This window comes from Ailuropoda melanoleuca, chromosome 9 (genome assembly GCF_002007445.2).
Source record: "Ailuropoda melanoleuca isolate Jingjing chromosome 9, ASM200744v2, whole genome shotgun sequence".
Classification (NCBI taxonomy): Eukaryota; Metazoa; Chordata; class Mammalia; order Carnivora; family Ursidae; genus Ailuropoda; species Ailuropoda melanoleuca.
This window is the reverse complement of record NC_048226.1, coordinates 5,084,319-5,228,497: the sequence shown is the minus strand read 5'-3', so window position 1 is coordinate 5,228,497 and position 144,179 is coordinate 5,084,319. Positions and strand designations below refer to the sequence as shown.

At 44.9% G+C, this 144,179-nt stretch overlaps 1 protein-coding gene and 1 long non-coding RNA gene across 8 annotated transcripts; one reads left to right on the top strand and one right to left on the bottom strand.

Annotated features, from left to right (window-relative positions):
* Nucleotides 1-11,239: 11,239 nt before the first annotated feature.
* On the top strand, nt 11,240-17,512 carry LOC117803709. The gene is made up of 3 exons (XR_004627672.1): nt 11,240-11,410; nt 12,629-12,791; nt 17,430-17,512. It is a non-coding gene; the product is annotated as an uncharacterized LOC117803709 (long non-coding RNA).
* A 15,986-nt stretch (nt 17,513-33,498) lies between these two features.
* On the bottom strand, nt 33,499-119,112 carry BLM (BLM RecQ like helicase). Of its 7 annotated transcripts, XR_004627671.1 has the most exons (23): nt 101,963-102,067; nt 94,313-94,414; nt 92,393-93,093; nt 91,134-91,293; nt 88,139-88,245; nt 84,682-84,814; nt 83,688-84,391; nt 81,760-81,951; nt 79,334-79,452; nt 78,317-78,430; nt 75,302-75,400; nt 74,952-75,100; nt 64,613-64,719; nt 62,576-62,736; nt 56,822-57,017; nt 54,102-54,292; nt 50,172-50,319; nt 43,258-43,457; nt 42,612-42,804; nt 39,103-39,225; nt 36,821-37,019; nt 35,541-35,671; nt 33,709-33,835 (listed from the first exon to the last, which is right to left on the bottom strand). XR_004627671.1 is itself a non-coding variant. In XM_034667853.1 (22 exons), exons 2-22 carry the CDS (start codon nt 94,408-94,410, stop codon nt 33,658-33,660), a joined length of 4,272 nt encoding a protein of 1,423 aa, XP_034523744.1. In that variant the 5' UTR covers nt 94,411-94,414; nt 118,970-119,112; the 3' UTR covers nt 33,499-33,657. The 7 variants fall into 7 exon arrangements, 6 of the variants coding, with proteins under 6 accessions (XP_034523744.1, XP_034523743.1, XP_011223994.2 ...); XM_034667853.1 differs by lacking the exons at nt 35,541-35,671; nt 101,963-102,067 and adding an exon at nt 118,970-119,112 and having other exon boundaries at nt 33,499-33,835; XM_034667852.1 differs by lacking the exon at nt 35,541-35,671 and having other exon boundaries at nt 33,499-33,835; nt 101,963-102,068.
* Between the last annotated feature and the right edge of the window lie 25,067 nt (nt 119,113-144,179).

The following is a 144,179-nucleotide window of genomic DNA, read 5'->3' as shown; positions in this document are numbered from 1 at the left end:
GTGAAGCCCAGGCTTCACCACTTACGGCCTTAAGAGCCCAAGGGTCTCTGGATCCGTTTATCAGTTTTGCACAGCAGTTGATAAGATGGTGGCACCACGTGACAGAAGACTGGAGCAGGAAGGCCTGGGGGTGGGGAGCAGGGCCTGATGGGGTAAGGCCTGAGGGATGAAGGGGCTGTGAAGGGGTTCCCACCTTCCCAGCAAGGCTCTGGGAGGAAGGATCCAGCCAGCCAGGCCTCTCTTTATCTTCGAATTGGGGTGAATCTGCAAGTTTCCTGAGGGCAACCACCATCCTGTGTCTACGTCCACCCAGGCCCTCCCATGTCCCCTGAGCGGTAGGGCGGGGGATCTTCTTCGCCCCAAATCTCTTCCCCGCTCTCAGGCACCTCAGAGCCCTCCACAGCAGCACCCACACCTGGTTTTAATCAAACCGATTCGTGCGTGCATGGAAGGGCCCATGACAAAATGTAACTGGTACTTTCTCTGAAAGGGTGGGATTTGAGAGCTTTTTTTGTTTTCTTCCTTTTGGCTTACCTGCGTTTTCAGGAATGTCTACAGTAACTTTACTAATAAAATAAACCTTGAAGCCATGCAAAATTGAATAAAGCATGCCCATACTTCACCAGCGAGCACCAGAACACCGGGGGTCCATCCTGAGCGCCTCCACCTGCCCGCCGGGGGCAACAGCCAGGCTCCTCCTATCTGCTCACAGGGCAGGGCCTATCCAGTTCTGGCTAAACCACTTTGGGAAAACCTCCTTTATACGACAGGCAAACAGGGTGTCTGTGGGTGTGGGGAGGAGTCAGGAATGATTGGGTGCTGACATCTGGTCACGCTGGGACAGAATCCCAGCACGGCCAGCCCTCCTCATTTTCCCAGTTATTGGGGTGGGTCTGCGCTTACCTTTGCCTTCTGGCTCTGCCCCGTCCCCAAGTCATTTACCGGTTTAATGGCTTCCCTTCGCCCGCTTTGTGTCTTCTTCCTCGCCTTCAGTGCCCAGCCAGTGCTACCTACAGTTGGGCAGCTGATAGGTGCTTTGGATGCAGTCTAGCCTGGCAGACATTCATTGAGCACCTGCTGCATGCTCGGGGGGCTGGGGGCCTGGTGCCTGAGTGCTGAGTCCCTTAGAGCTTGTCCTCAGGAAGCCAGTGACCACCTCTGTTAGGGTTGGAAGGAGGTGCCTGTGAGGACACCAGTGTCCCCGAAAATCTGCACCCTCTTGCGACCTTGCAGCTCCAACAAACCCCTGCCCTTCCTTCTTCCTTTTGATCCAGAAAAGTAAAACAGTCCATTTTCATGACTTCCTGTTGAGTTTTCCAATCAGTTTGTCATCATCCAGAATGGGGTTTCTCAACGTCAGCACTATTGGCCACTTGGGCCACCAGATCATTCTCTTTTGGTGGGGGGTATGGTCCTGTGTATGTAGGACGTTTAGCAATATCCCTGGTCTCTAAACACTAGGTGCCAGGAGCACCACCGCCCCATCGTGACAACCAAAAAAAAAATATCCCCAGACATTGCCTAATGTTCCGGGGGGATGGGGGCAGAGTCACCCCCAGCAGAGAGCTACTGGTCCAGAGTGAGGAAGGGAACGGTGCGGAAGGCAGTGGGAGCGCCCGGTGCAAGGCAGCAGGAGATGCTGCGGGAACTATGCACCCAGACAGCAAGCAGCAAGGGGGAAAACAGCCAAGCCCCAAGCCACCAGCACAGCAGCGCAACAGTGGGGCCAGTTAGTGTCCAGGGCAAACAGTCCCAGTGTCTCTGCAGCATCTCTTCCAGTGACATTCATGATAACACCGAACACAGGTAACGAACCACTGCGGTGAGCACACTGTTTCCTAGGGTCAGGGAGGCGGCTTTGCCTTAAATGCTATTTAGAAACAGATCTGTAGCTGCTTGGGGAGGAGGGGCCGGGAGGGGCGGGAGGAAACTTTTGGGAGCGACCGACAGACTTCTTCATTATCTTGATTGTATGGAGGGTTCATGGGTGTGTACAGAGGTCAAAATGGATCAAGTTGTGTCCTTTAAATACATGCAGTTTATAGTGTGTCAATCATATCTCGATTCATCTGTTTTTAAAATGTATCTGTTTAAAGTGTTAGTGCTTGAAAGGCATTATTTTGAAAATTTACTAACATGCAGTAGCCTGTTTCTTGACTGTGACAGATAAATTGGGGGTACTTAAGATCAATGTGGTACTTAAGAAGAAAACAGAAAAAGAGAAGACGATCAAGGGCCTCAAGGCTGGCCTAAGAAAGGAGGGAAAGCCAGCGTGAAGCCCACGAGAGCCACTCCCCCCGGCTCAGGGGAAGCACCGGAGTTTTCCCTTTGATGATGCGATCAAACCAACATGTCTGGAACCGAATTATCAGGGGCTAAGGGAAATGAAATGACAAATGTAGTGCTGGCTGCCAGGAAGGGAACAGATGATTCTGGACCTTACAGGCTCCTCCACTAACTTTAATCCCTAAAACAAACATTGCTGGGGAGAAAGTCAGTTAATACCAGAGGAAGGCAGGCCCTATCGCTCAATGGGGCACGGTACACACGGGGAGCAGAGAGCTCTTACGGGGGGCCACCTGCCCACTAAAGGCACCGGCGCTAGTGCCCAAGGGGGTGCACTTGGCAGGGCGGGCTGCTGGAGATGCCCAGGAGGGAGAGCCTTTGCAAACAATGAGGGGCTTCAGAGCTTTTTAGCAGATGGAGACATCCAACCAAGTTTTCGAGAACCTGTGAGTGAGGCTGGGGAGCGAGGAGAGGACTCAGGTGAGGCTAAGGTACTGGGACCATGAAACCCTGTTTGTGGAGGGTTTACTGTGCACCAGGTGTTTCATACATTTGTTCCTTAGACATTGATCGAGCACCTGCTGGTGCAGGACCCGCTCCAGTGCTCTAGTTGTGGTAAGGGAGGCAGACAGCAGGTAGGTACGCCAGGTTATAAGACAAGTTCAGATCACTGTAAGTACTCTGGAACACAAATAATAAAGACGGTAATGTGGTAGTGCCTGGAGGAAGGTGACGGCTGCTGTCCCTAGGGTGGTCAGGGAAGGCTTCTTGGAGGAGGTGATATTTGAGCCGAGGTTTAAGAATGAGGCAGTGATGTGGAGATCTGGAGGAAGGGTGTCCCAGGCCAAGGAAACCGGGAGGTCACAGGCCTGGGAGTGAGCTTGTGTGCTTGGAAAGCAGACACTTTGGGAGTAGCCAGAGCAGAAGAGATGAGATGGGAGGGGAGGTCAGGGCTAGGTCATGGAGAACGGTGGCAGGCCAGTCAGGGTGTTGAACTGAATTCTCAGAGCACTGGACAGGTTTCGGAAAATGTTACTAATTTACCTTTTTGCAAGGTTCTCTATGATGGGGAGAAGACATGTAGGGGGTAAGAGTGGGAGCCCCACAAAAGCCCTATGCGGGAGGCACCGTGAGTGACCCTCCCATGTTACCTGTGGGGTAGGGGACTGCCTTGGGGAAGTTGAGTGACTTCCATAACTTGGTAAGCAGGTCTGTGGGCTCCTGAGCAAGCCTGGGGAAGATGGGGTGTCACTCCTCACCTTGAGAAACCAGCACCCCTGTAGGCCAAGAATTGGCCAGGGTTGCCAGGCCTGGGGTCCTACTGCCGTGCTGCTTGGGTGGGCTCAGGTATGTCTTCCCAAACCACACCTATGTGGGCGTCCTGGCAAGTGACTGGGCAACAGGGCTGCTTTGAGTGAATGCCTGAAAGCCACAGGACGCTGGTTCGCTAATTCTGTGATGGGGCTAAGTGCTTTGTGGGCGTTGCTTGATTTAGGCTCGGAACACCCCTGAGGCAGGCTCTGTTATTATCCCCATTTTACAGATTAGGAAACTGAGGTCCAGACAGCTTGCTGGGAATCACAGTTAGGAAGAGGGAGACCCACGAATTGAACCTGGGGACCCGTAATGGAAAGCCCACATTCTTAAACCACTCAGCTCTCTGCCTCTAGGAGAGGGCGAATCACGGCTGAATCAGAAGCCAGTTCCCTCAGGCGTCATGCTGCAGGCTGCTGGGCCGTGATTCACCTTTGACTCTTCCTTGGACAAGGCCACTCACCCGCATCCTCCCAGAAGTCCATGATGCCGTCTCTGTAACGTGCGCCCTGCTGCACCGCTGACCCGCCCTGCCCCCCCCACACCTCCCGGGAGGCCTTCCAGGTGTGCTGGTTATCCGTCCAGATCCAGCTCTGAAGGCCCCCTGGGCAAATTACGTCACTTCCTGGGGCCCTAGGTCCCTCCTCTGTAAAATGGGATAAAAATCTACCCAGCGCATCAGGTGATGCCGGTAAAGTGCTCAGCACCGCTGGAGCCGATTGCCTTTGTGATTAAGTGGCCTCCTCCTTCCTTCCCAGGCAGGAATGCTTTCCGGATGCTTCCACACTGGCCTAAAACCAGGCCTTCGGGCACGAAATTTCTGCCCTCCCTTCACCTCTTCAGACTTTTTCTTCTTCCCTAGACAGGAGAGTTGCTAGCCTCCTCGCACTGCTGTCTGTGCTCAAAGCAGCCTTTGGTGTGGCCTGGGCCCTGGGTGGCCCACGAGGTGAATGGACCCATTCTGCAAGCTACCTGCTCCTTTGACCTCTTATCTCTGGGGTCAGAGACCGGCAGACAGTCTTCCTGACTTGTTCATATCATGACACGCAGAATATGTAGGCAGCCCGCTGGGGCAAATGGACCAGGCTGATTGGGGCTGGCGGGGCCTTGCTGGCAGCTGTCACCCCGCATCCTGATGCCTGCTTGGGGGCTGGGGGCTGTAGGAGCCATTAGGCACACTAGAGGACAGGACTTTCTAAGGGGCACCTGGCGGGCTGGCCACATGGGGGACAGACGGCTACACCATCTCCCGGCACCGGCCACGGCATCGTGCTTTCTGGGCTCGCTCATCAGAGAGCCCTGCCAGGGCTAATCTTCCTGACCTTCTCGTTGTTTAGACAGAAGGAATACTTCCAGATAGTGTTCTAGGAAGATAGTTCTCCTGGGAAGCAATAGGGCTCGTTATCAGCGACAGTGTGCCTGGAATCCGAGCCTTGTACCTGCCCTTTACGGGAGAGAGACTCTTGCAGCCTCCCCAGTGCTGACGGAGGTGCGTTATTTTTTCTATTAGGTGTACATTTCTCGTCACAGTTCTTATGCAGCCATCCACCCAAAATGATTCAAAGGTCAACACTATACAGAAAAATACACACAAAGCGATCCTACTCTGCCCCTTCTGTACGGCCCTCCTCCACATCTGAGCACCAACTTCTGTTAGATCTGATTCATCCTTCCAGTGTTTCTTTCTGAAAAAAAAAATATACACACGCATACACGTTTATCTTTCTTTCCATGTATATTCTTGTATTTCCCCCTTCTTATCAAAAGGTAGCATACAACAATTTGTTTTTTACTTAGCAATACATTCTGGAGAAACTCACATAATAAAAACAAACAAAACTACAAACCCAGTACAATTCCAAATGAACATTCGTCTTAAGGGAAGGATGATGTTGTCTGGCTGAAACCAATCACCACTTGCGGGGACGGGGGACTGACCAATGAGAGCAGCGCTCCTTTAGGGTTTGAGATGCCTACGGACGCTGCCATGTGCGGGGGATGACTCAGTGCTCCCACTACTTTTCTCTATTTGAATTACTGCAATACTTCTGTTTACACAGTGGGCTGTTACATCATTTGGACTTCACTTGGCTTCAACGCATCATTTACGCATTAAATCCGCCTCTGTTCTTTTCTTGTTAGCCAGCAGCAATTAAAAAGGACTGCTTGATGCCAACACCATCATGAACACAAATGCAAACTCAGGCAGTGAAATCCTGTGTCAACAGTAGATTGTAAGGTGGTCAGGCCGACAGTAACGATGATGAAAATAATCATAATGGCCAACACTTACCGAGTACTTGCAGTGTGTTCATGGTGCTAAATGCTTTACATGCGGGGTCACTTGTAATCCTCCAAACAGCTCTGTAAAGGAAGCACTACCCATTTTAAAGATGAGCACATTTGGTCCTACAGGGATTAAATAACTTTTTCAGGGTCACATACATGTACAGGAAGTGGTGAACCCATGTCACTGACCCCCAGTGACCACTCTAAGGGCTGGAGGCTGGGGCAGGGACCTTACTAAGCTCTTTGACATCAGATCCTGGCCATAACTGCTCACCTTGGCCAGACCCTGCTGGGCTGGGCTAGGCAGGATATACCAGAGCTGGAGCAGAGGGCAAAAAGGGAACATGGGGGTCACAGTCCGCGGTGGGACCTGGACTCCCAAGGGACCCTCTCCCGGAAGTCCTGGGTAAGAAAGTGTGCCGAGCCTGTGACCCTGCCTCCTCTCTCTCAGTATCAAAGCGAACCAACACAAGCCAAAAATACCATTTAGAAGAAAATGATCTATGTCTGTGACTGTAACGATGACACGTTGTCAGGTCCTGGCGGAGGACTGAGTTCTAAATGTTCCTGTGGAGTCCCTGGCCAGCTCTGCTGGGCTGGGGCAGGGCTGGGGCCAGGCAGTACTTAAGATAAAAGTGCAGACTCTATGGCCATCACCTCCCCATGGCCTTCTATTTACCCCGACTCCTGCCCTGCCTCACTTCACCTCCTACCCCTCTCCTGCCTCACTGCCTGTTTGTTCTTTCCCTGTCCCAGGCCTGACGTTGCTCACCGTAGCCCCAGGTCCAGGAGAGAAGGTGGTCAGGTCGGCCTGGAGCCAGAAGCCTCCGCCCAAGCCTAGGGACCAGGTCACAGGGCATGTCTGAGCTGCACAGGCTCCCTGGCAACAGGCAGCAATAGTCTGATGATGAAGAAGATGACCCAGTGGAGTCCCCTCCTCAGTGGCCACCCCAGGGTGGGTGGGGGTTTGGCCCTGAAGGATCAGGACCCTCAGGGCCAAGCAGGCTGCTGGGGCTGACTCACTGGAAGGTTCACATAATAAATGCCTGGGCCCTCTCCATGTCTAGGTATTCCCACTGTCTGCCCAAAACTCTCTCCTGGCGAGGGTCCTGGGAGGCAGCCAGGGAGGGTACCAGTCCACGCCCACCTTGGCACCCATCCTCGGATCCAGGCCTGAGAACACGGACATCCTCCCCCAGTGCCTGCTAGGCCCAAGGGAGCCCAGCCCCTTTTTCTGTGAAGCCTCTTACCAAATTACATAGTAATTTGGTTTCCATTTTCCTACATCAATACAATTGCTTATAAAGCTAAGTTACCCTGTCTCTTCGGCTCCACGTGATATGCCAGGCACTTTTGGAGTGCCAGAAATGTTGGTCCCCTCATCAGTTCCCAGTGTGGTCTTCACTTGGCTCGCCATCATTAGATCTGGGTGTTCTTTTCATCTGGGTTGGAGCTTCTGCTGGAATCCAACCTTTTCCTTTCTAAAAAAACTGGCTCCTTGCATTACCAAAGCCATATGTCTGCAAGCACCATCTACTCTACGCCTGGGCCTTCCTGAGCCCGTCTCATCTCCCATCGTTCTCCACCTGGCTCATTTGGCTCCAGCACACTGATCTCCCTATTTCTCGGTCCCTCCAATAGCACTCCTATCTCAGGGCCTTTGCACTGGCCACTTTACCTGGACTTCTCTTGCAAGACACCCACGTGCCCTGGCCTGGTCATCTCGTGCAGGACTTTGCTCGAACATCACCTTCACTGCCTGCAGTATGTTAAAATGCAAATGTAACACTCCCCTTTCCTTGCTTCATTTTTTTCTCTATAGCACTTTTCAACATTGGAGAGACTCTGTCTTCTCTTTACGTGTTTGTTTGTTGCCTTTTCTCCCCCACTGGATTGTCAGCTCTACGAGGGTGGGATTTTTGTCTGTTTTTGTTCACTGCGTGTCCCCAGTGGCTACAACAGTGCTGGCACGTAGTAGGCACACCGTTAATTCGTCGAATGAATGGTTTCACTGTAGGAAACTTGAATCTACATAAAGACACAAAGAAGAAATAAAAGACGCCTTGAATTTCCAATCCTTCCAACAGAGCTCCTCGTCTTCGGAGGCATTTAAGTGGAAACTGAGCATCTGTGTGGCGAGGAGTTGTGGAAGGGACGTGGGCGCTGGGTGGAGGTGGGACTCCTCCTCTCAGGAAGATTTTGGGGATCCTGCAAAATGCTTTCCACCACTCGAAGGCATTCTCTGCAATTTAGAGCCACGGAGCAGCACAGAACTTTTCCTTTGGTCCTCAGCACTGGGTGGGGAGCCCTATGACCCAGAAGGCTTGGGGAACAGGGTGGAGTGGAATCACCTATCACAGCCAAACAAGACTGTCCCAGGAGGAAATGCAACAGAGACCTGCAAAACAGTGACAAAGGTGGGGTGAAGCAGATCCAGACACTGACGGGCCTGACTGATTTGAGGAATGTCGGGCTGTCCCTACATTGCCAGACACGTCCCAACTACCAGCCACAATGTCTGGGGTTCCATCATTAGAGAGACTTAAGTTTCTGCTTTTAAAATGCACTCCTGGGAGGGTCATGTGTTCTGCCACGTCGGCCACGTAAACCAGGTCCAAGTTTGCATGTCAGCCCCGAATGGGTCATGAGGCAGTGTGAGATTTGGTCATGGGCACATTTAGAAGCAGGGGCACTGCCAGGAAAGAGAGCAGCCTGGAAGCCCTGTTCTCCAGGACAGGAGTCCCCAGAATCGAAGAGCTCAAAGACAGCAGTGTGACCTCACAGGTCACCCTGGGTGCAGGTACTGGAGCGAGTTATCTGGGACAGGAAGTGGCTATGAGAGGCAGGAACCAATGCAAAATCCCCTGTCAACAACTGCGTAATTTCTCCAAGGAGTTTGTCTTCACAGAAATGGGGTTATTGGGGCATGTCACTTGTGGGGAGCATTTGGGGAACTCCTTGAGGGCTCACTTGGGACAAGACACTTGGGGGATCACAGGTATGGCAAACACACAGCACACGTGCTACCACTGCTCTTTCCTTGCCCATGGCAGACATTGCTAATCCATTACCACACAGCTGCGGAATCCTCCTCTCTACCGTGGTCCAGACAGTCACTGCTAATCTATCGGCAGTCACACACGAGGTGAAACGTAACAGCTAACACTGGTGGAAGGGCCATCCCTTGGGTGGGGGAGGAAGGTGGGGAGCAAAAGAAATGTCTTCACCATGCCTGCCCTTCGAGATTCATAGGATTAGGATTCCTCAGATGAGGAAACCAAGGCTTAGGGAGGAGTGAGACCTGGCCAAGGTCATGCTGGACACTAGTGGGGACAGATGGGTCTGGAGCTCTGGTCTCCTGGCTCCTCACCTGGAAGCTGTCATCTGTGACTGGACAGTTGGTCCAGGAGACAGAGCACATGCATATGTCCCCATGCTCACATGGCCAGCGAAAAAAGCTGTTCTAGCCCGACATGTCACCAAGTGCAGAGAATGTGAAATCCCCGGGTGCTTAGGTTGACCTTATAAAATCTGGACTTTCTGGGCAGATGCTGGGGAGGGCCCATGCCTGGAACATGGCTGCTGTCTGGATAGGTCCATTTGAGCCTTAGTCCCTGGCCTGTATCTGGGGCAAACTCCCCAGTACCCTCAGGCAGAGGGAGCTAGGCCCCGTCCAGGGCACAAGCCTTGCTTTAGGATGGTTGCCGTCCTGAGCAGACCATCTCTGCTCCCTTGGCCTCAGATGCCTGATCCATCAGTGAGGAAGCTGACCTGTGACTTCACTTTGCTGAGGCTCAGTTTCTTCATCCATTAAATGGGGATAATGATACCTCCCTCCTGGGATGTCATAAGAAAGGGATGAACTAATCCTATAAAGTGCTTGGCACAATGCCCTGCACACAGCAGGTGCAGAGGGAGGGCAGCTGGAATGACCTGAGGACTTCTCCGGCTGCCAGAGCCCAGCCCGTGACCTACACCTTCCTGTGGGAAACAGGCCATCTCAAGCTGGCTCTGCAGTCACCAGAACTAACACAGCTTGGCCAAGCTTAGACGGTGAGAAAATCGATTTCTTCTGGACTTGGGGAAGGGCAAGAGGGAAGACAGTGCCTTCTGTCCAGGAGTCCCCAAACAGCTGGCCCAGGTGCCCACGTTCTGTGGTGGGAGCTGCAGACAGAGGGCCCCTTCCATTCACAGAGGGAACTCCCATGTGGCCGACTGGCTGGGGACTGGGCAGGCAGATCAGTGAATCTCCTGTTTGGAAGCCGGTTCTGGCAAGGAGAGGGTGTCACTCTGCCTACCTCTGACTTCCCAAGAACTCGTCCCCAGTGACCTCACTCCTGCGTGCCCACCCACATCATACAGGTGATGCTGGGGGATGGGGCCTTGGGTGCCACCGGGTGGAAGAAGGAAGAGCTGGGTTTGCCATGTCGCTAGTGTTTGAAAACACAAATATGGCCTGTACTGTAATTTTCAAAGAAAAAAAGGACCTGGTTATAAAACAGTACGTGTACATGAAGTTTACATTCTCACACTGAGCCACAACTAGAAGGAAATACGCCGACAGGCTGAGAGCGGTTGTCCCAGGTGATGGGCCAGAGGCTGGATTTTTAGTTTCTTCCTTGTGCCTTTCAAACTTTTTGACTGTGAATATCATTTGCTTTTATCATCAGAATAGCAACAACAAACCCCACCACCGTGAAATGATGTCCACGAAGCCTATGGTTTAGGCCCCGGCAGCGAGCAGAGGCCAGACTTGCTCAAGCAGCCCCCTACCCACAAGGAGCTAGGCCAGGTTGGCTCCTTGGCTCCTCGGGGATGGTGAAATCTGTTCTCTGGCCCTCAGGCTGGGGGGTGGGGGGCGCGGAGCGCACCTCCTCCCTCTTGCTTGGGGATCATATCCAGTCCTCTCTCATCCCCCAGTCCCGAAGGTGGCAGAGGTCCCGCCAGCCGCTGAGCTGGCCCCCTTCGGAGCTCTGGTTTTGGCCCACACCCACCAGGGGGCCGGACTCCCTGCCTGCCGGGAACTGGGCCAGGTGGAAGGACATGGTAACAGGCCCCAGTGACGTCTCCCCCACTTCCTTTTACCTGCCCCACTGCGTTTGCTGCTGAGTCAGGGTCCCTTTCGGGACTGACCAAAGGATGTGGCATGACACAGCAGGATGTGGCGATGCTCTGGGCGGTCCCCGAGGGCTCGGCAAGACGTCCCAAGGAAAATGAGAGCGAGAGCAGAGACATGGGGTGCCTGGGCAGCTCCGTCGCTGGGTGGCTGCCTTCGGCTCAGGTCATGATCACAGGGTTCCCGGATCGAGCCCTGCTTTGGGCTCCCTGCTCAGCGAGGAGTCTGCTTCCCCTCTCCTCCTGCCCTTCCCCTGGCTCATGCTCTTTCCCTTTCTCTCTGTCAAATAAGTAAAATCTTTAAAAAAGAACTCAAGGACCTTGGCCACAGGTCTGCTCCCCAGACCCTCACATCTGTACGTGCATTGGCCTGAGCGTTCCCCGTGCTCCTAGCGCAGCCCGTGAGGTAAGTGTTGGCAAATGCCAACCCCTGTTTCCAGCTCCTCCTGTTTCCTCTCTTCTACTCTAGAGACCTCAATGAGCTTCCAGAGGTTTTCAAAGGGAGTTAGGTGCTCTTGGCATTGTGAGGGGGTAATTCTTCACGTACAATTGTTCCCTGCATTGCAATGGCCCCCTTCCACTAGATGCCCAATCACTGTGACAACCTGAAATGTCTCCCCACCCTCCATTTCCAAACACCCCCCCAGATGCTTAACCGACTGAGCCATCCAGGCATCCCATGAAGAGATTTTCTAAGAGAAGGGACAAAGATCCTCTGTCTGAACTCCCAAACCAACACCAGCAACCACACACATCTGGGCTTTTCCAGATGAGAAAAACACAGCCACTGTCCTGCCAGAGCTACTGAGGGTTGGGTCCTCCCGTTACCTGAAGACTAACGCGTTCCTAACGTCTGCATGTGGGGAAACAGAGACACAGAGAGACTGAGTCACTCACCCGAGGTCTCTTGCCTGGTAAGGAGCGGAGGCAGGATTCATACTGGGACACAGGTAACCACTGAGCTAAGTGGACTCTGAGTGCCCCTGGGACTTTCGGCCTCGGTTTGCACACACGTGCCTGAGTGCACTTTCTTTTCCCTGAGCAGAGGGTTCATTGCTTCCATCAGATTCTCAAAGGGTCCACAATTGAATGAGAGCCCTACTCCCTTTATGTTTTTGTCCCACTCATGTTACGGGTAATAAAAGGGAAGCCCCAAGTAGGAGAGTGACTTGCCACATTGGTGACCAAGCCGAGATGATCAATGGGCCTCACCCGAAATTCTGCCCCCTCCCCCTGCCCCTCCTCACAAAGGCTTGGACTGGCGCAGCAGCCTCCCCGTCGGACTCCCTGCCTCTTGTTCCCCCTGCGCCGCACATGCCTGAGAGGCTCCTACCCAGCGCCTGCCGTGACTCTGCCCCAACTCATTCCAGCTCGAGATACTAGTATTTTCCTATGCCTACTGTTGACAAATGGCCACAGAAATCTTTTCAGTCACACGTGGTCTGAAACCTTGCTGTGCCCCACAGGTGGAGGCCATGTCCCTTCTCCTTGAACCTGAGCAGGCCTTCGTGGCTGCCTTGACGAAGAAGCCTGGGTGGCAAGGGTTGCTGCCCTGTGCCTCCACAGCCAGGTCATAAAGATGATAACATCTCGGCCTCTCTCTCCCCCCCCAACCCCTCCTCAGTCTCTTCTGACCTTTGAGCCCATTACCACGGTGCAAGGAAGTCCCTGGCAGGGCCTCGCGGAGACTCTGGCCAAAATCTCTGCTGCCAATCGATCAGCCCACAGAAGCGAAGAGCCTTCAGGATTCCAGCCTCTGCTCGCAAGTCTTCCAGCTGAGGCCCCAGGTGTGGTGGGGCAGGCAGAGCTGTCTCCTCTGGTGGGCCCTGTCCAAATTCTTGAGGCCAGTAACAGTTGTTACTCCCTTGAACGGGAGACCCCTGCAGGCTTGGGCTCAGGAGTCAGGAGCCACGGGGGCTGTCGGGGCTTTGGAGTAGGGGAGCGCAGTGACCACCGCGCTGGCCAGGAGAGGAGAGGGGCCTTCCCGATCTCCTCCCCCAGCCATGTCTGAGGCTGGGGTCCACATTTGGTAGAGGCAGCTTTTTTGTTTTTTGAAAGAAGGGGGGGTGGAGGGAAAGGGAGAAGCAGGCTCCCCTCTGAGCAGGGAGCCCAACATGGGGCTCGATCCCAGGACCCTGGGATCATGACCTGAGCTGAAGGCAGACACTTAACTGACTAAGCCACCCAGGCACCCTTTTTATTTCTTTTACTTTCTGCCAGTCTGATGGGGGAGACAGAGTATCTTGCTGTTATTTCAATTTGCATTTCTCTGAAACTAGCAAGGGAGAACATCTTTTCTTTTATGGTCATTGGCCTTACCGGTTTCTTTTCCTGTGAGGTGTTTGCTCACAGCTTATGCTGAATTTTCTGTTGGGTTGGTTGTCTTTTTGATTTGCAGAAGTCCTTTACATATCCCAGACACCAATCTCCTGCTGGTTTTATGTATGGCAAATACCTCCTCCCAGATTGTGGGCATATCTTATCATCTTGGTTATGGCATATTTTGTTGAAGATTTGAATGTAAATGTTATCAGGCTCATTTAATATTTTCCTTTACGGCTGATACTTTTTATACCTGGGATTTTCTTCCTCATCAAGAGGCACCATGGGACTTTCCAAGTTGCTAGCTGTGTCCTATTTCTTGGCTCCAGCGCTGGGGACAAAGCTGGGTTCGCTTTGTGAAATGCTATCGACCTGGGCATGTATGATGTGCACTTTTCTTTATGCACGTTATAATTAACAAAAAGTTCATTAAAAAAAAGAAATCATTCCTTACCCTGAGGTCATAAAAATATTCTCCTAGATTTTCTTCTAAATGTATTAAACTTTCGTTATTCACAGTTAAGCTTCGAATCCACCTGGAGCTGTGTGTGGTGTTAGGTGGGGATCTAATTTTACTTTCTCCATATGGATCACCACGTGTCCCAACACCATTTATAAAAGTCTCTTCCCCACGTGGGTGATGCCTCTCTGTCACGTAGCAAGTTCTCATTGACGCACAGTTGTGCCTCTGAGCTCTTCTTCTGTTGCCTTCATCTCTTCGTAGCCTGATGCCGAAGCTGGTTTAACAAGCTTTAGTATCTGGTAGGATCCAGTGGAGGACGTGAAGGCGGGAAATGGTATAGTCAGCGAGACACGGTGACAACGACCCCCGAGGAGTGGAGCGTGGATTTTGGAGGCCAAGGCTGCAGGCTTAGGAGTCCAGGTGCTGCTGCTTTGGTGTCCAAGCAGGAGGGGAGCAGCCTGGCCGTGGATGGGGGCTGGGAAGTGGGCTAAGGTCGGATGTATAGGGGAGGTAAGCTGGACAGGATTTGCTGTGGATCAGAAAAATTAGGATCGAAGACGACGCGTTGATTTTTGGCCAGAGGATGGTGGTGCTGTTTGCTGAGCTGGGAAGGGCTGGGGTGAAGCTGACAGGTAGGCCTTCGAGAGAGTGCCCTGATAAATGGCTGAATGAAGGTGGGAAGGGTGGGGGTGATGCCGTCCCACCTCCTGAGACCTTTGCACCCTTGGGGAGGGTGAAGGACCACCCTCTTTGCTTTACACAATTTGCTGTTTTAGGGAACCTGTGTCATAACCCCTCAAACACGACTGTCACTGCTGTCGGGGGGAGAGGGGCACGTTTCTTACCTGTGTGGTGGTACCTCCCCTGCAAATTCCGGCTCAGGGCCGGGCCTCCCAGACTTCTGGTCCCAGGACACTGGCTCTTGGAAGGCTTCCAGTCCCACGGAGGCCCGAGGTGGCGTCGGGGAAGGACAGAAGCAGGCCCCGGTAGGCTGTGGGTCTGGCTCCGTCACCCGCCTCCCTCTTCGGTTACAGAGGTGGCCTCGGTGCTTCTCCAGGTTATTTTGGGAGCCTGTGCTATTTGCCGGGAGGAAGCAAGGAGCCCTTGGCTTCACCTGGGTGTGAAGGAAGCGCCTTGGTGGAGAGGCTGACAGCCTCAGAGGCCCTGCTCGTGGGTGGGGGCTCAGACCTGGGCGTTTTCAACCAGATCATTGCTCTGTTTACAGTCTGCTGCTGGCTCATCGTCCCCAGCTGTGATGAAAACACCTTTAGTTCATAAAACGTGGAAATTGCATCTGAGCACTCAAGCTGAGTCACTTCTCTGAGCAAGCCTTCAGCTGGGGCAACATTTTTGGCTAGGCCCGGGGTGGGGCTCTGTGTGGGTATGGGTTTCGCCCGTGGACAGCCCCAGGTGGCCTGGCAGGTCCGCTCAATCCTCAGAGCACGGGCTTCCTTCACTGAATCAAGGCCCATTTTAAGCCCCTTCTTTGTTTTGTCGCCAGGGTGGCTGACTAGAAGGGAGGGACCCCTGAGGCCTCAAGTCCTCAGACAGCTCAGGGGATATACAGGGTGGTGAGGCCTGGCACGGAGGAGAGGGGTAGGGAGGACCTCAGCTGGTGGGGGAGAAGGCCAGGCTCGGTCTGGGGCTGGTCTTGTCCAAGCGCCGGGGAGCCCTTGGCTTGAGGTGCTGTCCTTCCCACCACAACCAGAGGTGATTTTCAGACTGGCGCCCTTCATGGTTTTTGGATGGGAAGGAGGAAGGAGGGCGGTACAGAAGAAACCGGTCTTTACTAAGCACCTACTTCATGCCAAGCCCTTGGCTAGCTCGTTCTTCCGCTTTGTGGCTGGTCCAAGAACCTTGGCCCCTTGCCAGCTGCCGGACCTTGGGCCAGTGACTTCACCTCCTGAGTGTTCTATCCTCCTCTGCCTTATCTTCCTCTTCCGGCCTCAGAGCCGCTGTGACGGTCAAGCGAGATGGTACAAAGACAAGTCAATAAATGGGTTTTTATAAATAATTAGTGATATGGCTCACATTTATTGAGTACGGACTGTCCCGGGCTCCATGCTGCACGTTTTTCTTGCAGAAACTCATGGAACCCTCCCAGCAACTTTGAGCCGAGCTCTTTTTTTAGTCCCACTTTACAGATGAAGAAACTGAGGTGCAGAGACATCGGGTCACCTGTGGAAGGCTACGGGTGCTCTAATGCCAGGCCTAGCACCCTGACGCAGGCAATAGTAATTTATGTGACATTACGTAAACACAGGCAGGTGCTTTAAGTTGGTCTTTCTCAATGTGAATTCTCTAGGACCCTCATCTCTTCTTCATTTGGAAAAGTTGCTTCACCGGGGCGCCTGGGTGGCTCCGTTGGCGAAGTGTCTGCCTTCAGCTCAGGTCGTGATCCTGGGGTCCTGGGATTGAGTCCCATGTAGGGCTCCCTGCTCAAAGGGGAGTCTGCTTCTCTCTGCCCCTCCCCCCTGCTCAGTCTCTCTCTCTCAAATAAATAAAATCTTTTAAAAAAATAAAAATTTGCTTCGTCATCAGATAAGCATGGAAAACACTGGAACATTGCATTCTCCTTCTAAGACATTCGCTGGGAACTTTGATACAGTAAAGGCTCCCGGAAGTGCTGCAGTTAAAAGGGAAAAAGCAGACAACCCGTTTGTGTTTAACCCAGCATTTCTGAGCTTGTTTGCTCTCAGAGCCTTATTTCTGAGGAGTCCTTATTAAGATCAAGCCTGAGACCTAAACATTTATTCCCTAAGCCTGCATGCAGGCCTTTGCCTGTCTTATGGGGGCACCCCACAGACCACCCTGCTTCCAGGGCCCTGTGTTTCTCCTTTGTTCTATCATTCGTTCACCTATTTCACATGCTTTGACTTCTATTTTTTTTTTTTAAAGATTTTATTTATTTGAGAGATAGCGGGGGTGGGGGGAGAGGGGCAGGCAGAGGGAGAAGCAGGCTCCCCGCTGAGCAAGGAGCCCATCATGGGGCTTGATTTCGGGACCCTGGGATTATGACCGGAGCCGAAGGCAGACGTTTCACTGACGGAGCCGTCCAGGCGTACCACGCCTTGACTTTTCACTGGCATGATGAGGGTAAAGACGTGACTTTGGCTTTAAGAATCTTATTAAGATGGACAGGGAAGACAGGACAATGTGATCAGAAGTTCAAGGGCCTGTGGGGGGGGCGGTGCCTGGGTGGCTCAGGTCAAGATCCCAGGGTCCTGGGATCAAGCCCCACATCGGGCTCCCTGCTTTGCTGGGAGCCTGCTTCTTCCTCACCCACTCCCCCTGCTTGTGTTTCTTCTCTCGCCTGGTGTCTCTCTGTCAAATAAATAAATAAATCTTAAAAAAAAAAAAGGTTCAAGGGCCTGGGGAAACCTGGTGGATGGCACCCACCTGCTCTGGGAACTGGGGGCGGGGAGGTGCCTCCTGGACAGGATGTGGGCTCAGTTGCCAGGTGAAGGACTTTGGGTGGTCAGGTCAGGGATGCAGGAAAACATCTGAACATCTGTGGAAAAGCAATGCGTTATCTAGACTCTAAGGGACACCTCCTGGATTATCTGATTCCATTCTATGAAGGCTATTTTACAACTCTGCAAATTGTAGATAAGTAATGCAAAACTATTCTTATCTATAGGCCTGCAGACTCTGAATCGTCCCAGAGAACACCAACCCACCTCCCCACCCCAGTTTTGCCTTCATTTGCACACTCCTGATCAGTAAATGCATCTGTACTTCAAATTCTCTTGTGTACTGGTAATAAATAATACGTGCCTGGTTCTCTCACTGATTTAGGAGTTTAATAAACTTTTTAAAGATTTTATTTATTAGACAGAGAGCAAGCACAAGCAGGGGGAGCTGCAGAGAGAAGAAGCAGGCTCCCCACTGAACAGGAAGCCCAAGGTGGGGCGGCTTGACTGGAGGACCCCGGGATTATGACCTGAGCCTAAGGCAGACGCTTAACCGACGGAGCCACCCAGGTGCCCCGGAATTTAATAAACTTTAACACATGTTCATTTATGTATGACAGCCATGATTCTACCTTTTTTTAAAAGGGTAGTAAGAGGCTCCCTGGGCAGAGAGATGCATGTGCAAAGACCTGGAGGCTTGCTCTCAGCACCAGGCATTGAGTAGCAGGTACCCTGACCCGGATCCTTATCAGAGCAGACCATCCGGAGCCCCTAATTTTTCAGCCCCTACTCATGAAGGGTGGCAGCAGCTGGGGTAAAATGAAAACAGCTGGTGATCAATTGTCAGGTGCTGATGTGACTATGCCCCTGGGGATGGCATGTCACCTTGATTGGTGTGTTTACAGGGGAGCCAAATGCACTTCCGCCATGGAATCTATCACATCACGGACACTGCAATTGAAGCAGGTGCTCCTCCCTAACAGGGAGCCCAGAGGGAACCCCTCTGCTCCCCATGCTCTGCTTCCTTGTTGGATTTGCATGACCACCCACCCAGACCTGCTATGTGCCTTCTGCAGTTAGAGCTGGAGTTAGAGCTGGAGCCCAGCACTGCCCTCCCACCCACCCACCAGTCAAACAAAGCTCCTGGTAAAAGGAAAGCCTGTTGGGTTTCCTGGGCAGTCTCTCCGGGGAATCCACACTTGGGAGCCTGCTGGCTCTGGAGGGACGGTTTGGGTCCATCGCTGGCAAGGTGCCCTCCTTGAAACCACACGCCCTCCTAGAGTGAGGCCCAGCATCCTACGTGTGGGGCCTCGCAGAGCCCTTGGAGGGTTTCTCCTACCCATGGCCATGTGCAAAGGGATGTAGGACAAGGGCAGCCTTTGCGGCCCTGCTTGGCTTAGCAAAGCTGGAAATAACCTGTGTGCCCAACAGTTGGGGAGCAGTGATCCTGGGCATCCGTTCAGGGGAGTCCCCAGAGCCCTTAGAAAGAACAAGGAGGTTCCCCAGAGGGTCCTCACACAGGAAGGGCAGTTCCTGCGCCCCCCCCCACCCTGGTGCAGGCACCTGGCCCATCCCCCACCCCAGCCAGGCTCCCCGTGTCCTTCAGTGTCCCCTCCAGCCACACTCAGCGCCCCTGGCCTGGCACTGAGGTGGGCCAGAGAAGTGAGGTGGAAGGTGGCAAACTGCGGAGCCGGGGGGCAGCTACGAATTCCAGCTGTGTGGCCTTGAGTGACCCAGCCACCACTCTTTGGCTCAGTGTCCCCCTCTGTAGAGTGGGGACGGTTTACCAACCTCAAAGGTGAGATGAGCACCTGGCCCGCAGAGCAGGTGTTCAGTAAAGGTGACTATGACTTGAGTTCTGCCCAGTGAGAACTATGGGGGTGCAGACTCGGGGAGGTGCCCTGAGTCATCTGCTGGGAGGAGACATGCCCTGCCTGTCACAGGCTCCGTGTGAGGGTTCCGGGCGTTGAGTTGTGGCTCCCCAGGCCGCCCCCACAGCAGACGACGTGCCCCTGAGAGGAAGAGTTCTGCCAGTTTCTGAGGGAGGAGGTGCATCAGGTGACATGGCGGTTGACAGCCACAGCCCTCACCCGCCCTGAGATTCACCCGGCCCTGCTCGCGGTGGGGGTGACCTCAGCTCCCCACGGGTGCTGAAGTCGCTGGCTCCGTGAACCGACTGTATGATCTGGGGGAGCTCTGCGGGAGCTGGTGGACACTGGGGCCGGGGCCTCCTGGGCTCTGGGGGATGGGGTGGGGGCGCTGAGAAGGGGGCTCCCGCTGGGCCTGGCAGCTAGGGACCCAGCTTGTCCAAAATCCTCAAAGTGCGTGACCCCGTGGCCCCCGCAGACTTTCAGCTGGCTCCACAAACCTAGACTTCTTTTCCAGTTAACTTATTACTTTCCTTCCCTTGCTGAAGTGGTGATTCCTCCTTTCACTTCCCCATGCCTCTGCACACTCAGTCATTCTTTGAACAAACCTTAAAAGTGCATACTATGTTCTTTATTCCTTTCAAGGACCCCATGAGGAAGACTTTACCATGTCCCTATTTTTTAGTTGAGGAAACACCCAGTGAGGACAAGAGCCCTGCTGGTAAGAGGTGAAGGCCCAGACTCACCCGCATACCTTCCTGCCTCTTGTCGCCGGGCCCTCACTGGGCCACAGGAATGAGCAGAGCCACACTGGCCCGTGGGAAGTTCACAGCCAGTGGCAGGGGCCTGACCTGTAGGGTTTGGAGTACGTCAGGAAAGGCTTCCAGAGGAGGAGACCTGGGATCTGGGGTGAAGGAAGAAGGGTGGGAAAGGGATTCCAGGGCCAGTGGGGCTAGAGTGAGGGTGGAAAACGGCAGGAGTCAGGGCTCTGCTTAGAAGAGGTGAGAGTAGATGAGGGTGGTGGAGTCAGCTGGGGTTCAGGGGCTTCCAAGACTGCAGGGAGGAGAGCCTTGATTGGCAGGCATGTCCCAGACACTTGTCAAGGCTGAGCTGGGCCCCCAGCTGCCTGGGTTCAGTGCCAGCTAGAATGCGTACCTGTCAGGATGCCTGGGTGGCTCAGTTGGTTAAGTGTCTGCCTTCGGCTCAGGTCATGATCCCAGGGTCCTGGGAAAGTCCCACATTGGGCTCTTTGCTCAGTGGAGAGCCTGCTTCTTCCTCTGCCCCTTCCCCTATTCGTGTGCGCGCTCGCGTGCTCTCTCTCTCTTACAAATAAATAAAATCTTAAAAAAAAAAAAAAAAGAATGGGCATCTGTCCCACGGGCTTAGGATCCCACAGCAGGGACAGGAACCCCTGGCAAGGGGTACTTGGGAGACAAGCTCAAGGGTTCTTCCAGGCAAGAGAGGCTGAATTCCTTGGGGAGTGGCTCTCCTCTTCAGCTCTTCGCAGGATTCAGCTGCCTGGGGTGGGACCTGCAGAGACTCTGGGTCCTCACACTGCTTCCTGAGAACCTTATTTATACTAAAGTGTCAATGGCTCATATGAAATGTAGCAGTACTCAACTCTGTCTAGAAGAATCATCTGAGAGGTGTGCGTGCTTTTATAAAAATAACACTTGCTCATTCTCAAACAAAACAAAACGAGTGATACAAGAAAGTACAAAGAAGGAAGCAGCAGCCCACCCACCCCCATTAGAAGGGCAGCTTCCTGAGGGCAGGGTATTTTCTGTTCTCTGCTGTCCTCCCAGCGCCTAGAACTTCCTGGCACGGAGTGGATGCTTAATACAGTCCACTGCCCAGCGCTCACATCTGGGGGATGCCTTCTATACACACAGAACTTTGGAGAGGTAAAGAGCTGTCAGTAGACAGAAAGGTAAGTAGGTCCAAATAATTTTAAAAGATGGGATTGTACCACACCTGCTAGATTTAAAACTAAAATTAATTTTACTTGAGTTGAACAGGAAAAAAAAAACCCTAAAAAATTGCTGAATCTTAGATAAGTTTTTACTTTCCACAGAGGTATTCGTTCATGATGAATTTGTCTCATGTTAAGGAAAAAAAAAAAGATGAAATTCATCAAGAGATTGGAGTCTTGGGGAAAAACAGGAAATGCTTCACTTGGGCAGGAACTCTCATTCCTTGAGATGAAAAAGGTGATCACCTGCCTCACCCGTCTTCCCTCCATTCCTAACTCTGACTCTAGTATTTTCCCTTTGTCAAGGTTTCTAACACTCAGATTCTGCTCTGCAGACACAATTCTCCTAGTAGCTCATCTTAGTCCTGTATTCCAATGGATTCCATTCCTTTTTAAAGCACATTTTGTCCTGGATTTTGCATTTGGAGTCATCTCCTGGTTGTACCAGGAAAAGTGGGGAAAGACTTTGAAATGGCACCCCCGCCCCTGAAAACAGCCTACGGGAGGGGGGAGGGTCCTGTATTTACGGACCTGTGACTTTCATCATCTTGGAGCAAATCTAAGTTGTAGAAAACTTGGGGCAACACAAATGGTTCTTGTTCAGAGACATGCAAACGAATTTTGTGCCGTGGATCGCCGCCCGTGGCTCTTGTCCATTATGTACGTGTATGTACGTTCATTTCGGGACTTCTTAGCTGCCTGTTTATGTGTACTTGTTCTAATTTTCATTTAAACCAGTTGGAACATATTACTTGTTCCCTAATTACTTAACGAGTTAAATAAAATTTTTGACATGTGTTCATTTTATATTGTAGGAGAGTCACGATTTTACCCTTAAAAAAAAATGGACCCTTTTAACTTTCGGCTAGATTTTCATTGCTGAATAGTTTTTTTTTTTTTTTTTTCCAAAGAAGGCTCAAGGGTGCTGTTTTCCCTGATCCTTTCCATGTTGTCTATAAATCCCAACAACCTCACTGGGTGTAATATTCTCGGTTTTCCCTTTTCCACACAACTATGAAGACTAAACTCCCTTGTCTTCTGGAATTGAATGTTGCTGGGGAAAAATGAGAGGCCAGATTGATTTTTTTCTCCCCTTGTTCATGACTTGGGTTTTCCTCCTGGGCGCCTGAACGCTTGTTTTCTCTGTCCTTAAAGTTCAGGAACTCAGCCGGAGGTGTCCTCCCCACGGTGACCATCCCGAAGCCCTCTCACGCCCTCTCCATCTCTAAATATTCTTTGGCTTCGGCTGTCGGATAGCCTACTTCAAGGAGCCAATCCGTCTTAGGTTGGAGGCTCTGGGCTCCCTAATGACCATCTTCTTTCTAATTGTTTGAGTTTGTCCTTCTGAGCCCCTTGTGAGTATTTCACCTTTTTCTTCAAAAAGTGAGTTTGCTTTTCAGATGTGCGTGCTCTGCTGTGATTCGGTTTCTTAGACGTGCAGTGGTCCCGTTTGGCTCCTCCTGTCCACGAGCTCCCTCAGCGTTTCCTGATGTGGTTTCTTGACTGTCTCTTCTTATATCGGATTTGTATTCTCATGCACTTTCCTCCATCCTGGGGCTGCGGGTGTTCTGGAAGCTGCCTTTGATCCCAGGCCCCTGCTCCCTTTCAGCTTTCATGACCTCATGTGATTTCCTTCCCTTTCTTGGCAGTTGGCAGGGTGGTCCTGCAAGTTCGCTTCATCTGCAGGGTTCGCTGAGCATGTCCTGCCGTCATCCTACTCATGGCTGTAACATGGGAACCAGCCTGTAACCCCCCAGGACGGCTGCAAGAGCTGCATGGTTTTCAGCTCCCTTTTCGGTAGCCCGAGTATGCGGGGACGGAGCCCTCTACAGAGGCCACCTGGCTGGGGGCTACAGGCCTTGTCTTCCCTGCCATCCCCTAACCACTCTGCACTCAGGCCCCTCCCCCCACTGTCCAGCCAGGCCCCTCCCCCCACTGTCCTCCCACCACAGTGCAGCCTGGGATCCGTGAAGATGGAAGGTCCTGGAGGCCATGGCTGCGGAGACTCTTCTTGGTTTGTTGGTCATTCTTTTCATAAACAATTTGTCATTGTTACTCATTTCATCTGTATGGGATAGAGGAGACTGAACACTTCCCCTCACTCCGTCCCCCGAAGTCTGAGCTCCTCTCCTGGCCAGCCTCCTAAAAATGCCAGTGTCCAGGTCCTGCCGCCCTGAGGCACTGAGAGACTGCTTCTGTGGGTCTGCATGGAACCTCTAGACCTGGGGGCCAGAACTGCTGAGTCATCTACCAGGGCTATTTGCATTTTGGTCACATTAAAGGAAGGCAGCTGTTTATGTGAAATCACGTGGTTCTGAACGGTTCAGTTTTGGAATGCCTAAGGTGGGCAAATTGGATCATTCATTCTATTGGTGAGGCCTCGGAGGCCCAGAGAGGGGAAGTGACTGGCCCAAGGTCATACAACAATCCAGCAACAGACAGGTTTGAAGAATTGGAAATGCCAACCCCAGACGTGGAGCCTGGGGATCAAGGGAGCCCACCTCTGAGGGCAGGAAGGTCTTTGTTGGTGGCATAAGCAGCCCCCCTTCCCATCTTCTGGCCTCGAAGAGGAAATGTTTGTGGCCCTGCTCCTGGGGAACTGTGGTCATGAGCTTCCTTGGGGGAGGGTGGCTGCCCCAGGAGGCATGCTATCAAATCCCAACCCTCCCGGAAGGAGTGGCCCCACTTCCTCTCACACCTGCCCCCACCCCCTCCACCTGCTGCCCTGGCCCCTGTGCTTTCAGCACGAGCCCAGGGCCTGGTGAAAACCCAGGGCCAGGCGGCAGGTAGTGCGGTCCTGGGAAGGAAGCAGCAACGGAAAAGGCAGGGAATCTGGGATTAGTGCCGGAGAGGGCTCAAGTCAGGCCTTTCTGAGAGGGTTCCCCATCCGCCAGGGGAAGGGGTGCCAGAGCCATTGGGGCCCTGACCAGGCAGTCGGACTGAGCCGCTCGGTGTCTCCTGGCTATTTGTCGGCCCCTGGCTCTGCTCTTGCCGCGCAGCCCATCAGCCTGGTGACACCGGGCGGCCCCAGGAGAAACCTGGGTCCACCCCCTTACTCCTTCTGCGGCCCTCCACGGCTCAGCGGGCTCAGGAAAATAACAGGACCCTCTCCACAGGGTTGTGGCGAGGATTAATTCCTGCAAAGGCGCACAGGAAGCAAGGCTCTCCGTAACGGAGCCACTGAGCCCAAAATAGATCCATTCCACAAGGTAACAAGAAATATTTCACTGGAGTTTTTGTGAGGTGATGGGGAAAAGGAATCTCACTGTTCACCACAGAGCTGCAATTTAATTTCTCTCTGGGGGCATTTCTGATCTTTCTCTGCTAAATTCCCCCTCCTCCTCCTCCTCCCCCACCCCCCCACCTAGTCCCAGCATCCCTTCTACTGCTCAGTCCCAGCTCTCTCACCAAGAGAGGGGGGCTGCCAGTGGCCCCCCACGTGTGTCCCGGGGAGTGTGTGAACCACGACAATGGCTGCAGCTGGCGCCAGGCTCTGGCAAGTACACGGCAGGGACTCTCTCGGCCCCACCAGACACAGGAGGACCCAGGGAGGGAGTGCCAACTCTGGCCTCAAACTCAGGCGCTCAGGCCCCAGCTGCTTCCACAGCGGACTCGGAACACGGCCCCCTATTCGCGGGCTCCCTGGCTCTTCACAGCAACCCCGGGAGGAAGATGGGCCAGGCAGCCGCGGCCAATTCTGGCCCCAAGGAATTCCATTTTTCAGATGAGGAAACGAGACTAAGAGAAGCTAAGGGCTCATGTGGCTGACGAACACAGACTCCGAGCGCCCCTCCATGTCTGATGGTGCGGCCGGCCAGCCATCCCGCTGAGCGCTCATCTGCTGGGTCTGTGGGGGGCAGGCCTGCTCGCCTTTCACGGGGCCCATCTCCCGGACGAGGCCGCAGACCACCTTGTTATTACGACCAACTGTCGCCACACGTTTTTGCCTGGGATTTTACCCTCCTCATTTGCTCTCACCATTTTTACTGTGTTGAGTCCTCTTCCCACTTTGGAGAAAGCCTGGCTCTCAGGGAAGGGCAGGCAGGGCTGAGGGGCTCCCATTTCTGCCCCAAGGGGTTGGCTTGGGGGAGGCCCTGTGTGTTCCCGGGAGTGGCTGTACTGTCTGGGGAGCCTGGCAAGGACGTCAGCCTCTCTGAAGCCGGGTCTCTTAACCTGTCAGGGGTGCTGGCCCCTTTGACAACCTGATGAGACTCGTGGCCTCTTTCCCAGAAATCTGCACAGACTCACAAACATGATATACCCTCTGACCTCTCTCCTCGGGTTTCCCAGGGGTTCCCGGTCTAGACTAAAGCCTCGTACGTTACGGGGTGCTATCTGCCAATCTCCAGAACCCCAGAATCTGGATGCTTATGTCTGGATAGCTGGGTGTGGCCATGCCTAAAGCAGGCATGTTTTTTTGAGAGAACAGTTTTATGAAAGGATTATGTTGAGAATGGCTGATCCCTCTGAGTGAGAATGATGTCCAGATTATTGGCCAGTCAACTTTCACACAGACAGAGGCCACATACAACAACACGTATATAGAGTGGGTCTTCGCTGGAGTGACAACCGCCCACGTTCAGAGAGTGCCAGGCACTGTGCTGCACGTGGCTCATGTGTTATCTTGTTAAATCTTCCTAACAACCAATCCCATGGGGTCATGCTATTCTGATCTCTGAGGCAAAGGAAAGTTAAGTAAGTTACTCAAGGTCACGCAATACATTGACCCGACCAGCCTTTGACCTCAAGTACTCTGACCCAGGAGCCTGTGACAGCCTTCTTTCCTGTGAGCGGGTGACACTCAGAGCCAGGGGAGGCCGGCCCCGTTCTGTTCTGAGACAACTCTGTCCCCAGCTCAGTTGGATCCTGTTGGGTCTGGGCAAAGAGAGCAGGCGCCAAGTAAACACCAAAATGGCGTTTTTCTGGAAAGCCTCTGTAACACATTGGCGCCCCAGTCCCCTTGTCTAAGAGTCCCCGATGGACCATATCATGAAGTGGCATTTGCCTGGCCTGGCAGGGAGACAGAACTCTGCTCTCAGGCAAATTTGGCCGGTAATGTGATCCCATTTGACCCCACAGGCTGGCAAGGCCTGGGAAATGTCAGCTTACACTTGTTTCCACCGTTTCCGAGGGGGTTTCCTTTGCCCGCCGGTAGGCTCTGCAACATGCCCACTGGGAACGGCAGGACGGCGGCTGCTTCCCTGCTGCCGAGCCGCGGGTGGAGCTGTCCTTCGGTGCTGGAAGGGGCTGCAGAGCCTGGCTCTCTCGGGACACCCGACCCCTGCCTGCAAAGGGCCCTCGCTGAGCAAGGCTGTCCCACTGCCACCTTCTCAACGCCTCCGGACGCTTCTGCCCCACCTGACAGGCTCGTCCAACATCGTGAACGTGGACAGAGGGAGCTTAGTCATCACCAGAGAGCGGGGGTGACCGAGAGGAGCGAGAACGCCTTGCCCAAGGCCCAAAGCTAAAAGTCACAGCCGCTGAGGTTTGTATTCACCCTGAAGGCTGCCCCGGTGCCCCTTCCCCTACCTGAGGTCAGGGGTTCTCAAAATGGGGGCTGGGGGTGACTGGCGGCACCAGCCTCACGGGGGCGCTCATCAGGACTGCAGACCCTCGGGCTCCAGCCTGGATCTTCTGAAACAGAAGCTGTTCGCACTAGCCCGGTAGTGATGTCCAAGCTGTTGAGAACCACTGCCCTAGGCCTCTGCCTTCTCGGCTGCGATGTGGAGCCCTGTACAGGCAGGAATGACTCAAGTTTGAATTCCCACCCCTCTATGCATCTTGGTCCCTCCCTGCGACCCCCCGCCCCCAAGTCATGACTGCAGATATGTCACATAGAACAGGGAGCTGGAAGCAGATGCCGGTGATCGTACGGATCTTAGCACATGGCAAATGACACACCTCCAAATCGATAAAGGGGGAAATCAGCTAGCTCTCTGATAACCAAAAACGTCAGCGAACACACACAAGAGGGGATCTAAGTGAACAAGGCCAACCAGAGGGCAACTTCCACTTGCCCTCATGAAGCCAGCAGAAGTGGTGAGGGAAGCAGCCTGGAGGGGCAGGTCTGCCACCGCACTCCACAGCTCCTCACCGTCTCCTGGGCTGTGGGATTCCAAGGTTCAGCAGGCCCGAGGCCCCTGTCCCCAACCTCCTATCTTGTCCTCCCATGAAGAGGGCAGTCTAGGCAGATGCCTTTACAGTGGCCCTCTCCATCCACCCATCCATCTACCCATCACCCACCCAACAAACGTTATTAGGCACCTGCTGTGTTCCAGGTTCTCCCACCACTATCCCGGTCTAAGGACTGTGGAGGGAGTGATGGGACTTGTCGGGTGGGGGTCCTGCAGGCTGGCTGGGGCCCCCCTCCGGCTTCCCCTGTGCAACACATGCTCCTTGAGAGGGAGTTGATGCTGTGCTCCTTGAGGTCACCTAAGCAGGTAAACCAGCCTAGGACGCTTATCCCCTTGAAGTAAGGAGGGTAGTCAGGTGAAGGGTCACTTTCTTCTCAGCAGTGGGTTCCTGGGCTGGCTCTGTGATCCTCTTACCCTTCCCAGAACGTGAGGAAGGGAGAGCCAGTGGGGCTGGATGACCCCTGGGACCCCTGGCCTGAGGGCTAGGCAGCTACTCCAGCCTCCCCTGGTCTAAGTCCAACCCCACTGGCACCAGCAGGCCCGGCGTGGCCCTGGGAGGGGGTGGCCGCTTGTGGCCCCACAGCCTGTTCCTAGTCCACAGGGTTTCCTACCCCACAGCCCTTCTGGAGCAAAGCTGAACTTGAGGTGGCCGACTGGCTGTCTCCTTGCTTTATTTGATTATAAGAATGATACAGACCTTGCTGTAAAAGTCAGTCAATCCAGCAAAGTAAGAACCACCTCAATCCTACCACTTCTACTGTTTTGGTCAGCAACCTTCCTACACACACACACACACACACACACACACACACACACACACACACACTCTTTAGTAGCCGTGCTGTTCTACAGCCTGCTTTTAAGAAAAAAAGAGCTGATGTTTACAAGCTGTATGACCAGCGAGCCCTCCCTGCAGGTTCCGGGCTGGGCCTTGTGGCATTAGGGACTCACAGGGAGGCAGCGGCACCCTTCTGCTCCCCAACCACCGCTGTGGGGGACTCCCCAGGCCAACAAGCAGTGCATTCACCACATGCTCTTCAATAAAACATAACTTAGCACAGAGTTGGATTTTTTTGTGGGGGGGTATGTGGCCTTTGAGGGATCACTTGCTGAGCTTGGGGGAGGCGGCGTAGGTGAGAGAGAGAACACGCGTGTGTGCGCACACACACACACCCACTCCGCACGTTGGGGGAGATCCCGAGCCCAGAGGGCTGCACCAGGGGCCCCAAATAGACCCTCCAGGCAACAGTGACCTCCTACCGGGGAGCGGTAGGGACTGTTGGCATCACTCAGGCAGACGCCATCTCTCCGGGGCGTCATCAGAGCATGTCAGCAGCCCCTGGCCCTGCCCATTTCCCCTCCTTGCCCAGTGGGATCAGTCTGCTCCTGTCGCCTGTGACCCTGAAAGGCGCCACAGTCTCTCCCTGGACAAGCAAAGGCCCACTGCCTGTCTGCTGGCGTCCAGCTCACCTGCTCTGGTCTTTCCTGACCATGCGGTCAGGGCAATTTTTCTAACACTCACATCAGATCATAGCTCTCTCCTTTTTTTTTTTTTTTTTTTTAAGTTTTTTTTTTTTNGACAGAGATAGGGACAGCCAGCGAGAGAGGGAACACAAGCAGAGGGAGTGGGAGAGGAAGAAGCAGGCTCTCAGCAGAGGAGCCTGATGTGGGGCTTGATCCCATAACGCCGGGATCATGCCCTGAGCCGAAGGCAGACGCTTAACCGCTGTGCCACCAGGCGCCCCCATAGCTCTCTCCTGCTTCAGCAGTGTCCCTGGGCACAAGTCCATGCCCCTCAGCCGGGACCATGTGGACCCGCTTCTCTACTTCCCCCAGCCTGTCCTGAGCCTGGGGAGGCCCCCTAACGGGCCGTGCACTGTCACACCTCCAGCCCTCACCTCTGTGGTTTCCTGTGGCTGGGGCCCCCTCTTCTTGTTCTGATTTCCTCCTCATTCTTCAGGGCTTGAACTTCCCTTCTTGTGCCCCCCAGACTGGACTAGGCCTCCCCGGGGGCTCCCATGGCACCCCAAATCCTGCTTCTGTTCTCCTTTTCCTGGGGTGTGAGAGCCTTTGCCTCCCTCACTGACTGAAGCTTGCCGAGGGTCAGGGCCACGCATGAGTCTCTGGGTTCCAGGCAGCACGGGTTTGCGCAGTACGCGACCACAAAGGGGTCCACGCCACTGCGGCACGCAGGGACCCGGTGTTTCCTTTATTGTGCGGATAAGAAACGGAGGCTCAGAGAAGCCATGGAACACACAATGGTCACTCACCTAGCGTGGCAGGCGCCGGCGGTGACAGAGGGACCGCAGTCCCTGCACTCTCAGTGCACGTGCAGTGAGTCGCAGTAGGGCTCGCGTGGGCGACTTCTCTCTGGCACTAGCTGTTAAACCACAGCTGCCGCAGACGTTCACGCTTCTGTCTTGAGGTTAGAAGGGTTACAGCCTCCCGAGGGTCACGAGAGGCGCGAGGCCCCTCACTGGGGAGGCCCAAGGGTGCTGGGTGTGGGCAGGACTCCAGCCAGAGGTCTTGGTTTCTGAGATGCACTTCCTTCCCAGCTGGGATTCAGTCTCATGGAGGTTCCTCAGACACTTCCTAAATTTGTGAAGGTCGGCTGGGTCAGGGTTCCCAGCTCTCCACCCTACCTTCCACTCCAGGGTTCACTGCTCTGGGTTCTGCCCCACGGAGAGAGTTCTCTCTGTGGGAGGCAGGGACCTTCATGCTCCGCTCTGACCCAGAGCTGGGCAAAGGGCCAGGGTCTGACCTTCGTGGGGCCTCAAGGCTCCTGGCAGGGACTGAGGACATGGGCTGGGACAGGCTGACGCCTGCGGCCTATGTGTGTGCCAGGCCCTGTGTGGGACCGAAAGGGACAGAGGCCCATGCGGGTGAACTCCAGCATCCTGAGTAGGCCTAGGGGCCATCTAAGTCACTGATGGTCGCCAGTGGTCACTGAACCCTCTGTGGGATGGTGGAACCATGTAGCCAAGCTGTGAGGACACCAAGACCCCAGCCTCAGGCCCTCATCCCTGCTTGAGGGATGCCTCCCCTCTCCAGGGTTCTGTGGACTCAAGTTTGGACTTCTGTCTAGCCTCTTATCCTGTCCTCTGTCCTCCCCCAACAATCAGGAGAACAAGGGCCCAGCAGCCACCCCAACCACAGGGGAGTCTCATTCCCTCTCCCTTCTCTCCCCCCAGCAGGGGACATGGGTCTGGCGAGGAAAGCCGATCTAGGGGTGGGAAGAACAGGAGAAGGAGTGCTTTTTGGAAAGCAGGAGCTTCTAAAGGCCAAGGGTGCTTGTCCTAGCAGCTCCAGTGGTGCCCTGCACAGCCACAGACACTGAGGCCGGGCCTCACAGCGAGAGGGCGTCTGGTCAGGGCTGGATTCCCCTGAGCACGTCCCACCAGCTGGCTTGTCCAAACCGTCTATGAGGCCACATGGGGGCTGTAGCAGCTGCACTGAGGGAGAAGTGGCCACTGGAGCCTCCTGGGGACTCCACCCTACTCTCACAAAGGGCCCACAAGGCCACTGTCTCTCTGCCCGGATGTCTCTGGCAGGGTGGGAGCCCAAGGCTGGAGATGCATGGCGGCTGCCGAGCCTGGCGACTGCTCAGAGTAGGAGAGACGGGGCTGGGGCTTTGGGAGAGCCTCCCGAGGGTAGGTGGGCCTTGGGGGCTGGGAGCAGCTCCAAGTCATAGAAGAAATAGTTTCTTAAGAAGAGCAAGGGGGCCTGGACCACAGCCTCCACTTCCTCTTCTCCTGTTCTGGAGAAAAACCGCAGCTCAGCTGTGCTGGTGATAATTCTGCGGCTGGATCCCTGGATCCTGCCCCCAGGGGTCTGATGTTTCAGTAGGTAGTGGCAGGTGGCTCCTGGGGCTTTGGATGGAAAAACGGGGTTGGGAGAGGAGGCTGGATTGTCCAGGGAAAGAGCACAGACCTGGATTCCTTATAGTCTATTGTCTAAACTGGAGCACTTTCGGGAATGAAAGGGAGCGGTCTTAATTACTACGCCAGGACAGCAAAGACAAACTGGGGCTCTTCAGGGCGAACCAGGACGTACGTTACCCTACTTATCACCACTTCCTAGCTGTGCAGATTTGGGCAATTATATAACCTCTCTGAATTGTGGTTTCTGCATAAAAAAGGCTAATATCATGTGCCTGCCTCCCAGGGCTGTTGGGAGGGATTCAAGGAGTGAATTAAATTATGTGAAAATTCCTGCAACAGCCCTTGGCAGAGTGGGTTTTGCAGGTTTGTTCTCCTCCTGTGAAGAAGTGGGGTCCCTGTCCTTAAAAGTAAGCAAGGACCTGTCGGCTTATTGGAGTCCTGGTGGTGGGAGAGCCTGGCGAGCGTGTGTCAGATTCCAATCCTTCTTGTGTCTCCTACAGGGTTGATGGAGGAAGGTGGTAGAACCCCAGCTCCCAACCCCCGCCCTCAGGCCTTCCTGTACCTCGGGAGCGTGGCCCAGCAGAAGGTCCTAGGCTGGAACTCAGGTAGACTTGTCCCCCACCTTCCTTTCATGCCATGGTGATTTCTGCGCACACAACGGCCCCAGCAGGGCCCCGTGGCTTTGCTGTCACTGGCTCTCTTTGGCTGCCAGGGGCACAAAAAGAGAAAAATGTCCATGTGCTTCTGTTGTCCTAAGACTGCCCCACGTGGATGCGATGCAGCCGGCATTCCACCCCCAACTCCCCTCCCCCGTCCTCCAGCAGGGGGATCTGAGAAGGCTGGAGGCTGAAATGGAGGAGGAGGCCACTTATGTTTTCTATGCCTGTTCCTGGGGGCTGATGAATTGACCAGAGCCTGTTCCAACCCAGAATTTCTAAAAAGAGGTGGGTGTGGGGCCCTGCTCTGCCACTGGACCCTGGGCTGGCTCCAGGTATCCAGGCCTCAGGTTCCTCATGTGAGGTGGGGTTAGGGTTAGGGTCAGAGTTGGCTCCCTCTGCACCGCCCCTCTCTGCACCCCCCCCCCCCCCCAGCCCCGGAGGCCCCTGGAGATAGCGAGCACTCCTGCAGAGATAGTGGTCTCCAGGATCTGGGCAGAAGAGGCCTCAGAAAAGGAACAAGTGAGGTTGGAGCCAGGAAGCGAACCAATGTCTCTGTGCAGAGGCCGCACCCCCATCCCCCGAAGCCGAAGCTTTCACAGGTGGAAGGATGTGACCTCCTGCCAGACACCCTCGTGCGGCGCCAACACTCCCAGGTGACCCTGTGCCGGGGACACCGTCCCAGCGGCCTCAGCTACAGGCTACTTTGTCCTGTGTCCTTTCCTCCCCCAGAGAAGGTTCTTCTGGCTACTCCAGTCAGCGCTTGCTGGAAAGATGGTTTCTTTGAAAATGTCAGCTCTGGAAGACATCTTGAGAGAGCAGGGCACAGGGCTCAACAGACTGCTGTCTGGCCAGTCTCCTTGGTTCAGTGCGGAGCCGCAAGCCCCAGGTGGCAGTCAGGGAAGCAGGACGTCAATGTGCAGCGGAGGGCTGCCCCTCAGGGTGGGTGCAGGCTCCATGTCGGTACTGGGCCTCCAGGCAGGGCCACAAGGCTTCCAGCCAAATCCCACCTCAGGACCTTTGGCCACGGCCGGGCCTCCTGTGCTCCATGCTCCTGAATGAGGTCCAGAAGAGAAGTGGGACGCTAAACAGGTCACCAAGGTTGCTGACAGCTAAGAAACAAGACGTCTCCAAAAATGAGGTAGGAAAGCTCCAAAAAGTGGTGCTAAAATCCCACGTTAAGACTTTCTGGCCCATCAGCCTATTTGCGGAAGGTCTTGAAAAGTGAGGCCTCCCTAATTTTAAACATAAACAGCTCCTATATTCCCACCAGTAGAATGTCTGACCATCCTTTTGTTGGCCCCAGATTTTGGGATATTATCCAGTGTTGACAACTTAAGAGGCAGAAAAATGGCATCTCACTGTTCTAATTTATATTTGTAACTGGGGAGTTTGGGCGTTTTTCACATATTTGTGGGCCATTTGTACTTCTTCTGGGAAGAGCCTGTCACAGCCTCTGTTCATTTTTCTACCGAGCTGGTTTTCTTTCTTTCTTTTTAAATGATTGGTCTGGGTACTCTGTATTATGGATGTTAATTCTTCATCAGATATTTTTCTCTGTTTTCTCTGTCATTTGTCTTTTAATTTTGTTTATGTCAGCTTCTGCAGAGTTTTACAGCTTCACAGTGTCCCATGCATGTCTCTTCCTGCGGCTTCTGTGTTTCATGTCGTGCTTAGAATTTCTCTCGCTGAGATGATTCAGCTGCTGCTTCAGACGTTCTGAGAAACGACGGCCACAAGGCTTGCAGTGGCAGCAAATCATGCTTATTCAAAAGAAAACGTTTATTTTAAAAATAAGAACTGTCACCCCAAGCATTTATTTAAATATTAATAGTTAACGGGTAAAAATTATAAATGGTATAACAAAACTAACAGCTTTATATTCACAGATGGCGAGATGCTGACAAACAAGAAACGAGATCTATGTACATTGAGATTTGGTTGTTATGAAAATGCATATGAAGGCTTAAGAAACGGTCTATTTATAGGCTTTGGCGGAGCCATAATGCCCAGTTTCCTAGTGGCTCCTGATGCTGCTTGAGAACCAAGCACAGATGAATGGGGTCCGAATATGTTGGAGGCTTTACTTTTAGAAGATGTCCTTCTGCACGTGGTGGACCCCCTAAATGGTGACAAAGAAAAGAAAGTTAAAATGTTAAATAAAATCAGAAGTGAACAGTGTTCTTGCTCTCAACCTGCGCAGGGCTCTATGATTAGTCTGCGATTTTCCTTGCTCTCCTGCATCTCTGTGCATTTCCTGCCTATAAAGCCCCTGTAAGTAAGTTTCCTTCACAATTTAAGGAATAAAGGACTGATGCCCTTTGCACAATTTTGTCCTCAATTTGCCTTCTTAAAATGGCAAGGGCTGTTTCTTAATTTTGGGACTTGAGACAGACCCCCTGTGCTTGCTCCCCAGCCACGCCGTTCACGGCTGATAATCAAACCCTTCCCTCGGGACAACAGAGCCCAGATCCACAGTCTTCAATCTATTCTGACCAAATAAAGGAAGGGACAATACCTTGATTTAAGGGCCCAGGTGCCTGGATAACAGACACTGTGGAGTTAAGGAACTTGCCCGGCTGGGGAAGGAGGCAGATGTGGCTCCCCGGGGGAGGCGCTTGGGTCTGGCGAGTGTTGTCAGGGCCATGGCACCAGCAGCTCGCTCTCTTGCACACTCTTCTCTCCTACTCGCTGCCTTTGAAACCAGGCAAGAAGGCCTCCCACAGCCTCTTACAAAGTCCTGCCAGCACCTCACTTCCCTTACTGACCTGAAGATACCAGCTTTCTCCTCCCCGCAAATGAAACGAAAGAAGAGCCACAGGGCCAGCATTTTACCAGGATAACAGGAGAAGACTTTCTAAACGGTGCGGGTTATTCCCCGTGGTTTGTAACCCAGCTGAGTTCATGCCCAGAGTTAATTCTGTAACGTCAGGGCCTGCAAGTGGCCTCCTGTCTCTGAATGTAGAAGCCAGGGTCTCAGGGCCACCCATCTGTGCTAAAGGTATTTTGCTGGGCCGGGGGAAGAGTGCTTTTCCAACATTTTAAAACTCTTGCTCGAGGGCAGTTTTACTGCAGAACTGGCAAAGATCTGCTACACCCGGCAGAGAAGCAGCCTTAAATTTCCCTACGCTGATTTCCTGCTGAGAAATTAAGCCCTGAGTGAAAACCTGCTGTTTATGTTGATTTACAGAATGAATCTGCCAACCACGGTCTCTGCCTCACCAGAGCCATCCATTTCACGCCCACTCCCAGAGCCCAGTGCACAACTGGTTCATTGTGTTATTGGGAAGATGTGAAGCTCGGAGGGTGGGGCGGGCAGTTAAGGTCTCTGGCACAGAGCCACTGGTATTCTGTGGCTGCGCAGACTCTCAGCCAGGTGAGCAGCCTGGAAGCTGTGGGGACCTGTCACAGAGGTTCAGCAGGAAGGAGAATGAAGCCCGGGTACAAAGAGGCTGCTACAAGGATCAAAAAAAAAAAAGTTACAAAACTCCCTGGTTTTGGCCAGAAGAGATTAGAAAAGAATCCCACCATAAACACGCAGGCTCATTAACACCAGCATTCAAACTGGCACTGGCTTTTGGAGAAGCGTGAGCTTACTACTTCTTCCCAGATGCGGTTCTAACCACAGCGCGAAGTGCTTCACTCTTACAAACAGAAGTTGGAAAAACTGCAAAGGGCGCCAAGGGCAATGAACACTGAAATATGGTGTGCTTTGTTAGAACATGTAAGAATGGGGAGATTGTCATCATGTGTAAGGGATCTCCATGGGCAACGTGCAGAAATGAGAGCCCCTGGGCAGGTGTGGGTGAGCCAGAGGCCAGTCCTACCTGGGAAATTGAGACCCGGCTGGGAGAAGCCTCGCACAAGCCTTCCCCAGGCCAGGGCTCAGCTTCCTCATCACAAACCCCAGGGGGCTGGACCAGATGCCTTTTAAATTCTCCTTTTACTTCGTGAGCTCCTGAGGAAATGAGTATTTCGCAAAACAGAGGAATAAATGAGGAAAATAAGAAATTGTCCCCAATGAAGAACATCTGCTGGTCACTTGTGCACTAAAAACCACAAAATTAAACTAACATTTACTAATGCCTTTAATTTCTGTACCCTGGCAGAAGGATTAGCACATACAAGATGTTTGTTTATGGAGTTAACAAGAAAATGACAATTTGGTAACATTTGCCTTCCTTTCTCTTCCCCCACTCAATTTTTGTTTTTTTATTACCCAGAAGGAAAAGAGGTAGAAAAACTGCAAAAGAAAAACACAACAGCTTGCAAAAGTTTACTGAGGACTTGCTTCCTTTTTCCTGTAAGCATCTCCGTTAGATGATGCGGTTACTGGGGGGCCACACTCTCCAGCTTGACGGGATGGTTCTGACCCTGCCAGACCTTGCTCGCCTCCCAGGCAAGGGCAGTGCAATTATGAAGACATAAGGACACCACACAGATCATCAGCCAGGACCTGACAGGGCCTCGTTCTCCCCAAAGGCGTGCAGGGAGTGCCTCAAAGCTGAGCATCCCAGCCCCGGGGCCAGGCAAATGTGGGAGAGGAGAGGTGGGAGCCATTTGCACAGCCCCTAGAGGCCTGGCTTAACTGACCTTTTGGGTTCCTCTTCTCTGCTACCCTGCACAGGGTGGGAGGTCGGTTCTCCCAGGTCTTAACGAGGGGCAGGGAGTTGGGGCAGGGACAGGCCCTGGGTGTGGAGGCCCGCAGACACCGCAGTAACGAAAGCAGGTACTGATGGACTCGAGAGCAATGGGGAAACAAAACCCCGTGTTTACTCACAGCTAGTATAGGATTTATAACATTTTATGTGGAAAAGTCCCTCGAGAAAAGAAAAAAAATTTTTTTTTCAAAGGTAATGTCAAAACCGGAGACATGTTGGCAAAGTAGAAAACTTGACTGATAATCAACTTAGAAGTAGAGATTTTAAAAATCTGAAACAAATGTTTCTGTTTTGGATTCAGTCTTAATCATAACTCCATCAACTAGAGAGGCAACATTTAACAATGGCCTATATTAATAAACGCTTCAAAGCGGGCCAGGCCGTTGCGCTGCTGTACTCTCCTCCCCATGCACCCACTGCCCCGCAGCCCGTGGGGCGGGACCTACCCTTTTGTCTTGGAGCCTCCAAAGCTGGTTCTCCTCCTCTTAGGCCTTTGGGAGGCTGACATCCTTTTCCTCTTTCTTTCGTTTTTGGTTTTATTTGCAAAGTAGTGAGAAGCTACGGGTGTTTCCTCATCGAACTCCTCGGGGGCGCTTCTGGTGGCTCTGCTGCTGCCCGGGCTTCTCCGCGGGGAACCGTCGGCAGCTACAAATGGACAGTGTGGATGTTTGTCCCTGATGCTGTGCCGGCCCAGGCGCTGGAAGCGTCCATGTGGAGGAACACCACCAGCCGTGCAGTTGGGCTGACACCTAGCTGCTTTCCCGGGGGCCTCCTGCCACACGGGTTCAACAATTCCATAAGAACAGAATATTTCTTTACATCAGAGCCCCAAAGTCCTCAATGGAAATTTACTTTTAAAGTAAGGGAGATCAGACTTTATTAAAGAAACCTGTGATACTCTTGCTCTCTCTTTTTTTTTAAAGCTCTATGCCCAACGCGGGGCTTGAACTCACAATCCTGAGACCAAGAGTCACGTGTTCCACCACCTGAGCCAGCTGGGCGCCCCAGAAATTTGTGAAACTCTTTAACTTAACTAGAGACATCAGGTTTAGCTCATACTCTGTTGCGCATGGCCTGCGTCCCTGTTATTGTTTGGGCAGTTAACGCTGCTAAGCTCTTTGAAAAGCATAAAGTGCTATATTTACCATTTAACACATGCTGAAAAAAAACCCCAATATAAGAGAAACATAACAAACTATGCTCTGCACCTCATCTCTGAGCAATGGTTACGTAGTAAATGCGTGCCAGAAAACCCTAGACCCTATTACACTCTTCAAAAACAAAAAACACTTCCTCACGTTATGGTTGTGAACATTAACATACTGTATATGCAGGAAATGGGTCGGTATGAAAGCACTAGTTTGCAAAGAAGGTGGTAATTTTCGTAAGCACTGGCATCCTAAGGCACCTGAAAAGCATGAAACCTCCCTATGGGTAATAGGGATCCCAGCTCCATTCTCCGAAGGAAGGCATTTCCGGGCTGGTTGGCTCCCCCTCGGGCTCCCCTACTGCCTGGCAGGAAGGGTCCTAATCCATGGGACTCCTTATCTGTCCCACACTGGTTCACATGGGGAGGCCGTGCAGCTCAGGCAAAGCTGTCATCCCGTCATCCTAGCTGTGGGACTTGGAAATAAAAAGGCTGTGAAATGGGGTGTTGTGAGGACTGAATGATACAAAACAGGCAAAGCTCTTGGCACGGCGACTGTCCCTCAGTAAATGGGAGCGATCGTCACCAAACTGTGTGCAGTTTCCACAGAGCAGCCTGTCTTATGTGGGTAAGAACCCTCTTCCAAACAAGTTACTGCACTAAACAAATGTGAAGTTCCTACCAATATTCAAAGCGAGGATCTTAATGGAATAATTACCACACAGAGGAATTTATAAAAACTTCACTTTTCAGCATTTTGTTAATGGGTAAAAAACGGAGAAGGAGGGGCAGAACTTGAAAGAAATGCTCACTCATTCCTCATCCTGCTTACCTTTCCCATTGGCCTTGGAAAGACACCCCTGCCCTTTGTTACAGAAACAGGAGACACATTGAACTTGGCTTGTCTGCTGCATCTTACCGCATGGCAATATGCGGGAGGAGGGCAGGGGACCTCGCATCTCCAACAAGATCTTTCTCTGTCTCACTCTTCTCGAAGTTACTGCTGACTATAGCTCAGTGATGAGGTTCACAAGGAGGGGCTATATGATGGGTCCACTGTAACCCTTGGGTCTGTCTGCTAACGTGCTCCCTTGGGCAGATTCTTTCTGATAACGATGATTATCTAGCATTCCAATTGCACATTCATTTTCCCAAAACATTTAAACTCCACTGTTAAATTTTATCTTTAGACATGCTTGTCAGATAACACGTTCCTCCCACAGATAAGGAGACCAAGCACACAGAGGTTATTTGTAGTCTGCCAAGGATACCAGAGTCTAGATGGGATTCCTTGGGCACTTGCCTTAACAGAACTATAACTCCTGGCCCCAAAGGTCCTTCTCTGGGTCCTACTAGCAGGTCCAGTAACTGGCATTCCCCGGGGGGGGGGGGTGGCTAAGCACCAGTGTCCTCTAAGAGGTGCCTGGCACAGCACTGGGGCTGCTCTGCACTTGAATGTCAGTGTGACAAGGTGGAGGAAGCATTAACACAACCCAGAAACCACAAAATTCTAATCCAGTGAGATGCATTGCTCAACATTAAAACGGGCTTTTAGAAAACAGAGTTAGCTGTATACCGAACCTGGCAATGTCCACTCGGAGTATTTCTGTAATATTGGAATCACTTCTGCACCGTATTTTTCCAGTTTGTCTTCAGTAACACCATCAATTTGAAGCAAAACCTCAGGATCAGAAGATAAAGATTCTGTGCAGGGGCATAAAATTAGGAATTTAAATTACCACCCATAGAAAACCCACTGAATTCATGCTCATTCACTCATTCAGACCATGCCTGTGAGGTGCCAGCTGACTGCAGGGCACCAGGCACCCGGGCCAATTTTCTGAAAGACAGTTAGTGCCAGCAGAGGCGGCCGACAGGCCCTGAGGAGCCCATCCGGCAATTCCAGCAGCAGAGGCGCGTAAGTCAGCGCAGAGAGGGGCGGACAGCGAAGGGCGTGGGGGGTGGGGGGGACTGGAGGTGGGTACCTGTGCAACTTGTCCCAGAGTTTAACTAGACTTTTCTCTAGCCTACTGTTCTCACAAGAAAGACTGGTCTAGCTGCCACACTGATGCTCCCTGTTTTCAGAGAACGCCCGCATTTGTATTTCCAGCTCCGACTGCTCCCCGGCACTCCAGACATGGCTACCCTTTCCATAGGCCATAACTGAATTCTTACTCCGCCCCCGACCCAGACCCGTGCTTCCTCCAGTCTCTCCGCATGTGGGGTGCGACAAGTATTGGGACTTGAACAAGTGGGCCATTAAGAGTCCTCTGCATACAGACGGCCCATCAGTCTTATAGCCAGACAAGCTAGTCATTGGAAAGATCGCTCTAGCTGCCGCCTGGAAAATGAACTGTCAGGGAGAGAGGAAACTGGGAGCCTGGTGGGAACCCCTGCGGGAGCAGGCAAGGATGCCATGAACTACAACGTGGCAGTGGACTTGGATGGAACAGAGAGATCCAGATACATTTCAGAGGCTGGGTCTGGAGGATTTTTGATGCTGTGGCTCCGGGGAGTGAGGAAGTGATAATTCCTACTATTTGAGCAAAGAAAGGGCAGATCTCAAATCTGGGATATTCACATCATTTCTATGTTTAGAGGAAAAGGAACAGACCTGTGGGACAGACCGGCAGGTTTATGGGGGGTTAATGGAAGATGAAGTTGGACACGCAAGCAGAAATCTCTCTCTCTTTGAGAAAGCTGCTGGAGTTTTAGCGGACTTTGTGGAAGATTAAAATGTGTCTCCTGTTCATATCTGGAGTTAGAGACCAGGCAAGGAACTCACTAATCACCTAGGAACAAAACGCTGTATTTCATTGATTCTAAGAAACACACTTTTTCACACTGTGCCATTCCTGAGGTCAAGATGCGCCTGACAGGTGCTGCTGGCCAAACGGCCACCGCCACTTGTGTGTGTGAGCCCTAGTCGCGGCCGTCCATGCTGCAGGCACGTCGGCAGTGTAACGGCCATGCTGGTGGGAGTTTAACTGCCACACGAAATGTTCGTCAGAAGATGAGACTGTCAGAGTGCTGGACAGTGACCGTGATGCAGAAAAGCGCAGGGTCATGGGGAATAGATCTGGCACGAATAAAGCAGACACCTGCCTTTGAGGAAGAGGCTGCAGTTCCGAAACTTCTTGTGAGCCACAACCAATGGGACCCGAAAAGGACGCCTGCAGCCGACGGGGCAGCATTACATCTGTGTCCCCGAGAGATGTGTGGCCTCCTGCTTTCTGGCATCATCAGGGAAACACCACCATCAAATCAGAACGGCTGACGTGGGTTTGATTACAATGCCAGGGAAAAGAGTGGACTGCACTAAAAAGGCTGTGTCACTAACATTTTCAACGACATGAGGGAAAGACACAGACAGCCAAGTCCAAAAATGGCTCCCAATGAATTTCTATAAGTACCCAAATCAACTTGCTTTGATTTTATGCAATTTTCACATATGCACAGAGTTATATACAAAAATCTGTATTTAAATAAGTCAGAAACAATTCTCTCCATAAAAGCACTGTGTCACTGTTTAATCAGCACATTTTTTCTTTAATAGTCCACAAAATAGCAGTGTCTGAAAATAGACAGCATCCCAGAGCTGATGAGACGCTGTGATGACCTAAGGTGGGAGGAATGGAAGTGGAACAGAGACGAGGTGTGGATCACGAGATTTTATGAAGAATGCATGCAGAAGGTAATGTGCACACTAATCAGTCAACTATGTGAGGGACTTATTTTATTTTCCAGGCGTTTCCTGTTAGGATTCTGGGTTGAGCTCTCAGAAGCTATGGAAATAGCTCAGGTCAGCACGTATTTTTTAACTCAAGATAAGCAGTGTGCTAGATTTGGGTTCAAAGAAGCAAGAAGCATAACGTCTTTTCATAAGGAAAGTAGCTCCTCGTTGCAAAGACATTTGTACTTAACATAGCCAAACATCATAAAGCAGGCAGATAATAAAGACAAAATCAGTGAATGACAGCTGGTATTAGAGATTACAATTACCCACATCCTAACATCCAGCATTAGAGGGAGGAGTATAAAATTAAAATTATACTGTGAGTCCGAATAACACAGTACTGTATATATCTTATTATTATTATTATTTTTTAATGTTTTTTTATTATATTATGTTAGTCACCATACAGTACATCCCTGGTTTCTGATGTAAAGTTCGATGATTCATTAGTTGTGTATAACACCCAGTGCACCATGCAATACGTGCCCTCCTTACTACCCATCACCAGTTTATCCCATTCCCCCACCCCCCTCCCCTCTGAAGCCCTCAGTTTGTTTCTCATAGTCCATAGTCTCTCATGCTTTATTCCCCCTTCTGATGACCCCCCCTTTCTTTATCCCTTTCTTCCCCTACCGATCTTCCTAGTTCTTATGTTCCATAGATGAGAGAAATCATATGATAATTGTCTTTCTCTGCTTGACTTATTTCACTTAGCATTATCTCCTCCAGTGCCGTCCATGTTGCAGCAAATGTTGAGAACTCGTTCTTTCTGATAGCTGAGTAATATTCCATTGTATATATGGACCACAACTTCTTAATCCAGTCATCTGTTGAAGGGCATCTCGGTTCCTTCCACGATTTAGCTATTGTGGACAATGCTGCTATGAACATTGGGGTGCATATGGCCCTTCTCTTCACTACGTCTGTATCTCTGGGGTAAATACCCAGTAGTGCAATGTATATATCTTATTATTATTATTTTTAAAGGATTTTATTTATTTACTTGTCAGAGCGAGAGCGAGAGAGAGCATAAGCAGGGGGAGTGGCAGGCAGAGGGAGCAGACTCCCCGCTGAGCAAGGAGCCCAATGCAGGACTCAATCCCAGGACCCTGGGATCATGACCTGAGCTGAAGGCAGACGTTTAACTAACTGAGCCCCGCAGGCGTCCCACTATATGTATTTTAAAGACCATATTTCATCTCAAGTTTAAGTTGTTTGAGCATTCAATTTAGAGATTAAATAAAAATAGCGAAAATAAACTCAGCTAGATCTATGCACTTAAAAAGTTCCTTAGCAAGACTAACTTTTGGCTTATTAATTCATGCCACAGAACCGAAGGCTCACCCATGCCTACCTGCAAGCTTCTTGAGAGTGACGGTATTAAAAATATTAAAGTAGTGGACACCAAAAACTTTTCCCAGAGATTTACAGACTTCTGTCAGTTCTCCAAGACACTTCTTCACCACCTCTTCCCTCTGAGATATCTTTGCCACTAAAGCTTTCTGTTTTTTCACACTGGTGGAATTTTCCGTCTCCATAAAGTCTACCTTTGTGAGAGAGAAAATGATCACAGGAGTGGGTACCCACGCACTTGTATCCAAATACAGTCTTCATTTAATTCTTAAGTGTGTGTGTGTGAGTGTTTTGTATTTCTGTTATGCCAAGCACCTACAGCAAGCCCCTCGGGAACAGGGGCTGTGCACTCCTCTCTTTATATCTCCAGTGCCTGGCACAGAATGGCTTGATAAATGTTTACCTAATGAATGTTGAGGGTTCAGAGATCAGACGACCCGACTGAATTCACTTTGACAGGTACTACATTACTTGGGTTCGATTTTAAGGTCTCTTTCCAAACTGAGAAACAGAACACGTTCATATAGGACAGTATATATAAATTCAGTATCCATAAGCTTTGGAGAAGACCCTCTAATTTGCAGTAATATATTTTTGCCCACTCACTGTAAGATAATTAAATAAAACAAACATTTAAGATATCATACCTTTAAATGCCCACTTAGTACAGTTTGGGCTTTATTTCCTGGCATCACATAGGCAATGGGTTGGTCATTGGCATTGATATATAAGTCTTCATCCAAAATCTTGTCAAGTATCAATTTTTTAAAAAGTCTTTCAGCATTGTGTCGTGAATAAGTAGATCCCTTTCCAAATATTCCTGACTGAATTTTTGCGCTCTTACTCCCTGGTAAGAAGGCCAAAAGAGTTAGATTAGTGAATGTAGGTACGTCAGAAGCCTCTAGTAGGAGAGGCTGCAAAAGTCATTTATGGACAGGTCTGGATAAATGGAATAGATAATCTGTTCCACAGGAAAGCCCATGGCAAAAAATAGACACCCATTTCCATAAAATGAGAAAACTTGAGTAGAACTCTAGAATTTCTGTGGTTATATGTACTTTTCCTCATCTTTTTATAACACGCATTGACCAAAAACAGCAGCAAAATAAAGCTTGTCACTTTAGGACGCTGCACTTAAAACTTATAAAATTACATCAGAGCAAAGAAATCAGAGAGAGAGTTTACATAAACTTTAAGGGCTTCGCATCACTGTGCTACATTAGGATAACTGTGCATTCCTGATCTAGTCACAAAAAATTGTGGACGACTATTTTCACAAACACTATCTCTGGTCTGGTACGGGAAGCACTACTTGTGTGCTGTCCAATTATTTAAGCCCATACTTTCTGTGACCCTCACGGAGGAAGCCTTTATAGCCTGTAAGACAAAAACACACCACTCCAGGAGACTGCATCCTTCCCTCCTCCTCCTACTGGCTGAGAGCACCACACTGGGCTGGACCTTTGGTCTCATATCCAATCTGCTGTAATTACTAATGTCTTCATTGTAAACACAACTTTATTATAGCAATCTACTTAAGAGGTCTTGTAATGCTGCTTACAATCAGAATTAACAGTTACTTTGTAAAGCTTTAGCTCTATTTTAAGAGTTCCAAAGAATTACATTATTATAAATGTCAGATGGCTTCTGGTCATACATGCCCCATGATTCAAGTTTTTCTTCCTTCAAGTGGTTTGTATCCCTGAAACATCACATTACAGGACTAGCCCTAGTGCTGGGGATAACTAAGAAAGCGGGAAAAATAAATAAACTTAAAAAAAGTCAGGGCGGGGGCTGGTTGTGAGTTTGAGCCCCACACTGGTTGTAGAGATTACTAAAATAAATAAATAAATTAAAAAAAAAAAGAAAGCTGAAATACAATTTTCTTAAAAACATGAAAGAGCTAATGAGAAACACTATGTCAGAAAGATGTTTGGGGGGCGCCTGGGTGGCACAGCGGTTGAGCATTTGCCTTCGGCTCAGGGCGTGATCCTGGCGTTATGGGATCGAGCCCCACATCGGGCTCCTCGGCTATGAGCCTGCTTCTTCCTCTCCCACTCCCCCTGTTTGTGTTCCTTCTCTCGCTGGCTGTCTCTATCTCTGTCAAATAAATAAATAAAATCTTTAAAAAAAAAAAAAAAAAAAAAAAGAAAGATGTTTGATTTAGCAATCTTTCTAGGAATCTACATGAAAGGTGCAATCAGAAATGCAGCTGAACGTGTATTTAAAAGGCCATTTATGGGGCGCCTGGGTGGCTCGGTCGTTAAGCGTCTGCCTTTGGCTCAGGGCATGATCCGGGAGTTCTGGGATCGAGCCCCACATCGGGCTCCCTGTTCTGCTGGAAGCCTGCTTCTTCCCCTCCCACTCCCTCTGCTTGTGGTTCCCTCTCTCGCTGGCTGTCTCTCTCTCTGTCAAATAAATAAATAAAATCTTAAAAAAAAAAAAAGAAAAAAGATGTACTTTCTATTTAAAACAAACAAACAAATAAAAAAAGGCCATTTATCACATCGTTACATATAATAGAAAAATATGTCCTTAAATAAGACTACTCAAATACATCTCATCAAAATGATAAAATACAAATTACTAAATACTTTAAAAAAATTCAGAAATGCTTATATTTTATTGTATAGAAATGATATAAATTATATGTACAATATGATAAATATGTTGATTGTGAACAAATACACATTAAAATATTAGCAGTTTTTTCTGGAGTTACTTGTATTTTCTACGTACTGCAATGTGGAGGGATCACGTATCACTCTTATAATACATGATTTTATCTGCAACCCCTTGTTCCTCCTGACCCCCAAAAGAGGTCCAAACTCAAAGGCAAGAGTCCAGAAAGGGGGGGGGTGCCTGGGTGGCTCAGTCAGTTAAGCGTCTGCCTTTGGCTCAGGTCATGATCCCGGGGTCCTGGGATTGAGCCCAGCATTGGGCTCCTTGTTTAGCGGGGAGTCTGCTTCTCTCTCTCCCTCTGCTGCTCCCTCCCTCTGCTGTGCTCTCTGAAAAATAAATAAAAACTTAAAACAACAACAAAAAAGAATCCAGAAAGGGAAGACCAGCACTAAAAGTTGCTTTTGTCCGGGAGGAAAGAGCAGATTCAGAAGGAACAGTTGAGGAACCTGAGTAAACCATATTCCTATGCTAATCTAGGCTATTAATGTTTTAAAAAACAAATGCACCTATTAATTGCTTTATCTATTTTATTTAATTAATTTATTTTTTATTTATTATGATATGTTAGTCACCATACAGTGCATCATTAGTTTTTGAAAACTAAAGTGAGGCATGTACATGGAAAAAATACCATATAGTATACAGAAAGGTTCAGGATGAAAAGCAACATTCCTCTGTCCCATCCTTCTCTCCCCCATCCTCCTCTCTTCTGGAAAGCAATCACGTTTGTTTCTTTGGTTTTTTTTAATTTTAATTTTTAGTAATCTCTACCCCCAACGTGGGCCTTAAACTCATGACCCTGAGAACAAGAGTTGTGTTCTTCCTACTGAGCCAATCAGGTGCCCCAAGGTAGTGATTTTAAGATTTTATTTATTTATTTGAGAGACAGTGTGCACGCACGCGAGCACATGCATGCAAGCATGTGCATGCAAGCATAGGCTAAGGGTAGGGGGAGGAAGAAGGAAAGAATCCCAAGCCGACTCACGAGCCCATCTCAGAACCCTGAGATCATGACCTGAATGGAAACCAAAGAGTCGGATGCCTAACTGACTGAGCCACTCAGGCACCCCAGGCAGTCCTGTTTTAAATAGCTTTTGTTTTCAGCTCTTCTGGTGGCCACCTCCACAAGGAACCCAAACCCTTGCTGTCACTGCACTAGCCAAGAGCCACTACCTGATGATTACCTACTGACCCCCCACTGTGAAAGATGAGGCTTCATCTCATTTAGACTGCTCTCTACACTTCTCCTTGCCCCAAATATGGCTAGTTACATAATATCGGTTCATCTATTGATTATTTTGTAACTTTAGTTTTATTTTTTTTAGATTTTATTTATTTATTTGACAGAGAGAGAGAGAGAGAGAGCACACAAGTAGGGGGAGCGGCAGGCAGAGGGAGAAGTAGGCTCCCTGCAGAGCAAGGAACCCGATGTGGGGCTCGATTCCAGGACCCTGAGGTCATGACCTGAGCCAAAGGCAGACGCTCCACCCAGGTGCCCCTGTTTTGTAACTTTAGACAGAACTTCTGGCTACTCTCTCTACCTTCTACATAGGAGGTTATTAGCACCCCAAGCCTTCCGAGTACTCCCCTTCTTTTGTTTACTGTACTTTTATTTTTACATCATCAAGGTTAACACATTTTGTCCAGTTCTCTAAACATATTTCAGTCTATACGTTGACTCTGTTGCAGCTCATCAGCAGCATTTATGACAAGTGTCCTTCCCTACTTAGAAGGTCCTGACGGCTGTGCAACCTTCAGGAGAATGTCTACTGCACCCAGACAACCGGATTGCTTTCTGTACATCTTATCAATTACTCAAAATCGTTAACAATTTTCTTTGTTTTACATTTGACCTTGGCTCTCTTTGTATAATCTTTCCCATGGAATCTCTAAATGTCTTTCTCCTTCTGTTGAGAATTAACATTTACATTCTTTACTATCATCAAAAAATGTCATCTCTTATTCCTTCTCACATTGCTTGGGACCTATTTTTCTTGACTTTGTTACAATTTGCACAGACTGCTTACTGGACCCGCTGCATAGCTGTGGACCTGGACTTTCTTCTCCCTGGACCCATGGGTCAGCTCCCCTGCTTATGTTATCAGAATGAGTGCACTCACTTTCTTTGCCTTCTAGCCTCTAGGGTAGCTGATATTGATCACCAGATTGGCTTTGGTTTCTTTCTTTCCAAAGTTTTCAGGATTATCTCTGAAGGGGTCCAGAATATGCCACTGTGGCATAAAAATTATTTTGAGCAGAAGGCATTTGAGTTCCTGAAACCTCTTATCTGCAAAAAAGCAGAGACCCCCCCCCCAAAAAAAACTCAGTCGTCATAAATTCTCTCCCTGGGAGCAACCAAAGACAACTGATTCTTATCACTGGAGATGAGAAGTCTGCATACGACTCCTAAACAATGTCACAAAACTATCCTATCTCTCTCTCATCTATTCTCTTAAGGGCCCACTTACCCTTCCAAAAAGCCATTTGTTTTCCCATAAGTGTTCTTTCCCCCCTCCCTCTCCACTATTAAGATGGTATATAAGCCCCAATTTTATTGGCCCTTTGAGTCACATTTTGATGAATCCTGTCTTTTATCAGTTTAATTCACAAGCCCCCAACCACTAAATCTAACAGGATGGTGAAGTTTTTCCTCCCCAACATCACTTTATTCTTGGTATTCTCAAATTTCATAAAGCATTTCCTTTGGCATTTAGTGGACATTTTAATCTGAAGGTTTTTTTCTCTTTCACTCAGGGAAATTCTCTTATATCATTGATTTGAAAACTCCCTCTATTTTCTATTTCAAAAATTTTGTCATATTTCACATCTCCTAAGAATTAATCTATACTTTTTCTCTCATATTTTCCATATACCTTTTTGCTCAGGTCTTAGAAAATTTTCTTGACTTTATCTTTCAACATTTCCACTAAATTTACTTTGTCAATCATTTAAAATTTTTAACAGCTCCTGGAGTGCCTGGCTGGCTCAGTCGGAGGAACCTGTGACTCTTGATCTCGGGGCTGTGAGTTTGGATATAGAGATTACTTAAAAATAAAAAATAAATAAATAAAAATTTTAATAGTGCTTCCTCATTCTTTGTTTCTTCTCCATAATATTCTAACTTAAGTCTTTGTGAAGATTCTAAATTAGGCATTTCTCCTCCAATCTCCCTAAAGCTAGTGCTTATTTTATAAATTCTCACTATCCCCAGGGTCAAATACTTACTTGGTTTCTCCTGATTGCCCAGTTATATCTAATCTTGAGGGAAAGGTTAAACTTTTGAGGTGGGTTTCCTCTGTTATTTAAAAAAAATTTTTTTAAAAAAGATTTTATTTACTTATATGAGAGATAAAGAGAGAAGCGTGAGTGCACAGGGGGAGGGGCAGAGGGAGAGAGAATCTCAAGCAGACTCCCCATTGAGTATGGAGCCCCACATGGGGCTTAATCTCACGACCCTGAGATCATGCATGACCTGAGCCAAAACTGCGAGTCAGATGCTTAACTGACTGAGCCACCCAGGTGCCCTTCCTCTGTTATTTTGTATCTATTTCCCCTTCAAATTCCTCCCCTGAATGGGAATATCCAGGTTTGCTTTAGGGTAAGTCGGTGGGCTGGGTGGTCCCCAAATGCCACTTAGGGGCTCTGGCTCCTAACCCAGCTGCCTTTCTATTTCTCACGCTGTTTATTTTTCTTCTAGAATCAATTCCAGGCTGGTATTTGATGCAGTTCTTTGTGGGCAGACTAATTGCCCCCCTCCTATTTCTGGCTCCCCTGCTTTTACTCCCACCCCCTGGACCTGCACACTCAGTCTGAGGCCTCCTGATAATGGAGTTCTGCCTGATCGATAGTCCCCCCTCTTCTACGGCTCTCACTTTACATTCATTTTGCAGGTGGCTCACTGTATTTCATTCCACTTGTCACTATGCTTCCATCCATTTCCTAAAAAATTTGAAAAATCTTGAATCTGATGAGGGTCTCTCTCTGGCTCTCTATGCCCTAATGAACTGAATCCCCATTTTATTTCCTATTATTTTAATAGGGCCTCAAACAAACAAACAAAAAGAAGACATACTTTTACCCAGGCTGCCATCCGGAACTGGAAGTCACTCAACAGTTAATTCTCAAAGCAAGTTATAGCCCACTCATTCAGATGAAATTGTATATGCTTTAATATTTTCTTTGTATTTATTATCATTACTATTATCTTTATTAACATATAGTTGACATACAATATTTTATCAGTTTCAGGTGTACAATACAGATATTCAACGATTTTATACATTATGCTACGCTAAGCATGATAGGTGCAGTCACATTATTACAATGTCATTGACGACATTCCCTATCCTGTACTTCTCATTCCTATGACATATTCATTTTATAAATGGAAGTTTGTATCTCTTAATTCCCTTCACCCATTTTGCCCTATTATTTGCTTTTCTGAATGTGAAAACCTCACCTTAGTAACATATAAATTCTATACAAATAATTGGTATTATTCATTAAAGCTGATTTTTGTTCATTACTCGAAAAAGTTTTATTCTGAAATCGTTAATTTCTACAAGACAGACAAGAGAGATTTTTACTATGTACTTGTGATGAATTCTTTAGTGTTCAATTTTATTTTATTTTTTAAAATATTTATTTATTTGAGAGAAAGAGAGCGTGCGCCTATACCAGGGAGCACACAGAGGGAGCGGCAGAGGCAGAGGGAGAAGCAGACCCCTGCTGAGACGGGAGCCTGATGCGGGGCTCGATCCCAGGACCCTGGGATCATGACCTGAGCTGAAGGCAGATGCTTAACTGACTGAGCCACCCAGGTGCCCTTAGATGTTCAATTTTAACTGCTATAACTCAAACAATAAAACAGATAACTTACCCAAGAAAATGTCGACCAGCATATTCATAGTAAATCTCCCAGAAGGACCCGGATGGTTTTTATTTCTTATTCCTTGTGATGAACTATGTTCTTGAACAAATCTCACAATATTTTTTACATCATTGGTCACATCTCTTGTCTTATAATCCTATGAGCAAAAAGAGATTACCTTCTGCTGTAATTAAGGTGACAGATTGCTAGGGTTTCATACTACTGTAGTCTCATAACAAACCATTTCCACACCAAAACCAAGATCCAAACCCAAATTTCAAATGTTCTTTTTTTTCTAAGCTCTTACATTAACCTCGTGTCTAGAACATTAGCACTCTACCACATCTATGTTATTACTGGGTTACGGACATACCTCTCAGTCTTTCAATTACTCGAAAGTATGCTGTGGGTAGGAATATCCTTTCCTCCTTTTCAAACCCTTCACACCCCCTAGAACTGTGCTCTGTCACTTGGATGGTGACTTCAAGATCAAAAACACTGTCCAGCCATGCAAATCTGTGAGTTCTGATCGCTTTTGGGGCTTTGGTGTCATAGTCAACCCTTTTAATGATCGCTTGTCAGTTCCCTTTCTCCTTCTCCTCATTGGTCTCCAAACCCAGCCTACTTTTTAAAGCCCCCTTTATTGTATGATCTGTCTGCTTTCATCTATCCTAGATCTCCAAACGAGCAATACTAACCAGCCACTGTTCTTGAAAGCAGCATCATGCTTCTGGCCTCTGTCAATGCAGCCTCCTCACCTTCTAACCCTTGTTCCTCTGCCACAGTCTCACAACCTCAAGACAAACAGGTTTCTTGTCTTATTCTAACAGTTGGTAGTGATTCTGAGGCTCTATCTAGAACCATCATGAAACGATGTTCTATCATTCTCACCAACATCATTCCTGCCTAATTAATGGTGACTCAGCAGACAGATGGTCCTCCCATCTTGGCCTCTGGCGTCTTGACCTCCTCCGCCCCAGTGACCCTGTCTTCCACGTATGCCAGCCGCTCACTCCCTTGGTCACACTTACCACCTCGGCCTCATTAAAATCAGCAACCCCTTCATTCTGACCGTCACCTCATGCCATCTAGTATATTCTGACTCCAATAACCCACTGAACCTGCCTACCCACTCATTCCCACCCTCCAATGATCCCCTAACTCAGCTTAAATTTCACAGACCCTCATTACACTGCTACCTCATGTACCTTCGGCTCCTTTGCCCTTAGGGCAATTCATCCCATGTATTGTTTGACGATACACACTAGATCCAACTCTTCGCCACTCTGCCTAAACCGCAGTAGCTGACCTTGGCTGGAGAAACACATGCAACCATGTTGAAAGTCTGCACTTTCAACAAATGGCCACAAACCTCAAGTGGACCCTTCACACGGCTAGGTAATCATCACACATCCTTGGTCTCGCACTCCTCCGTTCTAGAACAGGAGTTAGCACACCATGGCCTATGAGCTGGATACCTGCTTCCGTACATCAAATTTTACTGGAACACAGCCATGGAAAATCGATGTTATTTATTGTTTATGTCTGCTTTTGGGCTAAAAGAGCAGAGTTGAGTACTTGTGACAGAGCCTATGATTCATGCCCAAACCATGCCTTGCATACAGTCCTGCCCTAGGACTAATGTATGCACTCTGGCCCTTTAAGATAAAGTTTGCTGACCGCTGTCCTAGATGACTAGACCACTTCACTTTCTCCTTTCTCTTCAATCCCCTCCCCTCTCTTATCCTGACTGTCAGCTGAGGACCTGGCCTGCTACCTCACTGAAAAAGCTGAAGCAACCACAAGCGAGCTTTCGCAAACTTCCTTCACAACATGTATCCCCAGCAAACGCCCCACACAGTATTCTTCCTTGTGCTCTTACAGATGAACCTTCTCGGTTCCTGCCTGAGGCCAGTCTCTGGACTTGCGCACTAGATCCCCACCCCTGCCTATTCAAGAACATTGCTTCAGAGGTTCTCCCCTCTCCTTACACATCAGCTTTTCATCCTGTGCCTGTACGTTCCTATCAGCATAGACACATGTTACTTCTGTCTTTTCCTGACTCCACTTCCCCTGCCAGCTGCTGTTTGATTTCTCTGATCATCCTTGAAGCAAAACTTGAAAGAGTTCTCTATATTTGTCGCCTCCAGTTTTGCCCCACGCTACTGAAACTGTCCAACAAACCCAGCCACCATGATTCCTTCCACACTAAATCCAGTGGTGTAGTCTCCGTCCCTTCCCTACTTGGCTTCGTGGCAGCACTGGAGCCGTGAGTACTCCCTCCTCCCTGAAATGGTTTCTGTACAGATTTTTGCTTTTCCCTTTACCTTGCTAATTTTCTTTCTTGGTCTCCTTTTCTAGTCCCTCCTTTTCTCCTTAAACTCTTAATGTCTCAGGACTCAGTGGTTTGGTTTTCTTCTCTTTGGTATAACCTTATACCCCTGAAGATTTCATCTGCTCTTACGGCTCTGAATACCAACAGTATGCCAACCACTCCCAAACTGGCAGATACCACAAGCCTCTTTTCAGAATTTCTGAATCTAACAGATACATCTAACTCGAAACACCCCAAACCGAACAGATCCGCCCTGCCAAACAGCCGTCCCCAAGTCACACCACACTCCAGCTCCTGTTCTGGCCTGCCATTTCCTTTCCCTAATGGACTCTTGCCCTGCTCAGCTACACGGGCTCCCTTGCTATCCATCAAATCCACAGGCATGCCCCCCACACCTGGGGCCAAGAATGCCCACATCCAGGGAGCTGCTCAGCTCACTCCCTTTACAAGCGTCCGCTGCTTGGGCCTCTGCATCTCTGTGAGAAGCCTTCCCTGGGCCACCGTGCCTGATCTGGCAGCTTGCATCCCACCCACTACTCCTGGCTCCAACACTGCTGTGCTTCCCGTGCCCTGACATGGTTGGTACTCAGCCTCTCTTGGCCAGAATGTAAACCCCACAAGGGCAGGGATCTTCCTAGTTCATTCAGTGATGCATCCCAATCTCCTAGAACAGGCCTGTCACACAGCAGACACTCAACAAACATCTGTTAAACAAGAACTGACACTCATCAGCAACATCCGCAGGGCAGGGAGTGGGTGGTGGAATCTGCAGACCCCACCCTCTGTACTCGCTAGTGCCCCAGACCTGTGACTGAGCTTATCACGCGGCCGTTACAATCATAGGTAAAATTAAGTACCTAATGATTGAATTTAACAAATTCTCAAGGTTATTTTTAGGACGGATGATAGCAAACTCATCTAGAAGCTATTACCATTAATTCTTTATAGTTTTTATTTTTTATTTATTTTTTTAAATTTTTATTTATTTATTTGCCAGAGACAGAGACAGCCAGCGAGAGAGGGCACACAAGCAGGGGGAGTGGGAGAGGAAGAAGCAGGCTCCCAGCGGAAGAGCCTGATGTGGGGCTCAATCCCATAACGCTGGGATCACGCCCTGAGCCTAAGGCAGACGCCCAACTGCTGCACCACTCAGGCGCCCCTCTTTATAGTTTTTAAATAACCAATTTATAGTATAATGTAATTGACCTGATTCAAACACACAGTACACCAGTTATTATAACTCTTCAGAATGAGAACTTCAGATACATATTGGGATTGAATCTAAATATTCTACCTGCCCATGTTGGAATTTTTTGGATATCTACAGATCAATATTTCTGAAATACCTTATAGTACACATATATAACATCAATATTTTGGATAGGTCCAGGATATTTTTTTCTAGGCTTCTAATTCAAAAGCTATTCCACAAAATTACTATTTAATGTTTCTATTCCAAATTACTATGGGGAGGGAGCCATCTTTTTCCAGTTCAATCCCTGAGGGCCCACTTATGGTAACCTAACTTATGGTATCTAACTTTGCTAAATTAAAGTCTTGGCAATTTCCTGAATTAAAAGGAATTTAAAACTTCCTTACTTTACCTTTGTTCTACAGCAATTATCACAAGAAACATCTGGGTATTTCTTACAAAAATCAGGATTAAATCCCTTTTCACCAAAGTAAGCCAAAAGCTGTATTCTCCTGCATTCTGTTATATTTTCACAGTAATGCACCATACTATACAAATTGTTGATGTGAGTCTCTCTGGTATGATGGTTTCCTTCTTTTTCCACTAAAAGAGGAAAAAAACAAAGTAAAAATACTTATTAGCGTAGGAAAACAGAAGAAAATATCATAGAAATATTTAGAATAGATTCATTTAAGTAGCAAATGAAATAAAATTACTAATAGTGTTATATCAGTATGACATCATTCTATATTATGACCAACCGTATATTTATGTTTATCCCTCAAATTTTCAGTTTTATAGGAATAAATGAAGATTGTCATCAGGAGTAGCTGAAAAATTTTTTCAAATCTTCATGATTCCCAATGATGAAGATTTGAATCAAATTTACTGTATTTATCAGACAAGCATGTCCTTAGCTGGATCCGAAGTCAGCACAGCAGGCACCTCCCTGGGTATCTGGGGTGAAAGCAGTTAAGCCAGTGGTTCCAAAGCCGTGGGCCAAGGAGCCCTGGGGTGTTGCAGTGAACTCACAGGGGTGTTGTGTTGGCAGGGTATTTTATTTTTTTAAAGATTATTTATTTATTTGACAGAGAGAGAGACAGCCAGTAGAGAGGGAACACAAGCAGGGAGAGTGGGAGAGGAAGAAGCAGGCTCATAGCGGAGGAGCCTGATGTGGGGCTCGATCCCATAACGCCAGGATCACGCCCTGAGCCGAAGGCAGACGCTTCACGACTGTGCCACCCAGGCACCCCTGGCAGCGTATTTTAAATTTAAGGGAAACACAGCAATATTGAACACCACACTAACTGCTAGTTAGAAGTCATGGTGAGCTATACTCCTTCCAATGCCATCTCTGAGAAACTGAAGTTTTGGCAGCTGTTGTGATAAATACAAGTACCTCCAGAAAATCCATGTGAAACAGGAAATAAGGGTGGCAGTGTCTAATCTAATTTCAAGGTTTGAGAATCACATGCGCAAACTTTCCGTTTATAAGCAATTGAGGTTAGTTAAGAATGAGAATAAAATGTTTTTTTCTAGTTTATGAGCATTCTTTTTTTCAAAATGTTGTAAGTGTTTGAAACTTTAATGCTTATTGAATTATTTGGACCTAACTTAATATAGGTTCTGATTAAAAACACAAATGGTCAGGCTAAGTTTAAAAGTCTTATTTTTTTCATGGAGAATCTTTATTTTTTGAAAAGATTTTATTTATTTATTTGAGAGAGAGAGCACAAGGGGGGAAGGGTCTGAGGGAGAAGCAGACTCCCCGGTGAGCAGGAAGCCCAATGCAGGGCTCCATCTCAGGACGCTGGGATCATGACCAGAGCCGAAGGCAGACGCTTAAGCGACTGAGCCACCCAGGTGCCCTCACTGAGATTCATCTTGGTAGAGCAAGGGACATAGACTTCGGGGGTCAGACAGACCTGGGCCCCAGCAGGGCTCTGCCACCTACTAGCTCTACATCTGCCGTGCTCTTGGGTGAAATGAGGAGAGTTACAGTAGTGCCTCACAGGCTGTGAAGACTGGATGAAGGGATATAATCAAGCAGTTAGCACATACAGCAGGTACTAAGCAATGTCATCTATCAGCATCGCGACCACTGTACTCCCCCCACCCTTCTACCAGCTGCTGCCGCTCATTAGTGCTCTTGGGGGCAAGTTACAAAACCCTGAAGTTCCCTTTTACCATGGGATGATCTCTACCTCAAAAGCTAGGGATTATGGGCACAAAAGGTGACCCGATATTTGGCACAGTGCCTGGTAAGTGTCATATCCCATGTGTAGTATTTCTGGAAAGATCCATTCAAAAGTGGTCTCAAAATAGCAAATTTATTTAGGAAATGTATTTAACTATCACAACTTAGTAGAAAAATGGGCAAAGGCCAAAATGAGATTCTAAAATATGTATTCACTTTGACCTGGCAAGTCTAAGTCTGGAAATTTTATGCTATATAAACAATAGCACAAATGCCCAAAGATTCCCGTAAAAGATGCTCAATACTGCACTGCTGATAATGGTGAAAAACAATAAACAATCTAGGTTTCTATTCCAAAAGGACTGGTTAAATAGACACGGAATTCCATGTAGTCGAACTACATCTATCAATTGGAGTCATAATTACATCCTACTGTAGACTGAAAACATACAAAAAGGCGTATAATATAATCCCAAGCACAAATGCCAAAATCTATGCATTTGGCAGGGATAAACAGCACATATAAGATCCTGCTTCTCTCTGATGGGGGAGTGGAGGGCTGAGGTAGGAGAGGGATATATGGGGGGGTTTATTCCCTAACCCAGTGGTATGTGAGGATTTGTTATTTTTCCCATCCTACCTTTCTGCATGTTTGAAATATGTGTTACATGCAAGGACGCACTCAGAGGTTGGATCTGGAAGGATACACAGGAAGCCAACAGCTGGAGTTATTTCCTAGGGCAGGACTGTATGCAAGGCATGGTTTGGGCATTTTCTGCCATGTATATGTCTGTATACACACGTCTGTACCATTTGAGTTTTACATGACAAGCATGTAATACTTCTATAACGATTTAAAGAAACTGGAGCAAAAACACCACCATGGCAGGAGCAGGCTCCATCGGGAGACTAAAGAGGATAGGGGCTTAGCTCACTCAGTATGAGTCTCTTCAGCCGGGTCACATCGTGATAGGTATAGAACAGCAGGCAGTGCGATATCTCCCCATCTCTCCCAGCTCTGCCGGATTCCTGGTAGTAGCCCTCCACAGATTTAGGGAGAGACGCGTGGATCACGAACCGCACGTCGGGTTTGTCAATCCCCATTCCGAATGCTATTGTTGCACAGATAACCTGATGAAAGAGCACAAGCCTCTTAGACTCATAATAGATGGAAAGGAACATTTTAGTACCAGGCGCCTCTAAAAGCTCTACCCTCTATTTTAAAGTGTACTCTATACAGCAATCTAATACCTTCACTTGGTCCCGTTATTTAGCATGACGAAAGTGAGATCTTCCTATTGATAATTTGCAATTCTATGAAGACCTGAGAAGGTAGAGAGGAGCTCACGGTGGCAGGCACTTTCTCGTGTGATTTGGCGTTTTCATGGAAGGGGCCAGAATCAAGAGCCATCTGTCTTGGTGGGCTGCCACTGCTTCCTCTCTTCCATTTCTGATATGAAGGCATGAGGGTGCTGTCCACATGGCCATGACATCCAGCTCCACAGTCATGGACGAGCTCCCACATGTTACCTCTGCCAGCTTCTCTGATGCTTGGAGCAATGGCATTGTCACCTGCCACCATGCTTACCGTCCCTGTTCCCAGGGGGAGCAGCTGATGGATCACATGCCAGCTCCTTTTCCTCAACAGCTGATTTCAAAGTTAAAAACTTGAGAAATTCTTATTGGAACTCACGTGGGTAAAAGTCTGAGAGGTGTTTATACTAGAAAAAAAAGACTGGAGACTGTGGATCTTGGCCTATGCATATTACTTAGGACAAGCAAGGTGACGGTTAAATTTCAGGAGATGCATAAATCCTCTTTTAGTTAAAAAAAAATCATTTTCTAGAATATCCATTTCAGTTACAAATGTAGGACTTATTAACCCAGACAAAAACATTACATTTCCAGGGGCGCCTGGGTGGCACAGCGGTTAAGCATCTGCCTTCAGCTCAGGGCGTGATCCCGGCGTTATGAGATCGAGCCCCACATCAGGCTCTTCTGCTATGAGCCTGCTTCTTCCTCTCCCACCCCCTGCTTGTGTTCCCTCTCTCCCTGGCTGTCTCTATCTCTGTCGAATAAATAAAATCTTTAAAACAACAACAACAACAACAACAACAAAAAATTACATTTCCAGGCAAGATTATATTATACAAATAAAGCTGCAAGACTTTTTTTTTTTTTTTTAACTCCCAAGAAAATAAATAGCAGCTGCAAGAACAGTATTTCAAAAGCAACTGCACTACCTGGCAGCCAGACTGAGGCTGAGGATGTGGTGTCAGTGTCTGCGCACGAGTGAGCAAGTCAGGCCTCGGAGAACGTGGCCAGCGAATAGGAGCGCTCGGGGGCGCCTGAGCTACAGCCCGTCAGCCCTCTCAATTTATGGCACTTTGATGGAAGGGAAGTGTCCTTGAAAAGAGAAAGTCTGCTGGAGCCTCTAGTGGTGGAGAGCAGGTGGAGAGCCTGCGCAGGGAGGTGTAGCAGCCCGCGGGCCCCAGCGTTCTGAGAAGTGGGGGTGCGGGTGCGGCTCCCCAGGTCGAGTGGGCCTCGGCTGTGAGGCAGTGTGCGGGCTCCCAGTGAGGCAACCCCAACGCCAACTCCCCCCCCTGAAAGCCTTTACTTCGAGTCACTGGGAAGACTGGCTTAGTCGAGCTGTTACTTCCTTGTTTCTGTGTTGCTTTCGAAACTTCAGACTATAATAATTGTGAGGAAAAACAATGAAGTTTTATTCTATCTTACAAATGTAACAAGATCAAGGTTGTCCAGTGATTGTACAATTATACCTTGACTGTGAGGATTAGCTAGACTGAAAACAGAAAAAAAACTCATCCGTTTTTTTTAAACTACAGTTTTGATTGAGGTGTTTTATATACATGCATACAGATACACATGTGTGCACGGGTCCTGTAGAATACTTACACTGTACATAGAGATTTAAAGAACTTGAAAAGAATTGGCTTTTTTCTTTTTTTCTCATCTATTTTTCTATTCAATTTTTAAAACAGATTTATTGATTCATTTGAGAGAGCGAGAGAGAGCAGTGGGGAGGGGCAGAGGGTGAGAGAGTCTCAAGCTGACTCTGGACTGAGTGCAGAGCCCAATGTGGGGCTCGACCCCAAGACCTCGAGATCACGAGCCGAGCCAAAACCAAGAGTCAGATCCTGGACTGCGCCACCCAGGCACCCCTCAATTTTCTTTTTTTATGGTTGAGATTTTACACTTTTAGGTTCTATTTTTCTCTACACTTCTCCATCACTGACATCTGAACATTTTCATATCATTATGAAATTCTTCATAAACCATTTTCAAGGCCAGGAATGCAGTATGATGTACTCAGTCGCTCCCTTAGGACATTTAGGCTACTTACTATTAAAAATAACACTACCATACAGTCAATGATACTGTAATAAGTCTATGGTGTTAAGTGGTTAGTAGAATTACTGTGGTGAGCATTGTGTATCATACAGAATCGTCGAATCACTGTGTTGTATACCTGGAAATAATATAATATGGTATACATCAGCTATACTTCAATTAAAAAAAACCATAAACGAACACTGATGTAAATTCCACACATGCGTTTCAGATCTAAGGCTCCTCTAACAGTCTGCCATATTCTTTTCCAGAAAGGCTCTCAGGAACATTGCAGGAAATCACCTCTTATAGCACTGTCCCCAGCAGTTAATACAAGTTTGCTAATACAAGAGGTGAAAATGGTCTCTCACTCTTTTAAGTTTGGATTCCTTTAATAATTAGCAAAGTTGCACTTTAAAAAACAATTCTACTTAGCCTTTTGTGGCTCCTTTTCGATGTCTCTTGACAGCCTGGGGTAATTTACTATTTGAGACTCATGTTTTCCTTATCAAAGCTCTGGGATGTTTTAGTTGTAGAAGACGTTATTTCCCTAGTTGTTCATTATTTGCTATCGCCTTTAATTTTGTTCATTGATACAGAAGTGTTTAGTTATTTAGATTTTTAATCATTTTTAGCAATTACTTCTTTGAGATCTTTTTAAGCTTGGGTTCTCTTCCAGCCAGAGTTCATACATTTAAAATACCAATACCTTTATTTACCTATAATTAATTTTGATAGGAGGATCCAAAATTATTCCCCCCAGCAGGTAAGCGGTACCACTGGTTGGATTATCCTCCTTTTCTCATTAATTTTCAATATCATCCTTGCCACATATTGTTTTTATATGTTTTCTTTTTTTTTTTTAAAGATTTATTAATTTATTTTGGCAGGGGAGGGGCAGAGGGAGAGAAAATATCAAGCAGACTCTGCCCTGAGGACGGAGCCCTACATGGGGCTTGATCTCACGGCCCTGAGATCATGACCTGAGCCAAAACCAAGAGTTGGATGCTCAACCAACTGAGCCACCTGGCGCTCTGTTTTACATGTTTTTTAGTCTAATTCGGGATTTCTGTGTCACTGATCTGTCTGTAATGTATTGCAAAGCCAGTGTTCAGGTGTTTTCATTTTCTTGCCACATTCTTTCAGTTATTTTAACTTGAATATTCTTCCAGGCAAAGTTTAGAAAAAGTTTATCAAAGGAAAAAAAAAAAAACCACTGGAATTTTGCTTGGTTAAATATACAAATTAGGGAAGACTGGTAACTGTGATTACTTGAGTGAAGATAAGCTGGTGATGCGTTTCTGGACCTGACATATCCGAAAGTGCCTTTCTGTTGTGCTCAACATCTGTGACAGTGAGCTGGCTGTGAAATCCTTCAGTCCCAAGCTTCCCTCCTTTGATTCTGAAGACTGTGTTCCTGCTTTTGTTATTCAGTGAAACAGTCTCAGGCCTGCCTGCTTTTTGTAGAGCATCCTACCTCTGCATCTTTGTGAATATAATTTTTCAGCTCTTTGTAAATCAAACAAAGTGGTGAACTATGTCTACATGTAAGTTTTCCCCCAGCAACTTTGAGATAATGCTTTTAAATTTGTTAAATATTTGTTATGTATTCTTTTAGAGCACATCTGACTACTGTATCTCCTTCAGCCTTCCTCATTTCCTCCTTGGATACAATGATTATTCTTAGGCTGACATTTTCAAGTTATTCACCACCTCACTGATGCAGATGTCTGCACTGAATCAAACCATTTGTGTCTTGATACATGCTTCTACTTGTTTTGCCTTTCATGCATTTTCTTATCTAGATAAATTGCATTTTTATTTGTGCCTTCATCTCGGCCTGTGATCTTCTTACGGCAAAGTATTTCTAGTTCATATATGTCCAGTATACTGACATCTTTCCAAGGACACTCGGCTAATATCCTCTAAGATTTTCTTCTGTTTTCCATTACAAAATAATTTTGAAAGATATTTTTCCTTTGAACCTTTGGGGTAATTTCTCTTTTTGTGAACTGAGAACTTTATAGGCTAAAAAAAAAATTAGTCATTTTTCTCCAACTCATCCCTGTATTTAGAGAGATCTATCCAAGAAGGCTGGCACCTGCCACCGTACAGGATGCCTAGAGCGTTCTTAGCTTCCTCCCTCTTGGTCCACTTGGGTGACAAATCTGTCATCTCAGAAATCTCAACACAATTAGTTATTAGGGAAATGCAAGTTTAAATCACAGTGAGATGCCACTTCACATCCCCTAGGATAGATATAGTAAAAAAAAAAAAAAAAAAAAACACTGGAACCTCCTACATCACTGGTAGAAAGGAAAAATTCTGTAGCTGCTTTGGAAAACAGTTTGGTAGTTCTTCAAAAAGTTAAACACAGAGTTACCAAATGACTAAGCAATTCCACTCCTAGGTATCTACCCAAGAGAACTGAAAACATGTTCATACAAAAATATGTACACAGATGTTCACAGAAGCATTATCCACAATAGCCAGAAAGTGGGTGCAACTAAATGTCTACCAACTGATGAACGGGTAACAAACTAGGATACATCCATACAATGGAATGTTTCCTGGGGTACAAAAAGAAATAAAGTATTGATACATGCTACAACAAGATACACAGTGTCTTGAAAACATTACGCTAAATAAGAGAAATCAGTCACAAAAGAGTATATACCGTATAATTTCATTTATATGAAATGTCCAGAGTAGGAAAATCTATAGAGACAGATTAGCAGTGGTTCCATTCGTGGTTGCCAGGGACTGGGGAGTGGCTGCTGAAGAGTATGGAGTTTCTTTTTGGGATGATGAAATATTCTGGAATTAGACAGTGGTGATGCTTGCACAACCTTGTGAATATAGTAAAAACCACTGACTTGTAAACTTTGAAAGGGTGAATTTTATGGTACGTAAATTACAACTAAATAAAAAAATTTTTTTGTATTTAAGAAAGAAAAAGCAACTTAAGTCTCAAGAAGACCCATTTTTAAATTTCAGTTTTTTTTTTTTTTTTTTTTTTTTTTTTTTTTAAAAANAGAGATAGAGACAGCCAGCGAGAGAGGGAACACAAGCAGGGGGAGTGGGAGAGGAAGAAGCAGGCTCACAGCTGAGGAGCCTGACGTGGGGCTCGATCCCGTAACGCCGGGATCACGCCCTGAGCTGAAGGCAGACGCTTAACCGCTGTGCCACCCAGGCGCCCCTAAATTTCAGTTTTATTTTGATCTTATTTTGATGCCTGATATCTTTAGAGTAAAAACAATTTTCATCCGGCATGTGCAAGTTTGTTCATATACTATAAAAAATTATTTCCTTTATTTGTTTATTTAAAAAAATGTTACCTGGCAGCCATCCTGATTAATCCACTTGTGCTGTACTTCATCCCTGGCAGAATCACTGAGGCCGGCATGATAAGCAAGAGCAGCCAGACCATCTTTCTGTAGAGTGTCAGCCATGGTGTCACATTCTCGCCTGGAGAGGCAGTAGATTATCCCAGAGTCATCTGCCAGGAAACCAAAACGGTATTCAGACGTGAGAGCTTTTAACATAAATAACAACACAATTTTCATTATGTTCTTTTTTTTCTTTTAAGTAGGCCCCACAGCCAGCGTGGGGCCCATTGCAGGGCTTGAACCCACGACCTCAAGATCAAGCCACAAACTGAGATCCAAGAGTGGGATGCTCAACGAACTGAGCCACCCAAGTGCCCCTCATTATGTTCCTAGAAATACACAAACCGTAAGCAGACCTCCATAGTCTTCTTATAGTGGGGGGGGGGGGGGGCACATAGATAGAGTAAGTCAAGCAAGGAGTTCACGTATACTGGAAATCACAAGATGTGACCTTTTGTTCTGTCCCCCGAATGACTCCTGAGGTGGGCCTGGAGGACTCGGGGCTCTGCTTCACACGGGCTAAAAACTGGGAGGACACCCTCACTCAAATGCTGGGGAAAGCGGGTAGCAGGACATAGCAGCCTTAGAAATGCTTCCAGCTTCTGATTCAGTTTCTTTCTAGGAAACTAATCTAGGAAATAAAGTGGTACAAGGACTTCTGTGAAAACTTTTGTTCCTCCCTTTGAAAATTAGGAAAATTTTAATAGCCAACATTAGGAAATTAAGAAAGGACATTATGAAATAAGATATACTGAAACTTTTCAGTGATTTCTAAGTTTAAAAAAAAAAAACCACGAAAATGCTCAAGATATAAAACAGGTTAAGGGCAGAAAAACTGTAGATACAGTATGCTCATGGAAAGAACAATGCACACAGCAATCGCTGGAAGGAAATAAACCCCGAACGGTAACTGTGACTTGTCCTGAGGTAAGGGTTGTCTTTTGCTTCTTTCTTCTTGTTGCTTTCTCGGTTTTCTTCAGTAAGCAGATATTATATGTACTGTTTTGAGAATCACAAAATGAAAGGTATAAAAGAAAAAGTCCTCTCTCCGTGGCAGAGCGAAAGGTATAGACAGACACGCTAACTCTATGTTCTGCGCCTGGGAGAAGGAGGCCAGGGAGGGAGACCGTGGAAGACTTCTTGGTCTATCCTTGCATTGTCTGATTTGTTCAAACAAACACATATACTAATTTAAGATTTCATTTTATTTTTTAAAGTGATCTCTTGGGCTCTTGGGTGGCTCAGTCGGTTAAGCATCTGCCTTCGGCTTGGGTCATGATACCAGGGTCCTGAGATCGAGTCCCACATCCAGCTCCCTGCTCAGCAGGAAGTCTGCTTCTCCTCTGCCTCTCCCCCCTGCTTGTGCTCTCGTTCTCTCTCTCTCATGCTCTCTCTCTCCCAAATAAATAAATAAAATCTGAAAAAAAAAAAAAAAAAGATCTCTGCACCCAATGTGGGGCTCGAATTCACAACCCCGAGATCAAGAGTCATTTGCTCCCACAGAGCCAGCCAGGCGCCTTGCAAACATGTATACTAGTTTTTAAAAAATGAAACCGAGGTGGTTAACAGAAACAATTCTCTACGGGAAAGTAGAAAAGGGGTTACATGGAAAACTACCAGGCATTTCAGGATCTCGTTTTAGTTAACAGAACTCAGAGGCACTCTTGGGAGAAGGCCCTAACACAGAAAGTGGTGTAATTCATACCAACAGAAGCCAGAGGAGAGACACTGAAACCGCGAATTATAACACGGTGTGTAGGAGGGAATATTTCATATACTTTTTCTTAGGGTTAATTGTTATCAAACCAAATGCGATTTTATAATTTCCAGGATTGAGACAGTTGCAATATTCTGTTCTATAAATAGCTAGTTAGTGCTATTATAACGAGAAAAGATATGTTTAATATGCACAACGATATATTCCACTGTGGTACTAAAAAGACATTTATTATTTCTAGACATAATCTGTCACATGGCTATACTCACGTGGGTGATGCTTTCTGATCCACTCTAAGCAATCAAATGCCACCTTCTTGGGTTTTTTCGGTAACACGTAGTATTTCAGATTATGTCTGTTAAAGCTCATGCTGAACCTAGAAGTCCCAAACATAGAAGTTTGTTATTATAAGAAAATAGAGTTTTAGCCACCTTCACACATTAAACACTGATTTCCACTATGCCAACCTAATCATCAAGCTGTCTCAAGCGGAATGTGGTCACTGACAGCTTGCATAACAGAACCCTGGAACGAAGTCAGGTGAAGCGTTCGCGGACAGAGCGCGGATAAGGAGCAATGTCTATGGATGAGATGACAAGGAATCAGGAGGGCTATAGAAGAGAACACGTAGAGAAGACAGGTGAGTCAGGAGCCCAGCCGCCAGGACGAGGTTGAGGATAAGCAGAGGCACATAAAACATTATTTAAAAGATTAAGAAAATCAGAGAAAACCCACATTTTTAGGCCACCAGTGTTCCCAGGTTTAGAGGGTGCACAAGAGGAGCTGATGGCAGGGCAGCTGCGGGAGCTCACCCATTCTGAACCTCACAACCTACACATCATAGGTCACCGTCCTCTGCTCTGCGCCCCAAAGGGGATGTGGTTGCCTTGGAGACAGACACACTCTCCCTTTGCTGGCCCTTTGCTCTTGGTGGCCCACTTCCTCTCTCCCGCTTCCTTAGGGAGCTTTTCTCCATTCTCTCCTCTCTTGTATTTCAGTCTCTTCTGTGAATTCTTCCCTTTTGTTGGAGTATGTTGTGTAGGACCACCAATCCTAAAAGCAGCAGAAGCTTCCTCTGGACCCTATACTCCACTGCGGCTGGCACCTCCCCTCTTTCTTTCCCTCCCATGGCAAGTTTCTCAGAGGTCACTTAACGCCCCCAACCAACCATACATCCAATTTCAATTCTTGATACCTCCATTCTGGTTTTTTGCCATTACCATTCTACCAAAACTGTTCTATCTAGGCTTTTGAAACTAAATCAGGGGCACCTGGGTGGCTCAGTCGGTTAAGCGTCAGCCTTCGGCTCAGGTCATGATTCCAGGGTCCTGGGATCGAGACCCATGGGGGGCTCCTTGCTCAGCGGGGAGCCTGCTTCTCCCTCTCCCTCTGCCTGCCACTCTGCCTACTTGTGCTCTCTCTCTCTGTTTGTCAAATACATAAAATCTTTATTTTAAAAAAAGCTAAAGAAAGATGAGGAGATTGTTACGGGGTCCTTGGCTCTGCAGGGATCCCCACTACCCTAGGTTCTGACATCTGCAGGAAGGAGAGGTAACCCTGCAGGACAGTTAAGGTTAGAGCATAAAGACATGTCAGTGCCCATCCTGATGGAAGAAAAGAAAGACTGTAACTGTAATAACCCATGGTTAAGGAGGGTACCTACGTACAGGGAGTGGGGATCAGAGGGAAGGAAGATGGTGAATAAAACCATTGGCTTTCTGTCTTTGTACCTGAATCCAAGGTGGATGGGTCCAGGTTTTGTTGCCAGTGGTAGGATAAACTCATTTGACTTGAGGACAGAAGAATGCCTTGTATGTGGAGGGCAGCCATATGTGTGAAGGGACTGCTACGCAGGTAAGGCGGCGGCACAAGAGGCAGTGGTCCCCTTCTCTCTGTGTGCAGTGTGCACATGGGTCTTTGTCCACCTCACTCTCGCTGACCTCTCCGTCACCGTGTGTTGCTGCTGTACTCACAGAAACCCCCTACGAGCACTGACCAGTTCACAGTCCATGGACTTGCCCCCTTGCTCCTCTAATTTGTCTCCTTGTCTTCTTCCTTTGCTTACTCCTTAAGTGGGGACCACTCCCCAGCGTCCGGCTTGTCTTTTCTCCCCCACGTCACCTTCTTCGGGGACCTCACTCACCGCTTTGAGCAGCACCCCGTGTGGGTCCCCACATACCCCAACTTCTGCCCCCTGCTTAGCCTTAGCGTTCCAAACCACAGACCAACTTCTTTTTAAATCAGCGGTCTAAAACTGGGGTATGCATAACCCCAGGGGTTCACAAAGACTTCCTAATGGTACACGAGCAAAGACAACTACAAAGGAATCAATCTGCAGATCCTTCATTTTCACGTGTACTTTTTCCCAGAAGACTGATCTGAGAGTGCTCCTGCAGTCCAGACATCCTGTTTGTCAGCCCTGCCCCGCCTCTCCCTTTTACAACTGTCCCCTCACTTTCTAAACACAAACAAAGAAACCCTACTTTTTCACCCATTCTGAACCTCACAACTGAGCATTGGTCTGGCAGTAAAAGCCTCCAGGACACCACACAGAACAAACTGAATACAGGATGCATGCAGCTGTTTTCTTTCTTCCTTCCTTCTTTCTTTCCTTTCCTTTCCTTTTCTTTCTTCTTCTTTTTTTTTTGGGGGGGGGCGCCTGGGTGGCTTAGTTGGTTAAGCGTCAGACTCTTGATTTTGGCTGAGGTCACGATCTCAGGGTCGTGGGATCGAGCCCTGTGTCAGGCTCTACGCTCAGTGCTGAACCCGCTTGTCCTTCTCCCTCTGCTCCTCCCCCCACGTGCTCTTTATCTCTTAAATAAATAAACAAAATCTTTAAAAAGAGAGTGTGTGTGCACAAGCAGGGGTTGGGGGGGGGAGGAAGAGAGAGAATCTTAAGCAGGCTCCACGCTCAGTGTGGAGCCCAATGCTGGGCTCGATTTCATGACCCTGAGATCATGACCTGAGCCAAAATCAAGAGTCTCATGCTCAAATGACTGAGCCACCCAGGCGCCCCTGAAACTTTCTTTAATCAAAGTACCAGAAACCCTTGGTAGGGCTTCCTGTCTTGTAAGGGTTTTACATATTCCTGTTGGGAGTAACGTGTGACATGAGGAATGAAGTATGCTGGCCCTTGCCGGGATATTCTGATTTCAGATCCATCAAGAGCAAAGTGGCGGGAGTGGAGCTATTTTCACTTATGATGCTGCTACTTGCGTCGCTGGCTACTGTCACAGAATACCTTGCTCTAACAGTCTTGCGAGACGTCTGTCAACCAATACTTTGAAGCCATCTCTCTTATGCTATTTATATGCACAAAACACTGAGAGCTCTTTTCTGGGGCTGGAAATGGCAGAGGAAGATGTAGCGGATTGTAGCAAGGAAAGGCAGTAGGTAAAAGACTGCTCCGTCTGTGGACTATTTCGATCGATCATTCTCAATTATTTACGATCACTGCCGGAGCAAAGGAAACCATAGTCTTGACAGAATGATGGTAAAAAAAGAACCGCCCAAGTGTACAAATGATGTAGATGGGCTGAGGTTGGGAATGGTGCAGGAGTCTCTCTACCCACACGGATGCTGAAATGACTATAGACAAGAATGACCTTGTTACCTTTCCCTACATTTTACACTATGCTGTAATTTCAGAAAAATGTTTTACGTCTTAAAAAAAAAAGGTCTGGGTCAAAAAAGAGACTATAGCATGTGCAGGTGGCCTGAGAAGCCACGACTCTGCTGGTGGGAATGGGAAATGGCGCGGCTCCCTTGGAAAACAGCCTGGCAGTCCTGCAGAAGGTGTAAAGTAAGAGTTGCCCTCCACGTGCGCACTTCCACCCCTGTGTGCATGCCCATGAGAAAGGAAGACAGGTCCACACAAAAACCTGGGTGTGAACGTATATTTTAGCATCAGTCATAAGAGCCAAAAATGGAAAACAACTCCAATATTCACCAATAAATAAAATGGGCCACACCCATACAATGGAATATTATTCAGCAATAAACTTTGAAAACATCATGTTAAGTAAAAGAAGCCGGTTATAGAAGAACATGGATCGGATGATTTCATTTGTATGAGATATCTAAAATAGGCAAATCTAGAAACAGAAGGTGGATTAGTGGTTGCTGTGGGCAGGCAGGGGTGTGGGGGAGGGGAGTGACTACTATTGGACGCGGGTGTTTTTGCAGGGTGAGGAAGATGTTCTAAAATTGACGGTGGTGATGGCTGCACGATGCACTAAAACCAACTGAATTGTACAATTTATTTTTATTTTTTTAAAAGGTTTTATTCATTTATTTGACAGAGAGGGAGAGAGAGAGACAGTGAGAGAGGGAACATAAGCAGGGGGAGTGGGAGAGGGAGCCTGATGCGGGGCTCGAGCCCAGGACCCTGGGATCATGACCTGAGCCGAAGGTCGACGCCCAACAACGGAGCCACCCAGGCGCCCCTGAATTGTACACTTTAAACAGGTGAATTGTATGGTATGTGGATTACATCTCAATAAAGCAGTTATCAAAAACTGGCACAAAATCTGAAAAAATTTTTAAAAACCTTAGAAATGTTAACTGATTAACTCAGTCAAACAAATTACTAAAAATAATAAAATGACATGAGATTAGGAAATAAAGTTGCTGATCTCAAACTCAAAACCACAACAGACATCTCTACTGCAAAAGACCCGAACACACGGGTCACCGATTAAGAGCAGCTTGTACACAATTTGCTACGCTGAGAACGTTAACAGTTGCTTACAAGTTTGTCTTACCCGGTCTGTTGGAAAATGGGATGCTTGGAATTACCACATATTCTAGTCAGAGACAGGTCCCACCAACTGATGAATGTATAAACAAACACGGAATGCCCAAACAGTGGAAGCTTATTCGGCCAGTACTGATACATGTGGCAGCATGGATGAGCTTTGACAAGACTCCGCTCGGGGAAAGCCGACGGGCACACAAGAGAAGGGGAGCGTGTGGGGGGGCGGGGCGACTGCTAACGAATACCAGGTTTCTTTTTGGGGTGATGAAGATGTTCTATGCTTAGATTTGGGGGATGGTTATGTAACTCTGTGAAAAGACAAAACCCCCCCTAAAGGCTAACCTTTAAATGGGTGAATTTTATGATGTGTCAATCATCTCTCTCTCTCTCTCTTTTTTTTTTTTTTTAAAGTAGGCTCTATGCCCAATGTGGGGCTTGACTCACTACCTGGAGATCAAGGGTCTCAAGTTTTACGGATTAAGCCAGCCAGGCATCCCAATTATATCTCAATAAAGATCTTAATTTTTTTTAAAAACCTTGAGACTCCACTGTATCTTCTCTAAGGGAGTACTGCATCAGCGGACATTAACATGGGAACTATCATTAGGTCCAGGGTGTCAAACTCGTGTCATTTTACGTGACGTGTCAGGAAATGGAATCAATTTGTGCTCAGCTTGTGTTGCTTTTGAAACTGAGATAGTTGTCATGGGGATGTGTACTCAACAGTTTATGCGGATTGAGAAACAAAGTCAGAATTTTCCTTTTAAATAAATGAAAGTAAGTTGAATTTAGGTGATGGGTTTGGCAATGAACTCTGGCTTTGCCAACCAGCTCATATAGTAGTCATGTCCCAGTATTTGAAAGAGCTAACTGGTAGCCACAAAATTATGATAAAACTATTATTTAAAAACATATCCCACAATAAAAATACCTGTCAAAAATATATTAGAAAAGGTGTACTGTAACTAACAGTATTTTGATTCCCTAACTCTTCCAAATATAATGGATACAAGATTCATTACAATGAAAGAGGAACAAGAATATTGATTGATTGATTGACTGACTGGAGGGGGAGGGGCAAGCGGGAGAGGGAGAGAGAATCTCATGCAGGCTCCATGCCTGGTGCAGAGCCTGACGTGGGGCTCAATCTCATAACCCTGAGATCATGACCTGAGCCAAAACCAAGAGCTGGATGCTTAACTGACTGAGCCACCCAAGCGCCCCAGGAACAAGAGTACTTAATGGTCATTAGATAAGTTTGGGTAAAGTATTTTTTTATAGCATGTTTCCCAGAAAAAGTAAAGTGAGTAACTAATGATCTGACTTATTTTGCCACTCAAATAGTTTATAATTCTCTGCTTTCTGCAAAATTTAAAGGACTTAAGTTGAGCTGTCAACTGACACATCATTAAAAATAATTTTTGATGACAGATCATTATGTAATTTTGGCATATACGTCAGAAAAAATTCAAATAATTGAGTGTTACTGCTATAATAAAATGCTTTCCATTCCCATCTACATGTTTATGTGAGCAATGGTTCTCAATGCTTACATCTATAAAAATAAGAAATATGAACTGTGTCGATTTGGCCATGGAAGCATCAGCTAATTGAAAAGAAGTCCTAGCTCATTAAATTACACATTCCCAATCAAAATGTATGCTTAAAATTTGAAAAATATGGTTAAACTATTTCAGCCAGTTATATATAACTAATGATTATAATAATTCAATCTGGAAGAAAATTTTGGTATGGGAAATTTAAAAACAACTTTTAATTTATATACTAATTTTTCCTGCAGGTAAGTATGATAGAGTAAGCAACAAGACTTCACGCATAAAAATATATTACCTTAGGATAAAAATCTGTGGGGAAACTGAAAGAGAATAGGAGTTCAAAGAGAAAAAGGAAAGATGTAAAATATCTGTTAAAGAATTTTTGAAGGTATTTAAAGTTAAAAAATTTTAATGTGTTTTTTAAGTGAGTGAAAGTAGGTACAAAATTGGTATTATATTTATATTCTACTGGATACATTTAAAAGGGCTAGGTAACAATTTTATTCAAAAATGTTATTTACAACAGACCACATTCTCTTTATTTAAAACTCATGCTGAAAAATTTCTGGTGTCAGGTTAGAAATACACCAGTGGTATAGTTTTCCAAAATTCTCTCAGGAGGCCCATATGGCCAAAGAAAGTTTATGAAGACTGAGGCCATGACCATCCCTACTCACCTCTTAAACATCTCCCACACCACAGATCTAAAAATCAAACTCATTGCCTACCCCTCCACCCCTGCTCCTCTCCTGCACGTCCAGTTACGGTCAGTGGTGCTGGTCACCCGCACCAGAAACCAGTATAAACTTCCATGAGGTCCGCCTTTCTTATGCCATTGGCTGCCAGTCTTACTGATTCAACTCTGCTTTCCCTCCACACTGTCCTGTGTCCTCTTCTGCTGCTGCCACCATCATCACTTTTCTCCTAGAATGCTACAGTGGGCTTCCTGGGAGCCTCGTGTGGCCTTTGAGCTCTCATTCCTCCGCTCCACCTCCTGTTCCACTGACAGGGTGATCATTCTACCGCAGGGTTCAGGTCAAGCCACTTCCCAGGTCAAGCTGCCCACAGAAGTCCAAATACTTCATCATAGCGAAACGCAAGATCCCTGCGATCGGGCTTCAAGCCGCCTCCCCAGGGCCAGCCCTTCTCCAGGGTCTCCCCACTCATCCCATGGATTACTCTCTGTTCCTTGGAACCAACTTGTACTTTGAGGCCCGAAACTTCAGCTCTGAATCGTGAGTGAAGAGCTATTCTCACGTCACACCCACTGGGATGAGTATCATCAAAAAGACACACAGTGACACCGCTACCCTCACACGCTGCAGGCTGCAGCTGCTTGGAAAGCCACCTGCAGTTTGGATGACCCAACGACGCCACTGCTGGACAGATGTCCCCGAGAAACGAAAGCACCTGTCCACGCAACAACTTAGACACAAAGGCTCAGAGCAGTATTCCTACTAACAACAGCCACAAAATGGAAACAACTCAAATATCCACCACACGATAAATGAACGAATAAAATGTGGACAGTACGCATATGATCGCGTATTTTTTGTCAATGAAACAGAATGAAGTGCTGACACGCCTATGACACGGATGAACCGTGGACACGTGATGCTACGTGAGAGGCCAGTCACAAAAGGCCATGTTTTGTAAAATTCTATTTATATGAAATGTCCAGCTTAGGCAAAAATCTATAAAGACACAAAGTAGATTAGTGGTTATCTACAGCTGGAGAGATGGGGGGATAGAGGGAACTGATGGAGTATGCTAATGGGTATGGAGTTTCTTTTATAGGAGACAGAAATTTTCTAAAATTAGATAGTAGTGGGGTTGCACAACCCTGTGAATAAACTAAAAAAAAAAATCATAGAATTGCACACTTAAAACAGGTGAATTTTAAGGTATGTAAACTGTATCTCAATGCAGCTGCTTACAAAAAAGACTACTCATCCTACAAAGCCCGCTTTCTCTATAAAACCCTATCCGACCCCTCCTCATTAACCACTCGTTGTTATTTTGGGTTGCCGTCAATCTTGCCTTCCTGAGTTCCTGCAGTCATAATTTACATCCCTAATTACCAATGACTTCATTCTGCAATTTATTAAAAAGTATTTAAAGGGTTCTAAAACCAGACTGTTTGGGTTTAAGTCCTCCCTCCAGCACTCGGCAAAGCATATGACCTTGTTTAAGTTATTTCTCTGTGCCTCCGTTTCCTCATCCCAAAGTGAGGAAAATAAGACTACTTACCTCATAAGCCTTTTGTGTGGAGAAATGAGTTAATATACATAAAATGTCAAGAATAGTGCCTGGCACCTTGTATAGGCTAAATATGTAACTGTTAGCTCTTATTATTGTTGTATTACGATATTATTGTTGTATCAACTGTCTATATGTCTGTCTCCTCTTTCTCAGTTTATATTTTAAGGACCTAAGGAAAAGGAATAAAGTCTCTATTCTATCACCTATCCTTGTATTTCCCAAAGAAGAAGATCACCATAGACCAGCTGTAGGAGAGGAGCGTGGCGGCCACAGCTCCAACCCTAGGGAGGCCTGCCTTCACCGGGGCAGGAGCTGGGTAAATTTAATCCGAACAAGGGCCTATTGGCAAAAGAGATCAGGAAAAAAATGTACCAGAAAGTGTTTGTTAAAATCTTTTACTTCCACTAAGAGATTTAAACTCTCCCAAATATAGAACTACCAAATATATTAAGGAATCAACAGACTTGCCCAAATTTTCATATTTTACCCACATTTACCAAAATTCCTCCATATGTTCCATTTATTCATTCTTACTGAGTGCCAATTATGCACAGGGTGCCACATGCTAGACTCAGGAAATGTACAATCTATTGCTTTTCCAGGCTGGTCTCCCTCACGTGACTAGGAAAAGATATTAAAGTTGTCTGTCTCTAAATGCGTATGTGCAATGTTTACTCAAACAAAAATGACAAAGTCCATACTTACAAAAAGTTATTCAAAAGGTTTTAACTCTGTGCATTTGGCAATTAATATGACTGGCCTAAAAGAGTAGACTGCATCTCGCATAAATTTGATGGAAAAAAGCTAAAAACAGTGCCTAGTTAAAAAAAAAGAAAGGCTTTCACAGATCAATGAGGTAGTTAAAAAGTGAATTTCTAGCATGTAGGTGATTCACTAGAACCTAGAGCATAATATGACACTTTAAATGTAATGTTATAATGTATAACAATTATGGAAGCAAAATCTCCCCCGGTCCCCAAATTCTACACAAACACCCTTCTGCAAGTGAGATTAAAGTAAAATATTCCATTCCAATTTTTGTGATTTCACACACAAGATTCTGAGGACTCTAAAATTCGTGTGCCCAAGAATGCCAGTTTAATCTGCAGAGGTCCCTGTAGCTGTCTTAATCTCACGACCCCCCGTATCCTTCATATGGCACTTTTGGTTCTTCCCCTAACCTGCTGAGAGATGCTGCTGTTTTTACCAATGACAATATTCAGAAAGCCAGCTTACTGTCTTTATTTCCAAACAAACAAAAGGTGTGCCTTAACAATTCACCCCAATGTATCAGTCATTTCTTCAAGCATTTCTCAAACTCAAAACACCCACTAATAAATTAGAAGGGAAAAGTATTTTAGCTCAGCACACAGCAGCTGTGAAGTAAATATTTGCCGAGTGAATGAACCTACCAGAGAATTCACCTGTCTCTACAAACTCCAGCAGAAGTACAAGACCAGCCAGCAGAACCTAGATATGTGGGGCTATTTCTTTAGAGTAGTTTCTGTTACGAGTAATTACGGATTTGGTGGCAACAAGAAGCACTTCTGTTGAGATGAAAACAAAGTATAAAAGCTGTTCCATGTCATTTCTGTATGGTTTTCAACATCCTAGATGTGAGTGGGACTTCAGGGGAAAATGACAAAGCAGGGTCATCTGTTTATTGCATGATGTAGACTCTAGGATGTATGGGAGCCAGAACTAGATAAATAAAAGCTAATTTACTCCTGGAACCATCCTAGAGTTAACAGGTACAACACACACTTTATCCCTACTTCCAAAACAGGTATTGGGATAGAGTTGTAATTTTAGTAAGTGAAAAGCCGCTGGGCCTCAGTTCCCAACTTTTGCTGCACACTGGAGTCATCTGGGGATTTTTAGAACCGTAATGGCTCCCAGCTCCCAAATTCTGATCTGACTGACCGAGTGCTTTTTGTGTCTCGGGACTTTTAAAGCTCAGGAGGCGATTCTAAAGTGCAGCAAGCTGGGAACTGCTGCCCCAGGGTTTTTAAATTCATGACTTTCCAAACTTACACCTGAGGTTGGAGAATCTTCAGCTGAGTGAGGATGTCCTTCTGTACCCTGGGATTAGCTGTGGCAGTAAGGGCCATCACTGGAACAGAGGGGAACTTCTGGCGAAGCATATTCATTCTTTTATAATCTTGGCGAAAATCATGTCCCCACTAGTTGGAAAAAAAAAATACTGCTTTTCAGACTATTTGGATCTTCCTTTTATAAAAAGCAAACACCGCTCACTGTATGGAGAACTACCTTATTCTTCAGCAAGCTAGAATAAGTCACTGACTTCCCTCTATTCTGAAAATATAAATACTGTTCGTAGCACGTATTTATTGATATTTCAAGTCACGTGAACCAGTATTTACCTGACTGACACAATGTGCTTCATCAATGACAAAACGTGCCAAGAGCTTCCTCTCATACAGATTCTCCAGAGTGGAAATCAGTCTATTACTTGCACAGACCTAGACCAGAAATGTATTCATTAGAGATGTGAAAACATTTAAACACCATATCACCTTAAGGACTCTGCTGTCTTTAAGTTCCACCACAACTTAAGCTGTATTAAAACCTCCACATAAAAGGAGTTATTTCAATGGATGAAGAGAATTAGCAGAAGTAGTAGAAAATTCCAAATGAGACCTTCTAGAATATTCACCCACATTTAGCAAGCAGTTATGTATTAGGTCAGTGGTTCTAAAACTTTTTTCCTCCCTCAATATACCTGAGGTTCACCACGTTTACATTGGTAACAGGGTTACAGATGTACGTTGTGGCAGTACATATTATTCGGGGGGGGCACACTTATACTTGTATGTATGTATGTATGTATTTCATGGTTCTGTCTATACAGGGCCTAGAAGCACTGATGTCCCAGTAGCAAGGACAACATCTGGCATCCAGGTCTAGACAGGGACATGTCAAAAGGACACAGAGCAGTGAGATAGAGCTCTTCTACTAGCCACATCTAGGACAATTAGAAAATCCAAATAAATGATGACAACTGATTATAGGCCCCTGACAAATTAGGAACCCATGATTTTATGTTGATATAAATAAATATGCAGGTAAAAGGGAAAGCTCTTCCTTACAGGAGAATGCCAGCTAAATTAGAAAAATCATCATTTGGCATCCATTACAGTAAACACTGACAGGGAGTCATCAACGGATAATAAAGACTCTTGGGTAAAAGTCTGGTGAGTAACAGGATACTACAGTCTCAGAGTATTCCCCAGCAGGATACCTACTAATTACAAAAGCAAGCAATGTACGTTTATTTTTGTAACTATTATATTAATTGCAACAACAACAAAAAATAAGTAATTTTACAGTGGAGAAATCGGGCAGACACTACCTCAACCAAGTGATCAAAGTTAACTAATATCACCAGCAACAGAATGAAGAGACACCTAGTGCCTCCCAATCGAATGCACCGAGAACATATCACCACCTCTGTGATACTCCTGCCAAAATGAATAACATAAATCTAATCTTGAGGAAACAGAAGATACATTCGAATTGAGGGACAGTCTTCAAAACAACTGGCCTTCACCCTTCACAATTGTCAAAATCATGAAAGAAAGAAAAACTTTAAAGAGACATGACAACCGAATGCAATGCATAATCTAGGATTTTCTTTTGCTATAAAGGACATTATTGGGACAACTAGTGAGACTGGAATAAGGTTTATAGATTAAGTCATTATATTGTATCAATAAACATTTTCTCATTTTAACCATTGTATTGAGGTTATGCAAGAGAATTTGTTTTTATTTATTTTTAAAGATTTTATTTATTTATTTCACACAGAGAGATTACAAATAGGCAGAGAGGCAGGCAGAGGGAGAGGGAGAAGCAGGCTCGCTGCTGAGCAGGGAGCCCAACGCTGTGCTCGATCCCAGGACCCTGGGATCATGACCTGAGCCAAAGGTAGACGTTTAACCGACTAAGCCACCCAGGCGCCCCAGAATTTGTTTTTAGGAAATGCACAGTGAAGTGTTTAGGGTTGAAAGGGATATCATGTCTGCAACCTACTCTCAAATATTTTAGGAAAAAAGAGGGAGAAGGCACAATAACCGTTTACAGTAAAATGTTACCACTTAGGGTTTCTGGGTGAAAGTTATATAGGAATCCTTGTACTATACTGCATATCAGAAATTACGTCAATGGTGCAGGACTCCTGGGTGGCTCAGTTGGTTAAGAAATTACATCAGTGGTTCAGTTGGTTGGGTGGCTCAGTCAGTTAAGAGTCTGCCTTCGGCTCAGGTTATGATCCTTGGGTCCTGGTATCGAGTCCCGCATCAGGCTCCCTGCTCAGCAGGGGTCTGCTTCTCCCTTTCCCCCTCCCCTCAATCGTACTCTCTCTCACTCACTCACTCTCAAATGAATAAAAAATCTTAAAAAAAAAAAGATTACGTCAAAAATTTAAAAATATTATGTATTCTAGTGGGCTTTAATGAGACAATAGAAAAATATATTGGTCTCTGCTTCCAGTTCCTGGCACAGAGGTCTTGAAACCCTTGTAATTTGCTAAGTGATTAAGAACAGAAGCCTCCCTGGTTCTAATATATGTCTCTGACCCCATTCCTGACGCAGGGCTCCTAAATCCCTTCTAAATTCTTAAGTGATAAGAGCAGCCGTAGCGTCTTTTGTTCTGGTGCAGTGACTCTGGGTGGGCTCCTGGATGGCTTCTGGATGGGGGCTGCTCACCAGAGAGACTGGGACATGATCAGAAGCTTGGAATTTTCAGTAGCACCCCATCCTCCAGAGAGGGGAGAGGGGCTGGAAATGATCCTGCCTACGTAAGGAGGCAGCCATAAAATCCCGAGAGTTGGGGGTTTGGCAAGTTCCAACACAGACGGTGAACACGTGCACACCAGGAGGTCACTCATCCCAGTGTCACAGGGACAGAGGTGCCTGCGCTCCAGACCCTCCCAGTCCCCGCCCTGAGTTCTATGGGCTGCTCTAGCACATTAATTGAAACTGAGGAGGGGGTCATGGGAACCTCTGACTTGTTAGCCAAATCGGACAGAAGTTATGGGTAACCTGGGGACCTTCTACTTGCCGCTGGCATCTAGAAGGGTGGGAGCCATCTTGAGGGGCCAAGCCCTTAGCCCGTGGGATCCGATGCTATCTCCGTGTAGACAGTGTCAGGGTTGAGTCAGACTGTAGGACGTCCTACTGGGGTCACAGAGAGCTGCTCACAGTGAGGAAAAACGTCCACACATTTGGTCACCAGGAGTGAAACACTCTTAAGTGATGGTAAAGGAGAAAACACAGGAGGGAAAGACTGGGTTTTTCCCTCCTCAGGAGGCAGAACTGGGCTGTTTTTCTAACACAGCTTTAATACCATATTTTAAAATAATGGTATCAATACAAACCTTCTCTGGAGTAACATATAGAAGTTTTATAATTGGGTCTTTCTTGGATAATTGCAGGTAAATACTTGTCGCTTCTGAGTCAGTCTTATCGCCTGTCAGGTATGTAGCTGGAATCTAAGTACAAAAGTAGTAAACACAAGCATGTATTTATCCATAGGTTCTAGAAACATTTTATAAGTCACATATCAAACCCGGGTCAAAGGAAAGATAGTCTCAATGCAGTGAAAGTAAATAATTAGCACGTATTTAAAAAAAAAACTTTTTTAGCCATAACTCAAAATATTTCCATTGTTTATTTCCTTCTCTCTCTCTCTCTCTTTTTTTTGCTCTTTTCTTTACTGCCTTTGCTTTTCATATCCGTAAGTAAGATAAATATGAATTCAGTACCCAAGAGCATTGCATCCTAAGGTATGGCTCGTTTTAGTTTAGGCAAATGTATCTCCAGTGTTTTAAAGCACAGGGATGATGTGAGAGCCGTAGCCTCAGGCATGGTGGACCACTGGGGATGGGCACTGTACAAACACATTCACTGGAAGAAAAATCAAACCAGTGGCCTTGTTGAGGGGTAGGGGTTCACAGCCTCGAAAATATGCAGGATTTGGTAGAATACATTCATATACGTTCTTAACCTCAGCCAGGAGGAAAAAAGACGCCCGTGTGGGGGTGCTCCTGTGCATACATTTTAAGATGTGAAGGGAGCGGGAACTATGCTGATCTCGCAGTAGTAAGAAAAGAAATCCTTCCACATTAGTAAAAGAAATTCACATCAGCAAAATACAGGTTAAAACTTCTTGCTAAATCACATTTTTTTCTAGAATAATGTAGGACTGAACTAGAGAAAGTTATCTGTATCAGAATTCTTGAAGACTCGTACAATTTAATGAGACTGCTGTGCTTTATTCTTATAATTCATGAACTACTTAATAAAAAAGGTTACCCAGAGTACTGAAATATAATTCTTTTTATGTCTTTATTAGTATTTTTTATCGTAACTGGTAGTGTTTTGTTTTAACTTACATCTAAGGAAGTCAGCTTTTGGACTTGATCTACTATGAGTGATCTCAAGGGAGATATGACAATAGTGACGCCTGGAGAGACACAGGCAGGGAGCTGGTAACACAGACTTTTACCACCTCCTGAAAGGACAGAAAAAAAAAAAAAAACCTGTCAGGTTCTATCTGGAGAGTATGAAGGCAAAAGTTACAAAGTAAATCACACAGTAATATTTAAAAGCAATTAATAGGACACCAAGTGACATTCCCCACCGTGCCAACAATTTGCCATATTCAAACGAGCCAAAATATTTAGACAATTTAAATGTGTAAAAATTACCTTCTAGGACATCTTTTTTTTTTTTTTTTAAAGATTTTTTATTTGTTTATTAGACAGAGATAGAGACAGCCAGCGAGAGAGGGAACACAAGCAGGGGGAGTGGGAGAGGAAGAAGCAGGCTCATAGCTGAGGAGCCTGACATGGGGCTCGATCCCATAACGCCGGGATCACGCCCTGAGCTGAAGGCAGATGCTTAACCGCTGTGCCACCCAGGCGCCCCTACCTTCTAGGACATCTTATGTAGGCATACATGAATGCAAAAGCAGGGATCAGGGCAGGAAACTTAGAGGCAATAGAATTGCTTTAAAAATCTACTTGGGAAATCCAAATGCAGTACAAGGGGTATTCTATGAACCGTATTAGGATGAAAATAATTACTTTGTATAATATTTAATTTTTAAAGACTTAAAATGTGTGATACATTATACATCACTTAAGACCACAGTGAACATGGTTTAGTATTTCTTTGATGATCCAGAAAACACTTGCAGGATCTCACTTTTTTAAACCCCTAGTATGAACCTTTCAATGCTAAATAACTGTGCTTTGACTCCCTGTACTCTTACCAATAAGGAAATATTCCCAATCTTGCTTTGAGATAAAAGAAGGGTAGAACTACCTTGGTGTGTGCTAACAGAAGATGAAAAGAAAGACATTCTGAGATGCACCCCATCTCTCCATGTAACTCTAATGCAAAATGGTAAGACAATCAGTACATATTTAATGATAACTAAAATGATTATTCTCTAATTTTCAACTTCTCCCATCCACTAGTGATAGAAGCTCATGCCAGGCAGTTTCTAGGACTTTGACTGTTTTTTTTTAAAAACTATACATCACATTCTACCTTTTTTGCATGTGGGGTAAGTACATTTCACTTTGGTACATATGTATGTGTAAATGTAAAGGAAAGATTGGGAAGCTGTGTTTTAGTTTCTGTTCCACTACTTAATAGGCTGTCTGACTTAGACACGTCAGCTAACCTTTCCATGCCTCAATTTTATCACCTGCAAAATGTACTGATCAGTGTTTTGTTTTTTGGGGAGGGGGGTTCTGAAAGAAACCTTATTTGGTATCTTTATCTGTATAAATCAAGAGGCTGAAATTGGGGTGGGAAGAACCGCAAAAAGCCCCCCGAAGTCCTAAAGGACCGTAGAAAGTCCTGAAACCACTGAACTAGATCATTGTCAGGATCTCTTCCAGCTTCTGTTTTGAAATACCAAACCAAATCAGAGCAGAAGACAGAGTGAACGACGAGTTAATAAAATATGAAATGCTGATTATTCAACCAGTGTTGTATAAATTCTAAAATCAGTTTGAAAAAGCTCAGATGTTTGGTCACCATAATTTAATAACGATGGCAATAACTAATTGCTAAAGTCACAGCAAGGTGAGTAAAAGGCAGAGGGAAGGCTCCATGTAAGTATTCCAACGTGAACTCCTAGGCTCCCTACCCTCACGGCTGATTTACTATTCGTACTTGGATGACTGAGTGCCATCGGACAGCTGTTACGAACTTCCACGGCACGATGGAGCTCTTCAAGACTGAGGCCAAGAAAGCTGGGGCTAAATGCTATCTGTTTCATCCTCACGACACACTGTGAAGGAGGTACTTTAGTATCATCCTCGCTGTGCTCAGGAGGAAGCCGACGCTCGGGGTGCAGTGCCTCGCTCAAGGTCACACTGCGAGTAAGTGGCAGGGCCGCGAGTTGAGGCCAGGCCATCGCTCCAGAGCCGATGATCTTAACCACCCTTCAACACTTGACTGTACCAAATAAAGTGCCAGAGACAGGTAAGGTCTCTGATGGTAATTTTTTTGTTCAAGCTCCAGACTAGTTCAGACGTAAAAAAAAAAAAAGAGATAGAGAGAGAGAAAGAAATTTTAGATCGATTCAACACAACAAGCTTTGAGTTGAAAATCTTAAAGGGCTGTAAGTGTTATCGTGTCAACAGAGGACGTGAGGTAACACATTTTCTCACTCTGGCATGGGAGGTTCAGAGGTCCCTTAATGATGCAAATACTATGTGGGTGTTCGTTTCATTTCTATTAAAGGGCTTTCATTTAACATCTGTCAATGGACTCCTGCCAATTTACATCTAAAAATACATACCAGTGGGCATTAAGATAAAACAGTCTTCACCCAGCAGCGCAGCATTGATCGCCTCTAGCTGATTAGTTCTAAAATTATGCAGGCCAAATTTTTTATGAAAAATCTTCATCATTTCTTTTGTATGAGGAAAACTCAGACTTTGGAAACGCTCGTGTTTCAGATTTCTGGATGCTAAATTTTGCGCCGACTTGTCTGAGAAAATAATCGATGTTAAGAAAAATCAGTGCGCTATTGTTAATGAGTCAGGTTTGGCGTTTACCCTTTGCCCCACAAAATCAAAGGCATACATGTCCCTGCAGCCCATGTTTCTTTAACCACTTATCAGGGTTTCATCCCCGCCAAATGGCAAAGCTGCCAGAGACTTCCTGAGGCCAAATTCCAGTCTTGCCTTGGTCTTTCTGCAGCACCTACCACTATTTCATTTATTCCCTTTTTCCTCCTCTTTTGACCTTCAAGACAATCATGGGTTTTCTTCTTAAATTCTCTCTCCTGGCTCTACTTCTTCCACCTGCCCTTACACTTGGGAGTCTTCGCAGACACTTGAGACATTTAGCCATTCTTTGTTTGGAATTCTTACTCCTCGCATCTTAAACATCACCTCTGTGCACAGAATGCCCTTTCGTAAGGCCCCACTGACACCTGCCAAAGTTCCAGTCGTGCGTGCGTCTCCAGATGTCTGCAAGACATTTCTACCTGAATGACTTACCAACACTTTAAGCTCTACAAGTCTTAAAATAGCCCTCCTCAGCTTTTCTCCCAATCTGCTCTGCCTCCTGACTCCCCTGCTCTGCTAATGGTGTCACGGATTTCTCAGTCACCGGGTCTGAAACCTCAGAGGCATCTCGGCTTCCTTGGGCTCTTCTTCCACCGTGTCTCTCACGTCCGTCCCCTGCACCACATCCCTGCTCTCGCAGCCCTGGTTCGGCACACAGAACAAGGGGTGCTCACGCCAGTTCTGGCAGTCTCTCTAATCCCAACACTTGACTGTCTCAAAGATAATTGCGAAGATCAAGTATGACACATTCTAATGTGATACAAAAATAAATCCATTAATGGTTATTTTAAAGGTCAACAGCGTTAACTGTTAAGAACAACCTCCACGGTATTAAGTCATCAATGGCAAAAATAGGGAAGGCTGTACTTTATAAAACCTTACACACAGAAACTTGTTTCAGTTAAAAAACACTTGGCAATAACTTTACAGGGTTGATGTAAAGTTTTAAAATTAATTTTGGCTTCTCTCTGCAGCCTTTCCAGTAGCTAACTGCACTTCTCCACAAACTTCTCTTACTAAACTGTGAGCTTCAAGAGGACAGGGACTGCCCATTACTCATCTGTCTATGACCAGCACCCGGCACAGAACAAGGCCTGGAGTGTGCACTCCATAAATACCTGTTGAATGAATTAAAAGGATTTTAGGCCCAAAGAAATAATTTGTCTTAAGAAATTTCTGACTTACAGAAGTCAGACATAAATTTTTTAAGACAGAAAACATGTTTTTCTACTTTATAAATTGATCAGTTCTCATCAATTCAGAGTTCTAAAAATATGTACAATTGCAGTTTTAACATATAAATTCAGCCTTGCTTTTACTCATCCCCCAAATCATTAAAAACTTGATCCTCATGAACTTTTACTGTTTTAGGGACTAAAAAATGTTAATTTAAAGGCAAAGCACATTTGAAATGACTTTAGAGTTTTACTACAATACGTTATAATTACTCATTTTATAAAACTACAGCTGCTACAAAGACAAAGGAGCAACTTGCTTTTGAAATTGTGATTTGTACTTCATATTATCAGCAGGAATTTGCATAGAAACAATGTACTTTTCAGGCAAGGATGATTTGCTATCAGTTTTCTTACACAATTTTGATTTTGGACAGTTATGTTTTCATATAAAATATAAGCATTTATTTTAAACTTACCCGTGTAATTCTGAACTGACTCTGAGTTTTTATCTTGAGCAGTAGATGCCACTGGAAGACAGTTTGCCTTGGCTGAAGAAATTCTTTCTGATACTGGCTTAACTGGCCGACCTTCCTTAATAGGTTGAGAGGCAGCTGTGGAAGATTTGCTGGCTGCTAAATCATGGATAATATTTTCCCAGTCATCATCATCATCATCATCAAAGCCATCAATGTCAAAATTGTCAATGTCACAGGCAGCCTGGGTTTCTCTTTCTAAGTCGTCTATTGGAGCAGCACGTTTATTCTGATCTTTCACAGCCGTGCTTGTGAGAACATTTCCCGGGAAGTAAGAGCTTTCATTTCTTTTTTCTATCCTTGGTGTTTCAGCCCAGTTGCTACTTACAAAGGACTTCTGTAAATGGGGACTGAATAACGGTCTTTCAAAGGGATTCTGCGGGGTGGCTGAGAATCCTGTCTTTCCTGGGGTAGTAGCCAGTAAACACTCCCTAGTGGTACCGCAATGTGAGGGAAGGTGTGGAAAATTTAATTCCTGAACAGAACTCCCTGCAGGACAGGACTCGCCCTTTGGAAATGCGTCGGGAGCAGAAGCAGACACCGTATCGTCCACAGGGCTACCAAGTGAATCAGGCCAGCATCTCCACACGGAAGCAAGACGACTGGCATCACTTGTATTGAAGTTGGCGTCAGCCAGGAGGTTCCTTCTGAAGAGGAAACAGACCACCACACGAAATGTGAGGACACACAAGTATGTCTTTAGTTTTCATCCCAAACTGTGGCAAAATATATCCTCTTTTCCTCAGTCTCAAAATGTGAATACAAATGCTAAAGGGGCAAGTTTGAAAAAGTAAATAAATTTCAAACATAAAACACAGTGACAATTACCCTATTCAACTTCCTGGCCAGAATGCCTGGAAATTCTGCCCCATATGTTCTGACTTGGGTCGGTCGAAATGTAATCAGATATATTCCAGAAGAAGAAAAAGTAAGATACCTTATGTCCCGCTGCTGACGCAGTTCATCCCCACAATCCAGAGCCTTCAGCTCATCATCAGGAATAGTATCGACTAATTTACAGATCTGGTCCATCACATGAATAAGCTGCTGCTGCAAACTTGTCTGTCTAGCTATAAGGTATTAGTTCGTTAATATTTTTCCTTGAAAAAAGACTTAAAGTTTTGACAGTCATGCATGTAAAATGGGTGTTAGTTTAACAAGATTATAAACTACTGTATATTGCCCTATTATCTGCCTATGAAATAATCTGAAATCACGTTATCTCTACTCTATATCATGAGAGCCTATAGCTGCGTTATTAGCATTTCATTTCATGCTAATTTTCAATTATTTCTCTTAGGGTAACCAATGTCACTGTAATGCAAAGGTTTATCAGTTTACTATGGTAACTAATTTCCAGGGTAAATCTCACCTTGCCCACACAAGGTTTCATCCAGGGCTGGCCAAGCAAGAAGCCCACCCCACCTGCAGTCCCAGGCTGCCCTGCACCCACGCTTCCTTCAAGCTAACAACACAGCACTGAGACTTTCTCTTTGGAGACACCAGGCCCCCAACCTCAGTGGGCATCTGATGTCAGGAGTCTAAGTCTCAAGGAGACTTAGGTCTGGGAGTTTTTTGACTGGGAAAGACTTCTCTTTTCAATCAGCTGGACAGGCTGCTGGTGGCCGCCCCTGCCACCACCCTGAGAAACAGCTTAAAAATAAGACCCACACAAGGGAAAGCAGAAAAGAGAGAAAGAAAGGAGCAGGGAACTGAGATGGGGACAGGGGGTGGAGGAGAGAAGAGGAGACAGGTGTGAGAGAGAGAAATGCCTGACGACGATGTTTGCATATCAGAATCCAGCCAGCCTGCTCCACATTTTTCTAATTTATGTTATAGAACTAAGAAAAAGAATGTCAAAGGAGGTACATGAAGGAAGAAAAGAATGGGTTATGGTAGTAATGGAAAGCAAGGAAGATGCCTACTCCACCCCGAGGGCCTAAGGGACATGGAAGAAATAAACGGTTGAGGTGAGCTGCCGAGGGAACGATTCTCAGGAGACAATACGAGAGCTAACAGCAAGAGAATGAGGTTACCAGGAAATTACTGGAAGAGGGCAGCCCATCGTAGGGTCCAAAGGGCAGGAAGGAGAGGGAGAGAGGACAGACAGGGGGTCGGGGGGACAAGCGTCTGTGTCAGAATGAGTTGGGAAACGTGGACTTTTACTGTGACCAGCACGGAGCAGGACGTGAGGTCGAAGATGGTGAAATGGAATTGCTGAATCCCCGTTTTGCCTGTTTTTTCTACACGGAGAACGGGTATCAGATTGAAAAGAGGAGAATGAACAATGGTCTGAATGAAATGAAAGCCAAGATAGGCTCAGAGACAGATACAGCTATTGAAAAGGAGCTCAAGTCTCCTTGTCTAGACAGATTACACCTCAGAATACAAAGGAAATCCACAAAGAAGATCCCACTGATATGTGAGGCAACCAGTGAACAGGACAGTCGATGCAGGAGTGAAGACAAGCAAACACTGTTCTAATTTTCAAAAAATTCTAAACGGATTGCCAAAAGCTACAGGCTGGTGCTTTGGATGTTAATTCAAGGCAAAATTCTAGATCATGCTATCAAATGGTTGCTTTGTGAGCTCTAAGAAGGAGAGGAAACAATTATAGAGTTAGCAAGAGTTCATATAAATAAATCAGTAATCTTAATGTATTTCCTTCTTTGAAGGGATTACGAGACCCGCAGATAACAATAGCTACCATTTACCGCAGGCCGACAGTACACTGGGCACTTTACCATGAAGCCGACCAATACCCGGCAAGGTAGATGTTATTCTTCTCATTTCACAGAAGGAACTGAGGTTCAGAGAAGCATCACTGATTTGCCATAGTCTCCCAGACAGGAGCAGGAGAAGACAGGTTTGTACCTGGGGACTGCATGACTTTGGAGCCCGTATGTGCCCCCACCCCCCGCCCCACCCCGTTCCCTCTTGCCACCTCAGACCCTGAACCTGTGGAGTCCCGTGGCCAGGGAGAGAGGCAAGGTCTCAAGGCAGGTTTGTGACAACACGATGTCAACTGAGAGGGAGACCTGATGACATTCCGTCCTTGCCCCTGGCCTAGCCCACCACTTGATCGGTGAGGCCATGCTGCACACGCAGCAGAGCGTGCGGCTACAAGCGTAAACTTGGGAGCCCTCACACCGCTGGGCTTCAGTCCCTGCGCTGCTGTCATCAATTCTGTGAGCACGTGTAGTCCTAGTGAAGGGTCCTGCGCCTTGATTTCCTTATTTGTAAAATGGTGATAAGAGAAACTACCTTAAAGGGCCGCTGAGAGGATGAAGTTAATAGCATAAAACACCTAGAAGAGCGCCGAGGACATCAGGTGTTTCACGGATATCTCTAACAATAAATTCAGACACCAAAATAAAGAAATGGAAACAGAAACAACACACATACGCTGTGCACACACACCATCACACATGTGCACGTGCACACACCCAACTACACGTGTGTGACATGCCCACTGTGCACATACATGAGGACACACACATACAACTACACGCGTGCGTGTGCACAAACCACGAATACAAAACCCATAAAAAAGACCAGAACATGTTAGGAAATATTCAGAGAATGAAAAAAGAGCTCTTGGGAGATGGTTGATTAAAATGAAAAATCCCATAGACGAGTTAAAAATAAAATTTGGTAAATCTCCCAGAAAGAGAAGCAAGAGATGGAAAATAGAAAAGATAACTCATGGAAGCCTAATATCCAAGTAACAGAAGTTCCAGGAAGAGTGAAAGAGAAAAGAAAACAAACAAAAAAAGAAAAGAAAAAGAATTACTACCAGAAACCTTCCCAGAATAGAAGGACACAGGCCTTAGGACTGACAGAGCCCCTGCGAAGTAGAAATCAGGAGCGGGAAAGGAGGCTGCTGCTCTCCAAACTCTTGTACTGCGGCTACATTATTTATATTAGATATTTAACAGAAAGTTTAAAAATGAGTTAGAAACAAATCAAATAAAAAGTATTAAACTTTGCATGCACATCAAATCATAAACCCAGAGTACAAACAAGGGAGAGTCAGGAGGATGGAAGGTCTAGAAACTAGCAACTATAAAGAAGAGTTAAAAGACCTAACAATATGAAGTCCTTAAAAAAAAAAAGCGGCCGGNCCAGGAAGGCAAATTCTGGCTCAATGTGAGAAAAAATTTTCTAACAAGTCATGTTTCACATGGAGAATGGATTCTCTTGCGAGAACACGGGTCTCTGAGTTGTTTGAGTAAATGCTGGCTAACCAGCGCCCAGGGGTGGTTCTGTGTTAGAGCTGAGAACTACAAGCCTGCTATCTTACGCTAGACAGCCACAGGTTAAAAATACAACCGTACTTTGTTTTCAAATGTTAGGTGGTTAAAGTATGTGCTATGTTGAAATATTTTTTGTACCGTCACAGTCTGTGCTGGCCTCTTGATCCGGCTGCGGCGCCATCCCCTCAGGCGTTGGCAAGTCCTCGGATGTGCTAGGACCAGAGCTGTCAAGGTCCTTTAACATACTGCAAATTAAAAAATATAAAACCAACCATAGTACAGACTTAGACCAAATGTATAATTTTTCCTCTCATGTTTTTCCACAACTGGTCAGACAATACGTAACAGAAAAGAGAAACACGTTTTTTTAATCTCTATTCTAGAACCTTTGTGGTTGGCCTTCAAAGTCTCCCAACTTCTGGCCCCGAGAGAGCTTTTCAAGTCTACCTCCAATTATGTCCTCTCAGTAACCCCATGTGGTGTCACAGGGCACGACTTACATTCCTCACAGGAGTCCAGTGTGGTCTACTTTCTCTACTTGAGGGATTCTGCCTTGCTCTCCTCTCAATTTGGAAAACCCACCATCCAAACTCTTCTGGCAATTCATCATTTTATACAAAAATTATTAACATATATAAACATGGTCAGCCTGACTGGATATAACAAATACTTTAAAAGTAACAAAATAAATGAACACTAAAATGAGTGTCAGAAAGAGGGTACCAAACAAAGATAACACGTCTTCTGGAACTTAAGAAGGCTTCGCCAAGGAGGGAGATTTGAGGAAGCCTTGAATGACAGGTATGGGAAAAGTAATGGACCATGAAGAGAGACAAAAAACAAATTCTTTACTTGATATCAACTGTATTTGCCTAAGGCAGGATTTTGGAACGCAACCTTCTAACTTAACCGAACAGTGATGAATAACTATGCTTTACATAGTCTTAAAAACTGATAATATAATTAAAGAAAAGCCCTTACATTTTTAGCAATGTTTTCTATCTTTTTTTAAAGATTTTATTTATTTGACAGAGAAGGAGAGAGCACGCACAAGCAGGGGGAGCGGCAGGGGGAGTAGCAGAGGGAGAAGCAGACTCCCCCCTGAGCAGGGAGCCTGATGCAGGGCTCAATCCCAGGACTCTGAGATCACGACCCGAGCCAAAGGCAGACGCTTAACTGAGCCACCCAGGCGCCCCACCAATGTTTTCTAGATTGTCAGGTTGTCTTTTTTGGCTTATTGGAGCTTAGGGTTATCATAAGGGCACACCTGCAGAAAGAAATGAAGAGGGAATGCAGGACCTGAAGATGGAGGACTTTAAGGGCTTGCTCGAGAGGCTGGGGGACACAGGAGATACACAAACATCTTTCTCTTTTCTGTTCTATATTACCTGACTGTTACACCTCTGAAATTGGTCCAGATGTCACAACCAGTGTTGTTGTTGTTTTTTTTTTTAAAGATTTTATTTATTTATTTGACAGAGAGGGACAGCCAGCGAGAGAGGGAACACAAGCAGGGGGAGTGGGAGAGGAAGAAGCAGGGTCCCAACAGAGGAGCCTGATGCGGGGCTCGATCCCAGAACGCTGGGATCACACCCTGAGCTGAAGGCAGACGCCTAACAACTGAGCCACCCAGGCACCCTGAGAAGTCATAACCAGTGTTTTAAAACAAGATAAAATACAAAAAAAAATTTAAGTGTGTACTGCACATAGCGAGAAGTATCATTCATGAAAATTCTATTTCAGTTTTAAAATATATACCAATATGTATTTGAGATTGCAATGGAAAATATATAGAGAGAATCTACTTTGGGAACAACCTTGGAAATAAACATTTTCCAACTGCTAAAAATCTAGGTAAGGTTAACCATGGTATGACAGCTCAATAAATTAGGTAGCCATTAAAAAGAATAAAAATAAAGACTATGTACGAAGCAATATGGAAAATGTTTTCAAAATGTTAAGAGAAAAGCAGAATAAAAAATTATAGTTACATGTTGATTACAGCAATGCAAAAATCACACACATATAGAGAAGTAGCAACACCCAACACGGGTAAAGAAAATGTCTGGTTTGTTGGAACTGCAAAACTACAAGCATCCTGGTAAGCTGACTGCAAGGTTACAACTGCAACACACACTCTTTAATAAACAGCAAAACCCCAGATGCTCAGTAGGAATTGGTATGGTCCAGGAAACAGCCCTATGCTGGACCTCAGTCCATGTGCCGTTAACAGGACCACCCTGCTCCTCCCTGGGCTTTGGCCGCCTCTCTGTTAAATGAGAATCTTGTCTAGAATCCACACTCTCTATGCACTCTAGCTCAGTTCTTTCACTTTTTATAATCATGTCCTAATTTCTACGGGGAGGGAGGAGAGGGCAGCTCCCGTAGTGTACTGGTTTTGTCATCAAATAGTAATCACGCTCTGACCTCTCCCTCCTCTTTAAACATCCTAACCCACCTGTTAAAACACAACCCCAGAGAAATGAGGTTATGCAGGCAAACACCTCCTTCCTGCCTTCCTTAATTAAGGTGGTATACCAGAGAGACATGTTTCTCATCAAAATACGGGTTAACAGCACAGTAAATACTCCACCATTCAACTGGACCGTGATCTAGACTGGGTCAGAGATGGAGGTAAGACTGACTACTAGTATTTTAAGCTATTGATGGGTCATCCCATAATACTGCCTATTAACCACAATCATGTCACTGATTTACTAAAATTCAGTGAATGACAAATATAATGGCCAATTCTATCCTGCAAGGTAAAGAGAAAAGAAAAGGACATATTATTTACTAAGTCACTTCCCAAATGAGTTAGTTTTGTGTCATTTCAGGTCTAGGAGTTTGGAAATATAGTATTTTTAGGAATATATTCCACATGTCAAAATCAACTAAATAAAACTATTTGGAGGTCCCATGTAATTATCATAATGTAATTTTGCAGCTTTAGAACACAACAATTAAATAAAATGTATAAATAGGGATTTTTTCTGATGCTTTCGTGTGGATATAAAACTTTGCAGAAGCATGAGACAAATCTATACAGAAGTGATACTACCTAGCTAAACAGAATTATTTCAAATATCCCAGAAATAAACAAGAATGTTCATTGACTAACTTGCTGATTTACCTAAAACATTTTAAAGAGGAAGAAGAGGCAGAAATCACTTCTTCTTCTGGAGAAGGTGGAACAAAGTCTGTCTCGTAGTCATCTTCATCTAGTTCAACACATGGAGACTTCACAACTGAATGTAATTCCGTTTCTCCCAAGTTCTTCTTTTCGCTACCATCTGAAGTAAAACCGTGGATAAACACAGGTTATTTTCATTGCTACTGAGACAGAAAGCGCAGGGCAGGAGCACTGGGCTGGGTGCTCCGGGCGAGCCATCCCCAAAGCCAGCACTCCCTGTGTGCTCTCCTTCCACACGTCCGTGCTGGGTGTTTCTTCATAAATCATGACTGAGTCACCTGAAGTAAGTCTAACGGATGCGGGAATGAGGCTGAGGGTCTGCTTAAGGATTTTCAGGGCGGTCTCCAGTTCAATTATGAAACCCATACTTAGTATCAGCACTTCTGTTTTTCTAAATTTCAGTCATATTTCAGTAAGAACGAAGTACAACAAATGAGTCTGATAATTGTACAAACACTGTTAACTTTATCACAAAGGCACCCTAGCTACTGAAGTCCACCACATTCAGTGTCTCTCTCTTGACTATGTGGGATAACAATGCCCAATGTTTGCTTTCTAGTTTATCTTTGACCCAATTTTGGCTTCATAAACAGCCACACATTTGATTAGACTACAGTTTTGTTTGATTATCAATCACTTTTCTGTCCCTTTCTCAGCCTGTAGTAACCTTAATGGGATTCGGGTGTTTAGAAGTGTTAGTCTCACATTTACAACCACTTCATAAGGTGGGTACTTCCACACATGGCTAATCTCAGCTGTGAGGTTCTGGATACCTAATAACTAGGAGACCTAGACAGAGAATGATTTGAATGCCATCTGTCATACTTTAACAGCATAATCAGATCATATCATACATACACATTCGGTGGGAGCAAGCCATAAACAATTATAATGGAAAGGCTTAGTTTCACGTCCCCATTCTGCCACAAACTGGCTAGCAGGCCATCGAGAAACCATTTAACCTCTATGGACCTTATAGAGCTATCCTTGGTGTTTATATAAAAATTATATTAGCAGAATAAAATCTTTCATTTCATCCGTAGGTCCTGCCTCAAGAAAGTGGCCAACAGACTGTGCAACAGGTCCCTCCACAGAGCCCAAGGACAAAGGCTGTATTTATTTCCTATCGTTCCCGGTGCCTAGTTTTGAATAAGTTAATACAGTCAACACACTGAAAGGAGATAAAATACCATTTTTACCTCTTTCTTCTCCCAAATGAGTTTTTAAAGGCTGACTCTCCTGAGCATCTCCATGGATAAGCTCTTCAGGATTGGGGTCATCGTCAATGCAAATGACATCGTTACTGAACCATTCTGAGTCATTGTTCTGTTTCTTAGTCAAACATGCTTGCTTGCTTTCAGAGGAGGATGGAGTCAAATCAGCCGTTACTGTATTTGCTTCGGGAAGCTGTGCTTTCAAAAAGTTTCTCTTAGACTTTTTCGATTTCTGAGCAGTGCTTACTCTCACAAAGTGATTTCTGCATGGCGTAACAAATGCTTTTGAATTTCCAGAAGTATCAAAGTCATCCATATCATCCCAATCATTGATGGTAACAAAAGAATCTGATGAAGAACTAAATTCTAATTTCTTGAAAGTAGCATTACTGGATTTCTTTACAGTCGGTGTGTTTTGGGTATTACCTAAAACTCCCCGTTGAACCTGCAATACATCTGGCGATAATGGTTTTGAAACAGCTCTCCTGGTTTGCTGTCCTGCTGGAGCGTGTCTGAAGTCACTGGGCCTTGTCTGCTGACTTGTGGTGAGGGGCGGAGGTCCACTGAAGGAAACGGCCTCAGCAACATTAACATCTTTATCATTTAACACAGGTGTTTTCGCTACTGACACACTAGTGACAGATACATTGTTGGCTGACGTTATTTTCTTTTTAAAAGTGAAACCTCTGAAAGAGAATTGAAAAACGGAATTAGACTGATTAGTTTTAACAAACCCACCAACAGACAAAACTCTAAAATCTGTTACTGATTCATACAGCAACTCCTTCACTGTATCACAAGCGAGCAAAGAATCTATCTCCCTCTCTGGTTTTAAAATTTATATGGAACTTAAATTATACTTCGTATGCTCTGATCTTTCCAAGTTAGAAGCCAATTATTCAGTTTTGAGAATGTCCAGGCCATCCCCACTACTTTATTTCTCAGGCAGGTTGTCCTTAATTACTAGCACCTCTGGCGGGAGGGGACAGCATAAAAGAAAAAGAGAAGAGACTCAAATGTGGCGACTTGTTGTCTCTCTGATACAAGTTCTATGGGGAAGAGAGGTGACAACTAACAGGCTACACTGGAATCTGAAGGACAAGTAAAAGGGGCAAGTGTCCTGGATGTCTGCTGGCCTTGGTGACATGAAGTTCAATGGTAACTTTAAACTCCAGCACCCAGAACAGTTGGTAAAGTTCTAGAAATTATTATTAAATACATTATTACTCTATTACACATAATTAAATATAGTATTATCAAATAGAATAGAAATATTTGTTAAAGAATAGAAATTATTATTAAATATCATCATCAGGAGTTTATTTTATTTTATTTTTTTTTTTAAAGATTTTATTTATTTATTCGACAGAGATAGAGACAGCCAGCGAGAGAGGGGACACAAGCCAGGGGAGTGGGAGAGGAAGAAGCAGGCTCATAGCGGAGGAGCCTGATGTGGGGCTCGATCCCACAACGCCGGGATCACGCCCTGAGCCGAAGGCAGACGCTTAACCGCTGTGCCACCCAGGCGCCCCTCATCAGGAGTTTAGAGTCTAGCTTGGAGGAGAGAACACAACTGGAGAGCTACAGTGTCCTTATAAACTGTTTTTGGAATGGATATAAAATTATATTAAAATATTAAAAATATCTATTTGCCCAAATTTATAAGAAGATTCATTATTCATTCATCCCACAGCTATTTCCTGAGCAAGCATCACACGCCAGAACAGGGCGAAGGTACTGAACATTTATTACCTGGACCTGCTAATGCATACTCTACCGTTAATTTGCAAAGTGGGAACATCACTGACCCCTCAGCTTCACCTCCTCATCTGCACAGTGAAAGGGAAGATACTGCATTTGTAGGATACTGTGGGTCAGTGCCAGTATACCAGCCAAAATACTTACAAAGATTTTGGTTTTGAAGGACTTAATTTGTTATTAAGTTTTCTGGCCGAATGGCGTTCTAGTTGCTCCTGTAGATTATTCTGCGGAACAGCAGCCATGATCCTAAATGGTGAGGAAAAGAACTATCAGTGGAGTTATGCACTTTGCATTAATCATAGTATTTCGCAGGGGGTGGAGCACTGTTCCAACTGTGCCCAGATGAAGCAGGGTTTTTATTGGTCAATGAATTATTTGGACATTTTTTCACAACTTGATATTTGAAGTATGTACCCTTTAATTCACTGAAGGCTCACTTAAATAGCAAAATGACCTGGTTTCCCTCAATGCTAAAATAAGCACAAAAGATATCAGAGAAGAGATTATTTGTAAAGGGTTTGGAGAAAAACAGGACCTGGGTTGGGTTTGAAGAGAAAACGGAAGCTGGATAGGAGGGAGGTGGGGGCGATGAAAGCACATGGAAAAGCCCAAGAACAGATGAACGGAAAAGAAGGCAGGCATCACTGGTGAGAACCATGGTTTGCCAGCAAGATGCCGTTGCTTCATAATCATCAAGTCTCTGCCTGAAAGAGTACTTTCACCAAGCACATTTATACCCCTTGTGCGACAAGTGTAATAGGGCCGAGTGACCGCACAGCATAATGCATGCAGAGTCTCGGCCACCTTAAAATTCCTGAGGCTGAAGGAAGACAGGATAGCTGATATCTATGCATAGTCAAAAATTCTCATTCAGGCTGATAGTTACAACCCCCTTTCCATTTTTACCAGAGATCTACTTCTATTTTATTCCATGTACCTTACGAGGAAGGGTTAACCATACTAGATGATATTCATGGAAATACGAAGTTTTACATAAATCATATTCCACTCACTGATTATTAAAATAATCTATTTAACAACTGTTTTACTTGATTTTTTTTTGAAGTTTATTTATTTTAGTAATCTCTACAACCAATGTGGGGCTCAAACTCTCAACCCCAAGATCAAAAGTCACGCTCCTCCAACTGAGCCAGCCAGGAACCCCTATTTTACTTTAGATAGTAGTGAACAGAACTTGGAAGAAATGTTAATTATATTCAATTGAGAAATTTCCATTGTCCAGCTTGATGAAGATGATTACAATATAAATTTTGTTCCACATTCTCCAGAAGGAATGATTTCTGCCTCTTCTTCCTCTTTAATATGCTTTAGGTAAAATAGCTAATGAATTAATAAACACTGAATAATTCACACTGATAATGTGAATTATATCTTAATAAAGTTGTTACCAAGATAATAATAAAAAAGTAGGCAGAAGGGTTATAATGAACTCCTACATACCCATCACCCAGAGTCAACAATCATCAACTCATCCAATATCCTTTCATTTGTACACACATCCCAGTGTCCTCACTTTACCATTCTGGAAGTTAACCTCCTCAAATAATGTATTTTAATCCTGTTGTCCCTTCTTGATTCATTACCTGGAATATTTCTATCAAGAGAAGTCTCCTCTGATCTATTTTGTTACCTAGCATAGTACAGTTCGCACAGGAAAGACAGGATAAAAGTTAGATTCTTTCCTTTATTTATTAATTTTCAAAACAATGACTTAATTTTCTAACAACACCCAATGATGGTCAACTTTTTTTTCAGTATTATAAACTCCTAGGTTAAACATATTAGGTATATTTTAGTCCAATAGTTATCATCCTTACTGATTGTCCAATTATTTCATGTTTGGCCAGTGGAGTCTCCTTTGTCCTTTTGACATAACCTTAGTAGTCTTTGAGAGCTCCCTCACTATCAGGAATGAAAAGATATTCCAGGCTAATTTTGTGCATCTTTTGCCCCAGACTTAGAATCAGCCATTTCCCCAAAGAGCCCTGATATTTTTTTCATGGAAAATATGTGAAAACCACAGTCTCCGTGTGTCCAAAGGCACCTTCCCATTTTGTCCCAATGTGGGGCTTGAACTCACGATCCTGAAATAAAGAGTCGCATGCTCCTCTGATTGAGCCTACCAGGCGCCTCGGCACCCCCCCCCCCATTTTATATCCAGTATAAAAGGATTGGTCTTTTGTTGAAATATGCTCTCTCCAAGGTCTGTCTGGTGTGGAAGTCCTTCACAGCACAAACGAGAGAGAGTGCAGCCACGCTGCTGCCTCTCAGAACGTCAGCCTTAGCAGCTGGCACAGAGCTGGAGGCACCCAGACCTTCAACCTTAAGATGCTAGGCAGAACAAAATGGTCCATGGCATCATCACTTAACTTCTCCCCATATTCCTTCTAAGTTTTTGTAGTTTATATCTTATCCTTCTATGAATTTTCCATGTCTTATGTATTTTTGGATCAAAGCCAGCCATGGTACTCTAAGAGATTTCCAACATTACTCCATAGCACGATGGTATGTGTATTAAGCCACCTCCATAGTACAGATGTTTGATTACACATTTCACAACTGCAGTGACATATTATGCATTCATAGTCAGCATGCAGTCAGCCTTAACCCTGTGGCACTTTTCCCTACTTTTAAGATACATGACTCTTTGGTTATTCCCGGAGGGTAGCATCCTCTAGCCAGAGACATATTTCAAAGCATGGTAGCAAGCACACAATTCTCTACTCAATATCCTTCTGTGGGAACACTCTTAAGAAGTTGGTAAGTGGTGAGAAGCAAAAAGGTGTCTCCTTTGTACCTACTCCATTAAAACATTAAATGGTTTGACACACAAAAATTGTTTACTAACAACAGCAAAGATCAGTGATATAAAATTAAAGGAGGAAAATAAACTGAAAACAGAGACCAGTGAAAAGTTTCGTAATACCAGAGAAGAAGAACAAAGCAATAAGCCCAGAAAACTTAAAGTAAAATAAACCTCTGAATTAGACTCACCACAGGAATCACAAGAATAATTGGGAAAATGATCAACAATTTTCTCTTACTTACAGGAGGGAAATCATTCTTAAGCCATGGTAATAAGCAAAGCATTGATTCAACAGTGAGAAAAAATTTACTGAACGAAACAAAATAAACCACAAAACCAGATCTGTGCATAGAAAGAATAAATGAGAGAAAAGAAGGAATGAGAGGATGATAACAATCCAGAGCTGGAAAACAAAACACATATCCAGTAAATGAGATTTCTTCAAGTCTTTGTAAATTAAAAGAAACCAACAACAAAAAATACATGATTAAAGGGGTCCTAGCTGCACAGTATCTTGAATAAACAAAAATAGTTTAGGCCAGAAACAGATAACCTTTACTTAACAAGCAGGCTGTGATACTAAGAAGTAGTCTAATGACATTAAACTAAAAGGGAAAAAAAAAATTTAAGTAATCTCTACACCCAACATGGGGCTTGAACTCACAACCCTGTGATTAAGAGTCTCATGCTCCTTGGGGAGCATTTTATTTATTTATTTGACAGAGATAGAGACAGCCAGCGAGAGAGTGAACACAAGCAGGGGGAGTGGGAGAGGAAGAAGCAGGCTCCCAGCGGAGAAGCCCGATGTGGGGCTCGATCCCGCAACGCCGGGATCACGCCCTGAGCCCAAGGCAGACGCTTAACGACTGCGCCACCCAGGCGCCCCAATAAATAAATAAAATCTTAAAAAAAAAAAAAAAAAGAGTCGCATGCTCCACTGACTGAGCTGGTCAGGTGCCCCTAAAAGGAAAAATTAAAAAAAAAAAAAAATCCTACAAGTAGCTAAGCAAGAAAAGTATCACATTTGTAGTAATAAACAGAACTACTTCTGACTACTTAAGGGACACAGCATTAATAAGATCCTCAGCAAAAAAGATCCAAGCAACTTTCATTCACATGTGACAAGAAGAGAAATATCTTTTTGGAGTATTTTTTGTTAAGATTTATTTATTTATTTATTTGAAGGCGGGGGGGGGGGAGAGCTCGTAGGGGCGGGGAACAGAGGGAAAGAGAATTTCAAGCAGATTCCATGCTGAGCGTAGAGCCTGATGGCGGGGGTGGGAGAGGAGGGCTCAATCTCACATCCCTGAGATCATGACCTGAGCCCAAACCAAGAGTCAGAGTCAGATACTCAACTGACTGCATCACGCAGGTGCCCCTGGAGTTTTAACATTGTAAGATTCAAGCCTTATCTCCCAAACTGGTTGTTAAGAAATGTTCAAAGTAGATGCGGCTTGGAGCTCAGCAGGAAGTCTGCTCCTCTCCCTCTGCCCCTCCCCCAGCTCGCACACACGTGTATGCTCTTTCTCTCTAAAATAAATAAATCTTTTTTTTAAAGATTTTATTTATTTATTTGACAGAGACAGAGACAGCCAGCGAGAGAGGGAACACAAGCAGGGGGAGTGGGAGGGTTAGAAGCAGGCTCATAGCGGAGGAGCCTGATGTGGGGCTCGATCCCAGAACGCCGGGATCCCGTCCTGAGCCAAAGGCAGACGCTTAACAACTACGCCACCCAGGCGCCCCTAAAATAAATAAATCTTAAAAAAAGAGAAATGTTCAAATAGCAACACTGACTTCAAAGACACAAATTTAGGTAGACACGAGGGGTGGCTTGCACATTCTCTGTCGGTGCTTTGCCAAGAAACTACAAAGGTTCCTGTAGAAGTGAAGCAGAATTTCCTAAGAACGTAACGGGTGGAGAAGAGAACACCTATGATGGCTGTGAAGGCCCTGATGCCATGGATGTCAAATTGATGTCTTCAGATGGTCATGAACTTGTTGTGGAACGAGAACATGCACTAACATCCGGAACAATAAAAGCCACGTTGCGTGACCCGAGTCAGTCTGCTGAGGTCAATTTCAGAGAGCGCCCTTCATGTGTGCTATGTGGGGGGCCTGCGTGGCTCAGTCGATTAGGCATCTGATTTGATTTTGGCTCAGGTCATGATCTTGGTGTTGTGAGTTCTCCGCGCGGGGTTCTGCACTGGGCATGGCACCTGCTGGGTATTCTCTCTCCCCCTCTGCCCCTAACAATTGCCTCTCTTTAAAAAACAAAACAAAAAAGTACATGTGTATTTTACCTACAAGGCCTGCTACACTAACAGCTTCATGGAAATGCCTGAATTCCCAACTGCATCTGAAATTGTGCTGGAACTGCTGGTGGCTGCGAACTTATAGATTGTTAAATTTCATAAATTATAATAAACTGTTAACTTCTTTCAGTGTTTAAAAATAAACAAATAAAAATAATTTTAAAAGCTTGTGGAAGGAGTGGCTCATCTGAGTTAACCAGGTCTGAGACGTGTTCTGAGAACACTAGTGGGAAAGGGATCGTTTGCTGTGAAACGCACAGTTATTATAACAAAAGTAAGGTTAAAGACTGCAGAGAAACATAAAAACGTAGGACAAAGAAAGCAAAGTTTTCTTCCTTTTTTTTTAAAGGCAGAATTCGTTTTTTTTTTTTTAAATAAATGAGACTAAAGTTATTATTTTGGGATCTATCACAATCAGTACTACCTTCTCTCTGGGTCAAGCCTTTCTTTTTACTCTTTCTGTTGTCTTAGGATGGCTACTTCAGGACATGGGGATAGACTAGCCCAAAAGACTGCTCTTAAGAAATTCAGTGGCAACTACACTCAGGTATGTCTTGCACTGCTTCCAGTTTTCTGCTGGAGGTGGAGGTCTCAGGGGTGAGCTCCACTTGGTCACTGTTCAAAGGGAGGAGCTATCTTTCCTGGGGCAAAAGTGAGGGCCGATCATAAACTTACAAACCTCCACTTCTCCTCAACGGCACCCCAGGGACAAGCATCCTCTCTCTAATCAAACATCAAGCAAACACAACTTCTAGACGAAGAGAGACTTTTGACTAGGATTTCATAAATGTATGTTTTCTTCATTTATTGTCATACATAGTTTATCTTCTGTGAAGAGGCATATCTGTGTGAGTTACCTAAGAAAAGCAGAGCTGTCAAAATGTGGAATCCAACTATATCCCACAAGAAAGGGAAATTTATTAATTAGTGGGTATCAGGTGGTTGTCAGGTCCATTTTCCCAAAGATCTTCCGTATCGCTATTTTTATTACAAAGGTTTTAATTAGCTCTCTTTTTCATATCCATAGTAAAAATGTATTTAAAGTAATTCTCCATCTTTTAGAATTTTATTTAACTTCCAGTTATATTTAATAAGTAAAATTAAAACAACGGATTAGGGCTATAAAAAGAAAGAACCTACACATTATATCAAAGAAGAGTCCAAGGCAAAGGGAATAAATAAAAAAGTCATTGCAGAATGATAAAAAGCCCAAACTACACTTAATCTCTATGACCCAAACAACACAGCGAGAAAATGAATAAAGCTAAAACTTAAAAATGCAAGGAGAAATAACGGAAAGAAACAGAATTGTAAGGAGGTCAGCATCACTTTACTACAAAACACAAAGACCAGTGGAAATGAGAAATGTACTAAGAACCCAGCTTCTTTGGTCAATCCCACCACAAATTCACTGTGTGGCTCGGAGGAATTCATTTACTCTCTCTAGCATCCTCATTTGTAAAATAAGGAGGCTGGGTTGGAGAATTTCTGTGTTTCCTTCTATAATTAGCCTTCTATGATCCCAGAACTAAATAGGTATTTGGCAGGAATAAAATGAGAAGTAGAGAATATAATCTTTTTAAAAATGTTGATGAGCAATAAAAAAACTGTCAAAGAAACAACATATACAAAAAAGTAGAGATTACACAGTTTTAAGTTGGAGGCACAAGTTAATAAAAACAAATTAATACAGAAAATAAAAGCAAAATTCAGAAAGTTTAAATTATGGTCTAAGTAAAACAACTGGAGTTGATAAAAAATCTCAATATTATAGAATGATACTATTTTTAAACAGTGAAAATTAAAACACTACATATTGAACTCTTAGTTGGCAGTGGTTCTTAGCATTTTAGGTCATAGATGCTGGTAACAATCTGATGAAAGTAATGGACCCTCTGTCCAGAAAAATGAACACAATTTTTAAATAAGTTTCAGAGGGTTCTGAGTCCCACCAGAAGCCCATACCCTTGGTAAGAATCTGCTTTATTTGAATATGACTGAAGGAGAGAAAAACAAGGAACTAATTATACATGTGTATAATCTTAGACAAAACACAGAATAACAATTAGAAAAAAATTTTTTAATTTAATTTATTTATCTGACAGAGAGAAAGAGAGTGAGCACAAGCAGGGGAGCAGCAGATGGAGAAGGAGAAGCAGACTCCCCACTAAGCAGGGAGCCGGATGCAGGGCTTGATCCCAGCACTCCAGGATCACAACCTCAGCCAACCAACTGAGCCACCCATGCGCCCCTAAAAAAATTTTTTTTAATGGTATGAAAGCCAATAAAAAAAATTACAGGAACTGATAACACCCAGAGGTTGTTTCTAGAGCACAATAAAGGGACAAAGAGTAAAACAAAATATGAAAGGACAAAGTAACATATAAAAAAAGAAAATAAAACATAAAGAGAAATATATAAACACTAAGTACTAAAGTATGATAGTTGATTTGAAAAATCTAAATAGACTTTTCTGGAAAAAAATATGTCCTCAATATTGATACAAGAAATAGGAAACCAAAATGAACAGTCAAAAACAGAAAGAATACTATAGTTTCTCTAAAAAGCACCAAATTCATTCTGCAACACAAGCATGGTCTTGACCCTAAAACATCATAAGAATGAAGTAAGAAACTTAAGTTCATGCTCACCAACCTCAAATGGGCCTGCAGCTCTGCTAGGGAAAAGTACATTTCTCCCGTCAATCCCCTCAATCCCCTCTCACCTTACTTCCTCAAACTTCTCACTCCTCTCTCTCAGCAGATGACTTCCTTTCTACGCTACAGAGAACATATAAACCACCACAGGAAACTTCCTCACTTTTCTGCTGCCAAACTTGCAAGCCCCCCACCCCCGCCCCAGCTTTATGTGGACCCAACCTACTCTCTTTGACAAGGTCAAGTTCTCCACCTGAAATTTTAGATTCCCCTACACATCCTCCACCTTCCCAAAAAACCTTACTCTATTAATTACTAATTTTTCTCTGTCTTGCATAATTAGTCCATGCTTTTCAACTGCCATCCCTTTACCTTTTAAACATGTGAGAGACTCTCCCTTTCAGGAAAGAAAACCCCAAAACACGATGCTTATATGACTCTGTATCTTCTTCGCTGAAGAGCCAAACAACTTCTTTTTTTAAAAGATTTTGAGACAGTGAGAGTCCACACAAGGGAGAAGCAGACCTCTTAGTAAATGACATAGTTGACTATATGCTCCTTCTTGAAACAGGAGCCTTTGATCAGACCCTCCTGACACAGTTTACTCCTGCTCACCCTTCAGCTGAATCATTACTTCCTTAAGGAAAACTCCATATTTGGGGAGTAGCGTAAGAGGTTAAGAGCATGGGTTCTGGGCCAAAGTACATGGGTTTATGCCCTGGCACTGCCACTTACTAGCTAAGTGCCCTTGGACATTATCATTTAACCTCTTCTGTACCTCAGATTCCTCATCTATACAATGCCAGCCCACCTCATGTGGTTGTTATGTGAATTTGAGTGAATGAGTATTTGTAAAGTGTTCAGAATGGTCTCCAGTAAATAGTAAGCAATGTGTGTGTGTGTGTGTGTGTGTGTGTGTGTGTGTGTGTGCATGTGTGCTTGATAAGGAACAATCCCCCTATAATACACTCTTATAATAACAAATATCTCTCAATTGCAGTTCTTATCATAGTTGTAACTCTACACTCATTTTTGTAATTATTTGATTGGTTATTTCTTCTACTAGGTTGTAAGTACTATGCAGCTTGGGCCATTATTGGTTTTATTTTTTTCTTATTTTTTTAATATTTTATTTATTTATTTGACAGAGAGAGAGAGACAGCGAGAGAGGGAACGCAAGCAGGGGGAGTGCGAGAGGGAGAAGCAGGCTCCCTGCTGAGCAAGGAGCCCGATGTGGGGCTCGATCCCAGGACCTTGGGATCGTGACTGGAGCCGAAGGCAGACACCTAACGACCCACGCGCCCCCATTATTGGTTTTATAACCCATAGCATCTCTAAGTACCTAGCACTTAACTAATACTTATTAAATGAAAGAATAATTTATTATTTTGAAGATTTATTTATTTATTTGAGAGAGAGAGAGAGAGAATGAGAGACAGAGCAGAGAGTAAACATGTGCACAGGGTGGGGGGGGGAGGGGCAGAGAGCGGGAGAGAGAGAAACTCAAGCAGATTTGGCTCTGAGCGCGGAGCTGGATGTGGGGCTCAATCTCACAACCCTGAGATCACAACCGGAGCCAAAACCAAGAGTCAGGCGCTTAACCAACTGTGCCACCCAGGCACCCCTCAAAAGTACTTTAACTGTGATCAACTATGGCTTACCCCAAAAATTTAACATTAAGTAAAACCATTAATATGATATGTCATCTTAACAGTTTACTTAATAAAAATCAGTATGATCAGATCAATAGATTTTAAAAATACATTTCTATTGGGGTAAAACATACACGCAGTAAAGTGCACTGATACGTCTTTAAATGTATGTCTCAATATACTTTTACTTACATATTCAACTATATAAACATTCAAATCATAGTATAGAACATTTCTAACACCTCAATACGTTTTCTTTCCCTTTCCCAGTTAATATACCCCAGATATAACCACTATCTGACTCTATTACCAATGATTAGTTTTGCCTCTTCTTGAACCTCTTCATTTATATATATAGAATTATACAGTATGTACTACCAATGCATTTTTGAAAAGCCATCTGATAAAATTCAAACCATTTCTAATAGATTGAAACACAGAATTAGAAGTTAAAATTAAGGCCCACTGTAATATCTTGTATTTTACAATAGGGTGAATCCATTAAAATACTGACAAAAAGCAAGGCTGTTCTCTTATTTTCACTCTCATATTGGACATTTTTGCCAATGTGAAAATATTCAAAAAGGAAAATACTAGAAAAGAAGACATGAGAATATCATTACATGCAGACAATATGATTATATACCAACACAATCCAAAGGAAATCAGTCATAACAATAGATAATTAAAACTTCAACAAAGTGGTTAAATAAAAGATACATAGAAATCCACAGAAGTCAAGTGCCTTCTTGTGTAGTGGTAATAACTAACTAGAAAACACAATTTTTCAAAAGCATTCAGTCAACAATAGCAATGGAAACTATTAAACTACCAATTACCTAACAAAAGACATACATCTTCATGATATAAAGAAAATTACCAAATTTTACTGGGAATAATAAAGAAAAATCTGGAAAAATATTTCACAGACAAATGTTTCATATTCTTCAATGAAAGGTTTAAATATCATTAACAGTTTTTGATAAGTTAATTCATGAGTTTAACAAAATTCCAATGAAAACACCATAAGAACACTTCACAAAACTCAACAAAAATGCTTCTCAAGTTCATTTGACAAAAACACAAGACAAGAATACTAAATAACATTGGGAAATACAATTACGTGCAATATAACCTTAATTTAAATGGCATGGTATACATCATTAAAAAAGAAAACCTAGTCTCCAAAACATAATGTTTAATGTGTGGTGAGAGAAGCACAACAAAATAAGGAAAATAATCAATATTTAAGAAGCGTTACTGGGGTGTTCAGCTACCCTAGATCGGGAGCTGGCAAACTACGACTCACCGGCCAAATCTGGCCTGCAGATAGTTTTCGTAAGCAACGTTTTACTGAAACGCAACCATGCTTATTTGTTCACATACTACCTGTGGCTGCTTTAACACCACAGTTGGGTACTCACGACAGAGACTATCTGGTCTGCAAAGCCTAAAATATTTATTATCTGGCCCTTCATAGAAAAGATTTGCTGACAGTTGCTCCAGATTAGTGTTGGGTAAGAAAAGGAATTATTAAATATATCAAATCTCTGACAAGAAGTTAAAAAAAATTATCAGGCCAAAATCTAAATGAAAGTGGGCCATCAGAGAGTTATGGAAAGCACTGAAATTGCTTTTGTCCTAAGACAGATGACTCACTCCGAGAACCTGCACATCAATTTTGATAGCCTTGGAGGGAAAAGATGGACAGAATGAGAGTTAAGGCCTAACCAGGGTGGGAAATGTTCTCCTATAACACCAGCACCCCCAATGGCTATATCATTTGGGAAAAGGTAAACCAAAAATAAACCCCATTTCTATCCCTGGTGTCTGTAAGTGAAGGGAAGTTACCAGTTGCTGAAGGACTAAGTGGGACAGAACCTGAGACCACAAGCCCAAGAATATTTTCAAATCAATTTTACACCTGAATAATTTCTTAAAACTGCAAGTCATGAATTTGAATTAAAGTTATCCTAACTCCAAGGCACTTGGCAGAAGCAAATGCAAAAATGTCCCTGGAGAAATATACCTTTATCTTAGGGCTTAAATAACTCCCGTAAATAATTTTTCAAGACACTGTGTAGCAAACACAGACAAAAATAGCCAAGCGCACAAGGAAACAAAGCACCAGGAATGAGAACTAGTTGTAACAGAAAAACAGTCGAACAGTATTAGGCATAAAAGTATAAAGCAATTAAACTTATTATGTTTAGAAAAATCAAAGACAAGCTTGGAAGTATCCACAGTAAACAGAACACTATAAAATGATTTTGCCAAGAGAACTTCTAAAAATGAAAAATACAATAACCAAAATTAAGAATTCAATGAATGGATTCATCAGTACCTTACACACAACTAAAAAGATAATTAGTAAATGGGAGGGAAAATCAGAAGAAAGTGTCCAGGATCTGTCTCCAAGGATTTCTCATATTCCTACATGGTCCAAGCCTTTTGAGCAAAGGACATGTGAAGTCTTTTGCAGCTAGACATAGCATGTCCCTCCAGAGAGATCTAGTCATACCTCCCCAGACACATTCCACAGTAGTAAAGACAAAGCTGTCTCCCTTCCCTTCCTGGAGACATTTCCTTACATTTCAAGATAATAAACGTTAAGGCACCTTCCCCATCTCACCCAGGGTAGACCTGCCTACATCCTAGGGTAACGATCTCTCTGGAGAGAAGGATGTGCAGATGTGTCAGCAACCCTTAAGTGCTCATGTTTCTGAATTTTGGAATTCCTTTCCTGTGATGCACTGAACTGTGTGTATGCACAGGTATCACCTCGCCCTCATCACCTCACCCTGTGGGAATAAGGGCGTGGGGAACTCATGCAAGATATTGCTGGCTGTTTTTGCTGTAATAAATTGCATCTCTGATCCAGCGGTCTTGGGTCTTGTCAGTACATATTTAAACGTGCATTTATGCATGTATAAAAAACTGTTGACAGGCTAACTTACTAGTCTCAAAGTAGGGCAAAATCTAAGATCCTTCATGGTTTCTGACTTAACAAATGCATACGCAGAAAGATAAAGAAAACAGGTGGAAAATATAAGAAGTTAGAAGACATGGAAGATACAGTAAGAAATTCTAACAGAAATTAAACAGAAATCTAGTTCCAGAAAGAGGAGAAACTGGGGCAGAACTAATACTTAAAAAGATAACAGCTGGGATGTTTCCAGAATCAGACACTAATCTTCAGATTCAAGAAAGCAAACAAATTCTGAGCAGGATAGATAAAAAAGAAATCCACACCAAAATATATCATTGTGCAACCTTTGAATAGAAAATTGATCTCTTCAGCAAAAATGAAAACAGAAGATATTAGAATGATATTTTCCATGTGCTGATAGAAAATAACCTAGAACTCTTTTGCCAGCAAAAATATTCTTCAAAAATGGAGACTGAACCATATTCTTTAAAAGTATGAATTTTGTGATACATGAATTACATCTCAGGAAAGCTGTTACTTTTAAAACTGACTATAACAAAAGCAACAGAATAATAAGTGTTGAGGATGCAGAGAAATTAGAGCCCTCATACATTGCTGTTGAGAGTATAAAATGGTGCAGCTGTGTTGGAAAAGTCTGGCAGTACTTCAAAAGATTAAACAGAGAGCAATTTCACTCCTAGATATATACTCAAAAGAACAGAAAACATGGATTCAAACAAATAATTGTACCTGAATGTTCATAGAGGCATTATTCATAATAGCCAAAAAGTAGAAACAACCCAAATGGCCATCCACTGACAAATGGAAAAATAAAACATGTGTATCCCTGCAATGAAATATTATTTGGTCATATAAAGGAATACAGTACTGATTCATGCTACAATAATGATGAACCTTGAAATATGCTAAGGGAAAGAAGCCAGTTACAAAAAACCTTATATGGTATGATTCCCTTTATATGAAATGTGCAGAATAAGCAAAGGTGTATAAAGAAAGCAGGTCAGTGACTGCCTCGGGGTGGGGGTGGTGATCAGATTGGGGGGTGACGGCAAGGGGTGTGGAGGTTCTCTTTGGGTTGAGGAAAATATTCTGAAATCAAACATGACAACGGCTAAACAAGTCTATGAATATAGTAAGAGCCACTGAGTTGTACTCTTTAAATGGGTGAATTTCATGTTTTGTGAATTATATCTCAAAGTTGTTATTAAAAAATCAAGGTGATAAAAACATATCAAAATCAATAGTTTGCCACCAGCAACTCTCACTAAACGAGATTCTGAAGGAGGTACTTAAGGTAGTAGAAAAGTGAGCCTACCTGGAAGTTCTCAGATGATAACTGGACTGAAGGAAGTCAAAAAAGCGGTAAATATGTGGCCAAATCTATGAAAGCCTTGACAGCACAAAGCAACAATAATAATGTCTTGTAGGGCTAAAATAAATAGTTAAAATACCCAACAGTAATGACACATAAGTGAGGTAAAGAGAGTTAATGTGCTCCAAGGCCTCTGTGTCGTGAGGGGTGTATGGTGTTATTTAGCTTCAGACTTTGAGAGGACAAATATGCATGAGGCACCTTCTAGGCACCTACTGAAGAATAAAAATAGTGTAACTTAAAACTGTTGATTTTGGCTCAGGTCATGATCTCAGAGTGGTGGAATGGAGCCCTCCCTCGGACTCCACGCTCAGCAGGAAGTCTACTTGAGATTCTCTCCCTCTCCCTCTCCCCCTGCCCACATGCTCTCTCCCTCTCAAATAAATAAATCTTTAAGAAAAGCTATAAAAAAGGAGAAAAAAGGAAAAATATAATACAAAGTACAAAATAAGTTAGATTTAAACCTAAATATTTGTTACAATAAATACAAACTGACCAATTACTTTGACTGAAAAGATTATCAATCTGAACTTAAAAAATGAAATTTACTATATTTGGCTGTTGGTCAGAGACATGTCTAAAACACTAGGTATACAGAAAGGTTTAAAGTAAGAGGAAAAAAATATGTTAAAACTCACAAGAAAGCTGGATTACTATATTAATATCAGACAAAATAGATTTTTAAGACAGAAAGCCTTCCTAGAGATAAAGAGGGTCATTGTATAATGATAAAGAATTCAATTCACCAGAAAGATATAACAACTTTAAATCCATATGGCCCATAAAGTAACTGCAAAATACATGAAGCAAAACTGATAGAATTACGACAAACAGAAAATGACATTATAGATTTAAAATTAGCTCTCAGTAATTGATAGAACAAGTAACTAAACAATCAGTAACAACCCAGAAGATCTGAATAACACAATCTTTACAACTACAAAACGTGCATTCTTCTCAAAAACAGATGCTTACAGAAGCTGACCATGTACTAGGCCATAAGGCAAGTCTCAACAATTTCAACGGATCGAAGTCATAAGATGTTCTCCATCCAAATGTAATTATGCCAGAAATCAACAATAAAGAGATAATTGGAAAAAGTAACTGTTTTAGTATCCATTGATGATTCATGCCTGAAGAAATAATAGTATGACTGTAAACAGTAGGATTGTGTAATGATGGCTTTCAGAGCCCCATCCATCATTCTTTGCAGTTGGCACCATCATTCAGTAGTTGGCATACAACTGTAAAGAACTTTCCCTTCTCCCCTATTTGCTTTTTATCAGTAAGGATTCTTAATGTATTTGGTGGGTTGTAATCCATTACTGTCATTATTTTCATGCTCGAATGCTTTCATATTTGATAAGTGCGAATGGAGCTCCTTAAAGCTGCTCCTGTATTCTTATTTTTAATTGTGCTAAAATACATGTAATATAAAATCTACCATCTTAATCATTTTTAAGCATATAGTTCAGTGGAATAAAGTATATTCCCATTGTTGTGCAACCAACTGCCAGAACTTTTTCACCTTGCAAAACTGAAACTCTATACCTGTTCAACAATAACTCTCCACTTCCCCTTTCCCCAGCCCCTGACAATCACCATTCTTTCTGTTTCTATGAATTTGACTACTTTAGTGGACCCATACAGTATTTGCCTTTTTGTGACTGGCTTGTTTCACTTAGTATATTGTCTTCAAGGTTTATTCATGCTGTAGCATGTGTCAGAATTTCCTTCCTTTTTAAAGCTTAGTGATATTCCATTGTATGGATCTAACACATTTTGTTTATCCATTCTTCTGTCCGTGGACATTTGGGTTGCTTCCACTTTTTGGTTATTGTGAATAATGTTGCTGTGAACTTGTGTGTACGAATATCTCTGAAACCCTACTTTCAATTCTTTTGGATGTATATCCTGAAGTGGAATTCTTGGATCCTATGGTAATTTTATTATTTTTAGTTTTTGAGGAATAGCTATACTATGTTCCACAGTGGCTGCACCGTTCTGTGTTCCCACCCACAGTGCACAATTTCTCCACATCCTCACCAACACTTGTTATTTTCTGTTTTGTTTTGTTTTTTATAGTAACCATCCTAACGAGTGTGAAATGATATCTTGTGTTCTTAATTTGCATTTCTCTAATAAATCAGAGATGTTGAGCCATCTTTTCATGTGCTTTTTGGTCATCTGTGTATCTTCTTTGACAAAATGTCCATTCAAATCCTTTGCCCACTTTTAATTGGGTTGTTATTTGTTTGTTTTAAGGAACTATAGGAGTTCTTCATTCTGGACTAGGGGAGGGGAGCATGAGGGAGGCAATACAAAGTGGTATGAGGAAACTTTTAGGAGAGATGAATTTGTTTATGAACCTGACTGTAGTGATGATATCTCCTATCAAAACCGACCAAATTATACACTTAACAGGGGCACCTGGATGGCTCAGTTGGTTGAGCAACTGACTCTTGACTTTGGCTCAGGTCATGATCTCTGGGTCATAGGATCCAGCCCCATGTTGGGCTCCATGGTTAGCAAGGAGTCCGCTTGGGATTCTCTCCCCCTCCCTCTGCCCCCATCCCAGCCCACCCCTGCAAAAGACTGTACACTCTACATATATGCAATTTATTGTAGATCAATAAAGCTGCTTTAAAAAACACATAACCTGAAGGCATCTAAAAGACTGAAAAGTTTTGGGGAAATTTTATTTCACTTTAGCCCTCAACAACTAAAGACAGATGACTAAACCAACAATTGTAAGAATACAAAGTAACTAAGAAAGAATTTGGAAGTTGTCCTTCATTTCCTATGCTCTGAAACAATGTACTTAGCACTGGGATTATGTGGACTCAAAAAATTTTCAATAGATTTTCTCTGTGAAACCGTTTAGAGCTAGTGTTTTTTTGTGTCCAATGGGACAGTTCTTTCATAACCTTATTCTATGAAAATTGAGTTATTTAACTTCCAATCTTTGCTGGCGTCAATTTTGGTAAACTGTATTTTCCTAAATAATTTTCCATTTCATTTGAATTTTCAAATTCATTTAACACAGAAGAATGCAGATTAATATCATTAAAAATTTTTCCCACTTGTCATTTGTTATTTTATATTTGTGATTTCTCCCAATGTTTTTAACTTAGCTATTAAGTTTACCTGGTTTGTTAAATGGTTTAAGATCTAAGATTGTGATTTCTCAATCAGATGTTTCTCTGTTCTCCAGCTCACTAACCTTTGCTTGAATCTTTATTGTTTATTCTCTTGTGCTTTTTTTTGTTTTGTTTTACTTTGTTCTTTTTCTAACTTTCTAAGTTTGGAATTTATTTATTTTCCTTCCTAAATTGACAATGTGTGTAAGGAGATAAATTTCCCCCCAACCACTACTTTATATGTATCTTATAGAAGCTGATGTTGTGTTTTCATTTAATTTTCAGGAATCCTTTATTTCAATTTGTAGTTCCCTTGCATCCAATAGTTCTTTAATTGAGGGTTTAATTTTCCATATGGACTGGTCTTTTGCTTTTTAAAAATTTCATTTTAAACTTCTAGTTTTGTTGTATAGTGATAAGGACTGTAACATTTCTACTTTATGGAAACTACTAATCTTTTCCTTGCAACCTAACATATGAACTATTTTTTATGAACGTAAACGTGTACTTAAGAAGAAGATAACGGGACGGGGCGCCTGGGTGGCACAGCGGTTAAGCATCTGCCTTCGGCTCAGGGCGTGATCCCCGCATTGTGGGATCGAGCCCCACATCAGGCTCCTCTGCTATGAGCCTGCTTCTTCCTCTCCCACTCCCCCTGCTTGTGTTCCCTCTCTCACTGGCTGTCTGTCTCTGTCGAATAAATTAATAAAATCTTTAAAAAAAAAAAAAAAAAAAAGAAGAAGATAACGGGGCGCCTGGGTGGTTCAGTCAGTTAAGCGTCCAATTCTTGGTTTCGGCTCAGGTCATGATCTCAGGGTCCTGAGATCAAGCCCCGACTCAGTCTCTGTGTTCAGTTCGGAGACTGCCTGTCCCTCTCCCCCTGCTCTTCCCCGTGCCCCCGATCCCTCCTCCCTCTACTCGAGTTAAAAAAAAAAATAATAAGATTATTGTACTAATCCTGCAACTTTTCCAAAGATTTTTAATTTTTCAAAGTAAAAAAAAAAAAAAGAAATACAGGAATCTCCACATTTAGAAATAAACACACTTATAAACAAATTGTACATCAAATAAGATATCACAATGGGTACTGGAATATATGTGGAACAGAACAATAATGAAAGTCCATATATAAAAATATGATATGCAACTAAGGAGGTAGTGACCAGGAAATGTACAGCCATAATTGTTAGAAAAGAAGGCAGAAAGTTAATCAGCAGAAAGCATCTATCTTAAGTAATTAGAAAATGTAAAACAAAGCCTGATGAGAATAGAAAGGAGACAGTAATAAACAACTAAAAATAATAAACAAATGATAGAGGATCAATAAGCTACAAGTTTGTTCTGTGAAAGACCAAAAACAAGAGAAAAGACACAAATCAGTACAGGACTGAAAGAAGAGACTTAACTACATATACCATAGACATTAAAATATCATAATATATCCTGAACAACATTGTGCCAATAAACTTTAAAATTTAGATGAAATGGACAAACTTTTTAAAAATTAACGTATCGAAGTCACTCAAAAAGAAGCAGAAGGGGCGCCTGGGTGGCTCTGTTGGTTAAGTGTCTGCCTTCAGCACAGGTCATGATCCTGGAGTCCCAGGATCAAGCCCCACATCAGGCTCCCTGCTCAGTGGGAACTCTGCTTCTCCTTCTCACTCACCCTCTGCTCTCTCTCAAATAGATAAATAAAACCTTAAAAAAAAAAAAAAAAAGGAACAGAAAACCTGTAGCCTTATAGCCATTTAAAGGAAATATCTATGGTTAAGACTTCCTCTGCCAGACACAAAAAGACTTAATAAAAACTTTAAAACCATAGCAGTGATGGGGCACCTGGGTAGCTTAGTCAGTTGAGTGTCTGACTCACTCTTGATTTTGGTTCAGGTCATGATCTCAGGGTCGTGAGATTGAGCCCCACATCAGGCTCTGCACTGAGCATGGAGCCTGCTTGAGATTTTCTCTCTCTCTCTCCCTTTGCCCCTCCCCCTCCTTATAAAAAAAAATAGCGGTGACGATGTAAGGACAGGCAGGAAGACCAGTGGAAGAGTAAAATGACCCAGAAACAAACCCATACACAGATAATTTATAACAATTTATGACATTTATCACTGCAGTACACTAGAGAATGAGTCTTTTTGGTAGTTGGTGCTGGGACACTGGATACCTACATGGAAAAGAAATGAAGTTTAAACCCTACTTCATTCACTCCCTACACATAAATCACTTTCAAGGGATCTGCAGATCTAAATGTAAAGGGCAAAACAATAAAGTTTCTGGGGGTGCCTGAGTGGCTCAGTCAGTTAAACATCTGCCTTTGGCTCAGGTCATGATCCCAGGACTCTGGGATCAAGCCCCACATCAGGCTCCCTGCTCACCAGTTAGTTTGCTTGTCCCTCTTCCTCTGCCATTTTCCCCCATGTGTGCATGTGTCGCGCACGCTCTCTCTCTCAAATAAATAAATAAATGAAACCTTTTTTTAAAAAAAAAATAAAGTTTCTAGAGAAGAATACAGAATAACTTCATAACTTCTGAGAGATTCCTCAGGTAAGATACAAAAAGCACTAACAAAAAAGACTGTAAAATTGAATTACATTTTAATTTAAGAATCTTTTATGTGACAAATAGCCTAAAACAGCACCAAGACTTTTGATACAACTGAATATAAAGAAAAGCAAGGTAATGACTACACAAAAGTCAGGATAATGGTTATCTCTGGGGTGGAGGATGAGACGGGGCAGACCGGGGCCTCTGAGGGTGTTAGCTATGTGCTTGCTATTTCTTACTAGAGACACAGGTACAGGGGTATTTGCTTTGATAAATACGTCATTAAGCTCTTTTGGGGGTCCCCAGAAACCACCCCCTCATGTTCAGTGATTCACTAGAACAAGTTACAGGACTCAGCATATAGTACTACTCACAGCTAAGATTCGGTATAGCAACAGAGAGCAGGGACACAGAGCCAGACCAGCAAGAGGAAAAGACCTAATAGGCAGAGCCTGTAGGACTCTGTGCTCACTGCCTCCCATGAGAGCTCACTCTCTCTCAGGGAAGATGCACCATTTCTGCCCCAGGAAACTCAAAATCTAGGGTTTTTACTGGGGCTGATCACAAAGGAACCCTCTACCCACCAAGAATTTAGACTCTCAGAATGAAAGCAGATGTTAGTGTCCCAGGCGGCAAAACAACCATATTGGCTTATGAAAGGTTTCAAAAGCCAAGTTCCCATTCACCAACCAAGAACCAATCTTGCACGCAGGTCTTTCTAAAGATAAGTCTCTGGCCTACTATGTTAACTCATTCTTGCACAGCTTATATAGATGTTTTTTGCACATTACAACATTTCACAATAAAAGATGTTTAAAAATGGTAGATTACAATATATGAAATCTATGTTTAAAAGTCACAGAGACGACATTTGCAATATATACAACTGACAAATAAGTAGCGTAAGGGATGTTTAAATAATTCCTACCAAATAATGAGATAAAGGCAAGACAGCTGCAAAGAAAGACAGAAAACTTGAAGAGACACTTTAAAAATAAGGAAATAGTCCATAAACACAAGGCGCTCAACCTCACTAATAATCCAGGGAATTAAAACCACAAGAAAATACTACTACATATATACCTACTAAACAGGCAAAAATTACAACACGATATCAAATAGCAAGACTGTGGGGCAACGGAGAGTCTCACACACTGATGGCAGGGAGTGCAGCCACTTCTGAAAAACAACTGGGCCTTATATAGGAAAGTAAAAGGTACACACACTCTTTGGCCCAGCAGTTCTCTGAGTTACCTATACAAACTTACGAACACGTGCACCAGGACATATGCACAAGAACATTCACAACAACATCAACAGCCAAAACCTGAAAACAATCCAAATGCCATCAAAAGCAGGGTGGGTAAAAATAAAGAAAAAAACCCAGGACGGATAAACTGTGGCACAAACACACAAAGGAATATTCTACAGCAATAATATAAATTTTTATTAAAAATTACTTTAAAATTTTAAAAAATCCTGTATCCACCATATGGAAGAATTTCACAAACATAACGTCGAACCAAACAAGTCAAAGTAGAATACATATACTCTAGATCTCAAAACCAGGTAAAACTGAACTACATTACTTATGGATGCATACACAGCGTACACTATGAAGATAAGAAAATTATCATAAAAATCAGAATAGTTCTCTCTAGTGTGGGGAGGAGGTTATGATGAGGGAAGCCATACACCTGAGGCACCAGTAATGTCCTATTTCTTGATCTGTTTGATGGTTATGTGTAACTACAATTTTATAATCATCTTTATGTTTATATAATTTTAATGCATAAACTTTATTTTTAAAACTTTGTAATTTCTAAATAATTATTCTTTAAATTGTGTGTGTGTGTGTGTGTGTGTGTGTGTGTGTGTGTGTGTATACTATGTACTTCCTAAGATACTATGTATCTTCTTTCTCAAAAAATGTCTTTGAGAGGGGCACTGGGTGGTTCAGTCAGTTAAGTGGTTAAGCATCTGACTCTTGGTTTCAGCTCAGGTTTTGATCTCAGGGTTGTGAGATGGAACCCCAAATCAGGCTCTGCACTCAGCTCAGAGTCTGCTTAGGATTCTCTCTCCCCCACCGCACCACCCACCCACCTCCCTTTGCCCATCCCCCCATGCATGAGCTCTTTCTCTCTAAAATAAATAAAATCTCTTAAAAAAATTTATTTGAGAAACAAAAGTTTGCAAAAACAAATAATTAGTATAAAGACATACAAAGAACACCCAAGTTCCCATGAACAAATGATCAGAGAGTATAAACACAGTTCACCAGAATACACAGACAATAAACTTACGAAAAAACATTTTCCTTTCTAATAATTAACAGCACGAAGCAACACTACATACCTATTAAACCAAGAAGAGTGCAATACTGTGATAATTTATAAGATAAATGACAACCATGAAGACTGAGTAGCTACATGGGATAACTTAATATTGGAAAAACAAAAAAGTAAATTACGAGCACATTATGCTTACAGCTAAGAAATCTGTATAGCTAAAATTTGGAAAGGACTCGTGACAAAGGAAAATAGTTGATGTGGATGAAAGACAGGATTATGGCTGCACTATTTTCCCTGATATTGTGAATGGGTTTCATTAAGATACAGGAATTTTTAAACAAAGTAAATTCAATAGTTCCTTGCAATTTTATTTTATTTTATTTTTTTTTTTTAAAGATTTTATTTATTTATTTGACAGAGATAGAGACAGCCAGCGAGAGAGGGAACACAAGCAGGGGAGTGGGAGAGGAAGAAGCAGGCTCCTAGCAGAGGAGCCTGATGTGGGGCTCGATCCCAGAACGCCGGGATCACGCCCTGAGCCGAAGGCAGACGCTTAACCGCTGTGCCACCCAGGCGCCCCCCTTGCAATTTTAAACAACAAAATCCATACGTCATAACCCCAAGGCCTTTCACAAGCTGACTTCAGCGTGTATCAGGCACTACAACTGGGCACTGGAGTAGAGACGGGCAAGACATAATTACTCCCCTCAATGAGCTTCTAGGCTGGTAGGAAATGGACATGTCAACAAATAATCACAACTTAATGAAGTTAAGTCCCACAGAAAAAAGTCTCTTCTTAAAAGTCTATGACTTCCCACAGAAACAGACCTATAAATACAGAGAACAAACTGATGGTTGTCAGAAAGGAGGGGTCAGAGGATGCGCAAAATGGGTGAAGGGGAATGGGAGGTATAGGCTTCTAGTTATGGAATGAGTAAATCACAGGGATGAAAGGTACAGTGCAGGGACTACAGTCAATCGCATTGTCGTAATTTTGGGTGGTGACAGGTGGTAGCTACACTTGCAGTGAGCACCGCATAAATCACTATGTCGTACACCTGAAACGAATGTAACATTGTGTGTCAAATATACTTCAATTTAAAAAAATGGGCCAGTGTGGACGTGGGGGCGAGTCTATAGCTTCCCAGGTAAAGGAAAAACTCAGAAAAATCATAAAGAAGCTTTCAAAAGAATACTGAATTGGATCTTGAAGGACAGGTGAAAGCTTCCAGACAGGGTGGAGGTGTGAAGGGTAGTCCATGCAGCATTGTGCCAAGTCTGAGGTAGAACAGCAGGTGCTTGGAGAAGGAGACTGCTTAAAGACCTGGCAATGGAGACCCACTAGGGCTTTTAGCATTTAGTTCCCAAGAGTACTCTGCAATTACCTTGGGCCTCTTTGTTCTATCCTTTCTTTCCTCCCTTAAGAGAAGTATATAAAAGTATATACAGAGAATATGTTAGAATAAGTATATATTTAGTTAAAATTAGTATTAAAATTAGTATTAAAATGTTTAAATTTTATATATATTTCTTTTAACTTGAAATATTTCAAACATACAAAGAAAAAATGATACCCATGTACTCACCAACCAAATTGAAGGAGTCAACTCTCTTTCAAAGGCATAAAATGTTTCAGATATATTAAAATCGCAGCCACTCCTCTTATTTCCTTTTCCCCCCCTCCCTCATAGATAATACCGACTACCCCAAAGTGGATGAATATGACTTCTCTGCATATTGGTCTTTCACTACACATCTAACACTATGGGCTTTGCCCAGTTTTTAAACTCTGGGTTTCCTTATCAGTAAAACGAAGGCAGTAGCTACCTCTTCCAGTTACTGGATTAGAAATAGAACATATATGGTGGCTATCATGTTGACTGGCACTGAAGAGAACTCAAGACCCAGAAAGTTCATTCCCACTTAGTAGACTATAAGCTACTTTCCAACAGCAGCCTTGCTTACAAAATGTTGGTTCATTTGGTTCTAGTTACATTCCCCATACGCAATACTTCTGCCTCCCTTTCTTCCCAATTTCTGACCTCTACGCCAGTCTCTGCCATTACTGCCCCTTAACCCTGACAGGAACACTGAAATGCTACTTATCTACACTGGTGGCACCAGGGGCCGGCAGGTGCCTGCTCCATCTCAGGCCATTAAATGTCAAAGTGCTGAGTAGCCCGAGGGCAGGTGAGGTGTATGGGAGAAAGTCTGGTGTGGAAGATGCCTTGGAGTCAGGCAGCTCTTTCAACACAAGGACAACCTCTTGGTGCTTCAGATTCTCCTTGTCAAAAATCAGGACAATTTTACCTACTTCTCTGGGTAATGGTGATAACAGAACTCTTACTATGTACCAAGTACGCTTTGAACCATTTATTGCATGTACTAAGCCATTTAATCCTAACAAAACCTCCAGGATGTATAAGAGATAATTTCCCCCGTATGACAGAAGGAAATCGAGGTAATGAGTTTAAACGACGAGTGGACAGTCACTGCGCTAGTACGTGGGAGAGCCGGGATTCGAACCCAAGAAATGTGGTGCAGTCTGTGTCCTTAACCACTCCCCTTCCCGGACGTATTGTGGAGCTACAATTGTAACATAATGGGTCCCAAGCACGTGGCACACAGTACACCCAAAACACAGTAGCCCGGCACGCGACCGTGGAGGGGCGCAGGAAGAGTACCGAGTTTTGGTCTTCAGGGGGGAAGTGGGGAGTGCCAGAGGTCTGGGCTGGGTTCACGGTGGGCACCGGAGCACACGAACAAGAACAGAATGGGTGCTGGGCCGGCTCTTCTACCAACGTCCGGGGCAACCCTGGCCCCACCCCCGGGCCTCTGTTTGCGAGTCTGTGAACATGCGTTCTTTTCTGCTCTCCTCTCAGGATACTGGCCGTGACAGAGGAGGGCTCCGCGGGCCTAGCCGAACCGGGCCGGGCAACGGAGGAACCGGCGAGCCTTCCTCTCCGGCCCCGGGGCCGGGCCGCCGGGAGCGGGCCTGGGCAGGGCCAGGACTCGGGCCCGTCCGCCCGTATGTCCGAGCGCGCCGCACTCACCTGTCCCGCAGGCTCGCAGCGGGCGGAACCCCGGTCCAAACTCCCCGCGCCGCCTCCGCCGCCCCCCACGCCGAGCGCCAGCTCACTTCGCGCCGGAAATCGGGCGATCCCGATTGGCTGCTTCCTGAGGAAGCCGACCAGTGCCGTCGCCCCGTGGCACCTGTCCCCGCCCCCGGGGCCTGCTGGGGCGGGCTGTTCCCAACGCCCAATCAGAGTCCGGAAGTCGAGGTCACATGACCACGGTTGCCCGCCTGGCTTCCGGCGCTCTCGGTAGGCTTTGTTTTCTCTGTTTCTTAGTGTGTGTGGAGGCGTTAAATACAGGCTCCTGAAACCGAGCTGTGGCGGGAGTGAAAAACCCCGGGGTTTGAGAGGAGCCTGAGACTTGGCAGTTTCCACAGGCCAGGCCGAGGCTCTTGCCTGCTGTCGCTGTGAGGCTTTGGCGGATTCTCCCCTCCACGTGCTTGTAACGCTGGCCTCTGCCCCACCGGAACTCCCCTGCGCTAGCGACTGTAAATTGTCATTGACGGGGAAAGGGTTTGCAAACTCAGATGCCTCGGGGAACATGTGCAGTACCCGAGTGAGAAGCCACGCTGCTGTTCCGGCTGATTGTTGCCACGCGGGACCGTGGGCCCTAAGATGCCCGATGTTCTTTTCCTTCTCTCCCTTCCCCCTCCCTCTTTTCCTCCTTCCCTCCCTTTCTACCTTCTTTACTTTCTCTAAGAAAAATTGAAAATGTGTTTATGTGTGAAATTTGCCGGTTTTAAAATGCTTCAAAAATAACACACTGCAGTCAAACAAAACACACTGGAAAAAAGCAAAAGCAAGTTTTTAACAACAAAATGGCCAAGTAGCAGGATAGAGACAAAGTACAAGGTATGGAAAATCTACCGAAAGAGAAAGCTCCTAACACTCGGACTCAAAGGGTGCTACCCAGAATGATAAGAAGGATCGTCTCAGAACTCAATGAGGGGTGACACTCAGCAGAATCGCCTGGGCCACAGGCTGCCTGAATTTTTGAGCATTTTACTCCATTGTCCTTCATGTTTCCGCCTTCCCTAGTGCCAGGCATTACTATGCTCTTGAGAACTTTCTCACCCGGCGCATAGGGCGTTAGACTTGCACATCGGTGGCAAAAACGATGGGTACGCTGCATTGATATTTTGGGAGCACCCAGGAGGGACACATACACAGATTGGCAGCGTTAGGTAAGACTCTGAGAGATGAGTAAGAGGTATGATTTGGAGGCAAAGTCCAGGAAACAGGAAAGACGACAGTAAGGAAATGTCAGGAAAATGAGCAAGAGAGAGAGATGACACGAGAGGAAATGGGGACCAGATCTCAAGTTTGGGCTTCACCCTAAATATAAATGGCAATTGTTGGGGGATCCGGGGACAAGTGGGATAGGGAGAGCCTTGTTCACTAATTTTAAGTAAAATCAATGATTTTACATATATGTGTACGTATATGTATCTCCAACACCCAAATCAGGGTATATACAATTTCCAGCACCAGGTAAGATTCCCTTGGGGAGCTTCCCATCTCTCTGTGTCCCCAGCTGTAAGCTGGTATCACACAGTGTACACTCCTCCATATCTGCCTTTTTGGCTCAACATAATGTCTGTGAGCTTCATTTATATTGTGTGTACCAGTGACTCCAACATAATGTCTGTGAGCTTCATTTATATTGTGTGTACCAGTGACTCATTCTTTTTATTACTATGTAATGTAGAGAAAATTCGTGAAAACTTTGAAATGGTCCCCAAAATATTACTTCTTGTCCAGCGAAAAATACGGTGTTGTCTAGCACACCCTCGGGGATACCTGATTCTATGCGGGCTCTACACCTTTCATCGTCTTGGGTATAAAAACAACTCTGTATGGTTTTTTCAAAAAACGGTTCTTGTCTAGAAAAATGCAAATTGTGTCCAGTGGAATGCATTTAATTATTGTCGATTCCATCAGCTCTGCCAATTTTTCATCTCTTTGTAAAATATTTTATTTTTTCTCACTTAACTACAGTATATATGTGCGGTACTTTGAATTTTCCTTTGAATCAGTTGTAGTATCTTTCTGGATCTCAAATAGTTAAATAAAACCTTTGACATGTGTTTATTTTATATCTTTATAAGAATCGTGATTATACTTGATTTTAAAAATTATTCTTTAACACCAGTATGCTATTGTATGAGCATGCCACCATTTATTTATCCATTCATCTGCAGATGAACATTTGAGTTTTTTCCCCTTAGCTATTATAAATAAAGCTGCTATGGACATTTTTGTGTAAGTCTTTTGTGATTGTATGCATTACTTTTTCTTGGGTAAACAGTATCTAGGAATGGGATTTCTGGGCTATAGGGTTAAGTGTATATTTAACTTTGGTAGAAACAGTCATGTTTCCAAAGTGGTTGTATCATTTTATACTACCACTAACACTGTGTGAGTGTCCCATTATCTGCATCCTTGCCAACACTGAAATTGCCAATCCCTTTTGTTTTAGCTGTTCTGCAGGGTGTTTAATAGTATCTCATTGTTGCTCATTGTTGTTTTTGTTTTGTTTTTTAAAATATTTTATTTATTTATTTGACAGAGAGAGCGAGCATGAGCCGGGGGGAGGAGCAGGGGGAGAGGGAGAAGCAGGCTCCCCGCCCCGCAGGGAGCCTGATGTGGGACCGTCCTGGGATCATGACCTGAGCTGAAGGCAGCCACTTAACACCCAGGCGCCCTCACTGTTGTTTAATTAACCTTAGAGGGTTTTCAGGAGGGAAGTAAGTTGAATACATTTTAGAAAGCTCTTTTTGATTGTTATGTGGAGAATGACATTTGTATACCAGCGCTCACAGCAGTGTCCTCGATTATGGTCAAAAGGTGGAAACAAACCAGGAGTCCGTTGGCAGATCAATGGATAAACAAGTGTGTTCCATACATGCAATAGAGTATGATTCAGTCTTACAAAGGAATGAAATTCTGACACATGTAACAATATGAACCCTGAAGACAGCTAAATACAGTCAACCAGATACAAAAGGACCATTATTGTAAGATTCCACTCATATCAGGTCAGGTACCCAGAATTCAGAGATGAAAAGTGAAATGGTGGATGTAATGGGGTATAATGAGGAGTTACTGTCTAACAGGTAGAATTTATGTTTGGGATGATGGAAAAGTTCTGGAGATGGTTGTTGGGGATGGTTGCACAACACTGTGAATGGAATTAATGTCACTGAACTCTGCAGTTAAAGTGGTGAATGGTAAATTTTATGTCATATACACTTTCACATGTGTGAACACACAGACACACAGACAGATACACACATGAGCCTGGTATTCTGGGTCTGAGAACTGGCTCCTGTCTCAATTGTACCTGCAAAATTTTAATTTATGCAAATGACTGAATGAGGACACAGAAAGAAGATTTTATTAGCGTTTCCTGAAAGGAGGAGGCACACCGCACAGGGCCATGTGGGGAATAACAGGTTTGGTCAGGATGAAGAAAGGAGCAAGGGAAAGCCTGAGCCAGAGCCCTTATTGGGGTATGTGCAGGCAAGGCAGGCCAGGGCAGGGAAAACGGCTTAGGATTGGCTAGTGTGAATAATCCTGGTGGGCTTTGGGGCGTAGGGGCTGTTCCCAGATGTCGAGTACCTGGCCCTGAATGGATTTCAGCCAGGGGAAACACTGGCATGGTGTGTGTGAGTCAGATAAGGAGGTGGCTGTGGTTATGGACTGGAGCTTGAAGGCGGGGTGTGTAATATGACTTTCTGTGCTTGAAAAAGCAGGATCACAGACTTTAGCTATTCGTTTGGCTGTGTGGTTGAGAGATGTCAAAAGGACAAATACAGAATTGAAAAAAAACCACAGAACAGTTGGCCCTGTGGCTATCTAGCATCATTTCAAGGAAACTTTTGGGTGACGATAGTGGAGACTTTCAGGAAGTAGGGCCTAAGTTGCTCCGTACAATACAGGAAACGTGTCACTATGAGCATGAACTGGAGGAACAGGTGAAGTATAAGGAGTCCTTCTAGGCCAGCCCATAACTAGACTTTCCATTTATACAGACTTTGCCGGAAAAACACTGGAAATTTTTGGAGGCTCTAACAATATTTTGGTTGAATTTGTAAGGTGTATTAAAAACACGAGTTTGACAATAATGTCTTGGTGTATTTCTCAGGTCAATTTGTACCCTCAGGTCAGGTGTATTTCTCGGGAGTTATGCTGCTGGAGGGTATGAGCTGATATTTATAAAAGCACAATGGATCTGGAAAGTCACAGACTCAAGGTCTGTGAGAGCCTCTATTTCCAGGAAAGCCCAGTGTGTAACCAGTTATTTGTTGTTTTAATAGTGTATAGCATGGGGGCGCCTGGGTGGCACAGCGGTTAAGCGTCTGCCTTCGGCTCAGGGCGTGATCCCAGCGTTCTGGGATCGAGCCCCGCATCAGGCTCCTCTGCTAGGAGCCTGCTTCTTCCTCTCCCACTCCCCCTGCTTGTGTTCCCTCTCTCGCTGGCTGTCTCTGTCTCTGTCAAATAAATAAACAAAATCTTTAAAAAAAAAATAGTGTATAGCATGAGGCTAAGAGAGTTAGTTTCTTGTATCACAAACACTTGGGCGACTTATGGCCGTCCTAAGTAGTCTAGAAACTCCCGGAGGCATAAGAAGAGGTTACCAAAGACTACAGTGAAGGAGTTTCTGAGGACACTGACGGGAGTGCCTGTTGATTTTAATTTGGAAGTAAAATCTGTAAACGAGGAATATGTCACCACCAGCCCCAAAAGGACCAAAAGGACTTATGTGTCCGCAAGGAGTGTATCAAATGAGTCTCCTTGGAGAATGATGTCACCAGTCACGGCACACCTGTGCTCCTGGTGGACATGGTGAAGATCTTTCTGCACAGGCTGTATGCGGTGGCAAAGCTGTTGAGGTGCCCTATGCCTGGAAAAGGTGTGTTGGGTCCCTTCAGGGGTGAAGGCAAAATGCAGCTGAGAGGCTGTTGGAACAGGCACTCGATATAACGTATTAGCCACATTAATAAGAGCAGAATATAAACCTATTATTGACTGGATAGATTCAGGAATCTTCATAGTATTAGCTGTTGGGTATTTAAATACCCAGTGGATGGGAACAGAGCATTAATGGGACCTAAATGGATGGGGCCAGAGCAATAATGTAGTAATCCACCATGAATCACCTGTTATGGACTGATTCTGAGTGTCCTTCTAAAATTGATATGTGGAAGCCCCAACTCCTACTGTGACTGGATTTGGAGATAAGGCCTTGATGAAGACAACTAAGATTCAATGAGGTCCTAAGGGCAGGCCCCTAATCCAATAGGACTTGTGGCCTTATAAGAAGAGAAGAGAGAGATTCCCTTTCTCTGCACCTTCCCTCTGGTGGTGGGGAACACAGTGAGGTCTACAAGCCAGGAAGAGGGGTCTGACCAGAAGCTGAATCAGCCGACACATTGATCCTGGACTTCCCAGGTTTCACAACTGTGAGAAAATCAATTCCTGCTGCTTACGTCACCCAGTCTGTGGTATCTGGTTCTGACAACCCAAGCTAACTAATACAGCACCCTTTATTTTGTCAAGGTTTAGGAATAGGCGAAACTGGGCTGTCAAAGGAGAAGCAGCAGGGATAATCACCCCTTTGTTAATTAGGTTTTATATAATAAGTTTTAATCCTCGAAGGCCCTGTTTTAACTTACATTGGGCCATAATAGCTATTTTAACTAAGGGGTCCGTGGAGTCTCATTGTATCAAGCCAATTCGTAAATGCCAAAGATTTAGTTTTAATTTATTATTCATTGTGCTAGAGTGTGTGTGCCCAATATGGGATATTTTTAGGACAATGGGTATTATGACTATGGGAAATTTAGGCAAAGCTATAGTTAACAGTGAGACATTCCTACTTTTTTTTTCCTCTATCTTATATTTAGTTACTTTCTTAAGATTATAGCAGGCATGATGTTTAAATTTAGTGGAATCTCTAGATATAACTAAAATTTGAGCCCCAGTATTAAGACCATGAAGTTGCGTCAATTGGTGCATTTTAGCAAATGCTAAAGTTAATTTAGGACTTGGGTCGCAGACACACAAAAGACGATCAGCACCGTCTTTATCTTTCTGTTACATAAATTCTTTTAGTATATACGTTTTCTGTATACAAATTTTGGATTTCCAATTGGGTCAAATTAAGGAAATGTCTTTTAGTTAGAGGTCATATATACATATGTAATGTATCCATTATACATTTGTGTTAAAATATTATATAGACCCATAATTTATTTAGTTACCTTTTATTTTCTCCCCCTGTAGCTAGGGTTTAGTTTAGTTTTGTTCTTTTTTTTCTCTGCCTACTGTTTTTCTCCTGTTTCAGGCTTCTTGCTGCCTGAAGCAGTGGTTTTTAGTTTCTGTCTCTGGCTGATAAGAGGAAAGAAGGAGGGGGAAGAGCCCCCTCCCTGCTTCTAGGCAGCAGACTTTTCCTGCCCACAGCCTAATCTGTCCCCTTCTTGCCATCCCCACAACACATACCTTTTTTCCTCTTAAGCAAAATCTTTTAGAACAGCCAGACAGCTGTATCTCTAGGGAGGTAAAGCCCCCCCCCCTTTTTTCTGTCTGTCCCTGACCATTTCCACCCACCCCCCTTTTTTGCTTTTGAGTGTTTATCAAAGTCCTAGTTTGAATAATTCCAGGATCTGGGGGGCATAGGGGCTGTCCTAGATGTCTGGTTCCTAGTCCTGGGTTGATTTAGGGCAGGCGAAATATTGGCAAGGGATGTGGGGATTATATGAAGGAGGTGGCTGTGGGTGCAGACCTGGGATGGATTGGACGGTTTGTAACAGGACTTTCCAAGCTTGCAAAAGCAGATCACAGGCGAGATGTAAACAACTTTGGCTGTTCCTTCGGCCCTGTGGTTAACAGATGTCAAAGAGACAAATATGGAATCCAGGAAAACAGTTTGAGTAGCCCTTCTCCACCCTGGGGCATTTTCCAAGAGGCCAGGGCTAGCGGCTATGTCACCTCAGCCGCACATGTGTTAGGCATAACAGCACAGCCTGCAAGCATGAAAGAGCCAAAAACAAAAAACCAAAACCCCAAAGACAACGAATGACACAGCATCTTTCGTAGTAGACATCTGTCATTATCGCCTGTCTGCTCGCAGCCCCTTGATATCGACCCCTTCCCAACCCCCAGCCCATGCCCTTGAGCAGTTGACTTCTCAAGCCCAGAGCTCCGAATTGGTCAGGTGACTTCCGCCTGGCCAATCAGCATCTCCCACTGTCTTGGCCTCCGTGATTGGTTGAGGGATAGGCCCTTGATTCCTGTGAGTCCATTGCTAGAATGTACTGGGAGCCTGGCAGGTGCACCCTTTCCGGTGGGTCGTCAGCCTGTTAGGATGTCATCTTGGGACTGGGAGGGGAGCACCAGGTGGAGGAGGAGGGCGCCAGCCTGGGAAGAAACCATCACAGAGGAAAGTACAGGCAAGAGCTGGGAAAGAAACTGGGTTCTGATTGGATTCTCCGACGCCCTGGATCCTGCCCTCCGGTCAAGTACATGAACTGATAAGTTCCCTTTCATACTTAAAAAATGCAAGGTGCAAACTAGTGGGCATAATACACGACTGTTTGTGTAATAAAAGGAGGGGAAAATAGTTTTTTATGTATCTGCTTGCAAATGCATTTAATCTTCTGATAAGTAAGAAGCAGATAATCAAGGATACGTACTATGGAATGGGAACTGAGTAAATGGGGGAAAGAATCATAGAAAGACTTCACTGTATATTCTTTTATATCTTTTGACATTTACACATCTGAGAATGTTGCCTATTCATAGTATGAAATACAGAATTTTAAAAATACAAAAACTAGAGTTTGCAATGGTATCTGATAAACCTTAAGAAGAACAAATCCTGTTATATCAACTATATCGAATTTTCAAAGTGCACGCTAGGAAGATAAGTATATTTACATTCCTAACCACCCAGGAGCAAAGTAAAAAAGAACAGTTAAGAGACCAAGTATGGAGAAAGATCTTAATTAAATTTAAGGTGAGGGGCACCTGGCTGGCTCAGAGGAACATGCCACTCTTGATCTTAGGGTTCTGAATTTGAGCCTCATGTTGGGTGTAGAGGTTACTAAAAAAATAAATAAAACTTAAAAAAAAAATAGGGGCACCTGGGTGGCTGTCAGGTAAGTGGCTGTCTTGGGCTCAGGTCATGATCCTAGGGTCCTGGGATTGAGCCCTGCATTGGGCTCCCAGCTCAGCAGGAGCCTACTTCTCCCTCTGCCTCTGCCCCTCCCCCCTCCCGCCTGCTTGTGCTTGCACGCTCTCTCAAATAAATAAATAAATAAATAAATAAATAAATAAAATCTTTAAAAAAAACTTTTAAAAAATAAATAGGGGTGCCTGAGTGGCTCAGTTGGTTAAGCATCCAACTCTTGATCTCAGCTCAGGTCTTGATCGCAGGGTCATGAGTTGAAGCCCTGCATTGGGTTCCATGCTGAGCATGGAGCCTACTTAAACAAACAAACATGAATTTAAGGTTATGTATACATAGCCTGCCTTGTGTTACATTTGCTGAGAAGATGCAGGAAGCTTTTTGAGATATCCAGTGATAACTGCAAAGTTCTTCTAGAATATTGAATATTATCCACAAGGAACTTCTGTCTCTGTGTAGGATATAATAGGTATCAGGTCATAATTCCTGCTGCAACAACTGAGGGGGGGGAGGAAGGATAAACTACAAAAATCATATTTTTAAAGACATCAGAGAGCAGTGGAAGCAGAGAAGGAAGAGCTCTTTCTAGGTGAGCTGAGATTGTTGGTCCTTTTTTGCTTGGGTCATTTGTGAAGTCTGGGCATAGGCTAAAGACGGTGCTTGCTTTACACTGAATTGTTGAGGCCACTCAGGCTATTGTTATAGGCTAGAATCTAGGTATGAGGCTCTTTTCCCCTTGGGATATTTGGTAAGTGCTGGGGTAGATTTGGGCCAGGAGGTGGAGGTGGGGGGTAGGGGACAGCCTGTCTGGGGCCTCGGCTGGAAAGGCAGAATAAGATCTGCTGTCTCTTGGTGTTTGGAAGGTGGAGTCCTGCTAGAGGGAAGGGCCTGCAACGAACACAAAGCAGGTCTCATTCTCAAGATAATTAAAAAAACAGAGGTGGACAAAGTCTAATTAAAGCTGCATCTCAATTCCTGATTGGATTGAGCTATTGAGCTATGTTGCCTTACAGAGGAAGGGTAAACCCTCCAGGAGAAAATATGATTAACTGCAACTTCCACGATTGTTTTATACACAATATTCGGCATAGAGTAGAAAATGACAAGTCATAGAAAAAGCAGGTATGGTAGACTGAACAATGGCCTCCCAGAGATGTGTGTGTCCTAATTCCTGGAACCTGTGGATGCAGAGACTTTGTGGATATGATTAAGGATCTTGAGATGGAGAGATTATCCTGGTTTATTGGGGGGGGGAGCTAATAAAAGCATAAGGGTCCCAATGAGAGAGAGGCAGGAACTCAGAGTCAGTAGTCGGAGATGTGAGGATGGAAGCCAGAAGTTGGAGTTCTATGAAGAAGAGGGCACGAGCCAAGGAATGCAGGTGGTCCCTAGAAGCTGGAAAAGACAAAGATTCTGCCTCCAGAAGGAACCAGCACTGCCAGCACCTTGACTTTAGCCCAGTGAGATGGTTCTGGACTTCTGACCTCTGGAACTGGAAGATAATAAATTTAGTGTTGTCTTAGATGACTAAATCTGTGCTTACTTTATGATAGCAGCAAGAGGAAACTAATAGAGTAGGGCAATGTGACTGATAATCAAGGGAAAGAAATGAGACAATAAAAGTAGACCCACATCTGATCTGGATGTCAAGGGTTTAAAATAGCTATTTAAATATGTTAATGAAGGGGCACCTGGGCGCCTCGGTCTGTTGAGTGTCCAACTCTTGACTTCAGCTCAGGTCGTAATCTCAGGGTCGTGGGATTGAGCCCTGAGTTGTGTTCCACACTCAGTGGGGAGCCTGCTTGAGACTCTCTCTCTCCCTCTGCCCCTTCCCCCTGCTCTCTCTTTCTCTAAAATGAATAAATAAGATCTTTAAAAAATAAAAATGTTCAAGAAAATAGTAGGAGCAGTGGACAAAATGGTGACAAAGTGGGGAATTTCGATAGAGAACTGGAATAGGTGAAAACCAAAGGAACATTCTAGAATTGACAGATACAATATTGGAAATAAAGAAATCAGATGGGCTGAGCAGCAGAGTGGACACAGCAGAGGCAAGTGATTAGCAAACTTGAAGACAGGCCAATGGAAAATATCCAAACTAAAGTTCAGAAAGATAAAAGAATAGAAAGAACAATGTTAACAGCAAAGTTCTTGTTTAACGACTTCCCAGAATACAATCTTTGGCCAAGAAGATTATTCCTGTAATCTGAGAATGGTTGTTGTAGAAAATAAAAGGGAATTTGTGTATTTAAGCTATAAATAAACTTACTTTATAAATCCTGTTGTAGATGCTCCTATTAGACTCCTGGATCTAGTTTTCATTCACGGATTATAAATAACATAAAGTAAAGCTTCTAGCAGGTTTGACTCTAAAAGCCACATCATTTGACAACTCTGAATTTGTTTTCACATTTGGAAAATGGAAGTGGTAGTACAAGTCTCACAGTTTTAGGGTGAGGATTAAGTGACGTAAGGCCCTTAGCATAATGCCTGGCACAGAGTGTTTTTATTACGTTTTTCTCAGGCGGGGACGTCTGCCTTGTCCGGAGACTCATCAGGGGCGTATGAGGCCGTGAACTCCCATCACATGGAATGAGGTTACATGAGATAATGGGTGTAAAGCTCTCCATAAAGTCCTTACAAATGGTGGCTTTTCCTAGTATGGCAAGAATCTCAGTTTACCAAGTCAGGTTTGCAATAAATAGCATTTTCTTTATTTTTAGATAATTTTATGTTTGGGGCTCCCAATTGGGTAGAGTGATGGCACATTACTCCCAGGAATTTGGGGTCTTCTTTCCTTTCTGTCGAAGCTCAAGAGGCTCACATGGTGCCAGTGTGTCATGGGTGGGCGGTCCTGATCGTCCTTGCCCGTCGTCACAAATCAGTATCCTGTCCTGTGCACGTGTCTTCTTCCCGTCAGTGGACTCTCTCCTCAACATCCGTTCCCAGTTTGGGGGCCATGGGAATCTTTCTGCTGCTACGGTGTCAACTAAGGACATGGGATCTTGGAGAGGCTGCCTGGGGCATGGCTGGCCTAGACATCCTAGACAGTAGTGCCCTCTCTGCAATCACGTTCCCTGGGGGTGCTGGCCAGGAAGCAGGGCCCCAGGCCTGCCTTTCTTTCTTTCTTTCTTTCTTTCTTTCTTTCTTTCTTTCTTTCTTTCTCTTTCTTCTTTTTCTTTCTTTCTTTCTTTCTTTTTCTTTCTTTCTTTCTTTCTCTCTCTCTCTCTTTCTTTCTTTCTTTCTCTTTCTTTCTTTCTCTTCTTTTTCTTTCTTTCTTCTTTTTTTTTTTAAAGATTTTTATTTACTTATTTGACAGAGAGACAGCCAGCGAGAGAGGGAACACAAGCAGGGGGAAGTGGGAGAGGAAGAAGCAGGCTCCCAGCAGAGGAGCCTGACGTGGGGCTCGATCCCAGAACGCTGGGATCACGCCCTGAGCTGAAGGTAGGCACTTAACGACTGCACCACCCAGGCACCCCCCCCCACAAGGCCTTTCTTTCTTGAACCCACCTCATCACTGTTCTCACAAATCAATTCCTCATTTATCTTTCCTCTTCTTGAGGGGCTTTTATATGGTATCTGTAGAGAGCCCTGTGTTCTTAATAGGTGTAGGCCTCTGGGAACTACTGTTTTCAGACTATAATAGCCCCCCTCTATCTTCAGGGGGTACTTCCAAGACCATCCCCCATGGATGCCTGAAACCACAGATAGTACTGAACCAATATGCTGTTTTTTTCCCTATCCATACATACCTATGATAAAGTTTCATTTATAAATTAAGAGATTAACAATGATAACTAATAACAGAACAATCTTAACACTATACTGTAATGAAAGTTATGTGAATTTCGCCTCCCTCTCAAACTACCTTATTGTTCTGTACTCACCCTTTTTTTTTTCTTTGCCGATTTATTTATTTATTTGAGAATGAGAGAGTGTGTGAAGGGGGGAAGGGAAGGGGGAGAGAGAATCTTAAGCAGACTCCGCGCTGAGTGCAGAGCCCAATGCAGGGCTCAATCCTACGACCCTGAGATCATGACCTGACTCAAAACCAAGAGTCAGATGCTGAACCGACTGCACCACCAGGCGCCCCTCTGTATTCACCCTTCTTACGAGGACGGGAGATGACAGAATGCCTATGTGATGAGATGAAGTGAGGTGAATGGCATAGGGACTGTCGCGAGGCATTAGGCTACTACCAACCTTCTGATGATGTCAGAAGGAGAATCATCTGCTTCTGAACTGCAGTGACCGTGGACAACTGAAACCATGCAAAGTGAAAGCACAGGTAAGGGGGGGACTGCTGTATTGTTTTCTGCCTTCATTACTGCTTCATCTCTCATCTGAGCCAATAAACACAGAACTGTCTTAAATTGATGAAGATGGGAGGAGGGAGGATACTACAAGAAAATAAAAATCTAGGGGTGCCTGGGTGGCTCAATCAGTGAAGTGTCTGCCTTCAGCTCAGGTCATGATTGCAGGGTCCTGGGATTGAGCCCCACGTCAGGCTCCCTGCTCAGTGGGGAGCCTGCTTCTCCCTCTGTCTCCCCTCCCAACTCGTGCTCGCTCGCTCTCAAATAAATATAATTTTATTTTTTTATAAAGATTTTATTTATTTATTCGACAGAGATAGAGACAGCCAGCGAGAGAGGGAACACAAGCAGGGGGAGTGGGAGAGGAAGAAGCAGGCTCATAGCGGAAGAGCCTGATGTGGGGCTCGATCCCATAATGCCGGGATCACGCCCTGGGCCGAAGGCAGACGCTTAACCGCTGTGCCACCCAGGCGCCCCTCAAATAAATATAATCTTAAAAAAAAAGATAAAATAAAAATCTAGCATTTGAGGGTTCCAGGGATGGTGTGATCCTGGCACCAGATTAGCTTTCCTGCCATAAATAACTGTAAGCCTGGACAAAAGATACAAGCAACCATTCTCAGGCACTGGACAACAGGCTATGCCCAACAGTGATCTCTGGGAGAAGGAGAACTCAAGAGATATACCCTAAATTGTTTTGGCTCTCTGCTGGGGAACAGTTTTCCAACCACAGCGTAGCAAGCTGGAGTCCTAGCAGAGCAGGGATGCCCCGCTGTGTTGCAGAGGCAGAGATCAGAGTCCAGGGCTGCTGAAGCAGACACAGTCTATGGGTCCTGGCCCTGGAAAGGATGCTGCTCCATGGGTGAGAGGCAGAAATCTATGCGGCAGGTGTCTCGTGTCATTGCCTGAAAGCTGGGATGCACATGTGTTGGGGAAGACTGCCTGAGGCTTCTCAGAGAGAAGCTGCTACCGACTTGAGAACAAAACAGATACCAGAGGTCTAGCAGATAATGGGATCTACAGCGTCTATAGTGTATCAGCCACAGTACCATTACGCAATCTAAAATTCCTACACATGCAGGAAAACAGGAAAATATGACCCAAACTAACCACAACAAACAGTCAATAGAAACTGACCTCAAGATGGTCCAGATGTTGGATTTAGCAAAGACTTTAAGGAAGATATTATAAATATGTTCAAAAACGTAAAAGAAAATATGTTCAAAGAATTAAACGAAAATATGGTCATAATGAGTGTGCTGATGGGAAACCAAGCCCAAAGGTAAGCAGTAGGTTAGGGATCCAGGGATCTAACTGCTCTCAAGCTGCCTGTACCTAATCCTCATTATTTTAGACTCTCTTTCACTCCTAATTTCAGAGATATCTGGTTCTTTTGATGGCTGTTCGTTTTTAGGATTCTGTGGTCTAAACTGAATTGGTTTTCACCTTAGCCCACTCCTGGCTAAGGAATGGTCCCTTCTTAGATCTGCTAAGACAATCACCATTCCTTTTCTGTTGTGTAGCCTCCAAAGTTGTATTACTGTTGTCTCCTCTGTTGTCCTCATCCTTGTAGATATACTGTAGGTTTTTTTTTTTTTTAAATCAGTTTACTGTGGTTTTAATAAGGGTTTTAGAAGGAATGAATGTAGACGTGCATGTTTAATCCACAGTTACAGCCCGGAACTCCTGTACTAAGCCTTAAAAGTGATTTAAATAACATCACATTTCCTGGAAACTGTTCTCATCCAACATGTGAACAGCCTTCTGTTTGCCTCCCCCTCACTAAAAGGCCTCAAATGAGGTTTCTCAATTTGTCTTTCTTCTTGTGTTCTCCAGGGCTACAAAGGCTCTAACATAAATTATAGTTATGCCAGTCCCAAGCCCATTACTTGGAGATGACAAATCAGGAAGAGAGAGACACTCATTTTCTTCTAAGGAAGTAGCCATCCTCGAGGGACTTGGGCTCGCCACAATTTTACAAATGCATACCTTTTTAGACATGCCTGGCTTCTGATGATGGGAAATATTAAATTATGCTTCAAATATAAAACCTCTACTGCTCCTAACTCAAGTTAACAACATTAAATGGTTACCTAGGTTTAAAAACCTAAAAGGCTTTTTCTTCTCTTAAACAAGTCCTGTCAGCCTCAGCATTAATTATTCTCAGTTCTAGTAAGCACGTCACTCTTTTCTGCCATTAGGGGGAAAAAAGCACCTTTGTTGTATGAAGACTAATGGAGACAACTCCTTTTTGCCTGTTATAATTCTCCATGCAGCTGGTAGTACCAGATGTGCCTCCAGCCTGTGTTCTGTGATTAGGACATCGATCTGGTTGGAGTTTTCTTCTGCTTTTGACTTGGCTGCCCCCTGAATGGGGAGGGGGCTGCCCCCCTTCAGCACTCCTTCTAAAAACCAAATTATAATTCCTACCTACTGTCCAAGTATGTTAGTATTGATTTTACCTATCTCAGCTGGTCATATTATCCTCATCCATTGGGCCTGCATAGACCCTGCACCTTTATTTCCAAATCCAACATATGAAACCTTATCATTGCCTTACTGTTTTTGCACACACACACATACACACACACACACCTGAACCCTGCCCATACTTTTGTAATCCTTCCATTAACCTCTCTGAAATGTCCCCTTTTCAACATGCCATCTCTTTCCTGCTGCTACCCTGACTCATATATCAGGTTTTCAACAGATGCGGTTCCTGTCCACCTGACTGAACTATAATGGCCTCAAAGACATTGCAGTGTCTTTTACACAGGGGGACCTGTTCACTGGTTTCAGTTCATGAGGTAGGGTAGCGTTCCCCTTTGATGTCTCACATCTGCACAGGTGATGGGCTGACTGCTGTCAACACACGTCCCCTTCTAATAAATCTACCAATGTTTTTATTGACTCCAGGTGACCCTGGGGTTGTTCATATTTATGGCCAACCGGGAAAACAAGAGAAATAAATCTCCAAATGTCTTTAGATGAAGGACTTTTTACGCCTAACAAACTGTCTTCCAAAGAAGCCTTGTGAGATGCTCCAGCTGAAAATGCTTTGGCTGCTGCAACCATTTCTCTCTTCTCAGGCCATTGCTTTGTTTTCCTCACCCACCAATGAGGCTCCTCTGACAACTTTCTTGAAAGTTCCTCTGCTCCAAAACCAGGCCCCACATTCGGGGGGAACGGGACCTCTGAGAGGCCGGCCAGTCTTCACCCAGATGACCTTAGGTAATACCCGAGACAGCCACTTGATGGCGCCCGAGAATCTTCTCCTTCACTTAACTCACACGCTCCAGGAACTGCTCACATGAATAAAACCGGTATGATAAAGATGTGGGATGAAAACTATTGATGTGTTTCGACATGTTCCATTGTGGGTCATAGTACTGTCATGCCTGCCATTTTTATTCATTTATTTGAGAGAGAGACAGAGAACAGGAGTGGAGTGGAGGGGAGGGGCAGAGGGAAAGGCAGAGGGAGAAGCGGACTCTCCACTGAGCAGGGAGCCTGACTTGGGGCTTGGTCCCAGGACCCTGGGTTCATGACCTGAGCCGAAGGTAGACGCTTAACCAGCTGGGCCACCCAGGCGCCCCAGTGCCTGCCATTTTTTAAAGCATACAATGGAAGGGCACAATCCACAGCAGGGTTATTCTGTTTAATTGTATCCAGATGAAGAACTACTGATCCCATAAGCAGAAATGTATGCTCATAAGATATATAGAAATATCACCATATGCAAAATGTAATATGCTATTGTCACCAAGGAGCTGTGGGAAGGTTTCACAGTCAGATCTGAAATACCCCTGTCCTTTAATATAAGGGGACATACCCTTTATAGATTATACTGAAAGCAAGTCTGTGAAGTCTCTCAGAAACAGCAAGAAATTCACTGTAGACATTCAGCAAGGGGGGTAAAGTGGCAAAATAGGGTTTTGAAAATTAAATTGTCAGATTTATTTGTCAATTTAATTGTCATATTATCAGATATGTGCTGATACCCCAATCAAATAGCCTCGATCTAGCCCTTAGTTCCCGCAGGCAAGCAAAAGATGCATAGCTATCAAAGAGATAAGACTTCCTCATCTTGAATTATTAATGGATTGACTCATGAAACTTTCTTCTATACTCTCAGGGGCACCCACTTAAAAAGCATCATATACTAAATGCCATCTTACTTAAGCAGTGCAAAGCCTTAAAAAAAATATATATATATATATATATATATATCAAGCTCTTCCATTTGTGAGTGTCCTACCCTAGCAAATGCTGTTGGTGTTGGACTTACCTCCCTTTCGATCCCTCTGATTCTGATTCCAATTCCAGTTCCAGCAGGTACTGTTTGTTCCAACACCAAGTAATTCTCTGCATCACCATCTATCCAATTACACTCAATTCTGACACTATCTGCCTGGAGATAACATCAGGTCCCACAGGTTAAGGTGAAGTCCAGAAGATTGTCTCCCTCTCTTCAGATGCCAACCACAAGTCTAGGTTGTCCCCTGGGCTTCTGACCAAACACTATAGATTGGAAGTTCCATGGCCCCCTCCTTGGGCTCAATTAATTTGCTAGAGCAGCTTATAGAAAAAGAAACACTGAACTCACTAGATTACCAATTTATCAAAGTATATAACTCAGTAACACCCCCATGGAAGAGACGCACAGGGCAAGGGATGGGGATGGGGTGCAGTCCATGTCTTCTCTAAGCACCAGTCTCCCCAAATCTATACTTGTTCACCGAACCAGAAGCCCTCCAAACCCCATCCTTCTGTTTTTTTATGGAAGATTCATTACATACACACGACTGATAAAATCATTAGCCAGTGGCTAATGATTAACTTCCAGCCCCTTCTCTGACTGAAAGTTCCAACCTTCTGATCACAAAATTGGCTCCCCTGGCAAGACCTCCCCCTTAGGAAAACGTAGGGGCTTCCCAGGTCACCTCATTCACACATCTTTAAAAGACAGCTTTTTGACTTTCATCACTTAGAAAATTCCAAGGATTTTAGGAGCTCTGTGCCAGGAACAAAGACCAAATATGTATTTCTTATTATAAATCACAATAACACAATCCCTTTCACCATTTCTGTTCTGTGATCCTGTGCCATTCATTTCCAACAGCTTCTACCCGTGACTGAGGATCTCCCTTGGGCTATGGGCACTGCTTTGCACACCAGCACACAAAGCTTGCCAGAATTGCCTGGGAGTTAATGTGCCCCTCCTCTGAGTCTGTGGCTTCTGACCAGTGCGGGGGTCTGAGGAGGGACCCACTCCAAGGCATGGTTTACCCTTCAGAACTTCCCTCTGTATCCAGTGGTGCTTGGCCAACATCATACTCTTGCTGGCTTCTTACTTTCCTATATGCCTTTCCCCCATCCCTTCCCTTGTTTCTCCCTGGAGCACTTCCTTAATAAATCATTTGCGCAGGACTTCTGTCTCAATATTTGCTTTTGGGAACCCAACCTAAGAAACCGACATCCCTATAAACCATGAAGCCAATGGATAGCCTTACGTTGGGATACACATCAAAGTCCGCCAGAAAAAAAACTTTACTGAAACATTGCAGAACGTCTCTGGCCTTGAATCCATTTCTGCAAAGAGAGTTCTGCTTCAGTGTAGGGAGGCAGGGGAGTAGAGAGGCAGAGTAACAATGCCTGCAAGCTCCTGACAAGCGAACAAGAACCTTCGGGGAAATGCCCACCAGAGTCCTTTGTGCATCAAGAGCAGCAGTCACATGGGCTCTTGGTGGGGACTCTGTTCTTCCTGACTGCTGTGGTCCTGAGGGGGCGCCTGGGTGGCTCAGTGGGCTGAGCATCTGCCTTCGGCTCGGGTCACGATCCCAGGGTCCTGGGATCGAGCCCCACATTGAGGTCCCTGCTCAGTGGGGAGCCTGCTTCTCCCTCTTCTCCCTGCTTGTGCTCTCTGTTGCTATTTCTGTCTCTCTCTCTCAAATAAATAAAATAAAATTTTTAAAAAAAGGAATGATCCTGGGTCTCGGTTTTAATTTCCATTCAGTTGAAGATTTGCAACCCCAAGACAAAGATATTTGCCAAACAAGTTTTTAAAACCCAGTGTCTCCAGAACTACTGGCTACACACTGGCTACAACTATAATTTTCTCACTCATCATTTTTGTCCATGCCTGTGTCCAGAACACTATGCCCGATAATTGCAGAAGATGCGTTTTGTTTAAGAACACACGAACGTTCCCCAAGATAAGCCATGTGCTAGGCAAAGAAAGAAAGATTGATATCTAATAAAGTACGTTCTCTGATAACAATGAAATTATACATGTTAAAAAAAATTAACCAAGTAGATTTGAAGATCTAAGGGGTTTTATTAAAGGATTCATGAATCGTGCAGCATCCCATCTAGCAAGCAGAGCAGAGCTCCAAAGGGCTACAGAAAAGGGAGGGTTTTTAAAGGTAGAGTGGGAGTGGAAAAAAGGAAATTATTCTAAAAGAATCCATTCTTCTAGGCAAGGTTACCCTCTTACGGGGAACAGAAGGAGTCTATCAGTATATTTCCTAATGCTGATCAGGAAATCCCCATGTCCACTAGTAAAAGGTTACATTTCTGGGGGGGTTGAAATTGCAGTTAGGTTGGATGTTAAGTCCTGGGTTACTGACTTAGGGCCTTTTTTTTTTTTTTAAAGATTTTATTTGTTTATTTGACACAGAGACAGCCAGTGAGAGAGGGAACACAAGCAGGGGGAGTGGGAGAGGAAGAAGCAGGCTCCCAGCAGAGGAGCCTGATGTGGGGCTTGATCCCAGAATGCTGGGATCACGCTCTGAGCCGAAGGCAGACGCTTAATGACTGAGCCACCCAGGTGCCCCTGACTTAGGGCCTTAATCTAAGTGATACAATTCTGGGTCCGTGGTTTTCTTCTGAAGAGAAATAATAACAAAAGGAAACCTAGAAGAGTCTCCACTATTTGGAAATAAAGCAACACACTCCTAAAAAACTCACAAGTCAAAGAAAAAATCCATAACGAAAATTTTAAAGTATCTTAGGGGAGCCTGGTGGCTCAGTCACTTGAGTGTCTGACTTTTGGTTTCAGCTCAGGTCATGATCTCAGGGTCGTGAGATTGAGCCACGCATCATCGGGCTCCTCACTCAGTGGGGAGTCTGCTTGGGATTCTCTCGTCCCCTCTCCCTCTGCCCATCCCTGCCTCTAAAACAAACAAAATCTTCAATAAATAAATAAAAATATCTTAAACTAAAGAGAATGAAAATACAACATATCAAAATATGTGGGACGCAGATAAAGCTGTGCTTGGAGGAAAATTTACAGTTTTAAATGCTTATATTACAGAAGAAAAGTTTTGAATCAATGATCTAACGGTCCCCTTAAGTGGCAAGAAAAAGTACAAATTAAATTGAAAGCAATAGGAAGAAAGAAGATAATAAAGACAAGAGTAGAAATCCATGAAACAGAAAACTAACAAAAATAGAGAAACCCAAAAGTTGGGTCTTGGAAAAGATGAATGAAATTGGTTAACCCTGTAAAGACTTAGCAAAAAAGAGAGAGACGGAAAATAAAAGTGAGACCAGGATACACAAAAATAGACACTCAGATCAATGGAACAGAATAGAGAGCCCAGAAATAAACCCACAATTACATGGTCAATTAACCTATAACAACAGAGGCGAGAATATCCAAGGGGAAAAGACAGGCTCAACAAATGGAATTGGGAAAACTGGACAGCTCCACGCAGAAGAATGACACTGGGCCACTTACTTTCACCATACAAAAAAAAAAACACCTCAAAATGGATTAAAGACTTAATGTGAGACCTAAAACCATAAAACTTCTGGAAGAAAACAGGCAGTAATTTCTTTGACATCGCCCATCGCAATGCATCTCTAGATGTGTCTCCTCAGGCAAGAAAAACAAAAGAAAAAATAAACTCTTAGAACGACACTGACATCACAGGCTTTTGCATAGTGAAGGAAATCATCCACAAAATGAAAAGGCAGTCTACCGAATGGGAGAAGATATTTGCAAACAATACATACAAGAAGAGGTTAATATTCAAAATATATAAAGAACTTATACAACTCGGGGTGCCTGGGTGGTGCAGGTGGTTAAGGATCCGACTCTTGGTTTCAGCTCAGGTTGTGGTCTCAGGGTTGTGAGATCGAGTCCTGCATCAGGCTCCCTGCTCTGTGTGTGGTCCGGTCGGCTTAAGACTCTTTTTTTCCTCTCCCCCTACCTCTCCTTCTCTGTCTATGGACCTCCCGGACCTCATGTCATCTCATCACAGAGGCATTTTATCATCTCATGTCCTCACCAGAAGAAGGGGGAGCACAGACAATAAGATACTCAGAGAAAGAGAGAGCACGCTCACTAACTTCTGCCACAGAGTACTGTTCTAATCGTTCTATTTCAATCATTAGTTATTGCTGTTCGGCTCTTACTGTGCCTAATTTATACACGAAACTTTATCACAGGTGTGCACGTGTAGGATAAAGCATTGTGCGTATAGGGTTTGGTGCCGTCTGCGGTGTCAGCATCCGCTGGGGGGTCTTGGACTGTATTCCCTGCGGAGAAGGGGTGACTACCGAGTATCAGAACACAAATTTAAACAAAGTGGGTGCCATGTGCCAAATGATCATCTTGAACGACTCAAATCTTCGTCAAGAGGGATTGTCTTTTTCTGCTGGATGGAAGACGGGAGGGGAGAAGCGTGGGAAGGACTGAGAGGGAGGGTGGAAGAAACGGAAGCCTGAGCCTTCGAAAGTGCCCCGCAATCCCAAGCTGGGAGGTCCGGGGCGCTGGGTCCGCTCTCACCCACACGCCTGCGCATGCGGGGCTCGGCCACGCGGAGCTCTCCGGGCTGCAGCACGTTTCTGCTTGGGTTTGCGTCCTGTTGGGGACAGTTCTTGCCCCCAGCACTTAAACGCCTCTTGCAGCTCTGACCCAAACACCACGCGAAGCCCAGTCTTTCCTTCGGTGTTATAGGGAAGCGGACTGGGTTTTATGGGAGGGAGAAGATAGACATTTATATTTAGACGTGGTGAATGAAAGCAAGTCTTATGCTGCATCTGAATCAGAAACGAGGCAGAGACCCTTCTTTATTCTAAAAGCCAACAGCTGCTCAGAGACAAGCAGATTGAACCACTTCCTCCCTGCTCAGAAACTCTGAGTACACACACACACACACACACACACACACATTTATATACACATATGGTTGGAAGAATGAAGAAAAGGAGCACAAAGAAAAATAATTCATTGATGATGTCGTTTGCAACTTCGGTGCATGGTTACATGTCTCATGTCACATGGTGTCCTGCAAAAGAGCATGTTCACAAGTCCAGGCAATTCTCTCAAACCGGGAGGTTAAGGATTGCATGACAGATAAGCACTCACCGACCAATTAAGACAGACTGGTTACTTTTATAAAACAGAGAGAGAGAGAGAGAGATGTTACTTCTTTTTTTAGATTCTCATGAAAAATTTCAAACACAGAAGAATAGTGTAATGATCCCCTTCTAACCCATCACCCAGACGGAACATTCCAATTACACTGAGTTGGAAGGAATCATGAAACAGGAAGTCTGCAGTTTGGGATACAGAACAGGGCATAGTTAAATTTAGCTTTCCTGGGAACTTGCTCCAACTTGATTAATCAGCTAATCAAAGCTCTTTGTCTGATTTCAGTTTCCTTATCGACATAAAGAAAGGCTATTCACAGCTCACCATCTGTGCCTGGTTTCTATGGTCTGGGTCGAGCGCTCATGCTCTGTCCGAGATTCTCCAGCTTAGCTGATCCCTTTCTCATCAGGTTGGGGATAAAAGATGACTTATATTATTTTCTATATTTCTTTCAACAAAAATAAGACGTTTTTAAACTGCAATCTGCCACATTTGCGAGGGTGGCAGGGTCCCCACATGGAGACGATCACTGGGCCAGTGCAGCTCTGCACCTGGCCGTCAGGAGAGAATTCTGGACGGCACATCTGTCAGGATGGTCCATAGACCTGGGAGATGATGTCAAGAAAGAAGAGTGTGGATGGAGGGGAGAGCCTGAGTGGAATTCTGTGGGACACTCCCATTCAGGGTAGGTCTGAGCTAGGTCCTGACACGCAGCCCTGGGAGAAGAGAGGAAATGCAGGGCTCACCCCACAGAGAGAACCGAGAGTGCGGACAGCCCTCGGAACTCAACAGGAGAAGGGCATGCACAGAGACGATGAGGCAGAGATAAAAACCTAATTTCTACTCAGCCCATTTCATCCCTTTCCCTCTGCCCCGTGGGTCTCTCCCCATTCTGGAATCCCTGGTACTCTGTGGGGAAGACTGCCCTTACTCGTTTACCCCAGGCCCCTTGTCACCTTCTTCCTCCCTGTTCCTCCTGGACTAGCTAATTCCTACTCAACGGTCAGATCTCAGCCTCAAGCTGTCTTTCCTGACTTTCCAGGGAGATCAGACCCCACTATTCTTCACTCTGTACTTTTTCTCTATAAAACATCTAGGTGGTCATTGTGTATTTTCCTGACTCTTCATTACCTACCACCCTGAGTAGACCATCAACCCCATGAAGGTTGAGACTAGGTCTGTTTCACTCGCAAGGTGGATGCTAAGTGCCTGCCGCAGTGGCTGGCCTGAGTTGTGCTCAATAGACATGGAACAAACGAAGGAAGGAATGGATGAAGGCAAGGAGGTGTTGGCACATTCCCAGGACTCATGGCCAGCTATTCTTTCTGGAATTGCTCAGAAGGTCCAATCTATCATCTGCAGTTCCGTTCACAACCCTGGGGAAGATCAACCGTGGCCGTCCCCTGATGCCGCTCCCACGGCCAGAGTCCCGGCTGGGGTCAGGTCGGCCTCCTGCTCTCCAGGCGCAGCTCAGCCCTGCTCAGATCATGACCATTCTAGCTGTCTCTAGGGCCTGGTGAGAGTGGAAGCCAGACTGAAGTGAGTGGGAGGTAAAGACAGGGAGACAGTGCACATAGACAGCTTTTTCGCAAGTTTGGCTTTGAAGGGGAGGAGAGAATTAAGGTGATAGCTGCAAGGAGCTTTGGGGTCAAAGCAGGTTGGTTATTTTGCTTTTGTTTTTCAATTTTGGGAGAGATTTAACATGTCCCAAGGTTCCAGTTAGAAGGAGGAGGCTGAATAAATGAGAGAGAGAAAGAATCTAGAGGAGAGGAGCAAAGTCACCTCTCAAGGGCCCACAGATTAATACCAGCTCTTTCTGCCTCAGGGCTGGCTGAGGCCCCCGACAAGTGCGGCGGCCGCTCCCCCATTTCCACGTGGGATGCCGGAGCTCCTCAGCAGGGCCAGGAAGGGAAATGTCAGAGAGCTGGTTCTGAGTCACTACACGGACCGCCCACCTTATGAAGAGGTTGGGTAGGGCTAGGGAAGAACCAGGAACTCTGAAGTCGCTTTCTGCAGGAGATGCTTGGATGGCAGAGTGCAAGGGGAGAGGGGAGGTGTGCTTTCTCTTTTCTCAGATCAACTGAGGGGGGCCATCTGCAGGACCTGAAGGGTGGTCCTTAGAGCAGGGGAATCACAGGGGTGCTGGAGGCATGCCTGGAATTCTACAGGGGAGGCTGCGGCCGTGGCTGTGGCAATGGCTGGACTTTCAAGAAGGGCTCTATTTGAAAGGTAGATGAAGGCTGGTCAAATGTGTGTCCTTCCTGTGGATCAGACACGGGCCCAAAGTGGGAGACAGAGTGTCCGGTGGTTGGTCTGATCAATGGGTCTCCCCTGGGGTGACTTTATACCCCCGGGGACATTTGGCAATGTCTGGAGACATTTCGATTGTCATGACTCATGGGGGGGTGGTCATGTACAGAGGCCGGGGGTGCTGTTACACACCCTGCAGCCACAGGCCACGGCAGCCTAGAGGGGAAGGAGTGCAAGTTGTGTGTTGGGAAGTTGAAAGAGTCCCTGTATGATGGTCTAAACTTTTTCTGTGGAGTAAGAAACCCGTCTTCTGCTGGGAGTGAAGGGGACAGGAAGGCCATGGAGATTGGAAAGAATGGATAATTGAGACAGTCGTTTTAGGAGGGGGAGAGCTAGGTGACGCATAGAAGGGCTGTCAGACAACAGGCAAGAGAGAGCAACGGGTGACCTGTAAGAGAATGGAGGGTCCCACCAGAGGGGGAGCCAGGACAGATTCCAGGGGGGAATCCAGCAGGCCCCTCTACTGGCTCCATGGCCAAGCCCGTGCACCCAGGCCCCCAGCATGGCACGGTGGGGCCCCGGAGTGGCACTGGCGTCCTCTCTGCTAATAGGCTCATTTTCTCTTGTTGCTGGAGGCCTCAGCCCCGCATCAGCAACCCTCACTGACCCACATCCATGGGCCAGGTCCTCGGCCAGGGATGACGCAGTAAGTGCAGGGAGGTCCCCACCTCAATGACTCCCACTTTGCCTTACGGAGGGGAGACATCTTAACTTGCACCTCATAAATATCATCGAGCGTAGTTCCAGCCCCACATGCTCTCAGCGGGAGGCACCTTCACACAAGCCCTTGGTGCTGTGTGGTGAGCGACAGACGCTGGTCCCAACTGCGGGGGAGTTCACTGCAAGGACACGGACCTCACAAAATGAGGGGGGAAGGTGAAGAACTGACTCTGAAAAGGACAGAAACCAGGGAGGCCTTGGGGACCAGAAGTGGAAACCCACTGACAGCCTCACACCAGCCGCTGCAAGGACAGGTCAACCCCCACCTCTTCT

Bases quoted from the DNA above. Each gene is read 5' to 3' on its own strand.
- BLM (XM_034667852.1), bottom strand. From the start codon at position 102,000: ATGTACTTTTCCCTAGCAGAGCTGCAGGCCCATTTGAG. The intron at 37,020-39,102 runs GTTCGGTATACA...GTCCATTTGTAG, and splicing joins CTCCGAGTGGACATTGCCAG to CTGCCGACGGTTCCCCGCGG. The intron at 33,836-36,820 runs GTAGGTCCCGCC...GTCACCATTTAG, and splicing joins GGAGGCTCCAAGACAAAAGG to GGGGTCCACCACGTGCAGAA.